This window comes from Melanotaenia boesemani, chromosome 7 (assembly GCF_017639745.1).
Source record: "Melanotaenia boesemani isolate fMelBoe1 chromosome 7, fMelBoe1.pri, whole genome shotgun sequence".
Lineage (NCBI taxonomy): Eukaryota > Metazoa > Chordata > Actinopteri > Atheriniformes > Melanotaeniidae > Melanotaenia > Melanotaenia boesemani.
In genome coordinates, this window is record NC_055688.1 from 30955062 (window position 1) to 31099240 (window position 144179).

The following is a 144179-nucleotide window of genomic DNA, read 5'->3' on the forward strand; positions in this document are numbered from 1 at the left end:
GCCCTTGGTTACACGTTTTTCTCAACTACTACAAGGATTAGTTGCTAAAAAGTTAATTAAAACCTTCATTATATTTAGGAAAATTCATGGTATAATGTAAACTATAACCTGCACTTTTGCAACTTTCTCACACTGCATCAATAACATCAATGCAATAACATCAATGGGGGAGTGACATGGGAATGTTTTGGTTCAGAAATAAGAGAAAACAAGGTTCACAATTTCTAAAAAGAAAATATAAAATGGCTACATTTTACCATGGCAACTACCTACATGAAGTTTTATATGGCTTTGTTATCATTAAAGACCATTTAACAATATGCAGGTTGGGTTTTTCTACCTTGTTTTTTCTTCACAGATGCCACTGAATTTGATGCAGAGCAAGTCATTTCACAAAAATGTATGTTATTTTTTTCCTTCCCTCCAGGTGTGCAAGTCTAAGTAAGTCTTGTAAGACTTTTGTCAGTGATGAGTGCTTCAGTGTTTGTGTGAGGGCAGTGCGGAAATGGATGTCTGTCCTGTTTTGATCCCTTTATTGTGGAATCTTATACAGACTGTGACACATGTGCTGTTAAGATGACAAATAGAGAGCCCATAAAAGTTGTGCGTCACATCCCACACAATGCATGCCATATAGACACAAGGTCCGGCTGTGCCATGTGTGAGAGAGCTTGCAGTGCACGAAAAGCTCATGTCTCAAACTGAACTCTGCGCTGCAGGCCCACATACACTAATTAAACCTGATATACAGCCTGATGTGAGCTGATTGGAAGCAGGCTCATCTAACTCAGGACAGGGTTTTGTTGCACTGCTGTTGAACGCCTGAGGGTGTCATTTTGTTTCCACTCCCTGGTCTCAGGTCAGTTTCATAGCATTCAGACAAATTTTCTTGGTGGTGATTTAAACTAATGCAGATTTTCAGGCATTTTGCATTTATGACTTACTGGCGGTGTAAAAGGATTTGCCAGATTGCATTCTGTTGCTCACAACCAGCTGTCCATGTGGCGACAGCCTCAGCTACACACAGAAATGAGTGGCATGCAGCAGACAGCGTAGGCCACGGCACCATGCCAATCATGCCAGGCACTCAGTCAAAGTCTCTCGCAGCATACTGGATTTGCAGGACTATGGAGTTTTGTTTAGGAAATTGTGAGCGCTGAGATGCTGTACATTTCTCTTTTTGTTGTCAAATCGTAAGCTAGCTTTTTTTTAATTTGACCTCAGACAGTCATACCTGCTTTTTATTATTATTACTTTTTCCAGAATTCAGTCTTCACTATCATTGGTGTCACCTATAAATAGGATCACGGGGGTGGTATTGAGAAAGTTGTACTATTATCCAATGGGCTGTTTACACTGGAACAGCAGTCAAGCTCCTGGAAAACTCCACAATCCTCCATCCACAATCAGGCTCTGAGCCAAAGCTTTTACTGTAGAGACAACTCATCCATTGTTGTCAAGCTGATTTTTTAAAAACATAGACGCTGTTCAGCATCAGGAATATTATTATGAAGCAAGATTTGCTATATTATTACTGCTCAATGAATCTGCATCTGAACATTTTACTGTCAACGACCACTTATACATTATACGTGCTCCAAGCAAGAGCATGCAGAGAAGAGCAACGCTTGTGATTTTACAGCTGGTTTGCAATTGCACAGTAATTATAGATTAAGAAAACACAACTTGAGTCAATGAAATAATGGCAGCCCATTGACAAATATGCCTTTAGCGGTCCAACACCTGGTGAAAGACCAATTGTTAGGTTTAAATGCATGCCAGTTTTAAAAGAACACAGCTGGTACACTGGCTTCATTTTTTCCAACATTTGTCTTTGTAATGAACCAACATTTTTCTTTGGGACCTGTATGAGACTTAAACAAATGATGTTCCAATAACTTCTTCAATGACCCATAGATAATTTGACTTTTCTTCAGCTTGCACATTATTAGTCAAAATATAACATTTCTCTTTGCTCTGTGAGGACTGTGTGTACAACTGCTGGGCATCCAGCTGAGATGTTGTCTTGATGAATGGAACCTTTAACTTAATAGTGCATTGCACGTCTTTCTTTAATTGTAATCATGTTGCAGATATTTAATGGGATAGTAAATCAACAGCATGGGGAAATATCTGACAGAATGCTTCACCTTTTTAATTTTTTTATTTAGAGGTAATTTTTGTTTTTTATTTTACTTTTATTGATCCCAGCTGGGAAATTTTTTTCTCTGCATTTAACCCATCCTAGCTGCTAGGAGCAGTGCCATTTTTTTTGCAAAATCTTTGTAGACTAAAAAATGGAGGAGGAGGCTTGCTTGGATCTGTCCAGATATAACAGAATTTGCTTACAAGCATCTTTAAAGTTCACTAAGAAACACATGACAGAAATAGAAATCAAACAGAGGGCAGCATATGTGTTTAGGAGGACCAGGAATAAGTCAAACAGTAATGGGAGAAGAGACGAAGGTGGTAAAGAGAATTTTAGATACCCGGGTGTTCGAGACAACAGACTGCACTGAAATCTAATACTGATGCTGTGTACACAAAGGGACAAAGCAATATATACTTCTTGGGGAAGCTTAGGTCCTTTAATGTTTGCAGTAAGATGTTTCATATCTTCTTTAAGCCTGTGGTGGTGAGTGCAATTCTAATTGTAGCCATCTGTTGTGGCAGCAGCATCAGAGTCAGTGACTCAAGAAAACCGAAAGAAGCTGGACTCTGTGCTGGAGATGACTCTGGAGTCGTTGGAGCTGATATGCCAGGAAAAATTATGCAAAAAACTGCTCAAAGTAGTAGACAGTACTGCTCACCCTTTACATAACACATAGGTCAAAACCTATGTTCAGGCAGAGTCTTCTTCAGATCCACGGCATTAGAGAGCAGTACAGGAAGTGATTCCTGCCCACAGCAATAGCCCCACACAATGACTCCATAATAAAAAATTCAATTCAATTCAATTCAATTCAATTCAATTCAATTTTATTTAGTTCAATTGACAGGGTCTGGTGTCGCACACTCATAAATAATTTTAGTTTTTTATTTTTGTTTGCTTGTTTTGTTTTCAAGTATATTATTTTCTGTATGACTGCAGCCATACATTAAAAAAGAACACAAACACAACTGGAACATGTCCCAGTGCTGGTGCATATATAGCACACTGAGGCAGCCATTGTAAATGTCCCCACCGCAAGATATGTTCTCATCATCTCAGGGCAAAATTAAAATTTTTTCTCCTCTGAAATACCAGACATTGTATGGAATCACATGTGTATGAGCCAAATTAAAGACAAAAGCTTGTTGTTAGTGAAATGGTATTGAGCTCATACTGGACTGTATTTGAAAAAAATAAAAGAGTAGGACCTGGTCCTGACAGAGGATAAATGCTGGAGACATGCATGATGGTTTGTCCTATGATTAAGCTACCAGTTGGAACCTCTCACAGCAGCCCTTATTCACTTATACAACTCATTTTAGTGGTGCAAACTGAAGCCAACAGTAATGATGAGTTGCAGTGTAAACCACATGGGTGCCTCACCAACAGTCTACACAGCCCTCAGGTTCTCTGTATGAAGGTACACCTTACTGTTAAACTGATTTTAAGCTTTAATCAAACTTATTATTATTTTTGATGATGGATTTATTCTATCATCTAGAAGTTAACCTCACAATTAATAAATCTGTCAATTTGAATGTGGCTCTGGTTGTGTTCCTGTCTTCCTCTTGTCTTTCTCCCCTTCCTCACTCGTTGCTTCTCTGTCTCCCACTTAAAGCTCATTATCCTCCTCTGTTAACAACTTTGTTCAACTGAAAAAAAGAAGCAGAATTACTGAGTAAAAGGAAAAAAAGAGAGCAAATAACAGCTCTTAGAATGTTTGGATTGTGAAACCAGAACATTAGTACAAACCATAATAGCTGGCCCAAGAGCCCTGTGCCTCTCCAGAACTTCACTCTCACAGGCAATGATGTAACGCCAGCCATTTCATATGAAGCATTTGCTTGTTGCGCTCCTCAAGGTCTATTTATACCTTATTCATCTACTCAAAATAAAGCAGCCTATGTTAAGCTGATGCCCTTTAAATAGCTTGTTTGTTTAAGCTGCGGGAATTAGAATACAACTTGCTTTCTACACTTCTGGAAAACATTGATGTGCTTAAAGCCTGCAAAGCAAAAAAAAATTTTGAGTTATTTGTCATAATAAAAAAAAGCCTTTAAATGTTGCAGCCCTGCTTGGTAGTGATGATGCTCTGCACTCAGATAGCCATAAAAGACTGAATTAATGGACATGAAACAGAAATGACTCATTCAACTGGCTGGTACAACCTGTGCTGTCCAGGATAGATACTTTTACTACAAAACAGTGTGTGAGCGAGTGTGTGTGGCACGTGTGTTTGTGGTGCCAACCAGGCCTCAATGTATACTACGCAGCAGAATAAACAAGTCTGTCTGTGTTCACAGGCTGTAATTAAAGCTGTATAAAAGTGCACACGCATGCAGTAACAGCACACGTCATGGCCCTCTGCGGCTCTGTTTCTCTTGGCCCTCAGCATGGGTTTGACAACAGCTGACCTAAACCACCTAGAGCTAACATCCCTGTACAGATATATAGGAAACATAAAAACCTGGCAAGAGTTAAGCTGCACAGGGTGGCATGGCTTGCATCAACGAGGTCTCAAACACTAAATGCTGTGTAATAATATGCTGCTGCTTCTCACAAGCCGCCTTTTGCAGATTTGCTTCAGCAAAGCTTTCACAGCATAACACTTCATATCAGCTGCTGCAGGAAGGTTTGACTGAATTGGCTTATTTTAAAGGGTAATCAGAACTCCCAGAGGCTCATAAAATCAACCTACACATGAGAGAAACCCACATCAGGCTGAAGTCTGCCAAAGTTCAGTAGACACATAGGCATACGGTGTGGTGCATAATGTAGCCGACCATGAACTGAATTCATAGAGGAGTCAACCGTCAGACCTCACAACTAAAAGATTACAGCTACCTGTGTGGAAATTCTGGGTTCAATAAATCACATTGTTCCTACCAGAGCATAACGTTTAATTAAACTGTGCCTGGGCTATTTCATGTAATGGCAGTTATAATAAATCCACACTCAATATAATGTTTAATGTTAAAGGTTTATGGTGTGTACTGAATATGCTTCTTGTATGGCGTCCATTACCATGAGTGGAAGGTTGATATATGATGGATTGTATGTGTGTTGAATAGTTGGGGGTTTCTATCTGTGCTTGAATACACATAGTGATATGTGTACATGTGTGTATTTTCTGTTTTAGACTTTCTGTGCATTTGTGTGCATGTTTCTTTGTGTACATGCACAGGAGCTCCAGAGACTCCCCGCTGTGGTTTCTGACCAGATTTTGCCCTCTGGTGGTGCAGTTCATGCAGCACTGCTATTGCTTCAGCCCCTTGACAAGTGAAAAGCACTACTAACAATTGTAGTGCATGTATGAATGAGGAGTTCAAAAACTGTTTCAAAATTGAAAAAAAAAAAAAAAACTGTAGAAAATGAAGGTAAGTTCTTGAAATGATTTTAAATATTAGTATGAAGCATTTGGTTATAGTATTAAGAGAAGAAATAGTTGTGGTAAGATTAAGTCTCAAGAAAAGTAAAAACAGTAAAGGTAATGTCTGCTGATGTGTTGGAAACCCAACAGTATGTTTGAGTGTCTTTCCATGTATATGTATACAACTACTGGCTCCAAACATACCCACTTGGAGCCAATGATGGGCCATAAGTCCCACGCATTTCCCATGCTCACTCACACTGGGCAGTGAGTTCCACCTCACCGTCTCTGTCTTTCTCTCACTCGTTTTCACCCTGTCATGTCCTCTTCTCCTCTCCTTTTCATTCTCCTTTCCATCGTCACCACTGCCATTATCATCCCACTTTGTTTTCAGCTGATTTTCAGCCTGACCTCATCTCTGGAGGAGGATAATTACCAAATGGGGACATCGTGTTTTAACAGTGATTTTGAGGTCACTTGCTCACGTTTGCTGGTCTTTTTTGTTCTCAACAGTGAAACTTGCCAACGTTCCTGTCCACCCCCTCACAAACACACACCCACCCTGGTCCCCAAAACCTACTCTCTGATGCCCAATGCATACATTGGTCCATGCTGAGGCTGCTTTAGGAGTAATCACTGCAATCTGTCACTGTTGGTGGAGTTGGCAGGACACTCTCTGTGCACTGCGTCTTGGAACATTGTGTCCACGCAGTGCTAGACATTAAAGAGAAAGGATTGTGAAGAATGTGGCATGGTTTTGCAGAAATGCCAGCCTATGAAGTTCACTCATGTCACATGAATATGTTTGTATTCAAAATACAAAGTTGACTTTGAAAACATAAGATACTGTGCATTTGTTTTTTCACATTACAGCAAAAGAAGAAGTTGGACATTTGCGGACTATATCTTGACCCAGTAATCATTTAGGCTAAATTGTATTTGTATGCAGACTGAGAGGCTGCTGTGTGGCTACACAGGTTTTATTAATAGGAAAGATGTAGAAACAGATGGTCATTGGTGCAAAAGAAAAAAAAGAAAAAAAAACAAACCAAAAAAACAAAACAAAACAGAGAGGTATGGTCATTGAGCAAGCGAGCGGTGAGCTTATGGAGCTACACTGGTATTTCACTCACCTTCAGCATGTAAAACACTATCCCTGTGGAAGCAGCATGAGACATGGGGGAAGGGGTCAAACTTTTCTTCCTTGCCTAGACATAGATCACATAACTGGGCCACGCATGGGACTGAGCCAGCCTCAGCTGCAGAGATGAACCTGCAGAAGATAACATCTCAAAATCTCACAGATCAGTTCAAGTTTGGTGATTGCAGAACAAAACAAGAGAAAAAATGGCCAAAGGAAAGAAAACTATCTAGGTGTAGAATACTTTCAATAAAAGCAGACACATGCCTGAATCCGCACCCACTGCTGGTCATTCATTTCCCAGTAACACCCATCACTGTCCCTACGTGTCAGTTTGAAGGAGCAGCATTCAGGGAATGTAACTCATGTTGTACGTGCCTCGAGGTTGCCACAGAAATTAAGCACATAGGTGTAAAGAAATGCCATTCAGCCCCTCCATGGCTCCTTCAGTCCAGCTCCTGGCAGAACGCTGGCAAGGCTGAGGCACAGGAATGCTTTGCCCATCTGTCAACATGGAGATGCCTTCCCTGGCAGATGCCACAGAGGATTTTTGTAACCTGGCCCTGGGTGGATTTTATAACCTGGCCTGGCAGTAGCTGAGAACCTGAGGGCTGCAAAGAGATTATGTGCTCAGATAATATGGAGCTGCAGATATTTGTGTGTCTACAGTTTACTACAGAAGTGAGTACACTCCCCTGCAGTATCACCTGAATGTGAAACTGTTAAAAACTATGTCACCCTACAGATAGTTCTGACTATCACAGCACAGTCCCTGCTATTATGTGAAATTAAAAACTCTGAAGGAAATCAGTGTAACAGAAGTCAGAACACCTTGCAGTACCGAGATTAAAATATTTTTCTAATGTAAACCTTTATTTTCCACAGACTTAATCCATTCCCTGCAGTAAAAGGATGGTGTTGCATAAACTTCTGGAGATGTTCTGGCATTCTGCAGACAGTTGAGTTCAGTTGCTGTTCTGGAGGAGCTGTGTTTCTCTACTTGTTAAATACCCCAAAGGTGCTCTATTGGATTCAAGTCAGGCAACATACTTGGCCAGCTCACATCTTTCTTCTTTTTTTTTTACTATAGAAACTCATATGTGACTTTGGTAGTCTGTTTTGGCTCCTTACAATGCTGGAAATTTTCTCTTCTGCCAATCTTGTGTAGACTGGAAGTCATCTCATCAGCTAATATTTTAGTATAGTCACAATTATTAATCTGTAAACATTTTTTTTACACTCCTTGCACCACACATGATCACATTCCCATCTTTGTACTTCATGATAGACTTTTGAATGCATTCATGCTCCTGACCTGGTACACATCAAACAATCTGTGTCGAATAAATGTATTTTGGTTCTAGCTAAACAAAGACATTGCTCCTATTCATTTACTTTCATGCAATATAGTATTTTCCCTTTCTACTAATTTCCACTGAGAACACCTGTTTCAGGTCTAGAGCACCTGACTGACCTTTTTTCAAAACACAGCATAGCATGCTTGGTAAGCGATACTACGGCTTGATTTGTACATCCTAATGACTGTTCTAACTGCATTTTCATGGATTTTCAGTAGAATATCATTCTTCGTGTGTCCTCCATTTTTGAGATATCTTAAAATGATTTTTTCAGTCCCTCTGGCAATCCTTTCTTTATGTGAAGGCATGGTGCGGACACGCAACCCATACAAGTCAGAAATAATTTTAACCATGCATTTATTTTGGAAGATATCAGTTTGCTCAGTTTTCTTTTAATAATAACAAGTTCTCCTGGTAATATCTCAGCGAACAGAGGAGTATTCACTTGTTTTGCATGGGTTTTTACTTGTCAACTTAGAAACTATGCCAATGGTAAGATCTTATTTCACTTTTTTTTTAAATTATTTGACAATTAAGTGACATTGTAGACTATTAATCTGACTTCTATTACATACTGTACTTATGTGTTTGTGCATGTGTGTGTGCATCCTGTAAATCCTACCTGTGTTCCATTCCTGTAAACTCTCCGTCTTTGCCCATCTTTCTGTCCTGTGCTCTCCTCCTTCACCTTTTCCTCCCCCTTTAATGTCTCATCCAACCCTTGCTGGCCGGCTACTGTAGCTCTGATACTTATGATGAATGGCGTTCTCTATGTGGGGCCTGAATATGTGTGGCGGACCCAAGGGACCACCACCTGAGTGATGATTCTGTCTGTCCAAGTCTCGCTCACTACTTCTTTCTTACTCATGCACTCTCTCTCTCTTACACACACACACACACACACACACACACACACACATATGCCTGACCTGCTGGGAACACAGGGTCTTGCTGTATCAGGCCTCTGTGGCAGGGGCAATTAGAAAGGTCCAGACGGAGCACAAGCTCTCTTCTCATACTGTCCCCATTAAAGAGGGAGAGACAGGCAGAGGGGACAGACAGGAAGAGGATGCACAATAACTATTTCTTTCTCAAACACACAAGCACACACACGCACACTCTTACACACACTTTGCTGTAATGTAACCTTATACAGCAGTAAGGTGACTTGGGATCTTAGCCCACACAAAAGCACTTGAAGTGTATCTTTTAATTCCTCTGCTGTGTTTTAACCCACTTCTTATTTAGTGTCCAATCAGTCATGTGAAATACTGAAAACAATAGGCCAGAGTGGGATGAGGCAGTGTCTGGACTCACCCTGCAAGGATCTGTGTGCCAGGACGATGACACCATCACTGAAGCCTCAAATGCCACAATACCTGTCACCCAATTAGAGGTGATGAAAATGAATTCAGGATAAGTGAAAGATGTTTTTATATGTTTTTGCACAGGAAGTAGTTTTGATGATGCCAAGGACGTTGTGGCCTTCCTGCCAATATATGTGTGTCACATCTAACAGTGAATGTGCATGTGTGTGTGTGTGTGTGTGTGTGTGTGTGTGTGTGTGTGTGTGTGTGTGTGTGTGTGTGTGTGTGTGTGTGTGTGTGTGTGTGTGTGTGTGGCACTCATCCTTGACCACAGACATGCACAGAGACCTGGGCTCTTTCCACACCACCTTTGTCTCCACATGAATAATCCATTAAGCCAAGTGTGGAAATTAAGCTTCTCTGGCAAGCCTTATTACAGTGTTGGTCATTTAGCCTATTAGCAATGCTCTTACCTCATTTCTTGGTCAACTCCTGTTGCATGGAAAACAGGGCAGTCAGAATGTTAAATAGGCTTGGGGATGGCTGGGTAAGTTAAGGACCATAAAGCAATGGCAGCTGTTACAGCACCAGTAGGCTCCCACTTAGATACTGAAAACCTCGGTGCACAAAGAGTCACTGGAGAACTTTGGTTCAATGTTTTCCAAAATAATATCTAAACAGACAAAGTTAGAATGTATTTTGCAAACAGGTGAACCAACACTGCAGTTTCACATCTCCTAATACACCACCCAAGTATCATTTGGAGTTGAAAATGTACAATAAACATAATAGATTCTCAATTTGGACACAGAATTAGCAGCAACATGTACTAGAAAGGGAAATAATATGTTTCTAACAATCAGAAAAATACTTTCAGGGTGTAACTTTGAACCAAACTGGCAAAAAGAGTAAATGACGTTTGAATATGTGGGAGAGATGGTAAAGGAAGGTGTACTGCTGCCCTCCTGTGGTTCATTTTTATACTTACACAGCACAAGTCAGCCCTGCTGATTAAGTTTTTCTTAGTGCTAGATTGAGGAAAAGTGCAACTATAAACACAGGGACATCACCCACAAAGATCCCAGCATCTAAAAAAAATATAAGTACCTTCTGACAACCACAGAACTGACAGAAATTTGAAGATGCTTTGCAGTCTGATCAAATAAGTGAAACTTCTTCATGTGCAACTCCAACTCCACATACAAGATGTTGTTGAAAATTTTATAATATCAGAATGTAATTATTTGCAGATCTTCCATACATCCATTTATTTTCTACCACTTACTGGATCGCAGGGACAGCTGCCTAAGCAGGGAAGCCCAAACTTCCTTCTCCCCGGCCACATTCGTTACCTCATCCAGGGGGATCCACAAGGCGTTCCCAGGCCAGGTGAAAGATGTAGTCCCTCCAGCATGTCCTGGGCCTTCTTCTAAGAGAGAGCCCAGCCACCCTGCAGAGAAAACACATTTTAGCCGCTTGTATTCGCGATCTTGTTCTTCCAGTCACTACCCACAGCTCGTGACCATAGGTGAGGGTAGGAACATAGTAAATCAAGAGCTTCACCATGACAGGTCTATACAGAGTTTGCATCACTGCAGATGCCACGCCAATCCAGCCCCATCCTTCCCTCATTTTTTAACAAGACCCTGAGATACTTAAACTCCTCCACTTGGGGCAGGACCTCATTCCCGCCCTGGCAAAAACACTCCATTCTTTTCCAGCTGAGGACCATGGTCTCAGATTTGGAGGTGCTGATTCTCATCTCAGCTGCTTAACACTCAGCTGAGAATCACTCAAGTGAGAGCTAAATATCAGGGGCCGATGAAGCCAACAGAACCACATCATCTGCAAAAAGCAGAGACCCAATCTTCAAGTCACCAAACCGGATCCCCTTCAACACCTCGACTGCACTTAGAAATTCTGTCCTTAAAAGTTATGAACAGAATTGTGACAAAGGGCAGCCTTGGCGGAGTCCAACCTTCACTCTGATTTACTGCTGGCAATGCAGACCAAGCTCTGGTTGTACAGGGACTGGACAGCTGCAGATCTTATAGACCAATATTTTATTCACAATAAAAGAAGAATAAGGCTACATAAAAACGTAAGTTTTAAGTAAGACATTTAACAAATATAAGATAGGTTGTCTTGAACTTGATGTCAGTAACGTCTCAAAAGAGGTGAAAAAGGGCCGTATTTACCACTGCAGCATCTTCTTTAACAACAGTCTGAAAACATCTGGGAACTGGGACAAATGTGTTCAGTTGGTAATAGAGATGCAGGCTTTGGAAAGGATCACTGATAACAATCCAGATGGTTCCTCTCATCATCTGACCACAGAACTGTTTTCCTGTAATTTCCATGACAAAATCATGACCATTTTTAACCCAGTGCTACCTGAGGAGCTGAAGATCATAGATATCCAATGTTGATTTCCAGTTGGGCCTTTGGTTACATAGACATCTGCAAATTTTCTGAATTTTATTATGATATTATGTATTCTAAACGATGGAATATTCAGAGTTTACAGTTCATCATGAAGTTGCTCCATAATTTGTAGATGCAGTTTTTTGCAGATTACAGAACATCTGCCATGTTCCTCCAGCTTTTAGCACCACCTATTTTTCTAGCCTGTCCCAACTTTTTTCCTTTTGTTTTTTTTATACATATTGTTGCCATTAAATTCAAAATGAGTCAAAATCTTTCATGAAATAGTAAAATGTCTCATTTTCCAAACTTAAAATGTTTTCTATGTTTTATTGCAAATAAAATATCAGTTTATAGGATTTGCAGATCATTCTGTTTTAATCCACATTTTAAACAGGATCTTTTTGAAGACTTTTTGGAAATTAAGTTGTAATTAGACTCATTTTTAAGAACTATTTAAAGTTAACTTTCATTTAATGGTTTTAATAGTCTCCAGCTCTGGAGGAGACTTTGTCACAAATACTCCAGTTGATCAGGGTCAGAGTTATTCATTCAGTTAATATTAAATTGAAATTTGAACATAATGAAGTCATATATCCAGCAAGCATCAATGCCTGCAACGTCCTCGTACTCTACCTAAAGCTAAAACAATAAAAAACACAAAGAATGAGAAAAATAACATCAGATATTTCAGTCTGTCAGTCAAATGTAAGAGTTCATCATCTTGGGGGTCTAAGGAAAGTAGATTCTTTTTTGAGTTTGAGTTGTTTGCAGAAGAGTTTGCAGAGAGGGCAAGGATGCAACACTCTACCAAAGAGTATGTAAGTGGTGGCTGTTAAGAAGATGAACTGAACATCTTACACTTACAAAGCTGCTGGTTAGATTACAGTTTTCCCCAATCTACATACCAAAATATCCTCAGGAAAAATGCTGAATGCCACATTTTCCTCTGATGTGTTTGGAATTTAGGCTGCTTTCTAAAAAAAACAACAAAACAAAAACATCTGCCAGATTAATGTATGTAACTTATTATATTGCCCATTTAGTGCCTGCATATGTCCATACAGCACAACCTGACCCTTAAAAACCATTTATCATCTAACAAGTTACAACACAAGATCCCACATCTGACCTCGAACATCAGCTGTGAACGGCTGTAGACTAAACTATATTAGGCACAGAGTAAGCTCTATCCTCTTTTGTCCCTTGAGAGCCCTCACATCACCTTGAACCCTGCACAAGACTGTGTGAAGCCTTGCCAAGCCTATGAACATGACCTGGGGAGTGTATGTGAGGGAATGGGGGAAGTGGGTAGGAGGAGGCAGAGGATGGAGAAGAGATGAAGGAGATGCTGCTTGCTCTATCACAGACAAGACAAATGATGCACAGACAGATGGCACTCAACATCAGTTTCAGTTAGTTTCCAGTTACAGCAGCTTCACTTCAGAACTTCAGATGCTCATGGTTACAGTCACGGTGCTGGATAAATGAGATCATGCTGACCTCTGAATGATCTCTACCAGATTAGAACTTCTGGCTTCACAGTTCTTTGATAGTTTGCTCCCAGCAGCCACATGAGGGTACTGTAGCTCACTGGGGAGAGGGGGACAGAGAGTAAAGGCAAAGGTCTAGAAATCACCTCAGTCATGTCTTAAAAGCGGCCAGTTTGTGATACCTAAGTTTAATGTTGTGAGAAAAGGTGCCACAGAAATGCAGACACTGCATGACAGCACCCTGGACTGCAAGCAAACTGGGCTGTATCACCCATTAACTGAAGTACTCCAGGAAATATAATATGTGATGAACTGTAGAAAGAACATATGAAAAACAAGCGGTGATATGAATTTCCACAACATCAAGCCGTGTGTCAGGTGGGCCACACAAGAACAACAATTTGTATGATGTGACCTGAACAGGAATCTGGTCATGTTTAAGCTGCAATCTGAAATTAAATAAAGTTACACGTTAAACTGCAGTTGATTTTAGATCCAATCATTTGGTTTGAGGTAGAGAGAGGATATAAATTGGGCTGGAACTGCTTGACCGACAGTAACAAGAAGCGCCTTTTTTACAGTATTTGACTTGTTAACTGCAATTTCTGTGCAGAAAAAAAAACACTTCAGAATGATATAAGTTTCCCCAAATTTATTTTGTTCACAGGAGAGACTGCTTTAACCTTTACTTGAATTTAATATATATATATATATATATATATATATATATATATATATATATATATATATATATATATATACAGTGTGTGCAGAATTATTAGGCAAATGAGTATTTTGATCACATCATCCTCTTTATGCATGTTGTTCTACTCCAACCGGTACAGGCTTGAAAGCCTACTACCAATTAAGCTTGTCAGGTGATGTGCATTTATGTAATGAGAAGGGGTGTGGTCTAATGACATCAACACCCTATATCAGGTGTGCATAATTATTAGGCAACTTCCATTCCTTTGGCAAAATGGGTCAGAAGAGAGATTTGACGGACTCTGAAAAGTCAAAAATAGTGAGATGTCTTGCAGAGGGATGCAGCACTCTTAAAATTGCCAAGCTTTTGAGGCGTGATCATCGAACAATCAAGTGTTTAATTCAAAATAGTCAACAGGGTCGCAAGAAGCGTGTTAAAAAAAAAAGGCGCAAAATAACTGCCCATGAACTGAGGAAAATCAAACGTGAAGCTGCCAAGATGCCATTGGCCACCAGTTTTGCCATATTTCAGAGCTGCAACATCACTGGAGTGCCAAGAAGCACAAGGTGTGCAATACTCAGGGACATGGCCAAGGCAAGGAAGGCTGAAAAACGACCACCACTGAACAAGACACACAAGATAAAATGTCAAGACTGGGCCAAGAAATATCATAAGACTGATTTTTCTAAGGTTTTATGGACTGATGAAATGAGAGTGAGTCTTGATGGGCCAGATGGATGGGCCCGTGGCTGGATCAGTACAGGACAGAGAGCTCTACTCCGACTCAGACGCCAGCAAGGTGGAGGTGGGATACTGGTATGGGCTGGTATCATCAAAGATGAGCTTGTGGGACCTTTTCGGGTTGAGGATGGAGTCAAGCTCAACTCCCAGTCCTACTGCCAGTTTCTGGAAGACACCTTCTTCAAGCAGTGGTACAGGAAGAAGTCAGCATCGTTCAAGAAAAACATGATTTTAATGCAGGACAATGCTCCATCACACGCATCCAAGTACTCCACTGCGTGGCTGGCCAGAAAAGGTCTAAAAGAAGAAAAAATAATGACATGGCCTCCTTGTTCACCTGATTTTAACCCCATAGAGAACCTGTGGTCCCTCTTCAAATGTGAGATCTACAGGGAGGGAAAACAGTACACCTCTCTGAACAGTGTCTGGGAGGCTGTGGTTGCTGCTGCAAGCAATGTTGATCGTGAACAGATCAAGACACTGACAGAATCTATGGATGGCAGGCTGTTGAGTGTCCTCGCAAAGAAAGGTGGTTATATTGGTCACTAATTTGTTTTTGTTTTGTTTCTGAATGCCAGAAATGTATATTTGTAAATTTTGACATGTTATATTGGTTTCCCTGGTGAAAATAAATAAGTGAAATGGGTATATATTTGGTTTTTGTTAAGTTGCCTAATAATTATGCACAGTAATAGTCACCTGCACACACAGATATCCTCCTAAGATACTAAAACTAAAAAAGCCCCACTCCAACTTCCAAAAATATTCAACTTTGATATTTATGAGTCTTTTGTGTTCATTGCAAACATAGTTGTTCTATAATAAAATTAATCCTCAAAAATACAACTTGCCTAATAATTCTGTACATATATATGTGTGTGTGTGTGTGTGTGTGTGTATATATGTATATGACTTAATGAACAAATTAATTAATCAGTTAAATAAAATAAAACAAAGTTTAAACATAAATAAGGATTTTATTTTCATATTTGACCCATTAACATAAGAAACACTCCATAAATTTATTTTTACAGGAATGCAGGAACGTTTTAAGTTTATTATTCTATGATTGGTACTCTTTTCTTCCCTTAAAACCATTACAGAAGTTTTCATCTTCATGACAACAAAGTATTAAAAAAACAGTCATCAATAGACTGTAAAATCTGTCAAACCGTCTTTTAAGACTTTTTCAGTTAACTTTTTCTGTCCCTGAAAACTGAGAGCTTTGCTTCCTTGGAGGAAAACTGCACCAGATAGCAGCAGCCGGAGTGTATATCCAGAAGAACAGTGCACATCACTGCTTTCAGTATTTTATTTTATTTTTTTTTAGAGAGGTTAAGATTTGTCCACATTGTAGGTCTCCTTAAGATAAGTGTGTTGTAAAGTTTTCAAAGACAGAACTCTCCGTCTGTCCTGGCCTTGTGAAGTAAAGATATTAAATGAACTCTCTTTTCATTTAGTAGAAGTAATGGCCAAGCCATGTTTTCTTAATTAAATTACTTTTTTAAGTTGCCTTAATTCATGATTATTTGTAAAAATAAATCTTGATTTTTCCATTTTAGTGCACTCATTGTACGTTGAATTAGTGGCAGGCTGAATCTGAGTAATCTCTCTCCCTACACTGACTAATGTTGAGATAAGCCCTCTGTTGGGGGTCATAATATTTGTTGCGGGACTTCTTGTTCTTTTTTTCATGACACAGTGTTTGTTGTCATGGAACAGAGTGAATTTAGGATTAATCAAACCCTTCTCTGATGATGAAAGGCCTAAAACCTTTGCAGAATACTACATTTTGTAGAATTGTATATGTGCATAAGCAGCCAGATAACAATAACACTTATGTGTATGTCCATATATTCCATGCAAATGTATTTAAACCATTTGTATTCATGTATTTATAAACATGTAAATATTCTTTTATTAATATAAATTAATATGGTGAATTTTAAACTTTTAGATTTATATTTAGACATTGTATTACCAGCCATGTGTTCCCATGATTGAGCTTCTCAAACTTCTATAAAGACCTTGGTGTATTCACGTCTTGTTTCAATTAAGCTTGTGACACTTTGTTTTCTGATTCTTTTCCTCTTGTTGTCTGACTAATAAAAAATTGGCCTGCATATATTTGAAACAATCTATAAAGACATCGCTGCATCATCATGCAGAGAAATTTGCTTAATATCTACTACGTGCAGTCAAAGCACTTAAAGGTTGTTTTTTTTTAAAGTTCAACATTTCAACTTTTGACATTTTTAATATATGGGATAATGCTATCCATTTTGTGGAGAAAGTAAAATATTGTGGGCTCAGATTCTTTGCCAGATCATATCTTGATATCTTGCCTATTATATTTGAATCAGTTAAAACAGTTAATGGATCTAAATCACGCAAAGGCTTCAGGATACAAGATAGACTACCAGCCCAAGGCATCGCAAGCCGCCAGCAGGAGAAACAGAGGGAGGGTACCCTCAGGCTCACACCGCGCGGTCCCTCACTCCAACACGTAGCCCTTAAAAATACCCACCCGTTCGAGTAGCGGAAGTTTTTAAGCTACCTTATCTGAAGCTTTATCTGAGTTGGAGATGTGCTGCAGAAAGACAGGTCAAAGGGGATCACAGGGCTAGTGCAGCACGAAGCATTAGGGATATGAAACACATGCCAGACCTGCCACTTTCAGTTGACAGAATAAGTTAGTATCTAATGGTCTAAATCCGATTCTTCTCGTTAATTTAATCAACATTCGTTGCACACGTTATTTCAATTTATTTTTTAAGTAAGCCACAGAAAACTGTCCACGGAGGCCAGTCGTATTGGAAACATTTCTTCCATGTTTTGCCTTTCCCTCCATGTGCGTTTACTTTATTTCTTCAATTATTACAGCAAGAGTTGAGCCAGTGTTGACTCTCGCTGCGGCTGAGAAAGATTTTACAGCCATTCATCAGCTCCCGAGGCGCACAAATAGTCTTTAAAACTATAAACACAATCGCTGGGTCGGAGACAGGAGGACCCATTTACCCCGTGGCTGCGCTAAACGCTGAAGATAAAACAAACGATAATACTGTCTGTCTCCTGTGGCCGTCTCCACAGGCATTAATGGCAGGTTTAGCGCCAGCTGTGCGAAGGAAAACGCATTGAGGTTATGCGTCATTACGCACATGTTCACAGTTTTGTAGTTTGGGAAATTGTGTGTGCGGAATATTTTAAATTTACATTCAGTTTAATTAGTCTAGTGACAATAATCTATTAGAATTAGTCAGGACTTAAATAAGAGGATTTTAAAAATCCATGTAACTGAAAAAAGAATAACTTTAAAGCAATAAATTTGGACTTTCTTTTTTTTTTAATGTGTCGACGATAAAAGTGTCACACATGACACTTCTTTAGGATAACCTGGCCTGCAGCGTGGGTGGGAGCGTGTATATGTGTGTGTGTGGATTTGTTGTCTTCTGTTATCACACGCTGATAAGGCAGACAGCGGCTCCAAAATCTCTTAGAGGCAGACAGCAGTGTGTCACTCCTGGTTTCAGGTTCCATGTTCGGGGGACCCAACCTGTTGTCTGATCCCCACTTTTTTTCTTTTTTTCTTTTTTTTTTTTTTGTCCTGACGCTTGTCTGTTCTGTTTCCCGTCGGATGAAGGAAAGGACGGCACCAAAAATACAGATTCACGAGACACACTAACCCCCATTAATTCCTCTCACAAACCTAAAAAACGCATGTGTGGCTCCTTGGTGGCTCAGATACAGTTTCACGCCTCCGTTGTCTGATCATTTTTCACTCTGAACTGTAAACATCCGTCAAAAAATGCTGGACTGGAGCGTAAATGCGCTACGTTGTGTGCATTTAATGCAGTACAAGCCTTAAGGGTTATAAACTTTAGTAATTTTCCTCCTCTGGGAAGATATAATAACAATTCTAATACTACTACTACTACTACTACTACTACTAATAATAATAATAATAAGATAAGAAGAAGAAGAAGAAGAAGAAGAAGAAGAAGAAGAAGAAGAAGAAAAAGAAAAAGAAGACGAAGAAGAAGAATATCGGGGCTGATGTTAGCAGTAAACAAACAGACTGAGTTTATTCCAGGCATCACTTCACGCCATTATAGGCCAACTGGAGCACTAAGCGGACCAGAATTCTGGTCCCCTTTTCCCTCCACCTCTTTTTCCCTGCGTCACTGAGAGGAGAGGCCGTGAAAAAAACAGTTTGGAGACAGAGTTGACATTCAAAATGCACACTTCACTCAAGATCAGTCTGGTACACCAAACTAATACTTAAATGCTGTAAATACCGGGAAGGAAAGTGGGTTTGTTGACATCTTTTTGCTGCCCATGTGACAGGTTGATAGCTTCTTTTTTTTCCCTAAAGATCTTGGCAATGTTCCCCAGCCCCAGCACGTCCACTCCCTTCTCTGTAAAGGATATATTAAACTTGGAGCAGAATCACGACGTTATGGTATCTTTGGACATTTCCCCTCAAATGGACTGCTGCACCGTGCCGACATCCTCTTCTTCGTCCTCCTGCATGCTGGCCAGACTGAAGCAAGAGCCTCTCCGGGACATGTCCTCCTCCACCGCTGCCTCTCTGTTAGGGGAGGACGTCCAAGACTCCAAGCCCGGCAGAGGCAATCCGTTCAATTTTGTTTCTACCTTTTATGGAAAATCCCTCATGGAAATGGACATGGAGAAGGGTGGGAAATCAGATGCGTTTGAGGAGAAACGAAGAAAAGGTGAGCTGGTGTATCTAAAAATATAATAATAATAAAAATAACAATTCTGAGGCCTGTAGAAAATAAGGCCTTCAGGCTCACGAACTTTGATTTGTGCAAAACGGAACGTATATGCTCCAAAAACAGCTCTAATAAACATCTAATGTGGGAGGGAGATTTTCGTAAAGACCTTGATTTACAAATAACAATAACCAGATTAAAAGTAACGCGTATAAAAAACAGTTTAAAATAAATAACTTTCACTGGCAAGTTATGAACTGTGCTTGCAGTAAATATCATATCCTGATTGTTATTATTGAGGGTAACTGGTTCCAATAAATTGTGTTCTGTCTTTGGTTTAATTAGAGGACTTCAGTGTTCCGGCCGAGCCTGTGGAAGACATAAAGCCCGATGATCCGGACCGACCCAGACCCCGGAGGCGCAGGAAGCCACGGGTCCTCTTTTCCCAGGCGCAGGTGTACGAACTGGAGCGCCGCTTCAAGCAGCAGAGGTACCTGTCCGCCCCGGAGAGAGACCACCTGGCGGGTGTGCTCAAACTCACCCCAACCCAAGTGAAGATCTGGTTCCAGAACAGAAGGTATAAGTGCAAGCGGCAGAGGCAGGATCAGAGCCTGGAAATGGTGTCTCTGCCGCCGCCAAGGAGGGTGTCGGTGCCTGTGCTGGTACGGGACGGGAAGCCTTGCCTGGCGGCGGACACGGCAGCCTATAACCCCCCCTACAGCGTGGGCCCTCTGAACCATTTCACTTACAACAACTACCCAGCTTTCAGCAGCTACACCAGCCCCGGCTGCAGCACGAACTATGCATGCAGTTACCCCGCAGCCACGACTATGCAGGGGTCGTCCAACAACGGGAATTACATGAACTTTGGGGTCGCGGAGCTGAATAATGTACAGAACACATTCTCTCCCAGTAATGGGGTATCGTCCTTACACGGCATTAGAACGTGGTAAAAAAAAAAATATATAAATCAATAAAAATAAAAGATAGCCTATTCTACTAATTCACTTTGACGGGATTTTAACTGCATGCAGATTTAATGTGTCAAACAAGGCTGAGTTGTATATACCCTCATATTTCATTACTTTTGTAGTTTTTCGTTGTTTATTCACCAGTTTTTGTCCTAATAATAAAAACTTTCATTTATTTTCAGTGTATATGTATATGTAATAAAACGAAAATAAGTTTATTTTATTTTAAATTTGTCAGACTTTTTTCTGTGTAAATTTATTTAGTTGCATTTATTTAGTGGATTATCACTCTCTCCACTTAAACATGATACAATAAACCTAATTATATTTATATTCATGGAAAAAAAATCTATCATATTTTCTGACATCCCAGTACAGTTTCATTGTGCCATCCCTATACACCTTCCTATCTGGAGTTACTAAAATGTAATAAATAACTATATTACCATATCCTTATAATGGAGCTTAACATCAGTAAAATCCTGCCATGGTTAGTGTTTAGTTATAGTGTTCAAGTACCTATTAGAAAGCTTCCTTCAATTTGCTTAAACAAGGTGAAAAGGTGGTTAAAAGTTTACCTTTTTTTTACAACCTATGTCAGCCACAGTCTCTAAACAAATGTTTAAAGGCTGCTTGGATAGAGATGACTGTTAGCCATGACCTTGACCTGTAATAAATGTTTAAATATGCAATACTGAAATTAGATAATAGTTTGTTTTGTTTTTTTTAAATGGGAAAGAAAGAAAGAAAACTTATTTTGATTTAATTGTCTCAACAATTTCAAAATCAAATAATCTGCTAATTTCATTAAATCCTCCTTTTTTGCTATTAGAAGGGACACAAATTGGGTTTTATTTGTGATATTTATACTTTTTAACTGCATATGATTACGAAATATTTCAATTCAAGTAATAAACAACAGTGGACTAAATTATCCTGGACTTAGGATTTATATAAATGCAATATATTTATTTATAAAATCCTGAGCAAAGCTTTCCAATGCAAAAGTTATTACATAGATGCAGAGTTTTACACCCTCAATGAGGTGCAGTGAGCTCTTCAGAGACTCCAGCCCCTTTGTCCAGATACAAACTAAAGCACTTGAGTCACAATATCTCAGTGCTAAATGCAAGAATAGTCCAATTTGCTCAACAGAGAGCCAGAGGACTTGCCTAAGTGTGCAGTTATAAGAATGGGCAAAGAACCGGCTCTGCCCAACTGCCTCCACTTTAAATGAGTAAGAGATGCTTAGGCATCTCTCAGGTCTCTCCACACATACTTTGTTGTCTTTTATCTTTTCTTCAAAAACAATGTAAATAAATCAACAAAGAGGGCACATTTCAAGCATCAGCACAGAAGTATTTGAGTTTGTTCTCAGTCAATACTGAGAAATTTACAAATACCAAACAAAATGGCAATGGCAGGCAATTGCAGAGAGGGTAACAAGGTCATGTAGCTTCTCTGGCCACCCTCTACTCATGGTGTTGAAAAGGCAACACCAGATAACAGCACCACACAAACCTAAAAATATCCCCCCACACCCTCCACCCACACAGGAGGGAGAGAGGGGAAACTGGTTGGAATAATCTGCTTTTCCGGGTCTTATCTAAAGAAAGGCAGGGGTGCACGGGGCTCTATCTCAGCCTGTTGAACACTGCTGCTCCTTCTCTGAGCTTTTCTGCTTGGCTGCAGCCCCATAGCTGCGGGGATGCTGCAGAGCACCAACACACACTTAATAGAGGTTTTTCTTTCTTGGTTTGCATGCAGACTGAATAAAACATGGCAACAGTTGGAAGTGCACATAAACACATGGTTGAAGTTAGGATGAATCATAATATGGTAAGGAAATATTGAATTCTTTATTTGTTTAAAACAGCATTAAGGCAATTTTAAGCTTTTATAAATTATACAGTACATTGTTATAAACAGCGTTTCCACAAAACACTTAAACATCATTTGCAAAGTGACAATGAAATACAGGATTAAAACCGAATGTGTTTTAATGTGTTTTAATGTGTTGCACATAAATGTTCTGGCACTGTTCTCTAAAATATATTATCAGTATGATGACCTTTCATACAGCCATTTAACAGTAATATTTAACTGTACTGTAATCACTATAATAATAATAAACAGAGACAAGTAATTATAAATGGTTAAGCAACAAAAAAAAAGATTTTGTTTGTGATTCATAATTTTTCTGTTATTTTTAATGTTTTGTGCCTTTGAAATGAACTTCGAAAACATAAACATACTTTAACTGCATTAGCTGCATTACCTTAAGAAGGATCAACATCTGACACACTTTGTGCCAATGACACCTACATTTTATCTGCTGAATCATTCATTTTTTTCTTCAGTTCGATTTAAAATGAGACACAACAAAGAACCAGATTTGCAGAGTTATATTAATGTTTCCTCCCCAGCAGCATCACAATAAATTAAAGTGGACAGTCGACATGCTGCGTGCCCTGTAAAGGCACCACTGAAGAGTTGTTTAAACCCCTTGTGATTAAAATACTGTGTGGGGAAAAGGGAGAGCTCCTCAGAAGTACCTGGTCTATAGGAAGGGGAACAGTCTCTTCTTGAGGATGTAAAGTACTGTGGCAAGAAAAAGAGCCAACGCCAGGAAGATGAGCAGCTTATCGGTGAGCTCCCTGCGGTTGTACTTGGTGATGAGTTTTCGCCCAAGCTGAATGGTCCCTGTCATGGTTTTAAACTCCTCATTTGTTTCCTGGACTGTTTTTGATGATGTTGCTAAAAGCAGAGAAGAAAACTGTTTTCAACACCAAGTGGGCTTTGATTTTAGAATAAAAAAATAAAAAAAATACAAATTTCAAATAATGTTAGTTAAAGTTTAACTAGTTTAATTGAAGAAGTTTCCTTTGTTTACCCAGCGTTGTTATGGTGTCCTCACTCTGCTGAACTTGCTGGGCCATCATCCGGCTGATGCTCATCAGATTTTCTGTGATGCCACTTGTGGTTTGAGCCAGGCCCTCTTTGGTCATCTTTCTGAGACAAACATGAAACACTGCTCTTTAAATGACATGATTTGTGTCAAAGGCTTAGTAAAGTATAAAGAAAAATAAGGTTTTCTAAACAAAACTTTAACAGAGGGTATAGAAATATGCTGCTTAAAGAAAGATCCCCATGATGCCCATTCACCTCTGTCTCACGGCATCACTGGCTCCGTTAAAGAGCGCCTGCTTTTCCATTTTGTCGATTGACAGTTTGCTAGCAAGGTTGGCCTTCCTCCATGCTGTCTGGTTACTGTGAAAAGATAAAAAAAAATGAAAATATAAAAACCACGTTCATGAAATTAAAGGAGGTTATAGCTCCCTGTGCATTCTCACACAAATGCTAGCAACACAATTTTCATAGAAATTAAGACACAGACATCATAGCTCATATTTATGCACCCTGAGGAATGATTAGCTTAAAGTAAATTACCTTAACATCTGCTTTCTGTGTCCGTCCACCTGACTAACCAAAGCTTGTTTGTCTGATTCTTTGTCCTGCTCCAGCGCTATCTGCTCCAAGTCCTGGCACAGAAGTAAAATAAACCATTAACATCTGGTTACTAAGAACTTATGTTTGCAAGGTTTTCTTAAAGTAGTATTTCCCACCTGTATCCTTAATCTGAGGTTGTGGAAACACTTTTTCACATCTGTATTTATTTCTGTCAGCTTGCTTTGAGGACCACTGAACTCTTTAATATCCTGTTGAGACAAGTGATGGTGCATTCAGTGACGTACTGCTGGGTTAATGGTATGCACAGCAAGCTAAACATGATGAGGGCCCCGAAAAAAAGGGTTGCTCTCTTCACAAGAGAGGGATGAGCATCACCACCGCATCTCTTATTTCTAACAAATATTAAGTGGAACAGTAATACAAAAGCTGGTTGCAAGTATGAATTGGAAATTTAAGAATGAACAAAATGTCATATACAATTCCCCAAATTATGCTTTGATTGTCCAATTAGCCAACCATATTTATTTTACAGTGTAATGAATAGTAGACCAAATTCTCACATCTGAAAGACTGGAATAAGTAAATGTTTTCTTGACTGTTCACAATTTACCAGATCTAAAAATCATTAATCATTTTTAGTAAAATTTATAAAATATGATCTGGAAAAACATTTTGTGAGGTGAAAAATACTGATTAATAAATATAACTTAAGTACATTACAACGTTAAAATTGGTTTCATATTAAAATATAGAACATGCATATAATGGCAGGGAAAACTTAAAGGGTGGAAAGTAAATTAATATATTAACTCAAGTAAAATTTGAAATACTAAAATTTTATCTATATTCCCACCAGTGTTCATCTCAACAAATGTCCAAGTGACCAAGTATGTCATACAGAAATCTGAGAAAGAAAAGGCAAGAACAGACTTGTAGATCTGATATTATTTGCTTTGCTCTTCCCTCTCTTACAGACCATCTCAATAATCCTCAGACTGGCCAGGTGTGCCTGTACTTACTCGTCATAAACTCGTTCAAACCTGTTCATGATCAGATAATGGCACACGTTTGTGGTGGCATCACTTTCATCAGATTATCCAGTGTCACAAAATTTTGATCTGAGAAGTCAAATTAAATGGTAAATTTGACCATTTAATTAAATCCAGGTAGCTGCACATATCGCAGGGACCAAAACAGTACCATTTTAGATCTTTGTATTTTGCTAAAAACTTGTGTACATGTAAATTCTAATAATCAATTATGCTAATAAATCTGTCCCATATTCCTTACCATACACTTTCATTTTCTTCGCCGAACATAATTACGTTTTATTGTTTTTATGCACATCTGACAGTCTAATTGAGCAGGTGGTGACATCTCTGAACAGCTACTGTCGCTACACTGCGGCTGACTGCTGCTAGAGGAAGTCATGTAGCATAGCTACAGGCTAGCCGTCAAAAACACGACTCCTCTAAGTGTCAAGCTCAGACTTCGTATCCAAACGAAACACCGAATATTCTTACCAAATAAATATTCGCACCTGAATGAGAGCTTTGATCTCCAAATCATATTTGAGTATTTCTTGTTCACATACTCGGACGTGTACCTCTGCTGACGCCATATTGCCAACGTAACCGGCTAAAACTACGGAAAGCAGGAAGTCAGCTCTAAACTTCGACTTTCGACACTATCAAGCCAAAGAGAAACTGTAAAAGTAATTTGCATGTAAAATAATGCGGAATTAATTAACAATTTAATATGAATTCATTTAATCAATATTAATGCATTTTCCATATTGAATTCAACCAATGGGAAACATGTTTTACTTACAAATGTAAATGTTGTACAAGCACAAACATACTAAATATAATTTATGTGACATCAGATGCAAACACATTAAGCAATGACTGGAGATCAGTCTTTAAATTAATCTGAAACCACATTACAAAAAATTATGAACCAGTGAAGTTGATAAATTTATTGGTTTATAACAAACACAAACAGACAAAACCAAGATTATGTTAAATACACAAAACAGTTTATTAAATGTATTTCATATTGACATTAACATTTAGCACAACTGTGCACAATATATATATACTAAACAACAAATGAAAGCTGATTTAAAATAAAGCATTTCCAGTGAGATTTCTATGAATCTCTTTGAGAGTCCTTTGATAATCAATCTGAACAAAGCAACAGTGTGGACGAGACTCCAAAATCACAGGGATCTGCGTGTTAAGGCAATCTGAAGGCATGTTATCTGCAGTTGCAAACATTCATTGAGATGCAGCAGTGTTGGGCACTCTGATACCGAGGTACTCTGACAACAAACAGGGGAAGGGAAAACAAAGGAAAAAAGAAAAGAAACAATTGAGCTATAAGGTTCAAGAAAATGCTTGATCACCTGATTAAAAATAGGTGAGGTTAGGATGAAAAGCTTACCTGCAGAGTGAGGAGTCCTATAGGCAAATTAAGGCCACTGGTAATTCAGGTACCAGATGGTATCAGTGGACAAGGAGGGCCCAAACAGTGGGTTTAGCTGGGCCAGAATTGCTATCAACCAGCTGATGGACAGAAAATATTGATATCACAAATGTCAACACAACGTACTTGCAAACATGATGCACAATGAAGTTTCTGCCCATAAACAGCATTCTGAATCCACACCAGTATTTCTCTCAACTCAACTGCCAGCTAAAGGTTTTACTCTACATTATATGCATGAAGACAGGCTGGAGTCAGATGACTCCACTGCAAAGCAGCTTTGTCTCTACTGCCCTCTTTTGCCAACAGCTGTGTAACATTACGCCACCTGTACACTTGCACCAAATTATAAATATAAATTATTCATAATGAAAATGAGACTTGCATGGTTCATATTGTCACAGTATTGCTTCCACCTGGATGCCCACTGTTGAAGCCCCAAACATAATATTTATTTCAGAAAGGTAAACTAAATAAATTAAAGAGGAAATGGACAGAATATAAAATACATGCAATGACATAAGAGATAAAGGCAATGAAAGGATATTAAAGTACACAAAACTGATGGCACTGAGAAGTAAAATCTCCCAAATGAGGCTAAATAAATAAATAAATAAATAAATAAGAGATTAATTAATTATGTGATACACTTAGTCACTTTCACTTACACAAAACTTTGATGAATTTACAACACACAACATAGCTAAAATTGATTTTAAAAATGAAATATGCATAAAGGAAAAAAAAAGATAGAAAAAAAATTAATTAAATACCTAAAATAAAATTGCAAATGTGAACCAAAGTGAGACAAAACAACTCCAAAAATGCAAAAATGAAAAAGAAGCTCTGCAAGATCACTCATATTGAAGCAAAACTACTCCAAATCTGGGTTGTTTTGATCCTCACTGGAACGAATGGGAGACTTATACATGACATAATCTCTTCAAGATGCCAGTATGAGTCTCTATAGCTAAATATGATGCTTTACGTGCAGTGCAGCCTACAGGGAAAATGAGAGAAACCTCTGTGAATAAAGAGGAGCATACTCACAAGAGATAACAGCAGACTGAAGTTAGCACCAGCATTGTGACAATCACACTGTGGAGGGGGGAAAAATGAGTTATGCGTTATACTTGGCATTTAATGGCTGTTGTGTACTTGACGTCACGTGATCCCGTGACTTCTGAGTCGAACGGGCAAAAAAAGGAAGCTGCAATAATTTTGTCCAATTTTCTTATTTAGACTAATATATGTATGTACTCAATTATTTTACATGAATGCAAAAGAAAGACTTACTATAAAAGGAATTTAACACGTTCATAATAAAAACGTAAATGCGACAAAGTCATCTTTACGCATACAAATTAGCCTCATTTAGCTAATCCTGAATTTTACTATTAAGACGAGTTCACAAGGGTTAAACTTCTTCAGCTCTTTAAACAACATTTAAAATATAGTTAAAGTGAATTATTATTTACAATAAAGACGTCCGCTCATAAGTAAACTGTCAAGTAACTACTTACGACGATAGTATAGGGTTAAGTTAGCTCATTTTTAGCCAACTAAAGGCTTCGCAGCTAACAAACTCACCCTCTGTTTGGTCCTTTAGGGATAAACCAAGGCACAACTCCTCCAACTAAAGCCCAAAACAGGGTCATGACAGACATGGCAATCGCAAATCTCTGATCCGCCATTGTGGGAAATGTGCCTAAAAAACAAAGAATGTATCAGAAGTACAAAGTTTTAACTTAAGGCAACTTTGGTACAGCACAGCAGCCAAAAGTGGCCCAACGACGTCACGCGCAAATCACGTGATTGTGACAGAGCGAGGAAGTACAGCGAGGGCTGCGCCCGTTTAAAATATAATAAATACATGCAGATTACACTGGGATAACCTGAACAGATTAAATAGAAATCTTTTTTCTGAACACAGCACACCCATAACAGCCTAAATATAAACAAATATTTCCACCTTTTTTGGGAGTTTGTAAAACACAAACTCCACTTTAAACTTAACTGCTAAAAATCTTTAGTTTCCAAAAGATATTCTCTAATGCCACTTCTTGATCCAGTTCCTCCTGGCTTGGTCCAAATAGTGTCCAGAGTAAGACAAATTGCTCTCTAAGTCTATGAAAGACCAGCTCCAAGAACCACAACAACCCAAGAAGAGGTGCACATTGAACAAATGAGATAGGTAGATGCTAGTAAAACATGGACAAATTTGTGAGAGTAACAATGATGAATCAAGAACAGAGGTTTCAACTACAAAAAAAAAAAAAAAGAAGAAGAAGAAAAAGAAAGAAAATATGATGCATACCTTGCATCCCTAGGCATGACCAGGTAATGGTCAAGTAATGGCAGTGACGTGTAGTCAGGGGAGGGAGGTGAGGCAGTGCCTCACCTGTCATGATTAAGAAAGAAACATACAATAAATATTCATATTTTCCACTGATCTGTGTTAAAAATGCATTTTCAGTATGACTCTAACAAGTTTTTGACAGTTTATTAAGTAAAAATGGTCAAATTTGAGTATTTCCCGATCAAATCCAGTGCAGAAACCCCGGTGGAGGCACGGGTGAGCTGTGCCTCAGCTCTGACTGTGCCATCCAATACAAACTGGGTTGCATGACAATTCTCAGTGAGGAATGGGTTCTGCTGCGCAAGCCCCTCTCCTGTACAAAAGGAATCAGAAGAGGCTTCTGGCAGCAGTAGCTGCATTCAGAGCAGGAGATGATCACCTGTTTCATTACCAGGCTGAAACTGAAACGTTCAAAGCTGGTGCAGGATGATTTCGTGCTGGCTTACTGTCAGATATTAATGTCTATTATTGAAGAGTGTGGAGGAAAAAAAGTGTTGTGAAATGTTGCAGCCTCCTAATTAGAAAACAACCTACACTTAATAAAATTAAATTAAAATAAAATATTAACCAAAGAATTTGTTTTATTTTTATTAGTTTTGCCTTTTTAAAAAAAAATTAGCTTGTCTTTTCAACCATTTTTGCCTTTCTCATGACATTCCTCTCCACAGCAGCCTCTATGTACCAGGCTATTATGCACATTAGATGATGTCATTTAGCGATTTATAGCGACTTTTAGGACAGCCAGTAGCTATTTTTCTCACTGAACAGTTAGTAACAGTGGGTGTGTGAGTGTAATTGAAAGAGGAATGCTGATAGGATATGAAGCATTACCTGCTGCATGCTGCTGAATGAATATTGAAATAAGATGCTCTTTTCAGTTCTTACAATTGTAAATCAGTGCCTCACCAACCATAAACTTCACTGCATGTCACTGAGTAATGGTAATGGTCAATGGTGGGTAATGAAGACAGACCACAGTGTGTTGTATATCTCAAAATATGAGCATCTGACAGTATGAAGCCAAACAAGTGATGACTTTACTTGGGGACTTGTCATCCAGAACACAACATTATTGTTGCCAATGAAAAGGGGACCCTGCAAAAAGTTTGGGAAACACTGTTGTAACTTAACAGAAAAGTTTCCCACTTGTTTGTGCCAGTGCTGTTATACAGATCATTTCTGCTGATGAAATAAACACAGATTTGACAGAAAATGTTGAGCTGTGGAACATGAAATGTCTCAGTAATATTATGAACTATTTCATTTTGCAGTGATCCATAAAATATTATCAACACAAATATTACTTTAATATTGTTTCTATTTACAAAAAATGATCATTTCATATATCTGTAATCATACAAATTCTTTGAAAATCTCCAGAACAGTGGTTTGTAGACCATTTGTATACTTAACTGAGCTCTATATTAGGATATCACACCGCTTCCCACACAAGAATTAAAAAAAAAAATCAATTAAATGACTTTGTGAGGCTCTTCCAAAAACGCATCTTGGACATTTGGTGACTCTTGATTTGTTAATGTTTTTAAATTCCTAAACATGAAAGTATTTGCTGACAACCTGTTATTAATTTGGAATCATACAGTGCATTTCATTCAACATAGGGAACAGATTTTAGACAAAGCAACTGTCGAATGATTCACTCTCCACGCTTAATATTTATTGCTCAGTACTTAAATTTAGACCAGTTTCGGGAGATGGATATATTAATAAAATTTTCCTTGTGGATTGTGTTTTGAAGAGACTAGAACTTTAGAGCAAATACCACATTTCTGTTCTTGTATTCTTTGGAGACACAATTAGTAAGAACGGAGCATCCTATACCCTGAAAAGTGCTTTTAACATGTAAAAAATAGTTCCATTAAAAATTCTCTATAAAGGTTAACTTTGTACTAGTACAAAGTATATTTAAATACATTTTACATTGCATGGATCTATAAAATGTTTGCAGTGCAGCCTTTTGGACCCAGACAACTAAACTGAATGATGATTAATAGGGCAACCTCTGTAAGAAACTAAAATGAATGGTGCAGGTTTGACACAAGTTATATACAGAAAATTCAGCGCTTTCACAAATAAAACTCCAGACAAACTGAACTCCATTTACACAGTTTATTGATAGCAAAAGATCATTTTCACTCCTGCATCTTCTCAATGGTCTCCTCCTTGTATTTGCCCTTCTCCTTTCCATCAGCACGAGATTTGGCCTTGCGTTCTAGGATCTTCTTGCGGTCCTTATCCAGCTTTAGCCTGGTGATGACCACCTGCAAATAAAGGAAAAAAAGGGTTGGTAAACAAACCATGAAATGTCCTACTAGCATAAGGCACCCAATTTTTTAAATCAAAATCGTCCTGGCCGTTATTCAGAGTGTAATTAAATCTGCCAGACAATTATATCTCCACCCCTAAAATAATTATGGTCATTTATTTGTTTCAGCACAATTCAGTGGGATTAGCAGCTTTTTAAAATACTAATATCTGAGGTTTCACCAACATGTGAAGAAAAACTATTCCAATGCAAGGATCAACTGTTAATTTGAGCTTGAACATAGGATGCCATTAACTTAAAATTATAGAAAACATAGCTGCTATTAAGACAAAAATATAAACGTTTTACCAACTTATTTATATCTAATAAAGCCATAAACTGATTCCACATTGTTTTGTTAATGAAGTCCTATCTCGCTATGCCTGTGATTGAATGTTTTACTTATGTTTTTCAATTCAAAATGTAAACTCCAAATTTTCAAGCATTTGAAGGTCAGGGAGAAGATGTGGGATTTCAGTCTAAATCTAAACGGACCTACTGAGGTCCATTTAGATTTAGACTTAAACTGACCTGATAGAGGGAGGCTGGGTGCTGGCACGGTGAAGGCTCTATCACCTCTGGTTTTAGGGATAGTCAGGCTAAAACGCAGAGGTGATAGAGCCATATTTGTCTTTATTTGATAATAAAGAGGCTGAACAGTGACCAGTCTTACAATTAGAGGGGGGAGAGAGAAAAATAACTGTTGCACAGCTTAGACACCAAGATGGAGTAGAAGCTCAGCACGTTTTTTATTAACTGAATGTTTTAATATAAACAAATCTAATTTAAGGATCGTCTTATGAGATTTACATGCCATACTAAACTATTTACTCACACCTGGTGCTTGTTGGAAGACTATTTCTGACCATGGTAGTGTCTGACAGTTCCTGCTGTATCTATAAAGCTACTAAACAGCACTGCAGTTATATGCACCTCTGTTACCAAATAGATAGAAAATACTTCATTTATACAATTGGGAAATTACTAAACTACAAATTATATGTTGTAGTCTGCCCTAAAAGAAAAAAAAAACTGTATTAAGTGTCTGTAGAGTCCATAGCAGGTTGGGCATGTAAGAATAAAATAATGTTCCTCTCTACAAACATAGGAATGGATGAATAGTTAAGTCTGGGATTTATCAAGTTTATACGTGACAGAGGAATTGCAACCCACTTTTCACCATTTTCCTCTTCGTTATTCTATCATGTTATTGTCATAGTATGACCTGCACCTTTTCTGTCAATGTGTCAAAACTATGAAAACTGGTCATATGACCCAGAGGTTGAGTCCATTGCTGAGTGGAAAATATACCTGCCAGTACAAGGCAAAACACTGCAGTGCACGTCTGCCTTATTAAACAAATGCAACCATACATACAACACTGAACACCATCCTTCACTTAAAAAAGCAGTTTTGGTCAATTATTCAAGGACATTTGATTTTTTAGTTTGCAAAAGGAATTACACAGAATTAAGGACTAAACTAACTTTCTAAACTCTTCTGACAATGGAGAGTTTCACATATGTCTTTTTAAGTCTGACCTCAAGGCCTGTTGTCTGTAAGCAGGAATTAAGAAATACAAGTCTAATGTGCACAGTTTGGGTAGTACATACACTAACCATGAAATCTCAGTGATAAGCATAAAACCATGTTTTAAAATATCTAAAAACTTTAAGGTGGACACTTCATTTCTCAAGGAGAAAGAACTTTGGGAATTTATGACGTGGTTTAAAAATAAGGCAGTATTAAATCTTTAACAACTTTAAATACTGTACAAGTCAAAAGTTGGACATACATACTACAGAGATGATTATATAAACAGCAGCAATTTTATATTTCCAAATTCATACAAGCTGTCATTCATGTCATGGCAGTAACTGGCTAGTGTGAAGCATCATCTTTAAACATTAACTGTTAAAAAAGTGATTTTTGCACAAAGATCATTATAGTGCAATTAAAACAACATTTCAATAACACTACTTTGAATTGAGTCTAACACTGTCCTAACTTGAATTAAGTAGTATTTTCAGATGCAAAAGCAATGAGAAATATGTTTTACTCATCTCATACACTGACACTAATATAAGACAAAACCTAAACTACAACATATTAAGGGCTTATATCTTGACTGCATAACAATAGGGAGCTAATACAGTAAAAAATATGTTCAATAGTTGGTTAAACACCCCAAAGATATCGTCTAAGTAATTGTGCACAACAAAACCACCAGACACAACACAATCCAATACAGCAACACTAAACTTAGTTTTCTACTCAACAACTTTCAAATGGTTAATACAGATTTCCCTGTATACCACCCTTTTCTAAAAAAAATTATATATATATATAAAAAAGATATGGCCAAAAGTTTTAGATTAACACCACACTGAAGGCTACACGCAGCACTTGAGTTACGATTAGCAACTGCTTACAATTCAACAGAATCATAACAAATATGAGAGGCTCTGCGTCAGGAGTACAATGAAAGGATATAGATACAGCTTTCCATGTGAAAATGACGTTTTTTACTAATGACATGCATGAAAGGCACAAGATCAAATCTCTCGAGTCCTAAAAGGCACACCAGTTTTACAGACAAAAGAATTCAATGACCATCTATGTGCAATTCCCACAATTAATCTTTTTTACACTACCAGCCTTGTTTCCATGGCGGCATGGACAACCATACAAAGGATTTTCTTAAATTTGTCTCACCTTGCTGGGGTGGATGCCGACATGCACTGTAGTTCCATTGGCCTTCTCTCTCTGCACACGTTCGATGTAGATGACATACTTTTTCCTGTAGACCTGCACCACTTTGCCAATCTGCTGGCCTTTGTAGTGTCCACGGACAACCTGAAAGTGACCACATCAGAAGATCAGACAGCTGAAGCAGACGTTCCATAAGTACTACAACAGGTTTGCCACTGTCCACAGTAAAGTACCTGGACTTCGTCATCTTTGCGGATGGGCATGGATCTCACGTTGTACTTTTGACGGAGCTCCTTTGACAGTGGGGAAGACATAATCTTCCTCCTGATGTGTGAGGGGGCATTGAAGTGCCTTTTGCGGTTCTTGCGACGGGATGATGTTACGAATGGATTCACCTTCATGATGCTGTTAACAAAAACATTCAGATTAAAGATCACTAATCATAATCTCAGACAGCAAAATTTGCATTTCTTACCAAACCAAATATCATTTGTAACTCCTACAATTCTGAGTCCTTCAAGCACCTATGACATAAAATGCTAGCAACAAAATGTCGAATTACTAAGCATCGGTAATCTACATTTCATTTCTACAAAAGAAGGGCACACTCATTAACTGTGTGTAAGTAAACTGGGGTTTCAAACGCCAACGTAGTGTGTTAATACAAAATACTGTACTGCCGTCTTGGAAGTTGGGTGCTCAGAGCTAAATGCTAAGCTAGCATAATACGTTAAAGCTAGCATTGTACATTTCACAAACTACGGACGCGGTTATTTCGTCAAAGCGTTAAATGTGAGATTACTGAACAAGTAATTACGATATAAACCCCACTGTATGTGTGGAAAATGTAATACTAATCGCTAGAACGGCTAAAATTAGGCAGCTTCACTAGCGGTAGCAGACATGCGGATGCAGAGAGACAGAGCAGGGAGACCCAACATTGACAGTTTATATTTATTAATCCATCTGAAACATGGGCTCAATATTATCCGCTCTTTAATTGTAATGTGGTTTACGTGATGTTCAAGCTTGCATATGACCACATAGTCATATTAAATGGAGGATGGATTGTGATAACTTTAGCGACATTGTACGCTTGGAAATCTTACCCTGCCGTTCGCTCGTCTAAGGCCGGCCGAAAAGAGAGAGAGACTTGCCATGTACTTCCGCTTCAAATGTTCACACTCGAGTCTCGCGAGATGTCTAAGAGGCAATAACAAACAACCAACACTAAACATTAAGAAGTCCATCTACGGGTGAGTCATGCTGAGTGCTACGTATGGTTACAGTATTCAAGCATAGTAATAAGGTTATTTTAAAGACTTGAATTTATTTAGATGACCGTTTTAGATATTGTGTTGCCTATTTTGTTTTTATTTACTGTACATTTAAAATAAAAAATAAATAAAGAAAAAACGTAAAGAGACTTGTAGCCTACGTGACAGTAAAACAGGTTAATTTAACAAAATTGTTTTATTCGTATGACGTTACACCGTTAGATTAGTTAAGTAAAATATTGCCATAAGATGGCGCCAAACATAATTAACCAATATATTGGTTAGTTGACAAGTTTTCTTCATGATTAATCTAGTTCATGCCTCGCTTCCTCACTGTTTCTCATATCTCATTTGGCTCTTATCAGCTGACAAATAGTCTACGCGAGAGTGTTTTCATCGGCAGACCATACTTGCATTGACCTCCCAGCTGTAAGGACAGAACCGCTGTCCTGCTTAAACAACTCGAGCACACATTACAAGGAGTGAACTACGGACAGGAAAGCAGAGGCAGGCTGACACCGTGCGCTGTTTGCTCCCCGGGCGGCGCACAGTTGTACCGGAGCCTGCTGCCTGTCTGAGAAAAGTGATGCTGTCATAGCCCCCTGCGCCGCGGACATAGAGCCTCTTTCCCCTCCCGCACCTCCCTGGATCATCCTTGGCTGGCTGTCGCGGCAGCAGTGCGGATGTGGAGCTCGCAACGCAACGCTCTTCATCTGTCGGCAAGCACCGGAGAAGATGAAATGTTTTTCCCGTTATCTCCCGTACCTCTTCCGCCCTCCGAGCACCATCCTGTCCTCCACTTGCCACACCGAAGGTAGGTTGGGACACAGAAGGGGGCTTTTACGGGGCTGTGAGTTGCTTACTTTGTGCGTGTGACATGAACGTTTAGGCTGCCCAATGTTCCTGTCACATGCATTGTTCATGTGAAGAAGTTAAACTGCATTGTCCTTTTGTAGATTTGTCACAGTACATGAAGTTGTCTGAGCAATTCTTAAACGTAAACATGGGGCAGAGGTAAACATTTGTAATGCAAACTGCGAGTCTGCCTTTGTAAAGAGCAGTCACAGCCTCACTCATTTTGCTTCCTTTAAAGCTGTCAACATTCAGGCCTACAACATGCCAAGAGAGAAAGTCTGTATGTGGAGTTGCATGACAAGTATCCCCCATTGCCCCTTGCCCCCAGTTTTCTCTTTCATTTCACCAACACACACTTTGTTTAAAGACAACACCCAGCTTAATTCACCCAGTTCAGAGCATGGCATCTCTGAAAAATGCCACCCTCTGAACCTTTTCCATGCAGGAAGATACACCCAGTCCATAGAGAATAATTTTCCTGTAGCTTCACAGAGTTCAAAATGTTGAACACACCAATAATGATAGCTATAGCCTAAATGACTTCATATGCTAGCTGGTCAATTCATCCTGCTGATTGAACTGTCAGACACAGCCCAAGAGGGTCTGAGTGTTAGTATAAGCAGCCATTTACTAGGTCATAATGTGGGAGACTGAGGCATTGCATTATTTAGCTTTGCATGGTTGCCCTCCTTGCTTCCTGTATGCTCTGCCCCCTGCTCTGTGGCACAGGTAGGAAGATACTGTGGCAAACTTTAGAATATAGTGGTCAAAGTCAGGGCCAAACAAAGCTTGCAAAGTTGACTTTTATATGTTTATAAAGAAGGAGAAAGATATGCAAGCTAGGAAGGCTTTCTTTTGCTCATCACTTACATTTGTTTCTGTCTTTCAAAACGAGATACTCCTTTTTTCCTACCTTCCACCATCCCTCTGAGCAATTTTACTTTGAATAACCATTACATGTGATAATATTTAAAATCAGCATACATCTAGGAATGAAAAACATGAAACTACAGACTAAGTCAATTAATACATAATGTCACCCACAAAAGAATAGAATAGAAAAAAACTAAACTAATTGCAAGATGTGCTAATCTCATAAACTCATGTTATTCCAAGTAGAACATAAACAACGTCAGATGAGGAAATTAAGATATTTTACCATTTTCTGGAAAATATAGTCTAACATTGAATTTGATGGCAGCAACACATCTAAAAAAATTGGGACAGGGTCAACAAAAGGGTTGGGAAACTAAATGGCACATATTAAAGACAACTGGAAGCGCATTTGACAACTTGTTCAGTTAACTGGCAAGTGGTCAGTAACACAACTGGGTATAAAAGTAGCTTTTAGGAGAAGCGGATCCACTCAGATTTTAAGATAACCAGAGGTTTACAAATCATTGTCAACTGCATCTGAAAATTGTGGAACAATTCAGAAAAATGTTCCTAATTGTACATAAGACTATGAAGAATCCACCATCTACAGTGTGACATCATCAACACATTCACAAAATCAGGAGGAATCTCTGTGTGCTAGGAACTAAACCAAAGGTCAAAACTGACTGTTGCGATCTTTAGGCCTTTGAATGGCCCTTTGTTAGAATCAGGAATAATTCTCAACTGGAAATCACTGCATGGGTTTAGGAACACTTCCAGAAATCACTGTCTGTGAAGACAGTTCAACGTGTAACCCACGTTGAATCCAGGTTATCGCGCAGGTTATCATGCGAGTCATCGTGCAAAGAAGCAATATGTGAACACAATCCAGAAGCACCACCATCTTCTCTGGGTCACAGGTCTGAGGCAATGAAAACTGTTCGGGTGGTCATACGAATCAAAATTTGAGATTCTTTTTGGAAACCATGGACGCTGTGTCATTGGGACTAAACAGGAGAAGAACCATCTAGTTTGTGTCAATGGACAAATCAAAAGCCTGCATGTCTGATGGTACAGGTTTGCATTGGTACCTGTGGTGTGGGCAGGTTAACATCTGTGAAGGCTTTTATTTTTAATGCTTTTTTTTATTGCTGCCAGCACCCCACTGTAATGCTTTTGATGTCGTATGTAAAGCACGTTGAATTGTCTTGTACATGAAATATGCTAAACAAATAAACTTGCCTTCCCTTGCCTTGCCCCTGTCAATGCTGAAAAGTACCTGGAGGTTTTAGAGCATCTGCTCCCATCCAGATAACATCTCTTTCAGGGAAGGCCTTGCTGATTTCAACAAGACAATGCTAAACCATATCCTACACAAGAACTTGGCTTTGTAGGGGAAGAGTCTAGGTGCTTAACTGGTGTATGTGCAGTCCAGACCTATTCACCAGTAGAAAACATTTGTTGCATCATGAAACAACAAATCGGTCAATGAAGGTCCAGGAATGTTGAGCAGCTAGAGTCCTGCATCAGGCTAGAATGGAGCAACATTCCTCTGCTAGAACTCAATGAAATGGTATAATGTCTCAGTTTGAACATCTGATATGTTTTACTGGGAAAAACATATCAGAGAGTTTATGAGATTTGCAAATCATTAAACTCTGTTTTTATTAACATTTTACACAACGTCCCAGCTTTTTTGGAAGTGGCTTTGTTGCTTTATTACTGTTCCAATATTATAACTTATATATATAACTTTATCCATTTGACAAATTATCCAGATAACATATTGTAATCAAAACAAGAACAGCTCTGTCTTAAAGCTGCTTGAGCATCAACATTAAAATCAAAGTATAACAGTAAAATTAAGGTTCCTGGATTTTAAAAGGTAAGGCAACAGAACAGTCTTCCCGTCTCCTCACTCTCTCTCAGTTCACTTTCTTACTCTCAGTCCTTCTGCTTAACATAAGGGAGGGGTATGATAGAGGAAGTGATAGATCACAAAACATGGATCTGCAGTCCTTAGCCACCGTAACATGATCCCATGCTGCTCTTTGTTTGGAGACTTTATGAAACAGTTGCAGGCAGAAAGCAAGACTGAGAGATGTTGAATCTCGTGTGCTGGAGGGCTAGCAGGGTGTGATGATGACACAGCAGATGACCCTGGAAATGTGATGAGTAAAGAAAGCACAGACCATCTACTCTGCACACTATCCATTTTGTGTGCATGTTTTGGAAAGTAAGAAAAAATGGATGTCTTTTAGTACTAATAACCACATTTGTGTGTTGCAAGGTAGTGTGTTTGCACGTTCTGATTCAACCTTGTTGCCATGTATTGCACATCCTATGAGTCTCAATGAGGCTGGTCACTGCATCTTGATATTTCTCCTTCATGTCTGCTGCCTCCAGCTGAGTAGAGTTCACCCCAGGGAAGATGAGTGTGCAGTAACCATGTTAGTGGAAAATACATTATATAAGCCTTGTATTGGACCCTGTGTGTGGTTGTGTGGGTATGCGTATGTACCTTTTTGTTTATCTGGGCCATTGTGGAGATAGTGTGCCAGCATCACTCGGATTCACCTGGGTCCACTTCCTGAGGGACACGCAGCCAACTTTTGTCTATCTCTTTTGACCCTTGTGTACGTTTGCTTACATTTTCTCTGAAGCTTTCATCTGTCTTTTCTTTTTTTTCTGTCCCCGGTGTTCTGTTTTCTTCTGTTCCACATCAGCCTGTCAGTTCTGTTTTGATGGATTAAGACTTAAACTTTTCTGATAGGTGTGTTGCTCCCTGCCTCTGTTTTCTGTTTGAGTCAGGAAAAAATGTTGGTTCCCAAGTGACACCTCACCACATTTTACACTGCTATCAATCAACACATCCACTCCTGCATCAGCTCCCTCATCTTCCTTCTTGTAGTTTTTGTACTGTCTAAAGAAAACTGATTAATTGTTTGAGTTTAGCAGAACAAAGCAGAATAATGTAGTGATTATTTCAGACTGGACTATTGCGATTAATAATTTGACACTTTTCTTATGTCATGTTTATGCACGTGCATTTGGGCATTGGGTGTTTATAAGAAAAGCAGTCGGATTCTCAAAACAGTGCCTGGGGGAGGGGGGGGGGGGCAACTTCTGTCATCGCTATGATAAAAGGGACACTGAGTGTGTTAAGATTGCACGATTGGTGTGCATGTGTTCTGTTATCATACATCCTGCTGTGTTGTTGTTAGCCTGACAGACATCCAGTTCACGGCTCAGAACACATTCCTCATGATTGTCCTGTCCTTGCGTGCCGCTGGGGACAAACACTCTGTATACACGACTCATGTAATTTACACACTTGTACACGTGACTGTTCTGTTTGAGTTTGATCAGCTTTTTAAACAGGAGAATGAGAAAAGGGAAATGTTGCATTTAACATCATGCTCGTATGAAGTAATCTTTTGGCTTGCAAGGACTCTGGATTTTGCACATTCTATAAAGCAACTCCTCCTCTGAAGTCTAACTCTGAAGTTTGTAACATAGTTGGTTTGTAAAAACTATGTCGCCAAGCCTAAGCTGACACAATTGTGATGGCATCAGGGCAACATCATCAGAAATATTTTAGGGGACTTTAGCAGGCTTATGTGGAGATGCAGAAGATGATATACAAAATACAACATTGGTTTTCACAGGCACTACCCAGGATAAGCAAACTGTTTTGATGTTTAGAATTGGTGGACCAGAGGCTTGTTCTACAAAGTTGGGTTATGTTGAAACTCTGAGTATGCTAACCCTGAGTTAAGGGAACCTCTGGGTTTTCTGTTCTAGAAAGTGAGGTAAGTCTTACTCAGAGTCTTTTACCATGATAACTGACTCCATGAAGTGAACCTTCTTGCTAGTAAGTTCACCATAAAAAAACCCTGAGTTTCTACCTGTCTCCTCCCACCTGGAGCAGCCATCAGACACGAGTTGTCCATACCAATGTGATTCCAGAGGTATAGAAGCTGTATTAATACAATGATTTATGTAGTTGCGTTTATGTAGATTTTTCAGAACTTGAACAGACGTGTTATCATTTCCTGATCAACATGAAACAGTACCGTTCTGCAGCCACTCAGATACGCCGGCCGTACGTATTTTGACACACAGTGGACATGAGAGGATGTCACAGCAAGATTTCTACTTTGCGATAATTTTTCATTTTCTATTGTAAACGGGACCTTTCTTTATTGGCAACACAGAACATTTTAAAAAGACAATGGTATATCAAGTCATGAGGAACGTCCCCACACATGTCTGAAATCATAATTCTATAAATATGTGATGGGTAGAGATCTACTGTCGGCCTCTCTGTATCCCAGCAGACGGTGTCTCTTCACAATTCTCTTCCTCCTCTTGTGAAGGTATGTAGCCCTAACATAATGGTAGGGGAAACACCATATTTTTGTGTATTGAGTGTAATATAGACATAAAAAATGTGCAATCATGGTCAAGTACAATACTTTACCTTCCTCAAATATGTCTTTATACTTCATTTTCAGTTTTCTCCATGTGTTTTTTCTAGTGCTGGGCAACGATTAAAATTTTTAATCGCGATTAATCACATTACATGCTGCGATTAATTGCGATTAATCGCATCGTTATGCGCAAAATGTCTCTTTCCTTTAAAAGAAGATATAGCCTTCAGCTATATAAAGAAAATGCAGTCAATCTTGGTTTACTAACACACATCAGGGGTGTTTAACCTGCGACTCTGGACTTTCCACAGTGCCTCTAAATACGTGGCTAAAATATTTTTTTAAATCTATCTTTCTTGTCATTAGGTTGGAAACCAGGGACTTTTTTTTTCTTTTACAGCATTTTCCACAAATATCTACATCCCTTAGAAGAAAGTCTGTCTAACCTCTTTTTATAAAGGTTTTATGTTTTTCTTTATTTTAAAACCTTAAAAATTGAAATAAAAATGTGGTTCTTCAAAAATAACAAACATCCTATGATGGCTCTTTATTAAAAATATATATTAAGCTGACTTTTTGAAAAGTCTTATAACATTTGCGTCTCTAAAGTAGTTTTATTTAGCTGACTGAGGGAAAAATGGCTCTTTGGATTGAAAGGCTGCAGACCCCTGCACTAAACACATAAACAGATTTAGCATCAGTTTTCTCTTTAAACAGCAACAGTTAAAATATTTTTTCATATATATTTATAAAACTGAATATTTATGAGAAGGAAGGATGAAATCCTCAGGATTTACTAACTAAAAGGTAAAAAGTCAGCAGGATGAATTTAAAGCTGTGAAGCTGCTTCCTTCTAAACACAGAAGGAACAATATGTGATGAATATCAGCATCAGGTGAACAGACAGAAAGCAGGATTAGAATCTCACAGCTTCTAGATGGTGAGGAGAGAGAAATATTCACAATATGCACAATAACTTCCATCCATGCACCTTCACTGCTTCATTATCCAGGTTTCTGGCCTATAATTTTTCTAAACTTTAATTTTTTGTTTGACTGTACCTGCAGCCTCCGCTACCGGGAGTTAAGGGGTTAACATCTTGTTCCAGGTGTAGCGTCAGGTCTGTAGATGTAACTATAAACATGTGTGGTATCCACAGAAAGTCCAGAATCTCAGTTACCAGCTCAGTAAAACCATTTCTATCACCACCAAACACAGTTAAGACAACGAACAATTTAAAGAGCAGCTGCACAAAGTCAGAAAAATGTGTAAACACAAAAGATGTCTCCCCGTGTCCACCCCACGGCATGAACACGAACAAACGACTCCTCTACTGAAAGCTCACATCTCACAGATTCCACAGCTGGAAGTTTCATCCCGCTATGACCAAGATTCACCGAACCAGAGGCAGAAGAAGACCCGATTTATGCTGCACGTTTGTAAAAGTGAGAAAGTATGTCTTACCTTTGCTGTCTTGCATAAATTAAAACCGTATTTATTAAAAAAAATAATAATACATAAAAAGTTTCCCGTACAAAAATCACGATGTTCTGTCCATCTGTATGTATTTTGACAAAGAGAAAAGTCGGTTCTTCTTCTTCTTTCTTAAGTTCCAGACAGAAAACGTCTCTTCATTTTAATAAACCCGCTCTCTCCTGATCACGTCAGACGCACCACTGCAGCAGGGAAGGGAGACACGGACGCCATGTTTCTGTCATCAAAGCCAGCGGCCAGAAAAAAAAAAAAATGTAACACGTGATTAAAAAAATTAACGGCGTTAATTAAGCGTTGCATTAACGTGTTAACGTGCCCAGCACTAGTTTTTTCATAGTGGGATTGAACCTACATTAAACTAAGACTTTGTTCTATTCACCAATATTTTAACTCCCATGCTTCAGTAATAATGAAATTAAACATTCAGTCTGTGGACCAGTGGATTCCATCTTCCACATTGACTCAGGCACCAGTTTTCTTCCATAACACTTCTCTCTCCTAAGCAGCAGCAGTGTTCCCTTTTTCTCAAAATGCCTCTTCGTATTGCCCATATGCTTAAATAAGGACCTCACTGGTCTGGTAAAATAACTAGCTTTATGTCAACGGTTGCCATGGTGAATCCAGGTATTGGTGCTCTACTGATGATGGCTTTTTCTTGTGGTTCCCAACTCTGCTAGTTGATACTCAGAGTTGATTGATCAAACTCACAGCAGCTTTTCTGGAACAGAAAACTCAGAGTTGCTCAGCTCAGAGTAAGTTAACCCAGAGTTTCGTTCTGGACTGAGAGTAAATTAGACCTCCTTTCTGGAACAGGCCCCAGGTCTTAAAATTAGGTAAACATAGCTTCAGATTAACAATGACACATGACATATTATGCCATATTGTTATTTATTTAGTAAAAACTGAGGTTAAATGCAGTCCACTCTTGCTGATTCAATAGGAATTAAGAGGGTAACAGCCAAGTGCTGCTGATCAAATGCCCTTGAATAATCGATCATCATCAGGTGTGAAGTCCCTCTTTAAAAAGCAGGTTTGTCAGTTTGCTGATCTGGACTATTCAGGTTTGTGTTAACATGATGCCAAGGGCAAAAGACATCAGCAATGATCTTAGAGAAGCAATTGTTGCTGCTCAATAATCTGGGAAGGGTTATAATGTCACGTCCAAACAATTTGGAGACCATTATTCTACAGTGAGGATAATTATTTACAAGTTGAAAACACTGCAGACAGTTGTCAATCTTTTTAGAAGTTGACCTAGAAAGTTCACATCCTATGCAATGCTCAGAGAAATTGCAAAGAGAACCATAACTACATATCAGACTCTACAGACCTCAGCTATCATGTTAAATGTTTAAACAAAAAACAAGTTAAGTTCATTTGGAAGGATTGCTGGGAGAAAGCATCTCTAACAAGTTCATGACATCACAGTTTAAGTTTATAGAGTGACATCTGAGCAAACCATGAGAATTTTACCCTAATAACCTTTGGAGAGATGAGACCAAAGTGGAGATGTTTAGCCAATGTGCACAGTTTTACATTTGGTGAGAGCCAAACACAGCATATCAACATACAAGCCTTATATCAACTATAAAGCATGGTGGTGGTGGATGATGGACTCCTCTGTGTACAGCAGATGTCTACGGTTAAATGTGAGGCCATTGTTTTGCAGCTGAAGCTTGGCTGATTTTGGGTCTTGCCACATGCAACATAATATAGCTGAAAAAGAAAATAAGTTTAGACAAATCTGATTAAAATGTTGTGGTAGAACCAACTGTGCATAAACAAATGTTCACTAACCCCAAAGAATTTAAACTCCTCCCTAGTGATGTGAAAGACTGATAACATTTTAGAGAATACATAACTTCAAGTCATTGCAGCTAAACGTAGTTCTACAAGACACTGAATCATGGGCTGTAAATAAATAAATAATCTTAATAGTCTTAAATAAATAATCACATGTAGTATTTTTCTGATATTGTATTTACCTCATTTTAAGACTGTATATGGACGATTTTCTTATTTCTTATTATTAATCACATTGTTACTTATAAAATGTCTTTTTCCTTTACTGCTACATGAAGAAAATGCAGTAACTTTTGGTTTACAAACACTAAACAAACAGCTTTTAGCAGTAGTTTTCTCTTCACACAGTTAAAAGATTTCTTGTAAATCCCATCTTAAATATTGATGTAATAAAACATTTATGACAAACAAGCATGAAAATTGTAGGATTTACTAATGTAAAGGTAACAAGTTAGCAGGATGAATTTCCAAGCTGCCTTTCTTCTAAACACTAAATACTAGAGGAACTATCTTAATTTTGAGCCATTAAGTGAACAGACAAAAAGCCTGTTTGTTCACATAAGATGCGCCACTGCAGCAAGACTGAGAGATGGAGGAGGAGCCCCAGTCAACCACTGTTATTACAAACTTTCCACATTGTCACTTCTCTGTAGTGGTCAAAGTTTGTCGGTGCCACTGCATGTGGTTTCTCTGTATTTTCAGAGCCAGTGAGCAAAAATGTAAAAAAAGAAAAAAAACAACTGCATTAACACAGGATAAAATAATTAATAAATTTATGCATTAACAGGATATTAGCATATTAACGTTATACACACCCAACGTTGACACACCCACTGCACAAGTGTAGATAAAGTGTGCAGACAACAGCAAATTAATTAATATATAATGGCTTGCGTGTAGGGCTCCTACAGAGACTATTAATGCTGAATGATAAGTTCCGCATTTGAAGCCACAAACAACAATCAGACAATATCTTTTCCATGCAAGGTGTAGTTCATTTCTGAAATACCAAACAACATTCTGCACATATGACAACAGTATTAGGTGTGCTGGAGCAGGGAAGCATCTAAAACCTGCAGAACAGTGGCCCTTGAGGGCCAGAGTATGAGGTCCCTGTGTTAGAGGAGAAAAAAAAAACTTTAAAAATACAGTAGTTGGCCTCTTATGTTGTTTAGTTTAAAAAGGACATTGTCCAAACATTAGCAGTAACCAAATTCAAAACTGGTATGTATTTAAACAAAACAAAACAGAAAGTTATTAACATTTGAAAGGGGGTCTTGTGCTATTTTTGCACAAGAATAGGCCTTAAAAATTTGGAAAACATTGCACTCTGATTTCTTTTTACATTTTTTATGCAGTGACCCAATATATTTGGAAACAGGCTTGAAAGCAGGGTAGGAAAAAAGTTGAACAGATAAGAAGAATGAATCAGAATTTTCAGAATTTATCTAAAATGCCACATAACCTTTATAGGTGAACTTAATTTGACTTTCTCTAAATGTTTAAATGAACATTTAGTGTCTAAACCATGAATCAACTATAAAATGACAATGAAAACTTGTCTTAAATACATTCTCTTCATTGTAATGTTCACATTTTGACATTATGGGACCAAGATGACACCTTGAACATGACAAGTTATTGAGATATTGGCATTTTTATGTGGTATACCCACCACTGTTAGCTTTTGTTTCAATAAATTGTTGGAAATGAAAGAATTTCCATTGCATGATTTTACTTAAATGCCCTACATTTGTGATATATTAACAATGTAGCATGACATTTTTTTGTGAGCAGTATATGTAAAATTTAAAAAATAAAAAAAAATTAAATATATATATATATATATATATATATATATATATATATATATATATATATATATTTATATATATATATATTGTGGTATCATACAAAAAGAAGAATATCCCTGAATCCCTGAATATCCATTTTGTTAGTGGTGTATATGAGTAAATATTATCTAACTGATAGTAAGCATTGAAATTCATTTGATGGGAAAGGAATCTGACCTCAATGTCATGTTTAGCCAATACAAATGGTGAGTCAGGTGAAGGCTCTGCAGTGTTTGTGTTTAAACATTAGCTGGGTTCCTATCGGGTTCTCACCTTCATTTAGCAATGACTCAAGTAATTCATGCTGAATTAAACAAAGGAAAACAAATAGACCTGAAGGGAAGTGGACATAAAAGCTGCTCATTCTCTTTGGGAAAAAGTTAAGCACAAATATGAGATTAAGTTCTGTGTACGTAGAAGGGTAACACATTTACTCCCACCAAGGTGGATCGCAGCATGACATTCTCTTTCACTGGGAGAAAGCAGCATATCAGTATCCTTCTCACACAGCACTTGCTAACAATCTCACTTTACCAAAAACACTTCCTGCTAAGTTTCCACGTGAAAACAAGGAAAGAGGCAAACTTCACAGGAACTAGTGCATCATTCCAGGAAAAAGTCCCCCCTCCCCTGTCTTTATCTTTGTTTTGGAATATGAAGAAGCAGAATAAATATGTCACTTCTAGCATGTAATGTAATGGTGAGCTTCAGTGTTTTAAACAACATCGACTTTGCCTCTGTTGGGAGCAATAGAGCCAGACAGAGAGACTCCTTATCAAGCAAGACTGCTGGGCCTTTGCTCTAGCTGACAAGGCTGAAGCAGAGACATAGCTACTATTGGGATTAGGGTAAATATAGAACACCAGGAAGGGCTTCCTCTTTTTCTCAGCCTCCCCTTCTGCCCATCTGTTTCTGTGGTTTTATAAAAGATCCTGACTTGCTTGAGTGAGCTGGGTCATTGTAAACAAATTCACAGTGCTACAAGAAAATCGATTCAATAAATCCTGATTCATGGCAAAGCTTCTGCATCTTGTACATTTTGGCTCTGGAATGTGCAGTAACCGAGAGGAACATTCATGGACGTGATATATTGTAAACATAGACATATTTATTTATTTATATTTTTCCATTATCAATTAAAGTATCTCATACAAGCAACTGGAATTAAACAGACCAAGTATTGGATATGCCCAGGTGACAATCACTGATGACAGGTTTTTGTTTGCACTGGAGCCTATTGTGTGAAGTTAGTCTAGCCAAGCCAGCTTGGATGAAACTTTAATGAGATTGCCACAGCTGAGAGGAAACGCCCCTGATAGTAGACAAACAATTTTAAGATCTGACACAAATATACACAGCCTTTATCTTATCTAGAAATCTAACTCGTACATAGAAATATGATCTATGGCTGCAATCCAGTTAATAAAGGCTTCTGTGCTATTTTACAGTTTCCTAGCATAGTTTCTTTTTAGAAAATAAAACTCTGAAAATAGCCATCAGTTGTTGCAGAGTCATCACATTGCTGCTTGTGCAAAACAACCTGAGGTATTCTGTTGATGTGGAGAAAGGATCAAAACGAAGTTGAGAGCAGAGATGGCTGTGGGGAGGACAAAAAGGTTATGAGGGCAGAGTGGTTTATTGTATGTCTGTGAGAGAGAGAGAGAGACAGAAAGAAACACATAGCATCTTCCCTCATACTGTACTGAAAGCTTTTACTGTTCTGTCTGAATGGTGTTCTACACATGAGACATGGCACTGGATAAATAATGTAGTCTAATGCTACTGTCTGAGACGACAGTACATGAAGTACCAGTCTGTCCTGTCTGCTGTCTTTTTTCACCCCCCGCTTAAATATATATACACTCAAAGTTCATGACATACAACATGCTGAACGAATAGAGATGGATGACACACGATGTCACATGATGAGCCATAACTGTTCTATCTCGTTCAGCCTCAGTCATTTTTATAAATTTCCACGTCACCAGTTCACCTCAGATATGCATTTGTTGTAGCTGGAAAGACAGGAAATGCAACACTGAAGTCTACCAGAAGGGACAGAGCAGATTATATAGAAGAAAATACTGCACAATCTGCTTAACATGATGGACAATTCTTCACACACAACACAGCACTTTACATGAGTGTGTGCATTGAGAGGCTTCTTCAGGTTCACTGTAAAAAGTAGTTGAACCAATTTAAATTAATTGTTATATTTGGTAACAAGTGACTTAATTAAGTTTATCCAACTTAAGTTCATTCTACTTTCAATTCATATTTTTAAGTCAAACTTACTCGACTTAATTATCCCAAATAAAATATTTGAAAAGTAATTTAACATTTACATTCACATTGATTAAACTATTCTCTTGATTTCAAGTTAATGATTCATTGAAAGCATCACATGTAGAGTGTTCTTGCTAGCATGAGGAAATATAAATAATATGCTTTTCTGTGCTAAAGAGCATACATGTGTCTGAAGTCCGCTCAAAAGGCCTGAAAAAACACAATCCTGGCATTTTGGTTGGGACCCTTTCACTCTGGAATGTGTAATTTAGTGAGCAGCTCATATTTGAAGGGAAAGTGTGTCACACCCCAAGCTCAGAGTAAATATGTCCAGTCTCCTCATCTTTATCTCCACGCAGCTTCAAGTTCAAATCACGCTGTGTTCACTGTACTTCAAACTTCTTGTTCTCGCCTCTTGCTTTGCTGTTAACAGTGACATTAGCAGTTGTGTAGTTTATGAGGTGGAAATCTGAAACAAACTATGATCATAAGCTCTACCTAACTTGAAATGATCTAATAATACTTTTTTCCTCCTTTTTTAAAATGTCTTCTATCCAGAATTTTTAAATCCTACTTTTATTTGGCTTTCCTTAATTATTTTTTCTTTCTTTCTTTTACTCATGAGAAATTAAAATTTCCAATTTGTTGCTGCTGAATGCACCACTGTCTGTAATAAACTCTATTTGTAGGTGGTAGACAAGCAACAGTTCTCAGCACGAGCTGCTAATGATTTAATATTAGCTCTTTGGTTTGCTACCATATGCTGTCATATAGTAATAATGTACCGAGTGCGACATGGCTCAGTGGGTAGAGTGGTCATCCTGTAGCCCAAGAGTTGCTGGTTCGATCCTGGCCTGGAGAGCTCATGTCGAGGTGTCCCTGAGCAAGACACTGAACCCCTAATTGCTCCTGATGGGTCGTGGTTGAGCTGCCTTACATGGCAGCTTCCGCCGTGAATGGGTGAATGTGACGTACATGTAAAGCGCTTTGGATAAAAATGCTATATAACTACAGACCATTTACCTCAAAGGTTATTGAGATTGTGTCCATAATTTAGGGTTTCCATTCTTTTATCATGTTGAATGTTAAAGCAAAGCTCACAAATAACCAGTTTTAAACACTGGTGTCATGATGGACTGGCAACCTGTCCAGGGTGTGACCTGCCTCTCGCCTGCTGAGGACTGACTCCATCTGCCCATGACCCTAAATTATATAACTTGAAACAGCCCCTGGTAACAGCGTTTAAAATCTCACTGCACCACCAGTATAATAACTCTGAAATTATACAGACGTGACTTAATGACAGCCAACTGGATTAGCACTTGTTATCTCATTTGCTTGATATATTCACAACAGCCTGAAGAGCTGTCCATGGCTTTTTTGGTAATTGCATGAAAAGGTGGTTCTTAAGGAAAAGTAAATTGGAACCACTGATCTAGATGATTTATATGTAAAGAATAATCTATTTGGACTATTTAGACTTAATTCTACAGTGCTAATTATTCACATCAGCTTTTCTTTTTTACTGTTTTGCCTATTTAAAGAAAGAAAAGATAGAAAAATATTAGAGATAAATATGTCATCTTAAATAATGTAATTAAAAATGCAAATAAGAATGCAAATTTAAAGTGCCTGATACTACACACTACTCAAATATTTTAGGGCTCAGACAGAATTAAACATTTGATTTGATTTGTTTTTATTTAATTTAGTCTGACAGCAACCTTTAAAGAGTTTAACTTAATTTTAAATGATCTTTGTTAGTTTTTTTTGCTTTTGCTCCCAGTGATTAGGTTACATTGATTAGACTAATGGCTCTGTGACCCACCTAGAGTAAATGTGTTTGTAGGGCTGCTGTGCAACTAAGTAGGATACTGAGCTTTAATTAGGTTTCCCACAAGCTGCCAATTTTTATGCTCTGAAGTGACTTTCAGTAAATATTTTTTAGAGCCAAGACCAAACATCCTCAGACTTACATATACTGAGAAGACTTACATATCCATTTTTTTCTCCTTTCTTTGATCCATAATGACCTGAACATTGCTTTATACCAGCCTGCTCAGAGTGACACTGTGCAAAAGTGGCTCTCATGAAAGCGGTGGCATTGCGGTGATGTAGATGGCTGCAGACAGTGGGATGTAATTCAGCTCATCTGGACTGCTTGAAAGCGTTGCTCAGTGTAAGAGAGGCGGCCACGCAGTGGAGTAGAGCGGGTGATGGATGGGGTGATAGATGTAAGGAGGGGAATGAGTGTGCAGATTTTTTTTGGGGAGGGTGAAGGCGCTTGTTTCCGGCTGACTTGAAACTCAGGCCTGGCTGTGACACACTGCTGTGCCTGTTTTCATACCAAGCACTCAGCTTTGGCACTAAACCAGATTCAACTTACCAATTCCTCCATCCTCCACTATCATGCCTTTTCTTTTTACCCCTCTTTGATTCTTTGATTCACACCTCTCTTACCCATTTTTATTTTGACTCATTCGTTACCTAGTTCCTTTGACTCTTTGTTTTCTATTATTCTTACTTTCGCTCTCACTTTCTCCGCCCCAGTTGAGCTCTTTTCCTGTCTTCCGGTAGTACAGAGGGGTGCTGGATAGAGCTAGGGCCTCCAGGTTTCCATAGAGATACTTTGTATCCTGATGTCATTAGTATTGACGGTGTGCAGCAAGGCCAAGCTATCCTGGCACAAAGGCTGTTTACTGTTTACCAAAAACTTAAGCTTTTCACTTTTAGATTAGTCTGTGAATCAGCATGTGTGTCTGACTCAGTTCAGCTTGTCTGCTTGTTGATGTTTTGATTTTGGATAAAAAGGCAACAGATAATAAAGCTTTCTGACTTGTGATTGTTCAGTTAAAATCAGCTGACATTGAAGAGTATGATCAGGTTCCAGGAGCTGGATTTGCACCAGGAAATGGCTGTTTCATAAGAAAACATCCTCTTTGGCTGTTTCCTCTCTGTATGATAACTGAAGCATGTCTGTAGATCCCAACTCCCAGCCAGACTCCTCTGTCTCACTCCTCGTACTTCTGGCTGCTTTGTTTACCTACATGCTTATCATAGGACTACCCCCACTACATCTTCACCTCTGGCAGCTTGTTTTGAGGGCCTGCATCTTTCCTGCAGGCCCTCAGCTGGCAGGTTGCAGCCTCTGTGCTGCCAGAGTAATTAGTTCTGCTTGCTTTCTGAAACCATGGATGGACAAAATATGGATCCCATATTGATGCTGTCACATCGCATGCAGACAGAATGCATCTTCGATGTTCGGTTGATTTGCCCTTATGTGGATTGCTTTTTCCATCCTCTTGTAGTTTTTCATAGATAATACAATGGTTAAAGATCATCTCAGGATGTAAACAAAATCCCTTCCTGCATCAATTGAAATATGAACTGAGCATTACAGACACAAACACATTAACATTCATTTATTTTGGCAACATTAGACTATGATTATGACCAGGATCAGGGAGCTTATATTTGGGTATTTATATTTGGATAACACAGATGAACCATCATTCGCCAGTATTAATGAAGACAGGAATGATAAAGCTCTCATATATGAAAGGCAGTTCGCTTCATATTGTTTTGCTTGTGTGTGCAATAGAGCACATTACAAAGGGATTTCTACACAGCTGAAGAGAAACAATTACAGCAAATAAAAAGTGGACACACGGACAAAATTGAATATCTATTGAAATTCATTTGTGTCCAATAAATATTCAGAAGTCTGAATGTTCTTCTTTGTACAAATAACATCCACAGATGTCCCCTACAAGTACGTATTCAAGTAGATCACTTATAGTCAGCTGTTACTGGCAGAGACAATTAAAAAATGAAAAGATGTACAACAATATGTTTTCAGATTAATTATTAGGTACTGTGTAAAAAATCAGTGCTTAAATAGACCACATATAGATAAAATATACATATACAAAGACACACTGTGCTTAGATGTACAAAACTAATATGGATGTCTACTCCAAAAACAAAAATCCCACAAAGAAACAAATTAAATTAATTAAATTAAATTAAATTAAATTAAATTAAATTAAATTAAATTAAATTAAATTAAATTAAATTAAATTAAGATCTTTTAAACAAATATGTCTAATTTTTGTCACCCAGAACTCAAATGCCTGCATTTTGCATTTTCCTCATAAGTTAATTATCACGACTTTTTTTTGCACAACCAAGGTTTATATTCTTGCTAAGCAATATCAACATCTACCTCTAATTTACAATATTGTAAGTGCTCTACTTTGCATTACCTTTCCTTGACTGGGGATTGACTGACTAATCCTCAGGGTCCAGCCAAAACAATCCCTGAATTACTTTTAAATCCTCTTGCTACTATAGCCTCAGCACAGACAGGAACCACCCTCATGTAGTTGCAATTGTATTGGTGTGTTGAAAAATACAAACTGTCCCTAAATGTTACGTGTGATGGTCCACATGCATAACCAGACTCATGCAAATCTATGCACATTTACTGGCTAAGAAATACATGTTAGAAGCAACTGAAAGATGGAACTTAAGCGTCACTTGTGTTGCAAGTTTCATCATGATCAAATAATAAGTAATACTTCCTTTAACCAGTTGGTGGTGCTCTAAGATTATCTCCTTCACTGCTCAAGCTTTTTACTCATCACCCTCTAACACAACACACTGATTTATTTCATTTCTGTGTGAATGTGTAAACTGTATACTAAGATAGATAGATAGATAGATAGATAATTAGATAGATAGATAGATAGATAGATAGATAGATAGATAGATAGATAGATAGATAGATAGATAGATAGATAGATAGACAGATAGATAGTGGTGTAATAAATTGTAATTTTATTTATTTATTGATTTGTTTATTTATTATTTTATGTATTAATTTATTTTTATGAAGTATCATGTCTGAGGAGGAGAAGAAAGTGCTTTTGACAGAAAGCCAGGAAGATTATCTAACAGATGGACAAACCACTTTTGCCAGCATGTCTCCGCTCTCCTTGCTACATCAGAAGTGGTCAATCCTGAGGCTACTTTGCAACAGAGACCCCCTTCATACCAGATCAATAAACTGAGTAATAAAAAATTAAGCCCCATCTGAATGAGAAACTGGCTGTTTGAGCTTATTGATATGTTTCTATTAAAGAAGCAAGTGGCAAGAATTTATCATCTCCGTGGGAGGGGCTGATCCCACCTTAAGCTTGTCTTTTTGCGTGTGTGTGCATGTTTGTGTGTCTATAGTTGATAGAAAAGTGTGGATGGACAGCTTGCCACCCTGTGGGCAGCACAACTACAGCCTATCTGTGATCCACGCTGGCAGCTGCTCTGCCAAATGGGATTTTCCTGGAGATTACAGCATCTACGTGTGACACGCTTGCATGTGTTTTGTCTTTTTTGTCGACGGAGTGCGGGTGTGGACTATTATAATAAAACAGTGTGCTTTTGTTGTGTGTGTGTCTGTGTCTGTGTTGGAGTGGGGGCTTTTGAGCTGAGGTGCACAGTGAACATGCTCTTTTGTCACACGGGGCTGGTTGGAACATGACTGAATGGCTGCAGGGAACCCTCTCTGGCAAGCTGCAATGAAAAAAGGGGAGGGAACACGTTTAGATGTGGGGTCGGGCATTTTCCACAGCACCGCTGTTCTCATTAGCAACATGATTTCTTGTTGATTAGATACTTTCCAGTTTAATGGTCCCCCACATATGGCTGGTACAAGGTGGTTTTACTGTGTTTTAACCATTTAATGTTTTTGTGAGCATTACCAGTGCTCCATATGAAGCTTTGAGGAATGAAAAATTAGTTGATTAATTGGTTCATCCATCGCCAGAAAATTATTTAGCAAATAATCAGAGATTTCAAACAAAAATGGCGAAAACTTCAGCTGGTGTTGATTAGTTGCTTTTCTTTGTTTTTAATCTCCATAAACCCAGTATCTTAAGGTTTTGGAATGTTAGACAAAAGCAGCAAGCTGAAGATGTAATGTAAGCACTAAGATGCATAATGTAAAGCTTTTTCTCTATTACATGCTCATCTAAAATCTAATATATGTGCTATAGATACCAGCTCAAATATATTGCACAGCTTTTGTGGATTTTATTTATTTTTTTTATTTTTTGTTCCACTTTGCATTCTAAAGAGCTGTCCACGGTTCTGAACATAAGCTGTGCACGGCTCCCTGGTTATGCATAAGGAGGTGGCTTTGTAGTCACTCACTAACCTGCTTAACCTACTTTCTACTGACCGGTCTTTCATCTGTCCAGAGAGAGGAAAGTGCTGTAGGATAAATATAGAATACTTAACAACACACAGCGTCAGTGCAAGCCTTCTATGCAACGCAAACGATACTTTGCTTTATTACTGAATCTCTTCCTTTAATGCACCACTAATCATTCCGCTAATGAAATCCAGCTTTCCTCTGAACATGAGCTCCCTGTGTTCGTCCCATTAACCCAACTGGTAGAAAATGTGTTGGGACGTGCTCGAACCTTTATTGAGATGAATATGACCAAAATAATGACATTTTAAGATCTTAATTGTGCAATTACGTAGGCAGCTGTTGTGCTGCATTGCAATGCCAGTTCAATTGCAGTTTCCTAGCAACCAGAGAGGTACAGTGCAATGATTTTTCAGTTAAGTGGCATCATTTCCTCCTCAGCAAGACTACACTTTGTGTTCACAAAACAAATCGTAATCTACAGCACATGCTCGCTTCTTCACCTTCACCTTCACCAGTGTTGCATTATTGTTTGTAATATAGCGTTGCATCAGAAACAGTTAGAAATGTTCATTCATGTATGCTGTGTGATAAGGTGTGTTCTTATCTAGTTGTACATTTATTTCACGTGTGCCTATCCTGGAGGTGTATAAATGAAATAAATGTGCTGCTGCAAACAAAATTGATACAGTTGATTAATTTTCATCCAAAATGCCCTGTCCTGAGCTAATCATTGTACACACATTCTTTTCAATTAATTTATTATCAAGGGAGGTAGATAGAGGGGGAGTTTGGGGGAGGGGAGAGGGGAGTCAGGGGAAACAGAAAATCCAATCCTGCTGGTCCGAAGTATCTGAGCAATGGAGCATTAGTCCCATCCTGATGTAATTGGAATGACACCAAGAGTAAAGCCTGCTGATTTAGGGACACCCTCTAGGCTTGATTTAATGCCCTGTACCAAAACTATGCATCCATCTTTTTATCTTTTTCTTTTTCTATCCCAGTTCCTCCGTTCGCCCCTGAATCCCTCCCCCACTCTGTATCGCACTCCATTCATTCACCTACTGCCACATATCTCCATCTGTACTCTTTTAATGGAATAGAAGCAGCCCTTTTTATAATATTTAAAGCCAGAGGGTTAAAATCCTCTAGTAGAGTGTATATTTTCTGTTCCATTTTACTTACTCTTTGTGGCATTTACACACTTGAATGGTTGTGTTTTACTTCCACAGAGGTTAAATTTTAATATTGAATAAATATCTCCAGAGGAAAGAGTAAAGAAAGGGCAGACTGAGAAAGGTGTAAGCAGGCTAGGGTGCTGTTTCCCTGGGGTTTGCTGTTACTCTGACAGATGGACTGCCAGTGAAATCCTATTACCCCCACGTGTTTAGCTGTTCTTAATACCAGGGTGGGATGCCTGGCTAATGGAAGGCAATGAAGGTTTGGAGGGAGAATCTCATGCTACTCAATGATTATCATCCTGATTTGTTTGATAACACCGAGAAGACCTAAAACCAGTGGACGGGAGAGACTTATTACCATGACGACACTCTCTGATACGGCTATTCTCAATGAGGAACATCATATCAAATCAGCTCAAGAACTAAACAGACTTGGCTGTTTATATTTCAAAAAGTAGCTCCATTTTGTTTCCGAAATTAATTTTTATTCTTATTTTTATACTGACTGATACAGAGTTGTATCAGTACAAGTTTGTCTATCATCAAAGAGTTTTTCTTTTCTGTTTAAGGGAGTGGTTGCTCTTCATGTAATACATGTATCTGTATTACATACAGATGGCAATCCCACCATGTGTGCCCCCCCACCTGAAAGGGTTAACTACTATGTCAGTGTTGGATTTTTAGCTACACTAACAACACAGGTAATAAGGTAAAAGGTTAAGTTTGGTGGGAAAGGTTTCACTTACCCTCTGAAATATTTCATTATCTATATGGGGATAATAGACTTGGTCTGTCACTATTAATAATTATTTGTGCTATTAGAGTTTTTTTTAATAACTGCATTATCATCATTGTCTTCATTCACTTCTTTGAAAACACCTGGGTGAAAGTGAAAATTTGTCATATTCGCATAATGTTTTTTTTTCTTACCATTTAATTGAGTTGTCATGCTTTTAATGATGCCGTCCCATTTTTAAGTCTTCTGCTGTTAACATGGCATATCCGCCATGTGCGCTTTTTGTTTAGAAAGCATAAAGAAAATAGACATATTGTAATAATTATTAATAAATGTTTATTCTTTATGAAGGCTGGATGAACTGTTAAATTATTAGTAGGCTTATTGTAGGATAGCGACATAAAGAGGTGAGACATAATAATGTTGTTAAAACTTTTAAACCATGACAACTCAATGTGTCATAGCAGAAACTACATAGGTGTAATAAAAATGACTCCTTGTGAAAAAAACTTCATGTTGTCATACATGCTGATGAGCTTTACTTGCCGTCTAAACTAAATCAGGCACTGTTAATGTTAGTCATTACATAGTTCAAGCTGTCACTTACAAATCAAAATTTCTTCCATTACAAGGGTCTTACATCATGGAGACACACTTTTAATGTTCACTGCATTTTGTAATCACATAATTTTTTTTTCCATGAGGTTAGAAAGTGAAAAAACTTCATATTTACTAAAATGTTTCCTAATAAAATAATCAGAAATCTTCACGTTTTTCATAAATAAACAAAATAGTTAAACGAAACATCCTTTCACAAGAATATTTTCCAAGCAAAATAGTGTTGAAGCAATGTTAGGGGCATATAAAGCATGTTTGATGCAACTAGTTTGAATCAAATAACTATACTTTGGAATGTTATAGTCAAATACAAACTAAATACATACATTATCCATTATCTATAGGTACTTATTGAATTCAAAATAGGATTAACAGCATCGACAGCATAGATTTTGGATTTCTTTACCATAACCTTTTATTTGTTAGATAAACTGGATGATAATTCTGTGTTGAAATATTAAAACCCATCATTACTGCATGGCCAATATACTATTGAGTTCAGCGTTGAGATGTGAGGTAACTGCAATGAAGGAATGCAAGTATAACAGTTGCACAGCAGCTGTGTGGTCAAATATCTATACCCCATGTGTACTTGTGTTGCTTGGTATGCAGACGGTGTCTTTGCTGCCTGTAGCCTTACACCACCGTCTCCAGGTCAAGCAATTACCACACATCAAGCAAAGCAATTGGGCATGACTAAAATATCATTGCCATGTGATTGTGTCCCTATGTTTGGTGCTGCTAGAGCCTAATTTAACCCACTTTGTCCATACGTTTGAGGAGAATTGAGGACACGCTCTCCAATTCTGGTGGCCCCCGGAGCATTTCCTGCAAGTCTGACGCACAGCAGCTGGGCGCTGGATGCGCTGTCACTGGTTTCTGACCCAGTGGACTGGGAGATGGAGTGTAATGAGCAAGAGAAGTGAGTTAACAGAGGAGAACAAGTAGCTGCAGGTTCAGAGGAGGCAGGCAGAGTTAAGTGAGTTACGGAGTGCAGACATGTGAGGCCTTTTTAGTAAAGGCTCTGGGAATTTATATGTGCATCAGCCTGTGATCAGTAGAAATGCCATGTGAACTTACATTTTAAAATTTTGGGGTGTATATGGACAAGAATAGAGTAAGAGGCAGGGAGGTAAATGGTGAATGATATGAGCAAGACTGTATTGATCCAGGACTTTTGCTTCAAGCAACATTCTTTACTTAATGCTTCCTATTATATAGTCATGTATGCCTGTGCCTTTAATTACTACGCCTGCCCTTCACATCTCTGCCTCATAATCCACCCCACACCACCCCACAAAAACCGACAAAACTGAACCCTTCATCCATGTGACTTCATTCTAACAAACCCATTGTTTCACTTTCAATTTCATTTGCTCTGCTCAGCTGTAACTTAGCCGAAGTCTTTGTGTGTTTCTTTTGTCCTCTTAAATCCTGATTAAATATTGATAGAGATGGGAAGCACCGCTGACCGCTCAGTTAGAGCTAAGAGGGTCAAGGATGGCAGCATTTCTCTTCACATTTCATTAGAGGAGCAGAGGACTGTAAATACAGAAACACATGAATTGCAGGCTGACTCTCCAACCTTCATTATCACCCTGCATAGATAATGCCCAATGTGTTCCAATGGAAATGGAGGTTGGAGGGTGATGGGGTGTAAAATAGCATGTGTAGGAAGGCCTTGTTTTTTCCTACAAGCAGCCTACCTCCCTCACAGCCAGATCCCCATTAGTAGAAGGGCAGAGGATTGGGTGTGCAAATGGTTCCCGTGGATTAGACTGTTAATGCATTTAGGAGAGGGGGCTCCACAATCTCTTGATTGCTGCTGCTGTAGCTATGTGTATTGCGGCTAGTGCAGAGAAGATACCCAGTCCCTTTGTGGAAAGAAAGAGATTTAGCGTAAAGTGAGTAGATAAGAGCAGAGATGCGCCACACACTGATGCGGCACACACACATATCCACTCATCGAAGATTAAGGGTTGACCAAGGAGGCTTGTTGTGTTAATAAACTCAGCATGGAAATGGGATCTCTCCAGAAAGAGGCACAGACAGAGGCCTTACTAATCTAATTAATCAGCGTCTGGGTTTTTTCATTTTCTTATTTCTGGCTCTGCCTCTCAAGCCTCCTCTACCTATCCCTTCCTTTTCTCTAGATATTTCTCCTTTGTGTCCCTCTCTGAGCCTGAACTCAGTATACCCTGTGGCTAAATGTGCCATGTCATGCACTTCTCATAGCAAATTTGTAAAGCCTCCCTTGTCCTCCTCTGGCATGAATAGCTGCTGTTAAGGATGGGTCCGGATGCAGAAAGGAGCACATAAAAAGTAGGTTCACTGTTCAATCTGCTGTGACAGTGCACAGATTCATCTGCAGTAGCAGCAGGATGGAGGGATGTTAGCAGTCTTCACATGAAAGTGGAGGCAGTGAGTGAAGAAGTCTTCTCAGTGGTGGCTCGACGGAGCGTCACATTTTTTGCTTGTGGTTTTTAAAGAGCCAGCCGCGAGGCAGCAGGGAGGGGCCCCTCCTCTGATGAAGCACAGCAACAGCATCAGCAGCATCAGCAGCAGCACATTGGGTACAGCTACAGTACAGCTCTGCGCTAAACGACACAGTGAGTCAGCTGAGCTGCCGGGATCCCTGTACGCCGGGTCCGCTTCGATGAGTGTCAGAGAACGAGGAATCCCTGTATGATCTGAGGACAGAAAGGCCAAGATGCAACTGTGGAGAGTCTGACATGGAAGTGGTGAGGTATCGGAGCAAGCTTGTTGACGCATAATCTCGCCCGCCCCGCTGGCACAGGGAGGGGGGAAATCTAGCCTGCCTAAACTGAAATCCTCCAGAAGAGATTTACGGAGCTGCTGCTGCGGGTTCAACCTTCAAGAACACGCAACATTTCTCTCATTTGTTTTTGTGACCACATGTAAAGATTCTTTGGTGATCTTGAATAAATTTGAACCTTATGGGATATGGGATCGGTAACTTGGAGCAAATGACCCAAATGCGTTTTAATAATTAGGCGCTAAAATCCGCTGCTGGAATTGATACTGTTACGGCGTCGCGGACTGTGGGGTTGAGGCGTGGACAGGACCTGCCCGTACATTTTCGTCATCACAGGTGTTTGATCCTGATTTTCTTGATTACGCCGGAGATCTGGAGCTATGACAGGCCCCCCGCTGGTCCCACAGCCCGCCTGCTGACGGTACCGGGGCAGGATGGGCGCAGGTCTGCCGCTTTTAGGATCTCGAACCAGTCGATTCATCAATGGAGGAGGAGAGTGACACCCGGAAAATCAACAACAGCTTCCTTCGCGACCACAACTATGCAACCGAAGGTATTTTAAACTATAAATCCAGTCTGTTTGAGCGGCTCAGCAATAACCCAGAGGCTATATTCACAGAGAGACTAATATCTGTAAAAGATTAGACACTGTAGCCATCAAGTGAAAATCACAGCAAGCAGTGAATGATAAAGTAATAAAAAAAAATCATATGGCTCTAAAGTGATACTAATAGATTACTTCATAGGCACATTTCATTACCTTAGACTCACTATAAGCTGCTAGAGGGGATATTAAAGGACCATTTCAGCTATTTGAAGATCCAGCTTGCATGTGGTGTTAGTGGTAGCTATGTGGACATGATGAGGTGGATCCCAGCATACCTGCTATTTTAGAATGACCTAGGAAATCATGGGCACCTAGAGATTAAAGCAGCCTCTACAACTGCTTCTTTAATCTGTGTGAAATGCTGTTTAAAAATGATGAAAATGTGTTTTCATTATTCACTTGTTGAAAGGATGAGACAGACAGGGAAGGTGCCCTAATTCTGGGAGGTGGCACAATGAAATATGGATCTCTCTGGCTTGCTCTGTCTCTTGCAGACACATACACATGCACACACAAACACAAAGATTTCTACTGTACATGCTCATAACCCAGTAATATTCAACAATGGTTGTTTTTTCTGCAGCTGTATATGCCGCTTTGCTCTATGAATGTTTCCTCCTCAGTGACCACACATCAACCTTTTGATTATCAATTTGTTTGATGGTTAGATGATCATCATCTTTATGTTCTTTCATCAGTTACCTGCTGCTCAATAGCTGCTTAATATAACACAAAACACTGATCTGCAAGTGAAAATGATAGTTTATCACATTATCACATAACTTCAAGCTAATTATGCACATTGCTTGTGGTATTAATAACTAGCAGGCTGAATGCTGTTTATGGCTGCAATGAGACACGATGGCATGCCATAATGTCATCATGCAATCTTGAAATGATGAGTCTCCCTTTAAATATCAGCATTTACATATCACTGCATGCTGTTTACATGTTAAATGTTTTCACCACAGATAAACACAACCTTCCAATCAGTTTATGCAAATTAGCATATTTAACACTATGATTTTTTTCTCTGCTAAAAAATAATATATATTATGCAGATCTGTGTTATAAGCACACTTAGTGGTCTTTAATTGTTCATTTTGAACAATGCCACTTGTAAAATTAGCCTGCATAACAGAAAAGGTTTTTAACTCTTTTACACTACACACATTTTTACCACCTACGTACTATTACAGACTGAGAGACTATTTTAATTCAAAATACTACTGAGCTTTACAAAATGAAGTAAGGGAATAACATTTATGCAAACGATCTACTGAGTACTTGAGTAGAATAGAATAGAGCTTGTTGGAGGGTATGCATCGCTGCAGGGTGAGTCAGTGTAACCACAGCTTTTTCCCTTGTCCCTGAGCTCAGGTTACAGAAACCTCTGCAGGCTGGAGGAGAGATGAAGTCAAAGTTCTTATTCTTACACATGTTTCTGCTGCTTTCCTTGTTGGTGGTGTTTTCCCCCTATCTTCATTCAAACACAGGAGAGCAGCATCGTTTGCTCAGCTCCAGCACTTATTAGATGATTCCCTGTCACTACTAAACACAGTGGCTGGTTCACAGCGAGGAGAGACGTAGTGGGGGTGGGAGTGATGGATATCTTTGTTTGATGTTTGAGCTGAGATGAAAAGCAGGAGGGGAATCTTCTTCTCCCTGTCTCTCCTTCTCTCTCTGTCTCACACTTTCATTAGATGAGGAGAAAGTGAGAGTTACACGGATTGTAAGATGTGTCTCCTTGAAGAAAAGGGCCGTCTAGTCTGGGGCCCCATCTGTGCTTTTCATACGTCTACTTTTGTTATTTTTTTATTGCTGTAATTTATGACTGATTGTCACACTTCGTCTATCACAAATGATTGTGTATGTGTGTGTGTGTGTGTGTTAAGTGTTATGAAGTCAGTGTGCAGCCAGAGCTCACACAGACTGGTGTTGGGGTCCCCATAAATTCACTAAAGTGCACATGCTCCATCAGGTCCAGTCTGTTCAGACCACACACATACACACACATTCACATCCACACACAGGGCTGTGGTGGGTAGAGGTGAGCTGGTTGGGATTTCCCTTAGGCTGTGTTCGCTCACGACAGCAGGACACTTTAATGATGTCACATTTTAATGATGTCACTCACATTGACCTTTATCTCGCACCAATCCCACGCCTCAGTGACTCCATTTTTGGTTACTTTAACTCTGTATTCACACACTAATGTTTGCTGGTCATCCATAGGTGGGTTTGAAATTTCAAAGTCTTGCTTAATGCTGAAGGAAAGTTTCCAGAAACAACATCAATATCTCTTAGGAGAAACATTACATTACATTCTGATTTGCATTCAGCAGCCGCCTGCAGATGACACATTGAGCGTTAATGGTGATGGGAATGGATAATTTGTGTCTTTCTGTCGCTGTATATATTTATGATGAGTCAATTGACTATTATGCTTCTCCAACATTTGTCTTAGTTCATTTTCATTATCTCCACACTGAGTCTTTAGATAATGAATGATACTGTCAAATAGCACCACATTGGGTTTAAAAATGTAAATAGCTCTCTCATTCCGAGGCAGGACCTAACCTAACGTCTGCGTTGGTATTGATTTCTGGTCCTTCACAATTTAGGCACCGGAACAATGACCTAAAGATCTATCGATAGGAAATGTGATCCCTTCCTCCCTCTCACTGCTCACCTTTTCCTCTTCACCTTCCGTCTCTCTGTGTTGCTGTTGTACATCTGCTTGATGTGAGTACAACCCTGCGTGTGATGTGACCTCTCCAGCCTCTCTGAATACTGATGCTGTCCTGAAACAGAGAGCTTGCAGCGTTTATTGCTGGCTCTGATGAGAGCGTATTCAAGCCTGGTTGCCTGAGCCAATGCAAACGGCCTAGGGCCACACTTTAGGACTCTGGCATAAAAAGACTTAGCCCGCCATACCCTCAGGTCCCATCCATTATTCACTACGAAACACTCAATTCGCTGAGCCCCACCTCGCCTCATACTGCAAAGAAAGATAATGCATATGTGTGTATGGGATTGGTGTGGGGGTAGCCGGGGCATAATAGCAAGCTGTGAAGTTGGGGCGAGTCACACTCCTTCTTCAGCAGCTGCTTTCATCCCCTGATTAGCTTCTTATTAAGTCTGCGGCACCATGAAAATTTAATGAGAATTTATTAAAGAATACCCGTGGTGTTGCTACTGTAGGATGACAACAAAAATATCCTATTTCTCAACTGTGATATGGCTGCCTGCATGGTCAGTGGTGGATGCTGTGAGTGTTTGAGTCATTTTGTGCACAGCTAGCCTGAAGGCTAAGCAGTCTTTGACCTTTCTGGACTCTGTAATGGGAAACATTTGTAAGTTTTGATAGCTAATTCCTGTGTCCTGTCGAGGAATCCCTCGAAATCCTTCATGTTTCAGTAATAAGGTCACCATAAAAACAGGTTTTCAGCCTGTGCAGCAGACAACTAATCGTTGATGTACTTCAGCCCTAAAAACAGCAAGATGAAAGGAATTGCACCAAAGCAACTCTGCCAGACAGAAAGAGAGTGTGTCAGCTTTTGTTTTGGTGCTGGATTCTAATAATCCTCGTCTCCTCACCATCCCCCTCTTTTATGTTTTCAATATCTAACAGAATATTAAATAACAAGCATTTCAAATGACTCCTCTTGGTATTCAACATAGCATGCGCAGGAGTTGAACACTGATTTCACTCTTTTCCTTGCCTCACCTCTCTTTCTGGTCTCCGCTTCATCCCATCCTGTGTTTTGTCTGCAGTCAGATGTGTGCCACGCCAATGTGTTAATGAAGTGTGAGAAATGAAGCAGTAACATGTCTCGCCCATTTTGCCCTCAACTCCCTAGAGTGTGGGGATACAGAAAAATCATAAGCACATATACAGTACATACACAGAGAAACACTCGCAAAAGAATACACTCACATTCACATGCAGTGGAGAAACCACACCAAACTTACACACCCTGTCTCAATCTCAAGGGGCTGATCCTGGAGAAACCAGGTTAATTAGCTTGTTCTCTCCAGATCTTACAAAGAGTCATGCTCCTCAGATGAAGGGAGCTGCATTGTGCTCTGTTGCTTTGTGTGAAGCTAATAAAGGCCAATAAACCCTTAATCATATGGCTTGGTACCAGGCCAGTATGTAGCTCCGTTTATTCAAAATTGTGATTGATCTCTATTGTTGCTGGTGTAAAAATGAAGCAATTATCAATTGCTTGTTCAGCACAAATACGCTCTTTATGTCTTTATGAACTGAATAATGTGGCCTGCCTGTGTGTGTTAATGTTCCTCATAGAGAAGAGATGCAGAATGATACAATTATTTGGTTGTCCATGAAGCAGTAAGAATGGCAGGTGAAAGAGAGTGCGAGAGCAGACTGGAATTATCCGCCGGCCTGATCCTTTGACGCACGCAGGCAGCTCAGCACAAGTGCTATAATCCTCTCCTCTCCATGTCTAACGCTAACAAAGCTTTTTCATGCCACCATGTTGTTCACATCCATCCTTCTACCTGGAAATGCTGCTCACAACTTACACAACTACCTTTCCATGCAGGCAGATCATTCTGTGTGTCTTACACAGCTCCCCACTGCCGCTGGATCAGATCCAGTTTGTTTCCTTTTGGCCATTTGTTTGTTTAGCTTTGCACTCAAGACAGGATTATGTGATGCATAGAGGTTAGCCAGGGTGTTCCTATTTTAGCTCATGCATGTGTCTGTACCCACAAGTCCTGTTGTACAATCTTTTATGAAGCTATTCTAAACTACAAACTTATTTTCGCTATAATTGCTTTTAGTGGCCATGTCTGTTACACCCAATCCGCCATGCTCAGGCTGTAAATAAATTCAATTTGTTTCTGGCTCCTCGTGCATAGTTTTTTATTCCAGAATCAATGCATATCTAAGTTTCCATCCCACTGGTTTCAGTGTCAATACTGTATGCTGAAGGGTGTCACTGAGAATCTGACTTTGTAAACAGAAACAAAGATGGGCTATGACATGGCTGCTTTTTACTGATTATCATTTTATTATTTTCACCACTATACAACAACACAGTATACATGTTCTCTCCTCCTTGATCCATCTGACCCCCCGTCACCATTTGCATCCATTTAAAAAAATGAAATATAATAATAGCCCCACCAAAAATAATAATAATTACAGTAATAATAAAAATTTATAAGTGTAAATATGTGTACGTAGAGTAAGACAACAAATAGTAATAATAAATAAAAATTCAATGTCTTAACAACTACACCTTACCAAATATTTGCCCCATTTCTTACAGTTAACCTCCAGCCTGTCTAATCTCTTGTATGACTTTTTTTTTTTTCTTTTTCAAATGCTGCCAGTCTGGTTAATTCACTAGACCACTCATGGACCCGCTGGGACTCCATCACCCTTTCAGTTTCTAAAAATGACCTGTGTGACAATCATAATGCCAGATTGGACCCAGCTTTGTAATTTGTTTATTGTCCCCTGTCCAGAAAGATGTATCTCCAAGGACAAACAACCCGGGGCTTAATGGGATACAGACCTCTGAAACTTCACCAAAACAGCTGAACTTTATCACAAACCCATAAAAGATTAATCAAACAGCCTTCTTCAGATTGACATTTCCAGCAGTCTAGGGTGTCTAGGGTGTAGTCTTGAGGTGGTACAGTAGAACCTAAGCATAATTTTGAACCAGATAAGCCGTGTACTAATGTCACTTGACATTAGCGTAATAGTCATGAAAATATTCACCCATACAAAGAAATTAGTAAATCTTTTTCCCAAGCTTTCTTTGTGGCTGACAAAGCACCATCACCTACTTTTTTCCATTAACATGGAGCAGTAAACCGAAGTCTCATGCCTTTTCCCATAACATGATAACACACATCTAAAAATTCTGCTTTCTTAGGAGCTGATGTAATAGACCCAAAGACCCCCAGTAGCTGTAGGTATCTGAAGAAGTGAGATCTTGGTAATTCATTCATGTTGGACATGGCTGTTTTAATTAAGTTGCACGGACACTGATTACAACAGCAGGCCAACAGGCTTGTCTATGTTATTAACTGTGATAGATGTGTGTTATCTGAACCGTCCCTCTGATGCGACAAGAAGCACTGACCTGTCTTTGTTAGACCTGGCTGGTCACAGGATTTATGGGCTTCATCTGGTTATGGTCTGCTGATGAAACTGTATGTGTGTGTGTGTGTGTGTGTGTGTGTAAGAGAGAGATATAGAGACTGTGTGTAAGTACACATTTGATCAGCCTTCTGCTTATATGTGTCTGTCTTGATCCTGAAGAGACTCAAATCTCACACCTGCAATCAATAGGTTCCTCAAAAGTGAGGTTTCTTTTGGCAAAATGTTGGCATTTAAGCCAAATTTTGTCAGTGGCTGAGGCTGAGTATGTTCCTCTCTCTGGTTTGAATTCATTTGCATTTAGAAAAACTCATTTAACAAAGCATTCTTTATAGTCAACACAAGTTTCCGCTTTGCTAGCTCTGGCATAAAGGTGATTGAAGAACGTACCCGTGTGTAAACTTGTTAAATGGTATCCATCAATTGCAGTTTCTTCTCAGTGACTTAATGTGTAGATGATGAGTGAAGGAGAGAAGGAGTGGGGGACTCAGGAAAAAAAAGGGGGAGTATGAAGGACAAAAAGAGAGAAAATGCCGACTGCTAAGCCGATTTCATTCGATTCACGCCAGTGGATTTGGTCTGATGGTGGGTATGCGGGAAGACACTATTGTGCGTGTGTGTGTGTGTGTATTAAAAATGTTGGTGAGCAGCACTGCACATCTCTATGCAAGCACACGGTCTACAAACACTGGTGTAGGAATTTATTTATTTTCTTTTTTTTTCCATCTGTGTACACCTGCGAGAGCACATCCCACAACAATATGGTGTGTCAGACATATTCTCCCAGGCAGGCTGTAATTAGGTCAGACTTTGTCTTGTCTGTAAAAGGTTATTAGTTTTCTTAATCAAACACGATTAGTATTGGCCCCCACCTCTTGTCATTATCAGCGCATAAGGATCCCTCTGGTCTCATCTGTAAATGTGACTGTCTCTCTAACAATTAACTGAAACAAGGGGAGGACACACACACACACACGTATATATCCAAAGACATAACTGTTAGTTACTTCCACCATGCACAACAGCCTTATACGAAGAGATGAGCCTGCCTACAGGGACTGATTGTCTGAAGTTGTATGCTGCATTGAACTGCACTAGCTCCCCCAGATGCACTAGCAGCTTTTCACTCTATTGCAGCACTCTCTCTGTCTGCTGAATTACAGCTAGCATCAGCAACTAAGTCTGAGAGCTATTGGCACACACACACATACATACACTCTGACTGCCGCTAGAGATGGAAACGGTCTCCATAGCAACATTCCCCTCTCCTGTTCGGAGCTCCACCAGTAGCAGGTCCACAGAGGGCGTGGGGGGTACAAAACAACAAGAGCTCTCTTTTTCTGTCTAATATTATTGTCATTGTTAAACAGAGGCTAGCCTTTACTGTTGGGTGTGTGTCTGTGTGTGAGAGAGAAACAGAAATAATGCTCTGGCTTTTTAGCCTTGGGGTGTATAATAATTACAGTCACCATTAGCCTCTCCTAAATCCTGGCAGATGTATGTCTTTGAGGAGGAGAGGAGAAGCTACCTTAAGGGTAGGTGTCTGTTATTTACTTTTCAGTGAAACTGTAGATATTTTAATCACCAAGGAATGTTAAAGATGGACAGCACACAATCAGTTATGCCCCAGTGTTTTATTTTATTTATTTATTTTTTATCTCTAACTCTGCCAATCTCTGAAAGGTTTGTGAATGTAGTTTGTGATGGCGTGGAGCTGCATAGGGTATCAAACAGTAATAGAGTGATGAATGGCATTATATTTGTTGCATCTGCGCCCTTTTAAAAAAGCTATGGTACAATTAAATTACACAAATCATCTTACTTTAGCCAGACAAGTGGTTGAATTATCATGCAGTGATTCATCCAGTGGTTTTCCTAACCCATATTTTACCATACTGGGTATCTGTGTCAAACAGTCCTCTGTGGTTTGATCACAGAGTTCCTCCTCCCCTCTCTTTTCCGGAAGAGTTTTCCACCATATCCTACTAAAATCGCTTTCTTTTTGTCTGTCTGATGCATTGATAAGTTTGTCCATGTTCACACTGACATTTTCTCCCCCTCTCTGCTTTGCTTCCTGTGTTGCAGCTGACATTATCTCAACGGTGGAGTTTAACTCATCGGGGGAGCTGCTGGCCACCGGGGATAAAGGAGGAAGAGTGGTCGTCTTCCAGAGGGAGCAGGAGGTAGAAAATGTCAACAATTCACTTCTAATTAAGCCGCCCTTCAGCTGAAAGCATTTGACAACCTCAAAACATTTAAGTTAGATCGTTAGTTTTTGGATGAATGAAGGCTTTATTTCAATCATGAAAATAATAATAATAATAAAACAAAAAATGTCCACAAAAGAGTGGAAAGAAGCAAAAGCTTGTTTAAACCAACATCTTCTTCACTACTCCGTGATTAATAATCAGAATACATTCATGAAGACATACACGCTTGCACATGCGCTTGCATGCATGCATATATGTACGCAAGCACAGGTCTGGTTTGTACTGACAGTGGGTATTCTCTGTTGACACAGAGCATTTCTTAGCCACTTACCCTCGCCTTATGCCTAACCCCTAACTCTTTCTCTAAACATACCCATAAGCTGATTTGAACCTCGAAACCAAGTCATTACCCCAAAAAAAAAAAAAAACAAATGTGCCAACTGGAATAAAATGTCTGTGCTTACATTTACAGGAACTCCCTTTAAATTGATCAGTCAGATTTTTGCCCCCATCATATAGGAAAAACAAATAAAACATATATTTATATGTTTAGACCTTATACACAGGCATGTATACAGCTATGTAAAACATATATGTACAGATATAACATGTATATCATTCACACACATGCTGTATATACATGAATCATCTCAACAACAGAAAACAGAGAAATCTGTGAGAACATATGGTCAAAGCCCATCTTCCTCCCTGTGCTCTACAAACACCTTACTTTTCTTCCCCTTTTTAAACTGGGTCATGCTTGGACATTGCCTTAGCTCTAAATTAAATATATTCCACAGCTTCACGTCACATATAGAAATACAAAAACCTTTCAATGCCATACGGACATGAAGCTGCTAAGAATTCAGGTCTTACTTTAAATGATATCCCCCATTTCTCCTAGAATATAATTATGGAAACTGTAAGGGTCTAGGTTGCCTATTGCTTTACTTTGACAGTAAATCAAATCAGTGAATTTAATGCTTTTGATAATCACTATAACTGGTTTTACAGTTAGCTAGAAAGATCTTGAGGGAAAGACAGGAGGCAGATCTCTGAAACCTCCAGTTCTGCTTCCTGTCTTTTCACCATAACCTAACTTAACATACAAATTTATTTATAAAGCACTTTAAAAACAGCGTAACAGCAGACCAAAACCATGTACAATAAATGTAAAAAAAGAGCAGAAAAAAGCAGAAAAACAGCACAAATGAAGAAAATGCATTAAAATTCTGTTAAAATAGAAGAATAAGCAATAATAACTTACCACATAGGAGCTATAAGAAATTTAAAATAACACAAATGCATACACAGGGTGGAAGATTAAGATGACAACTCACTTGACAGCCAAGGAGTAAAAATGTGTTTTAAATGAGTTTCTAACCTGCAGTGGGAGCTCATTCCATATTTTAGGACTGAAAAGGCTCTGTCGCCTCTGGCTTTATAAAATGTCGTCATGCCAGTTAAAAACACCTGGTCAGCTGATCTAAGAGCACATGGTGTAAGGATGAAGCAGCTCACACAGATTAAAAGAGGCAAGACCTTTAAGAGACTTAAAAACAAATTAAAAAAATCTTAAAATGGATTCATAGATAAACCGGAAGCCAGTGAAAGGACTCTAAAACCAGAGTTATGTGCTCTTGTTTGTTTGTGTTAAAAATTGTGTAGTAGCGTTTTGTACCAGCTGTAGGCGCAAGACGGAAGCCTGGCTAATTCCAATAAAAAGAGTCACAATAATCCAGGCATGAGGTAATAAAAGCATTGATCTCTGGGTGGCGTCTAGACAGGAGGGGCTTGTTTTTTGACATTCACCTCAACTAAACAAAACAGGACCTAACCACAGCGTTGACTTGTCAGTCTAGTTTTAAACACCTAAATTTGAAATTTGAAAAGACAGGATGCAGAACTGGAAGTTTTAGAGATTAAAATGTTGAGGTTCTATTTGGGAGTAATGATAGATAGACTCATGAATCAGTACCTCAGAGGGGCAGCCCATGTTAGATGAGACAAGTCAGAGAGGCCAAGAGGTGACTGAAGAGGTGTATGCATGTGGGGAAAGTGGCCATGACATTGGTTGCTCTTAAAGAAGACAATGCAGATGATAAAATTAGATGGATGCATATGGGTTGCTGTGGCAACCCCTGAAGGTAACAGCCGAAAAGAAAATGAAGAGGACAGATAACTAAAAAGATCTTAATTCAAGAAAATTCAAGGAGAAAATCTCTTAAAATCCAAGGCTTTTGAATTTCCATTGTAAACCCAATTTACATAGGGAAAACATTGTTTACAACAGTCACTTCGGCAGTCTGCAAGTTCCCGAAGTTTCCAGTTACACCAACTATAAGTAAATATGGAAATAGAAACTTTTACATTTTGATTTTTTATCTGTTTCTAAATGTACCATAACAAGATATCATGTTTTTAATCCTCCTATAAGCATTTACGCACCTACATTTATAGAATAAGACACTTTAGTTACTTGTTGTATTTACTCACATGAGGTTGAATTACTTACAACACACACAAACATGCACACATAACCCCCTTTTACACACACACACTCTCTCATACCACTCCTGACAGCCTCACTTTAATTTAGAAACAAACCTACTATAAACAGGACCAAATTGCCTGCAGTGCTTCTAGCACTGTTTCCAACGCCTGTAGTTTATTCAGATCAGCTGTTGAAAGGTTGCTGCGTGTAGCATTATTAGGACGTCTCCGCTGGAAGCTATCCATCAAGAGGAGGAGGGAGGTTCTCTGAATCAGCTGTGTGCTGCACAGCTGGAGGTTATTGAGACGCAACGTACAGCTGTGGTAATTCAGTTCACATTAGCAGCAAATAAAAATAACCGTAGTCTTGTCCATACAACCATCTTGCTGAACTTTAAAGCCACTGTCTGTGTAAAAGACCCACCTGTGTCAATTAATGCTTCAGAAACACAATGTCACAACTACACAGATGGTGTGTGCATTAATTCCACTTCAAACAAAAAATAGCACACATATATGTATATATACATATTTAAAAAGAATAGATTTTTAAAAGTGCAAATAACCAGGAATATCTGCATTATTCTAAAACAATGGATCACGTCTTCATTTATTCATCTATGTGGAATACAGTACTATAATCTTGTGAAATGTACTGTGAATTTAAATATGTTTGACTTTTTTTTTCTCCTGCCTTTGCAGAGTAAGACACAGCCCCAACGTCGAGGGGAATACAATGTTTACAGCACATTCCAGAGCCACGAACCCGAGTTTGACTACCTGAAGAGTTTGGAGATTGAGGAGAAGATCAACAAGATCAAATGGCTGCCACAGCAGAACGCAGCGTACTTTCTGCTTTCCACAAACGGTAAGTCATGTAAGGCGGCTTACGTAGCCTAAGAGCAGCACAAATAGAAATTTTATCAAAAGAGCTTGTAATCTGTCACCTGAGTGTCTTTACATATGGATGTTGTTAGTGAGTGAATGTATCAAGTAACAGCTAGATTAAGTCTTCACTTTGCAGAATGAATCCACAGCTGGTGCAAAAGGAAATGTTAATATCACATGAAAATGTCTTTTTGACTATCTGTGTGGGCGTATTGATGTTTTGCTTGGCTGAGCGGGTGCCACCAGCTGAAGAGTTTCAGATTAAGGACTTCATGCATGGCTACCACACCAGGAACACCCACCCACACACACACACACACACACACACATATCAAAGCATGCGCCACCACATGCGTACATGCTCACTAGCTCAGTCAGACACACACAAATCAGCAAAGAGGCGTCTTGCAGATTGTGGGCTTCATGCATGGCTGCTGCAGAAGTGCTAGCGGTGGCTGGAGCAGATGGTGGAGGGTCCTGTGGCGATGGCCTCGTTGCTCTGACACCAATATTCACAGCGGAAATTAAAAGAAAAAAAAAGCAACAACCTGACTGCTGCTGCCATCCACTTCAGTAGACCGAGAAGATGATATGTAACTGGTGTTTATGTGAAACCCAATTGAAATGCGCCCAGATGGCTTTTTCAGGGGGAACGTATACTCAAGCAGGGAAATGAAGTCAACTTGTAGATGGATATCACTAACATCAGAATCTACACACGAGCCGCCATTCATCATTCTCACTGGCTGCTGCCCAGCTACATGCCAGATTGGCTGCCCAACCCCCCGCATCCATCTTGTAAGCAGAGTCACTCTTGTGAGCCATGGTCTAAATGTGTTTTTTGTTTTTCCATGTGCGTGGTTTTGTGATGTATCCTTCCCAGACAAGACTGTGAAGCTGTGGAAGATCAGTGAAAGGGACAAGCGTCCGGAAGGATACAACCTGAAGGATGAGGATGGACGGATCCGAGATCCGTCAACTATCACCTCGCTGCGGGTAAGAGGTCACACAAAATGATCAAGTCTAACACCCACAAAAGTGTCAAATTCATCCTGGTAAACATAGCAAAGATTTGTCTTGCTGGTGTGTGACTTGCAAGCAACAGGGAAAGCTGTTGTCCAAAATAACGGCCTGTTCAATGTGCTGTTGTACATTTTTGCTTTGTTTCAGCATCCAAACAGTGAAATCTTCGCTTTAAGATTTTCACAGTGGAATGAAAACAGTAATGTTCATGACTTCAATGTTTTTTTTTTTTGTTTTTTTTTAATAACATCCTGTGGACATCTTCCTTTGTCTCATGCATGCAGTTGTTAGGGTTCAAAACTCCTGGTTGTCTCCTGGTTGTCTTGCTCATACTCGTCCTTTTCCTTACTCCTTTTCACCATCAGCTTTCTTAAAAATATAAAAATGCTAAAAGAAATTATTTGCACTTGGCCAATAGCATGGCACTTTGGTGTCAGTTAAAACTAGCTTCATTAACGATGGGAGGATGTTAAAAAAAAACAAAAGAAAAATCAAAAATAGAAGGGTCACCCCTGAAATTCAATGTGTGAAGCAACACAGAATCATTCATTATCACCACATCTCAATCTACTCCAAACATGGAGCTTTAAACTGTAACATCATGTTAAAAACTGAAACAACGGTTGCTAAAGTTTGAGGGAACCAGTGTTTACAGAAAGGCTATAGAGCTCGCAGGGGTCAAGATGAGAAAAATTTAAATGTAGTATTCTCCCTTTCAAGAGACTCGTTGATCTGCACCTCACTTTGGATAGCAGGTCATGCAAAAATGACTGTCACATTCATTCTGGTAAAGTTTGGTATGATTGGTTCAGCTTGGCTCACATATCATCACCATGTTATGGCGTCTGACAACTGGGAAGTTTAATAGTTTAGTTAAAAAACATTGTACACAAGTCCAGACTTAAGGTTTTCCCTCCATTTTCTATGTCTGAGAATGAAATGCCAACAAAAAAAAATGTCCAAGGTGGAATTAAATAAATTGAACTCATAACAGGCTCATTAATCTTAATTTTAAGTCATACATTGAATGTTTGATTTAATCAACAATCTGAGCTTTTCTTGAATACTGCTGTGCATCAGTTTTTTGAAGGAGTCGTATGCTAAAAAAAACATTTTTGGAGGTTTGATCCTTTCTCATGCCAAAGTTTTATTGAACAAAACACTGAACTCCAAGTTACTCCTAGTAGTCTTTTTGAAATCATCTTTAAAATATATGGATAAAAGTGTCACATAAGCACACACCATTTGAATTCTGTTTAGACCTTCCAAAAGCAAAATTCACCCAAAATTTTGGACCCTTTGGCCTTTAATTTAGTAATGATCAAATCTCTAAATCAAATCAAATCAAATCAAACTTTATTTATAAAGTGCTTTTCATGCTGAAGGCAACACAAAGTACTTTCCATGAAAAAAAAAACAATTTATGCATATTATGCTAAACAGAGAAAACAGAAATATAGGAGCACTTTGGACTTCCCAGTACTGTCTGTCTGTATCAGTCACAGATTTTCTCCTTATTTAATTTTCATATCTTAAGTACTCTCACTGAAGTTTGTGAAACTTCCACAAAAGTCTTTTTTTTTGCTATGCACAACAACACAAAGTAATTACACGTAGAAAAACAGTTTAACATTTCATGAAAGTACCCACCAGAGCCATGAAAGGGTCACCTGGTGGACCCAATGCTTTCTTAACTTTACTGGAAACTTTACTGTTTTTATTCACTATTTACATGCAAGTTCAGTCACTTTTTGGTTCAATTTACTAAGATTTAGATTCATTAAAAAGTTAGATGGTTATAAAACAGGTTGTAAACACAGATTTTTGGCTTATGTGGTAAAAGTTCATTTTTCTATAAAAGACATATAAAGACTGCAAATATGCTACGTGTGCTGAGTATAATAAAAATAAAAGTACAGTTTCTGTCCATCAGTGTGAATGTTACTGTCATGTTTTGTCATGAAACCTGGCTGGAACATCTTATGCTCTGTTTAATTTCTAATAAATGAGTGTCAAGCTTTCTTTGGACACCTTTAGACTCAGACCAGTAGTAGAAAGTGAGACTCAGAGATCAATATGGGCAGTGAAATTAAACCATAGAGTGATCCTTTCCATCTCTGCCATTCTTATCACTCCCATATCTATTTAATTTTCACACAAAGAGGTCACACACCACCAACACTGTGTGTGTGAATATGAAGAGTATGTGTGTGCGTATGTGTCTGCCATAGCAGATTAGTGCTGTGTTCAGCGTGTCTGTCCCTCTTTGTCTGGCTGGCTAGGGGATCATAGCAACCTGGAGGACAGGCCGGGACTGTGGCAATCCTGTTTATAGGCTGTGAAATCTGTCCAGGAAGAGAGGGAGGGACAGAAATATTAGTCTAAATGGACCCCCCCAACAAATAACCAAATATAAAAACAGCAAAAACGTAAGATATAAGGTTTTCCATTTATTTTCTCCTTAAGATACACGAAAGTGTGTTTCATCTGCTTGCTAAGTACTGTTTTATATAGAAAATTAAAGCAGAGATATATAAGTCAGTATATTTTGCATTTTATAGAACAAGGAGCAGTCTGTTCGATGACTGAGAAGGTGCAGGGGCAGGTTGTACAGTGTAACTGTCAGTGTAGTGGGTTATGGGTTAATAAGGTCCGTGTCTCTCTGGACAGCTAGTGAAAGACATGGAAATGAAGTGACACCCATGGAGATACAGCAGCCTGCTGGGCTTCCATGTCTCTCTGTCAGTGCCAGCGATGGACGAGAGAAAAAAGGGAAGAAGCAGTCGATTTGTCCTCCTGGCTCCCTCCCCTCTCTTCTCTCTTTGTCTGGGTTTTATCTGGCCAACGGGGGGCTGCATGCAGACTGGTGCTGGGCGTCTTTGAAGCCTATGCAGCCCTGTGCAAACTGTGTGTGTTTGTGTGTGGGTGTATGTGAGTTCGGAGTTCGGTTATCATTCCTCAGCAGGGCCGTGCAATGCCCTCGAGCCATCTCTTTTTTAACCTCCTTTGCTGTCTTGTTTTCTCTGACACACAAATACACACAAAAAAAGAGAACAGGAGTGACTTATTCAGCACTTATTTGGTGAAGAGAGAGGGATGTGTGATCACTGAGTAGCTGTGTGGGGAAAAATATTCAGTCCGACTGAACCAGCTCATCAAACAGCCCAGAAACCCTTCATTTTCCGTCTCTGTTTCATTTAGATTTGTGGCGTAAATGTCAATTGAATCCCTGTAGTCATGTGGTTGTGTGTTGCACACATTTAAAAACACACAATGCACTCAGATTTAAAATCTATGCACCGAAGACAAAAACCACATGCAAGTATATTTACACAAACACAGATCAACATCTGATCAAGGCTTCTGTGAAACCAGCTTCATATCAAAATCACATCTAAACCTTCCAAATCAAATTTTTAACTTTTTTTTTTTAACTTTTAATTTTTATATTGTCTACCCTAGGTGCCTGTGCTGCAGCCGATGGATTTGATGGTCGAGGCCACAGCCAGGCGTGTATTCAGCAACGCCCACACATACCACATTAACTCCATCTCCGTCAACTCCGACCTCCAGACCTTCATCTCTACTGACGACCTCCGGGTGAACCTGTGGAACCTGGAAATCACTGACCGCAGCTTCAGTATCCTCTTACTATCAATCTGGTCTTTTCTCCGTTTATCACAGCGTGCATAACTTTAAATCTGGAAGCACAAGAGAAACTAATCTATTGTAATCTATAGAATTTTTATACTTTCCATTATGACATGGCATTTAGTTTGAAGGTTAAAAGAAGATTATGTGGCAGGCTCAGAGGGGTTAAGTTCAGATAAAATAAATTCTAAATTTCCAAGATTGGAGTTGGAAATGTACTTTCTGAGATTAAATGAGTACATTTAAAAGAGAAAAGGTTGGGAAAATAACATTTTCTATAAAAGGGAATTTATTGCTTCAGCTTGCAAGCGTGCAACAACCTCTTCACATCACACAAATGTTACGCCACATGTGTGTGGTTGACCTAAATCCAGCTATTCTTTTTCAATCAGATTTGGCTTGTAGTGATGTTATGTGATCATAAACATCCAGTCTTTTAAGATAAATTGCAGATTTTGGTATATTCTGACAAAAAATAGCATTCTGATAAAGATATTTAAGTCATGATCCTGCTTCGACGACTCCTTTCTGTGTACACGTGACAGTTCCTGTTGGCTGGGGACATCTGTGGTGCAATGACATTCAGCTGCTTAGAAAAATAAAGCAGTGAGGTTCCTTGATTGAAAAGTAAAATAAATTATATTGAATTGAAAGTATTTTTAAGGACTTGTGACTTTAAATCACCAGTCACCAATCAAGAGCTTTCTTTTCTAATACTTTAGAAACATTAACTTGTAAAGAAAATTTTGATTTTCTTTAGCATGTCTCTCAGACATTGTGGACATCAAACCTGCCAACATGGAGGAGCTGACGGAGGTAATCACCTCAGCGGAGTTTCATCCCCAGCAGTGTCACACCTTCGCCTACAGCAGCAGCAAGGGCTCAATACGACTCTGTGACATGAGACAGGCTGCACTCTGCGACAGGCATTGCAAATGTGAGTATCAGCAGAGTGCATTGTGGGAAAAAAATGATTAAATGTCCAAGATACAGACAAGGAGTGGCTGATGTAGTACAATGGTTATATTTATAGATTTCCTTTCATGCTTTGCTTTTTAATTAGTATAGGTTTACCTCAGTTTCATGAATAAATATTGAGGTCAGGAAAACATATTGCAGTAGATCTGAATATTCTACCATTTTTTCAATTCAGTTAATCTTTATTTAAATAGCACTAATTCACAACAAAGCCATCTCAAGGCACTAGACATTATTAATTCAAGCCAATTAATTGAAATCCATATAAAACAATTCCAAATTAGTGCACGTTGGTATAATTACTATGTTTTTATATACCAATTCATGAAAAATAGCCTAGCTAAGGAAAACCAACATGATACTTTGAATCTTTTCTTTGGTTTAATCCCCAATCCTGAGTATGCATGGGACAGTAAGTGACTATGGTAGAGGTGCTAAGGGACCGAGTTCTGTGTAACTTCATTAGGTTTATTTAATCACTTCCTTAAAGCAGCTATATTCTATTTCAGTCTAAATAACGACTTTTACTTTTTAAGAAACCCATTTTATATGTAACTGTAGAGGTTAAACTCTGATGATTAGCTTAAAATGATCAGATTAAATTATAAATATTTGACTAAATAAACTAATAGAAATTAAAAAAAAACATAAATACTATATACACACTCATTTGTCCTACATCTGCCCTGTCTCTTTATCGGTGTGACAAGCAGGCTTCCCTTGTTCAATATCCCACGATTGATAACCGTTCAGTAAACCTTGTGGTGTATCTCAAACAACAAGCAGCCTTCTCTAAGTCTTAACATCACATGCAAACACCGTTGTCGAATGAATAATGAATACATTGGCATTTTTGCTGAAAAATCAATGTGGTAAGAGCAGTTCCATTAGTCCCTCATGGACACACCTCATTGTCCAGTAATGTCACTCATTTCCTCAGACATATTGATGAGTCCACTGGACCACAAATTAACACAGCTTGTTGCATTTCACATTAACATTTACATGTAAAATAAGGAAAGGTGTTTACATTTTCTTTTTTTTAATGCTTGAATTTTGAAAATACCTCCGTCTGGCCTCTGACTCTTTGATATCGACATGCGTGTCCCATTCTTGGATAGAGGCTTGCGCCTTGCACACATATCTTTTAGAATGCTTTAGGACAGGTTTATTAATATCTATTTCTTCACTGCATGAACGTGTTTGGCTCAGAGCATCTTATAATGCCTTGCAGACACACACACACACTTCCTCCATCCTGTTACATCCACACACACATAACCTCATAAACTCAGAAATATTCTGTATCCTTCCACACGAATTAAACTGGGAGACTGCTGTTATCAATCAGTGTTACAGGATAGATTGATGGGTGAGGGAAAGATGGAGGGTTTAACAGGGATTGCCAAAGCATTGAGCTCCAGGACAGAGGCAAGGGGGACCAAACAATCCCCCCCCCCTTTGACTCCCCGGGGACCCTATTATACACCCCTGGTGTGGGAGGGCAGGGGTGCACACACATGCATATATACATGCACACGCCGCACTCCCACTTATTCACAAACACTTTTTCTCTGGCACACACACACACAAATCCATTGGGGCTCATATGGGCCCAGCACTTTGACATTGATTTGTTTTTCTTATCCCTTCCTCATCCCCCCTATTTTTTCATCTCTCACTCTGCATCCCTAGTTGGACTCCCCTTTGACACATCACAGAGGGATTCAGCTGAGGAGGCGGAGGATAGAGTAGAAGGAGGGGTATTTTTGGAGAGATGGAAAGGAAGGAGGGGAAGAAGGGTGGGAGGCAAAGAGGAGGAGGAACAATACCTTGACAGCTAACGATGGAATGCCTGGCTCTCATCCCCAGCATGCTGGCCTGCACACAGATCAGCAGCTGCCAAAATCAATATGAATCATAACCAATATTTACCCACCATGCTGACCCGCCATTATCTCCCTCAATAATTCCGCAAAAGGATGCAGCTGCCACGGCAGCATCCAGGCATTGTTGTGCCTGCTAAAATTACACCCACACACACACACACACACACACACACACACTAAAGCAAATCTTGTTTTTCTGTGTAAAGGGTTTGATGGCTTTAGGGAGGGAAAACAACTCCTTTAAGCAACTACCTCCTGCAGTTTGAAGAGTAAATTTCAAATCTGTTTTTGCCTTGCACTTGCAGACTTTGAGGAGCCCGAGGATCCATCCACTCGCTCCTTTTTCTCTGAAATCATCTCATCCATCTCTGACGTGAAGTTCAGCCACAACGGACGTTACCTGATGACAAGGGACTACCTCACTGTCAAAGTGTGGGACCTCCAAATGGAGAACAAACCACTCGAGACCTATCAGGCATGTTTCTGTCATGCTTTTCTTCCCGAGTTTGGACCCACTAAATGCTCCAGAGAAAATTCCAGCTGGGAAAGATAGTAAATTACAACTGGCCTCAGATCAAATCAAAACTTATTGATTTGAAGATAATCACTCAGCGTAATCCTGTTTCACTGTCACCCTGCCACTCTGTAACCTTGTCATCTTTAGCAATTACCTTAGGAGTGCTTATTGAGCCAAGTGTCCATCAAAGGAAGGTGTTGGTGCAGATGCAGCCTGAAGGGTAAAACCTCCCACTGTGTGGTCATCAGGGTCATCCGCCCTGTCCGATCAGGAGAAGCCATTTTAGGGCAGGTCATGATTGATAAGGCCATCAGCTGGACTCAAGGGATTCTTTTCTGAGAACTACCTCCACCTGCCACCTGACAACTTAGCCCAGGTCACCAGGTCTAAAGGATTACTGAAAGTGGAGCATATGGCAGCACAGCTTAGGGTTGTCCACTCACAGCCAGTGCAATAAACTTTAGATTCTATATAATGACTGAACACAACTATTACTTATGTTTATGGTTTGTTTTTCAGGTTCACGACTATTTACGGGGCAAACTTTGTTCTTTGTATGAGAACGACTGCATATTTGACAAGTTTGAGTGCGTTTGGAACGGATCGGACAGGTGAGGCTTTTTCTCAATTCATAACGCTGTAAAAATCATTCAATGGCCTAATCCACACACATATATTTTCATTGACCCTCCCTCTCTCGATTTGTCTTGTGCTCAGCGTCATAATGACAGGCTCGTACAACAACTTCTTCCGAATGTTTGATCGGAATACCAAACGTGATGTCACGCTGGAAGCATCCAGAGAGAACAGCAAACCCAGAGCTATTCTGAAGCCTCGCAAGGTACGTCACTTTTCCACAGCCCATGTAATCCTATATAAATAAAGTCAACCAGATTTAGTTTTCGAATGCTTTAGACTCACAGCTTCTTCGGCCAACTCAAGTATCCTTGTGAATATATTTACAGAAGCTACCATAGCTGACACAATAACACATTTTAATAAGATAAACTAAAATTACTGTAAGCTGGCTTTACTATTAAGTGATGAAAAACAGTCTAAATGTCTAATAGAATTTCTCACGATCCAATCTTATTTCTTTAGATGTCTCAATTTATCCAACCTGTGGTGTACAGATAGTTGTTGTATTCCTATGTATACAACAAAAGCAAATTCTCACCTTTGAGATGCCTCCACCTGCTAAGTTTCTTGCAGATGGTGGCCTTTGTGTGCATCAGCTCACTGTTCTGACTCTGAAGTTGTCCTGCAAATAAAAATTGTGTACCTTTCATCTTTCAGATGAATTCTTCTTGATATCCTGTGACTTTGTTAAACAAAAGAAACAAGCAGATGTTTCATTAATAGTAAATGTCCCAGCAAAGTCAGATAAATCTGTTATGTTTCTCCTCTTAGTTTTTTCTTTCATCATTCTTTTTATTACATTTACCAGTTGGGTTTGTAAATCAACTGTAATCATGATTCCAGACAGGTCACTTACACTGTGTGATGTGTCTCACAAAGCTAAATTCTGCACATTATCACCTGCTTAGCCTGTCTGTTGAGAATATTTTGTTTCAGCTCTTTGTTTTTTTTTTTTTTTTTTTCATTTGACTTGCAGCCATTTTGGCTTCCTTTTCCATGCTCATGTAAAAAATATTTCCAGCAGCAAGCACTAATTAACTTACTGTACGCTACTTGCTCAGCCCCAAACTGCAGACAGACAAGATGTGGGACAAGCTGTAGAACACAGGGGAGCATTAGCTAAAGAGCTAAACATTTTACCCAATAGGTTTCATAGGCTGCTGTGTCCTCCTAATTTAAGAATGTAAGCTGATTTTATGTCAGCATTGTTTCTGTTGCTGCAAAATAATCAGTAAAAAGAAACTCAGCAAATGCTACTTCAGCACGACTCAAGTCATTTGTGTGATTTGATATGTGTAAACATCCAGGTATTTGTCCCATAGGTGTGCGTAGGTGGGAAACGTCGGAAGGATGAGATCAGCGTAGACAGCCTTGACTTCAGCAAGAAGATCCTTCACACGACGTGGCACCCGCATGAGAACATCATCGCTGTAGCGGCCACTAATAACCTCTACATCTTCCAAGACAAGGTGAACTAAAAAGGCAGTCTGGCCCTGCTGACCCCCCCTCCCCACTCCTCCCTCACCCGGCCCTGCACAAACGTGTTGGGCTGCTGTCTTTAATTCCCTCACTCTGCTATAGAAGTGCAGAGCTGAGTATTCAGTGACTAGAGCGGGGAAGTGGACAGTATGAGTTTTTGGAAAGCACGAAATGGATACATCATGAGGAAAAGGTTTAATTCCACAGTTTGACTCTAATTTAATTTATTTAGCCATGCGGACACCTGAAGTATTGAATCCCTTGCATTTATGCAACAAGCGGATTGCTGCATGAATAATATGATGTAGCAGCCCTCTGGACCCTGCAGAAAAGGGCGGATATGGGATCACTGAATACAAAAAAAAAAAAAAAAAAAAAAAAATAGAGCACACAGACAGAAACCAGGCTTACATGATGATGGCTCATTGTCATGTAGCAACAGTGCCCCCTGTTCTTCAATCTGCTCATGCTACAACGCATGTGCTGAACCCTGCAGCCTCTGATTGAGGTGAAGACTTGGATGGTGCAGCCTGCTGCAGAGGAACAAGAAAAGACTGTTAATGTCTGACCCAAGAAACTGACACAGCACTGTCAGTCTTACTAGTACCAGTTTTGTGTCTCCTTGTCGAGACTGCTGTAGTCTGTAATGTGAATGAAGCCCTTCCAGGCTGTGTCAACTGTTTTATTCAACACTGTTGTTTTGTTGAGTCTTTCTGTTGGTCAATGAGTCTGTTTAGAAGCTGTGGTGCCTTCTTTTGGTATGTGGGGGTTTGATGTAGTGGGAGCGGGAGGGGGAAGGGAAATGTGTGAATGTTTCAAAAGAAATGTTAACTTAGAATTTTATTTGTTCTTTTGTTTTTTCCCCCCTTTCTTTCTTTACAAACAAAAGGGATCAAAAACAACAAAAACAGCTCCATGCAGGTCCCTAGAAGAAAAGTGCTTGAAGTAAAACTAGATAAGATTACATTATAGCACCTGGTTACACGCTTGTAAGCTCAGGAGAGGATGCTGTGATTTGTATAAAGTCCGATGTCGTCAGTTTGCAAGAGACATGACAAAGTCCCTTTTTATTTCTTTGCAATATTGTTGGAAAAAATGTGGAACTCCTTGTTGCATTTTTACCTTATTTGGGTGGTGCTGAAAATGATCTGTAAATGGTGGATCTGTACATGTATTATTTCAAACAATTCCACTTGAGATTTTCTCGGAATGACAGTTTTAGAATAGCTCCTTTTGCATGTTGGATCTGATTCTGATGAAAGTGACCGCCTGCATATAGTTATTTGAACATTGACAGATCATTTGAAGCACCATGCAAGCAGTGGCTTCCTTCGGGAAAAGCCACTTCCGAAATGTTTCACTTCAGTTTGCTGCAATGCTTCTGCATGTTTCTCCACATGCTAAAGATGGGTTAAACATGCTGGGATCGGCTTGGATTGGTTTGGAGAGCGTCTCACACTTGGTTCGAGAGCTGACTTCCATGAAGCGAAGCAGTCAAAGGTCTAACTGTACTCTGTGAAATCAGGGAATAATTAAATGTGATTTCCTTTAACAGTAATACCTTTTAAACAACCTTCTTTGTGACCCTTCTAATTAAAACAAAACAACTTTTATAGCTCAGAATGTATTGAAATGCAATGAAATACCATGCAGTCTTTATGCTTACTGGACTCTCTTTGAATAAAAAAGAATAAAGATGTGCAAGCTCAAATCCTGTGCTGGCGGACCTTCTCTGTGAACACCTGCTGAATCAAATATATTTAATTCATAGTCATTTCTTTTTCATTGGACGTTGTGGTGTAAGGGCTCCCTCATGTGGGCAAAGAGTAAGACAAGTAAAGGCAATGGCTGCTTTGATTATTTATTTTATGTGTTACATCTTTGTCTGGTTGATTCAACTGACAAGTTACAACATATTCCACACTGCTGAATACCACATTTAATGTTCTGTTCTTTAGCAAAGGCTAATATGACAGTGTGGCATAATTTAGACTTAATTCTCTTTTAAAGCACCCACTGTAATGACGTCAAAGAAAGCTTTAATGCAATCTCCATTAATTCATAATCACTCAAATTAAAATCCAATACATTCATCTGTGTGTACATTATGCAGAGGTTTTCCTAATTGGCCCCATGTGGGTGTAGTCTGCGCACATTTTGCCAGCTGGGGACAGCAGCTGTCAATCAAACAGCATCTTTATAACTCAGCGCGGAGGCGACATCATTCCATCTCAGGATAAAACCGAACACAGGCAGAAGCTCTGTTGTGATCTCTGATTGTCAATCAATAATTTCTCTGATTCTGTCATTTGAATAGGTTTTGATTTTCCAGGACTTACTTTCAGTTCTGCCTTACGAGCTTTTCTGCTATTTGGACGCTGCTAGTTTCATCTCCACTCTATTTTTGCCTTTTATATACATTTTCTCATACCAGATCACAATTTCTCTAGAAAGGATGGATAAGCTGAGTGGGAACAACATGACTGTAGTGAACAGATCCATAGAGAAGTGGTCAGTCAATGAACTTGGCTCTTTCCAGCAGCGGGACCCAGGTGAGCTACGGGTCCTGGTGCCAGCGATTCTGGGAGTCATCTGCGTGTTGGGTGTGGCTTGTAATCTCACTGCGATGGTGATCCTGTTTTCAAACGCACACAGGGGTAAACTGTCCCTGATCAACTCCCTCATCTTCAATCTGATGTTTGCTGACGGGCTGGTGCTGATGTTTACTGTGCCTTTCAGGGCTGCATCCTACTCCAAGGCAAGCTGGAATCTGGGCTGGGTGGTTTGCAAGACGGCCGACTGGTTCCTTCAGTCCTGCATGGTGGCAAAGAGCCTCACAGTAGCATTCATGGCCAAAGCTTGCTGCCGCTATGTGTCCAACCCCACCAAGCAGGTGAGCATCCACCTGGGCTCCATTCTGGTGGTGCTCTTCTTCATTTGGCTGTCTGCTTGCTCAGTCACCATCCCTCTCTGGCTCTTTGCAAAGCTGCAAAGAGAGATCCGTGGGCTGGTATGCGTGCTGATTGTTTCACCTGAAGCTCGGGATTTCATGTCTGTGTATGTCAAAGCTTATCCCCTGGGGGTTTACTGTGCACCTCTCAGCTTTGCCCTTATGTATTTTTGGAAGGCTTATGGCCAATGCCAACGCCGCTCCAGTAAGACTCAGAATCTGCGTACACAGATCAGATCTAGGAGGCTCACTTTGATGCTTTTCAGCCTCACTGTGGCCATGGCTATCCTCTGGCTTCCTCAATGGGTGGTGTGGGTTTGGGAGCGTCATATAGCAGAGAAAGAAATTGAAGGACCTCAGCCTCTTATCTCCTCTCCTCCCCTTTTTCTGACCCTCTCTGCTCAGCTGCTCACCTTCTCTCTTTCATTGGTGAACCCTCTCATTGTTCTCTTTCTGTCTGAGGAATTCAGAGAGGGTTACAGGGGGCTGTGGAGACGCCTCACCTTACGCAAACAACCTCCTCCCAAGCCAAAGCCTGGGCCCCACAACCCTACCTCAATGCAGTCCCCTTGTCCCAGACCAGAGACTTCAGGGCAGCTGAGGGGGGAGAGGAGCCTTCAGTTCAGCTCCAGCCAGGAAACCAGCAGAGCAGTTCAGCCCCAGCCAGAGCAAGGTGCAGGAAACGGAGGGAACGAGGCGGAAAGGTTGAGCCTCAAAGATGGGATTGTGTTGCCTGACGTGGAGCAGTTCTGGCATGAGAGGGAGACTGGATCTCTGACAGAGGAAAATGATCCCGTGCCGTGGGAGCATCAGAGCAAAGAGGAAAAAAAATAACAAATCTCCTTTCAAGAAGATCATCAATACATCTCTGCAGAGTGGACTGCTGAGTTCATGTAAATCATTGGTGTTTTGTCCTCTGTGTTTATATTATTCAAAGGTAAGAAGTGGAATCAGTCTGAATGCAGACTTTAAATAGAGCATCATCTGTAGTAATTATAAATCTTGCTAATTTTGTTTGTCTCTTGATGAAGCAGAATAGATTATATTTATTGTGAGGTGATTATTGGTGACTGTAAATGCTTCTTGTCAGGATGACATGCTTTATATGTACACTTCTTCTACATAGATTGAGAGAGACACTTGAATCATTAAAAGGAACAGCAGATTCTTGTGTTTGCTAATAATTCTGCCCCTTACTTACAGGTCACATGTGAGAATCTTATTTCAACATCAAATTTGAAGAACTAAGCCAGTATTTTGTGCTTGTACAATCATTGTTTGAATGTACTCTTTAAATGCTAAAAAGTGACGTGGAGTTTTTGATGAGCATTTAATTAACAAATAATTTCAATAAAGATGCTGTCAAAACAAAGTTTATCCTTTTATTTTGTACTGTTTGCTGTGACTCGATGATGTTTGGATCAGACATTATTATTCACACTTATGGGTACAGCAGAGACTTGATGGGATTGATTCCTGCTGACATTGGGTCATTAAATATGTTTCCGTAAGGACACCATTAGAATTGCCAGGGGTTCCAATTAGAGGTGAAAAGAAGCTTTCTTCTGAGCTCAGACAAGGTGTCCAGTGGACTCACCTCTGTGGGAACCTCATGAGGAATTCTCTCTTTATTGATCTGAATGCACAAAAGGTCGAGAGCTCACAGCTAAGGAGATAAACATGTGAAAATGGTGCCTCAGTTGATCTGTAATTGATTTTTCTGACTGGTGCAAAAAACAATCAGTCTCTATTGAATAATAAAGGACAGATATAAGCAATGCTTATTTTCTTTCAACAAAAATGAACATTTCAAATCTCCCTTATCCTTACATTTGAAATCATAATATATATATATATATATATATATATAACATTAAAAAGTAAAAGCAACAGTAGAATATTTAGAGTGTAGCCATCTCATTTTTACCCAACATCCCTTTTCTCTCCCCTCCCTTATGACATTTTCCTCCTATTAATCATTTATGTTGACCTTTTATTGCCAGAAGCAAGTTGCTCAGTCAAAGAAACACTTAACTATATAACCCACCATTAGTCTCTGGGGTAGTGACCTGGCCATAAACACTGAAGGCAAAAAAAAAGAAAAAAAAAAAAGAAGCTACACGGCCATTAATGAACTGAAAATGTAACCTTTACTGCTAAACCAGTGAAATAATGAAATGATGCTCCTTACCCCTATAGCACAAAAACACAGTGAGCATCAATAACAGTTGTGGCCCCACCTTTATAAGCGATATATATATATATATATATATATATAATTTAAAAGAGTATTAAAAACAACATTTTTGTAACATATAGATCATATTAAACAGAATAAGCATCTTTGAATAAGAAATTCCTGTGTATTTTGTATTTTTCACTTATAATGCCATATATGTCATATTGCGTTAAGGTTTGGGGAAATACATACAGAGCAGATCCGATAATTAAACTCCAGAAAAGGTCTATCAGAATAATAAATTAAGCGTCCTATCATGAAACCACTAATAAATTATTTATAGTTTTGCACCTTAAAATTTCTAGCTATTGTACTTGACAACATTAGAAATACTATTTCCAGTAAAGAATAAAAGTCTACCTGCCTCCTCCTAGTTAACAATTTTTTAAATTAAGAGAAAAAAGTTATAATTTAAGAGGGTTAGGTTTCTTTGAAAGAGGTAATGTGAGAACTAATGTTAAAAACATATGTGTTTGTATTAGGGAGTTATATTATGGAATGAACTAAGTGATGATTTGAAATTGTGTAAACCTCTATTGATTAAAAAAACATAATAATTTAGGATTATAATGTAAAACAATTTACATGTGAATTGGTTAAGAAGATTAATTTAGAGTAGCTCTTATGTTATTTTTTTCTCCTTCTCTTTATGGATTGTGCAGGATAGACAAAAATAAGCTTTGGCTTCAGCCATTTATATATATATATAAATATATATATACCTCCAGCTCTGGTATTTGCTCTGACAAATGAGTCGGTAAACCTGCAGTTGTGCAGTTTTATTCAATTTCAGCAGAAAGCTGTAAAGCTGCTCACATACAGGCAACAAATGCAAAACAGGACAAATCCAAAGCTCCTGCATGGTTCACAACCCCATATGTTTCTACATTTTTACCAGATTACACTAGGAATGTCCACACAAGCACACATGGATAGTTAAACTGTGCCTTTGGTATACAATTAGTTTGACTTTGTAGATTACAAAATAATTATACAAAGATTATTTTTGCAGCTATCTCCCAGGCTGTGTCCGTACATTACTTTTGTGCAACTGCGAGGAGCTCATCTACTGTTTTTACATGGTGCAGTGATATTTAATGTGCATCCTCTGACTGTACAAAGAACACAACATCTGCTTACTGGTTGTTTTAACAATAATCAGTTGTGTCTTTCCCTGAATAATAATAATAATAAAAAAATAGATTTTATATCTATAAATAGAATTTATAGACTGTGTTATTACACCTGATGAGATGGTGAATGCCTGACTGGCATGTCCTGCACTCTTTAGTTTGCATGAACATAATAAGAATAGAGAATGTTTGGGTTCTTTTATGCCAGCTCACTTGACCCCCACAGTTCATTTTTTAACTTGTTAAATTTATGGATCTCTTTGCAAGATCCCCCAATCTGTGATAGATTTGTAGTTTGGCTCTTGGATCTAAATGTCACAGTTCTTATGTGTCTTCAATTTAAAGCAAAAAAAGTAGAAGAAGAAAAAAATGGTTTTCACACCCAGAGTTTTTATTTGTAATATGGCCCTGTTAAGTTAATTAGGATTCATTGTACACTATTACATTTAGATTTTTCTTTAACAGCATACTAAATCAAAACTTTTAAATTAAATATTTTCAATCCAAATCATCAGCTGGTCCTTCCTCTTTAAGAATATTGCATTGTGGGTGATGTAGTTATGAAGCTGTTATGAGCTAAGGACTAAAATGTTAAGCAGGAAGCTGATTCTGACTGCAGGAAAACTGACAGAGAAAATTTGTGGGATAATCAGCAATACAAGTAGAAAACAACTCGAGTTAATTGGGTCGTTATACATAGCAGGGGAGCTTCCAGCAGGTGAGATCCTCTACTGCCCTCCCGGCTGTGTCTCCCTCCCACTAAGAGGGTAGGTGGGGGTTGTCACCCTTCCTTTTATCCATCAGCCAATCATCATCTCTAATAAATGAAACTCCACAGGCAGTGACATGTCAGCTAACACTAATTATGCTCAGCAGGAGAGGCTGGCTGTAATTAAGGAACATACTAAAACCTATGCTTGTCAATGCCTCGTCTCCCTTCACCTCCCTTTGGTCCCAAAGAGGATCACCTGGTTTTTCTGTCTGCACAGAGTTAACGAAGGAGATGTGGCATGTATGTGTGTGGGAGTGAGTGGGTGGGGAAGGGGTGTTGTGCTTGAGATCGGTTGGTTCAGGGGGTCTGACTATGGTATTTAGCAGTCTTTTGATTAAAATAAATCAGTGAGCTTTCATCTCAGTAAAGGATGTGGATATCTAAAGGGCGAGAACATTTTCACATTTCTGGCTGTACTAAAAGGGGATGACATTTAAACTTCCAGTACACACACTGTTAGCAAGTTAGTGAGACTTTTACAAAAAGATCATTGGGATGCAGGGACATGTAGATAGTTAACTTAAATTTATCTGGACTGACATTGATGGAAGACTGCCATCTTTCCATCTATGTCAATCAATAACCTGATCAAAAATCTGTTTGTGTTTGGAAGTACCGGAAAATAAACTGATTTGTGAAAGATTACATGAGTTGTGTCAGTTCTGCAGATATGTGATTGAAGGAAAAGTGCTGATAAGATTGATGTTAAAATTTTTTTGTAATTTTTCAGTCATGCAGATGCAGTTCAGACTGCTTTGTTCAACTAGATGCAAAATCTGTGTGTGCAAAATGTGTTTCATGATATTGTCACCATGGAGACGATTAGAGAGATGATGCTGGATGAATTCTGTATTATGATGTATAATATGGTAGAGATGATGCAGAACAACATATAGAAGTACATTACATGCTGCATTTACTGACCCTTGGACATCTGACATTTACCCAAGAGAAGGTCAGTTAACACTAATTATTTGTAGCATTGGTTCGTTCTGTTGATACAATACAGTAAAAACGGGCAAATTTCAGGTATAGTCGCAAATGGTGATTAATTCTGATTAATTCGTGTGTAAAAAAAGATAAATAAAATAATAAAAGTGTGAGTTAAAAAAAAAATTAGGTGCTCCTTGTTCGGTTGTTGACTCCTCCACATATCTATTTGTCCAGTATGTTAACTGTCTCAATATTGGAATTAAACATTTTCTTTTCTCCTTTTTCCTACTTTTTCTTCCCCTCTCCTCTTATTCGCCCTCTTTTTTCCTTTCTTTCTCTATTTTTCCCTCTTTGCTAAGATGCAGTATGAGCTCTTCATGTCTTATATTTTGGCGTTTCAACCCCATTTTAATAAAGCTCTCTCAATTTGCCCACAGTATATGTCTCATTTGAAGATTTCCTCTGATTTTATATGTTAACTGTTCCATTTCTTTAACTTTTTCCATTAGATCTCATCATTTCTCTAACCAAGGTTCATATGCAAAATAATACTGATTTCTTTACAATTACTTATCCAATACACGTTTAAAACAGGGCAGGACCAGAAGATGGAGCTAATAATCAGCATGGTTTCCACCACAGCCGCTCCAACATTTTAAAGTAGAAAATTGGAATTTAGCTTGGTGTACAGGTGTTAAAACTTATCTAATCTGAATTTTCTATGCATATTCTCACCAAAACTTAGATGCAGTTGTTTTATTTAAGGATGAGCTTTGATCTTCCCAGTTGGATTCAGATAAAGTTTGATCATGTTCTTCTTGCCATTTTGTTTTTTGTCTCAGTTTTTCTGAAATATATATATGGATGTATGTATATTTTTTCACTGTTTGGCTAAAAGCTTCAACCTCTCACCTCACCTCCTGACCTTCATCCACTCAGGTCCGCGAACGCAACATCCAGTTAGATTTCCTGGTAACCATCCTGAAAGATGACAGTGACAAGTTCTCCAACAACTTCAACCACTGTCCAGTGATCACAATCCCAGGCAGGATTTCCCTGAAGATGTGAAGTAGTAACAGTTTACTGAATCTAATCCCACTTACCTTTTCAGTGTGGATGCTAAGGATTATTAGATTTTGTAACATGGATTCGAATGGTTGTTCAAGCAAAGAAAACATTTTGAAGCCGCTGTGGTTCTGAGTATACCATTTAAAATACATAGTGGAGCAGAATACACTCTGAAAAGGGATTTAGACTACAGTCAGCAAAATCTTGAAGAAGTCTTTGTTTATTTCACACAGAGAGGAGAGAAGACCTTGCAGCACCAGGTAATGTTGGCTGTCTTTAGTAGTTTTATATCTGGTGATGGACCTGTAATTTGTTAACTGGCTCCAAAGTTAGCCAAATGGCTATTTTTTCATCTGCAGAACCTTTTAACATTTAGGATTGTTGCCCTCCACTTATCGAAAGACCAGGCTCCTGCCTTCATAGTGCTCCCTGCTGGTCTGAGGAAGGTACTGTTAAATGAAGTGGTTTTCTGCATTGTGCCTCTTAGATTGTGTTGTCAACAAACATTGCTGAGACAGGTGTTACTGTTCCTGACATTAGTTTTGTCTTTGAGTCAGAAAAGACCAAATAACCCTCTTCAGTAAGAACACTTCCTGACTTATCCTGCTTTTGCCATCAAGCCTATGTTGACTGTGAGTCTTTTAAGTCTTAGCAAATTCACCTGGGTTGAGATCAAGTAAGTGACCCAGTGACAGCAGAATATTCCACTTCTTCACCTTCAGAAACTTTTTTTTTTTTCTTTTGGATCAATGTCCTTCTGGATTTTAACATGCAGTCCTATCAACTTTGAGTTTGAGCAATGATTTGTTTACTTCAGAAGGCCCTTGAGTGTGTGTGTGTGTGTGTGTGTGTGTGTGTGTTTGTGTGAACCCAGTGTTTGAGAATTTAGAGCCCCGCATCCAGCTTGCAGCTAGCTGACAGCTACACTGAAAGCTGTATCGAGTTTTTCTGTACTCTCATTGCATTGTCTTTAAATAGCAGACAAAACAAAAGTTAGGGGGTAGTAGGGGAGGACACAAAACCGAACCAAAAAGAAATTAAATAACAGATTTAAGATTAAAAAAGATGCCAATAATGTGATTCTAAAGAATTTCTAGTGTCCTGCCAACATTAGACGTAAAACTATAGCATACAGTTTGGCAATTTATACACAAAAAACAAGTCGCCACCTGGATTAAACTAAGCAAATAGGTAGGAGCCCCCTATTAGACATTTACTGCATGGGTGTTTAGCTGGCAACAAGCTATTTTACTCCAATTGATGCAATGAGTAGCTTCTCATTTTTTAAACAGCCATGTGAAAAGCCACATCCTGTGGTTAGGGGAAAGATGTTAGCGGAGAAAACATCTAAGGAGATGGCAGAAACTAATTAAACAGGGTTAAAAATTGTCCAGCGATTTATTAAATATTGGGAGGATAGTGGGGAACCATCGTTTTCAGGAAGAAATGTGGTTGGAAAAAAATTTGAATGATTGTGATAGGCGATCACTTAAACGGTTGGTGAAATCAGATAGTAAAAACAAACAAAAAAAACAAACACAGTATAACTCAGGGCTATGTAAAATGGTGAAAGTAAGAACATGTCTACACACATACACAATGTGAAGGGAACTCAAGGAATTGGGACTGAACAGCTGTGTAGCCATAAGAAAACCACTAATCAGTGAGGCTAACTGGAGAAAAAAGGCTTCAGTTTGCTGGGGGGCATTAAGATTGCACTCTGGAGCAATGGACGGTGGTCATGTGGTCTGATGAGTCTAGATTCACCCTGTTCCAGAGTGATGGGAGCACCAGGGTAAGACAAGAGGCAGATGAGGTGATGTAGCCATCATGCCTATAGTGCCCACTGTACAAGCCTGTGGGTGCAGTCTATGATCTGGGGTTGCTGCAGTAGCTTTTTTTTTAAAGAATATTTTTTGGTTTTGCTCAAGATTACTTTAAAATGATTAAAGTAAAGCCCCATTAACAAATTGTCTGCTGTTACGGTTCATTCAGGCACAAAATAAAGACGTAGTACGCAAAGAACAAACTATTTTAAGGACCTTGGCAGTAATTGATTCAATGCTAATGTTTTTAATGAGAAGCATGTCTGTGGAGTTTAAAGTGTGCAGATGTAGATAAAATAGCAGAAATACTGCTATTAATATATGTACAGTTTTTATTCCATTTTCTGCTCTTGAGAAAAACTCATATATCAACAAATACAAAATGTGAATCTCACCAAGTTAAACCCTGCAAGTACAGACCAAACAACCAGCTAAAAAGTTTTTATTTTTAAAAATCCATTTTTATTTGTACACAAGTTTATCTAATTTCCAGTTTTAGATGCACACTTGCACAATCCCTGTGTTTGCATAGGTCAGATGATAAGGTTAAACACGGCAGTTGACAAGCTGAATTTTCTAATTTCAGACTGCATCCATGTAGTCAAATGGACCAGAACATTATCAAACACTGGCGCTGGATTTGCCTGTGTGGTCCAACCTGCAGTTACACAAAATGGACTTTTCAGAGAGCAAAACCATTTCCAAAGCATTTTTGGTCAAGCATGAAAGCTACTGAACAGTGTTAGTAGTATTTTTGTTTGAACAATCACATGTACTTACAGTTTTGGTGGGATGGACTGAACTGATGGTTGTAATTAAAAGCATGGCTCAGCTTAGCTTGTAGCATGACAATATCAAAACACTGTCATCGCCGACTGTCAGTGACAGACTTAAGAAAAAATGGCGGGGATCTAAATGGTCACTTTAAATACTCCACTCCTGTAGGCTCAAAAGGTGAAAGCACAAGTTCATACTTTCTGGAGGGACATCATTTCCTTTTTAACTGCCACCTTTAACACCTCCAAGTGCAATACCGCAACAGTAAAAAATAATGAAAATAATTATAATAAACTAAAAATTCCCTCACATTTCTTGCTACATATTAGAAATGTATCTCTCATAATAAGCATATACTTATAGCATGCATATCAGGTTTTCACTAGATACAGCGAGTCCAGCTGAAAGCCACTATCATCCCATTATTATTCATACATAAGAAGCACAACTATGCAATCATTTGCATCTTTTCTTAATATAAGACACCATTTTCATAGTTAACTGCGCTTTCAGAGGCACCATGTTCTGTACAAAGGCTGCACTGTAAACATTCAATATCCTTTACTTTTTGAATAAATACTGCTGGAGAACTTCACATTTCCCTTGATATTTAGGATATTTAAATAATGGAAAAAAAAAATTAAACTTACAGCTCCAGCTGTTTCAAGTGGATAAAGCAGACACATGAAGACTGAACGTTACAAACCACTGATGAAGCCTAAAGCTTACACTCCAAACATATTCTGTGCAACCTCTTCCCCATTATAATCATACCTTTTTTCTCTCAATTTACATCAGTGTAAATACAGTGTCAAGTTTTAATCCCACAGTGCTGCAGCTTTTCTTCTTCAAAAGACAGTTTGAGGCAGTCCTTTACGGGATGTAAATGGTGGTCCCCAAAGCCTCCCTGAGCTCCTCCTTTAGGCTCTAAAAAGACATGAAGTTGAAACATTTTTTAAAAGAAAAAAAAAAACATCTTTTTAAAAATAGTTATTGATGGATTTGTGGCAGTAAATTTAAAACAAATGAGCCACCTGTTTGGCTTTTTCTGTCCAGCAGATGGAGCCAAAGCAGCTTTTGTTCTCTGTAGGCCCTTCACAGTCACATGAGAGGTTTTCACATTATGTTGTTCCTTCACAAAAACAACAAGTCAGGTCTTTCTTTTAGTTAACGAAGGCTAAATATCAGTTGCCAAATACACATTCACATACCACTGATGGTTTGTTGACAGGGCAAGGTGGTGGAGGTCTGCTTGGAGGGTCTGGACGATGTTTATTTATTGCTGAAGGCATCATCTGGCTTTTAGGATCCTGGGAAGATAAAGCTGGAGGGCCTGGTATTGCTGCAAAAACCTGCCTTGGTTTCTGTACGGCCACCTGGGTGGATTTAAAGGGTGGGGGGTTGTTACCCTGAGGAGAGTTTTGTTTCAGAGAGGCTACATGCTGGGCCTGAGGCTGCGGCTTCTGCTCCTTCTGCTCTGAAGTATAGGCAGGTATGGGAGGAGGCTTTACTGCTGGACGCACGATAGCAGGTCTGGGCCGAGTTGGGCAGGATGGGCTTGGATGAGGACAAGACTTTCCACGTGGAAGAGCACAAATAGGAAAATTAATTTTTTTCTTGAATTCCCAACATTACATAAGTAATCTTAATGCATTAGTTTGGTTTTTTACCAAGTCCTGGTTCTTGAGCAAAAATGTTGGGTTGGTGTGACCGCTGACCTGAGCGTCAGCATGCAGAGGCTTATTGTCCACTGTGATCGAACATCTGTATATTAGAACACAGTAAACACAAATAAAAATCCATCAATCACAGTGGACATCCAGACAACCTGTAGACTTAGAAATATATATATGAATAAATCACTTGCATTTTTTTGTTGATGTAAATAAGGAATATCTAACATTTAAGAATGACATACTTTGGCAGTGGTTGTGGAGCAGCGGGTTTCAGTGGACGGAGTTTATGTTTGTGGCGGCACCATACTCCAAGAGCAACCAAAAACACGAAGAAAGCCAGCAGAAGACCAAGCAAGACTGGAATGAGATTACCTTTTGGAATATGAAATAAACATGAATTAGAAAAATGAAGTGATCTGCAAGAAAAGCCTCATAACACTATGACAACAATTTCATGTCTTAGCATGTGTCTCACTTTGGCTGAGGACAGGTCCACTGTCCACACTTCCCCCTGAGCCCTTCTGGTTGCACCAAGGTGGAGCCCAACCTGGGTCGCAGTGGCAGTTGTGGTTGTTGTTGCATAGCTGGTTAGAGTAGCACAGAGTTGACTGTTATATACAGCTGACATTATTTTATTTGTTTTATCACAATGATATGCAGGTTTACAGAGGTCTTTAAATCAGTTCTAAGTGGACTCCAAACCTCTAATTAGATAAAGTTCAGACATATTTTCTTTTTAATTTAGCATTTTCACTGGCAGCGTAAGTACACCTTGCTAGTACCGAGTTGGACCCCCTTTTGCCTTCAGAACTGCCTTAATTCTTTATGTTATAGAGTCAACAAGGTGTTGGAAACATTCCTCAGAGATTTTGCTCCATATTGACATGACAGCATCACACAGTTGTTGCAGATTTGTCGGCTGCATCCATGACAAGAATCTCCTGTTCCACCACATCCCAAAGCTGCTCTATTGGATTGAGATCTGGTGACTGTGACTCTTCTGACCTCTGACATCAACAAGGTATTTTGGTCTCGACACTGGATATTTGATCTTTTTCAGGTCATTTTCAGTAAACCCTAGAGATGGTTGTGTGTGAAAATCCCAGTAGATCAGTGGTTTCTGAAAAACAGCCAGTCTGGCACCAACCATGCAACATTCAAAGTCAGATAAATACTATTTTTCCCTGTTCTGATGCACAGTTTGACAGCCATGTGATTGGCTAATTAGCTCTTTGTATGCACAAGCAATTGAACCGGTGTACCTTATAAAGTGGCCAGTGAATGTATATTTTCTACTGACATTATAGATCTGTTTCCTTTACTCAACATTTAACCTCTTAATATAACTTCTTAGTACAGCTTGCTGCATAAGTACTTTATCATGAATACTTTCATTCAGTTTTGTTACATATTTATGTACTTTTGCTTAGTCACTCATATACTTGTACTGAAGTATTCTTGCATTGTTTTGTTAATACTTTTAATTACATTTTTAATTAGATAAATTATATGAAAGTTTTTGCACTGCTGCCAAGGATGCCAGCTTTCAGTAATTGCATGCATATGGCCAAATGTTCCCTATATGTCCAGTAACATGCATCCCACCAGCATCCCTACCGAGACAAATAGAAACTTACTCCATGTCCATGACACTTGGCATTGCACTCATCAGCTTTGAGAAAAGATGCATTGCGGCACTCTCCATTGAAGCAAATCTGTTAGAATAAGGAAGGGTGAGAGGAAGAGCGTTAGTGAGGTGTTTAGAGAAAACAACTTTTGCACAATGCAGTGAAAAGATACTGTTTGCAAAATACAAGTGAGACCACAAAAGAAAAGGAAGCTCTTTTGCACTCATGTAGATCCTGTTTGACTCACCGAGTCATCACCACACTTGGTTCCTGTCATGACCAGGCCCGGGTCCAGAGTGTCACTCTGTGGCTCCTCGTCTCCCTGACCAAGCTTGTACACATGTGTTCCCATACACAGAATTTTCTTGTTGCCCAACATGACCGTAGTTTCTATGCGGACTGCATTGTTCTCTATAGGCTTGGAAGCTGAAGTTGAACACTGGATCTTGCCACATTTGACATCCCTAGCATTTATAGAAAAATATAGATAAACTTAAGACAGAGAAGTATGTAGATGTTTCTTGAGTGTGAAGCTGGATGTCTTGGTCTTCACCTGTCCCTGCAGCTCCTGTATTTCCCAAGTGTGTCTTTGCCACAGTTCCCATACATGTCGCCAGCTTCATTTACCTTCTTAAAACAGAGGTCAGGGGCTGGACGGCTATCTGTGGATTAAAGAGAAATAAACAGACACTTACAGTACAAATACAGTAAATACATGATGTGAATGCTATGTGATCACCTGACAGAGACCACATGGATGGATGGATGGATGGATGGATTTAGGAGAGCACAAGAATCTGACAGCCAGTGAAATTACAGATGTTTAGATTATATTTTAATCAGGTCTTGATCCTAAAGCATTTTACATTATTAGGAAATTTACAGAGGCAACAAATTATTTCAAGTTTTCAACAAAACTGGCACAGATGATCCTCAATCAACCCTCAGAAAAGATATAATTTGGATTTTATGTTTTGAAAACAGTTGGCCTGCCACAGCCAATTAAAAGCAACAGATAAGAATCATTTCGAGTAATGATACTAAACGAAAGCAAATGAAATATTTAGCAAGTTATAGAAAAAGTACTGTGAGCTTATTAATATTAATACCATTAAGAAACATTAATGTCATTACATTGGTGTGTTTTGGACATTGATTTTAGTTTGGTTTTCCCCTTTACACTAGATGTGAATAACTTGGAAGTAACTTTGAATTAGTGCTGAGCAATATCAAGATTTTCAAATATATCGGGACTTAAATGTATTAAGACTTAAATCTTAATAACTATCGATATAGAATGATAAGTTTCGTTTACATCAAGGGCTTGTTTTGAGTTGAGAGTATCTTTTCTTTTTGCATTTTGCACAACTGAATTTTTGTTATGGTCATTGAAAAGTATCTTTAAATTTATTTTGTAGTTTTAATGCATGTGCTTCTGATACTTAATGAAAGTGTATTTGGCACTCAAGGCTGTAAATTAGAACTGTCTTTTTGGTTACTGTCGAGTTGAGATATATATCTTATATTGTGATTCAGGTAAAAAATATTGGGATATTCAGTTTGGTTCAGATCAGCCCTAATTTAAATTTAGCAGCGCAGCATTCATAGATGTCATTCATTCGGTTTACCCACCTCGTCCCCAGAGTGATTGACACTGCTGCTCCAGAGTCAGACACATGCCGGTGTAACAGTAGGCCTGCCCATCTGCACATGATGCACCATCCGTTAAGTAAAAATTAGCAGGACAAGACTCTGCCTTTCCGTCACAGTACTCTGGAAGATCACACGGCCCAGACGGAGCTCGGCACAACACGCCTGGGCTTTTCAGCTTTACGGTGAGACATAAAGACAGGTAGAGAAATTTAAAGAAAAATTATGGTTGAAATGTTTTCAAACAGAAGTAGACGTAATATTAACATAGCAACAGGTAAAAGAAGATCAAATAAAATCACTGACTGCTACCTTGCAGTCATGACAGCAGACTCCGTGGGCACATTCAGCACCAGCTTTCAGGGTGCAGTTGTTGGCGTTACAGCAGGGACTGGTGCACTCCTACATAGAAAGTGTTGTTGAGTGAAATGCCATGAGGCCTGAGAAAAACGTCCAGTGGAAATTATTACTGTACACAGACACCCACTGACCTCCTCCTCTCCACAGTCACATTCCTCTCCATCCTCCAGGTAACCATTGCCGCAGCGCTGCCCTCCATACATCACCCTGGTGTTTGGCAAGTTGAAGAGACATTTCCCTCCCCCAGAGTTCAGGTAGTTTTTCAGCTCCCTCTGGTTACAACCATTAAACACACGGGGAAATGGATCTCTGTGCCGAGGGAAGAAAAGGAGCACAAATACAGAATGCAAGTGAAATTAAATCAAACTTCAACTTTAAAATCCAATCATTTAACCCTCTAAACCATACCCAGTAGCAGCAGCCATGATACAGCCTCCATCTTCTGCTCTCGCCTGGCAGCAGCCCACGCTGTCATGACTCATACCAAAGTTGTGGCCCATCTCGTGTGCCATGGTGGCGGCAATACCAACAGCTGACTTTGAGTGGTCCTGTTCAACAGAGGAGTGAGCTGACTCTTAAAGACTTTGAGACCAGTAGAAATAAAAACCTAATGCAGGATGACTAAACTGATCATTTTTCTAATAAATTGTTGTTAATAGATTTATTTTTGCAGCAGATATTAACAAACATTTACCAAACTGCATAAAGTGGGTAATTCCTGCCAAGAGTAATAGATTTATCTCTAAATAATGATATAAATATATGTTTACAGTCTTGTCTCTCACCGTGTTTACTCCACCAGACTGATAGTCAGAACACATGGCTTTTAGAGGTGCCAGCCCGATGGTGGTACCTTGGAATGGCTTTCCACTACAGACAAACAAACCGCTAGTAATCAGCTACAACTGGAAAACAACCCACTGGAATGCAATGTGTATTAATTATAAAGTCACACAATGAGGATGAAATCAAATAAGAGATCTTTCCCAAGGGTCAGAAGGCTTACTGAAGGCACTGGAGAGTGGAAAGCATAAAAAATGGTTGAGTGAAAGGTACTAACGTGATAAGCTGAGCATTGTCGTTGGGCAGAGTCTGGAGCTGTTTGCGTCTCCAGGACAGGAATGCGGCCAGAGTGCTGTGCGGGTTATCAGACATGTTGATCATGTCCTGGTTGGTCCACACTTCCAGAGCGATCAATGCCACACGGATACTTAAAGTCTTATAGTACTGTTGATGGGGACCGAGACAAGAAGAGTGATAGACAGGAATTCATTAGTCACAAATACAAAAAGGTGTAGTTCATTTGAGTGCCTAGTTTATGGTTTTTATGGCAGTTTTGTGTGAAATGTTACCTTATCAACCAAGTTGGCTGCATCCAGTAAAATCTGCTTGGTTTTCTCGAGACTACTCCCATGCCTCTCAAACTGCACGCAACATAAATCACACTGAGCACATTTTCCAAGAAATAGGGGGAACTCTCACACGTCAGATGACACACAGGTTGTAATTTAGAGCTTTAAAGAATTTGGCTTTAAAAAGAAGTTTGTGAGCAATCTGCAATTAATCAGTAAGTATATATGGTAAAAACAGCCCACATAGGACTAGATATAGTATATACAAATACGTATCACAAACCACTAAAAAAGGAAGCTGTCTTCAAATGGTCTTTTGATGATGAATTCTGCCCACACAGCTGACTTCACATACAACTAACTCCCACATATTAAGGTGTGATACCACAAAATTCATTCTGTTTCAAAAGTGACCAGATAAAAGCATTACATCATCCTCACCTCAGCCTTGTCTGCTACCAGAAGTAGCTCTACATATTTCATCGACTGGCTCAGTTCCCTTTTTTCCTGCCGGAACAGACAAAACAGTACAATATTGTCATATTTTGTGCAAAGTGCTTGCAATAATGTCAGAGATTTAGTTACTGTTTATGCCTTCCTGAACCCACCCTCCTGCCCTGTGGTGACATCGTTGCACGGAGGAAGTCATTAAGCCCTTCTCCATGCTCCTCATTGCCATGGTGATGAATGCAGCTTCCCTTAGGTAGATGGAGGCTTTCTGCTCTGAAAACAGCATGCTCCTGAGCATCCGTGGAATTAGGAAGAGGCTCTATCAGGTAGCTGACACTTGAGTTTAGAGAAATCATTCCCCTGATGAAACGAGACACCACAGATTGTTCCATTCAATCAACTTCAGGAAATCAATATAGGTCACATATCGCTTGTACTGCTCTTCAGATTCTTCAAAAATAATATTCAATGCAATTTATATGCATAATTATTAATTATGTTTTCAATTTAAAACAGATGAAAACTGCATAGATTTCATAAGATCTGTGATCTCTTTATACAGTTTTATGGATGGGTGAACAGAGGGACACATGTCTCAGTGATTTAGTGCCCTTTACAAATGAATATCAGCTGGAAGAAACACATCAATACATAATCCTCTTTCTTCTTAGATATGAGCGCAGAAACTGGAACACAAAGACAAAAGCATGCACACAGCAGCAGGTCACACAGCTGCAGAAAACATCTGGAGAATCCCACATGTCAGCATCAGTCCTTGCTTTGTTTGCATTTCCTCCAGTGAATCTACATTAAAACGTATTCATTTGTTTTTCCTCCAGATGCAGAGCGATGAACCCATATAAACACTCATATGGCTATGATTTTTGGCTGCACTCGCAAGTTCCTCCTGCTGCGGTCTATCTTTTCTAAGTGTCTCCAGGAGGAAACATCAGCTGCTCTGGAGCCACAAAAGGAGAAAAAGGCAGGATCTGTACTGAGCTGTACTCAGTGAACCAACCCTGGAGCCAGTGACCTATTAACTTATTAGACTACATGATATATTAGGTGCTATGGTTCATCCAGACTTTGATAGCAGTGTAAAGGGACGTGCAGGATTTGGTTACATCTTATTTTGACTACAAAATCTCACTTACATGCAATCTTATACTCCCACTGGTCAGCTGTTAAAATATCTGCATTCCCTTAGTTTGGAAAACAAATCCAATATATATATATATATATGGGCAATGGTTATGTCAACATAAAAGAGTAAAATTCATTGCAGAACATTATGAAAACATTCTCTGTAGTGCTAGCTAAGGAGTGCCTAAGTCCAGTTCTCGATAGCTACTATCCTAATATTAGCTATTATTAGCTATTATCCTATTATTGTTATTATGAAATCTGTTTTGATGTGTGCATGAATTGCTTTTTTTTTCATGTAAAGCACTTTGTGTTGCCTTCAGCATGAAAAGTGCTTTATAAATATGATTGATATGTTGATATCCTTACTCATCCTGCAAGGTTTAGATCAGGGGTGCCCAAAGTTGGTGCAGGCCGCTGTCCTGCAGATTTTCAAGGCTTCCTGCTTCAACACACTTGACTCAAATGAAATAGATCCAACAGCCAATTAAATTTTGCACAATGATTCATCAATTTGAGTCAGGTAGTTTTGGATTAGGGACACATCAAAAACCTGCAGGATTGTGGCTCTTGAGGAGCTGGTTTAGATGCATCCCATCTCCAACACACCTGAATCAAATTAATGGCTCATTACTAGGCCTCTGCGGCACTAAATGACATACAGATGAGGGAATTCAGCCATTTAATTCAGGTGTGTTGGAGAAGGGATGCATTTAAACCTTGCAGGATAGTAGCTCTTGAGGACTTGGACACTCCTGGGCTAGACTTTCTAAAATTAAGCAACCTTTTGGTGATACAAAGCTACTTCTTAGCTTTTATACATAATGCTTGAGGTTAATAAAGACAAAATTTTGAAAACATTATAGTATTTGAGTCTAGATTTTGTGAACATTTGAAGTAATCATCTGCTGATCCAAAATGTGTGTCACTAGAAGACAATTGAAGATGCAAACTATACATTTTAAAGATATACTCATAAACACAGCTGCACAGTTGAGTCTGTATTTACTAACTTGCCACTGTTTTCAATACTATAAACATTTTCCTCACCTGAGTCCTGAACAAGTGCTAACAGCAACGCTGGAACCTTCCAAGCCCAGAACCTCGCCATGGTAAAAACAGTGTCCCTGAGAGAAAAACAAACCAAATAACCAATGCTACACAAAGCTCCATGCATCATAAAACCTTTAGAATTTTTTAAAATGATCATTTTATGATACACATCAGCAGTTTAGAAACATCATGCCGTCTCTTTAGACTTACAGTGTTGGATGGAGAAGAGAACTTGCGAGCTCCATCGGGAGCGTACCATATTTCTTGATATCCATGGGCCAACAGCTGCCTGGTGAAAGCAAACACAAACACAGAAGATATTGGAATATATGTTGTATCAGACATTCAGTCTATAGTAACAGCCAAAGTGTGAAGTCCTGATGGTCAGATTTATGTACCTGAGTTGATCTAAAATGAATAACAGATGCTGGAAAATCTTTCCAACAGCACATGAAATGTTCATTCTGACATAGACAAAGCTGCTCTAAGGATTTAGACAAGGATTCTCACAAAGATAGCATAAAAGCACAAAAAGAATGACTTATTGCTGTAATAAAACCCATATGTACATTTCTGAAATAACCCTTTTTACCTCCAGGGTCAGTATAGCTAAAAAGGAGAAGACAACTTCCCCATGCTGAGAGTTTAAGTCACTGGAATGTCCAGACGGCATTTGTTTGACAAGGCTTTTATTTACTCATGTGCCCTAATTATTATTCCACCATACAGAAATTTCTCAATTGCTATACAATACAGACACCACAGGAGAGACTGATAAATGAGAGGCACAGACGGATTTATGTAAAAACATTCATTCTCTTTAAGTGATACATTTCATTCATCTTATCCTCCATCTGTGTACATCTGAGCGAGTGTCTTTGGACTCAGACCAATACTGCTGCTTATTTTCCTGTCTAACTCCTTCCAACTGTGTCTCAATCCATTCTTCCTGTTTTCATTCATAAACTTTGTCTGGCTCAGAGCTGTTTTTTTTTTTTTGTCTGTAAATCTCTTCTCATCACTCCTAGGGTCTAACTCTGATCCTTCAAACAGGCCACAGCTGCATTGAAATCGAACTACAGAGAAACTTGTACACACCAAACAAAGAAAGACCTTATTTTTTGTGTATTTTCAGTTATTTTCTTTCTCACTTGCATCTGGTTTTAATTAATCATAATTGTTTGTAATATAAACCATATTTCCATAATTTGGGACATATTAAGACACCATTCTCACATATGAAGGACAAAAGTTGCCAGCATAAAACCTGTCTACTGAAGAAAATTGTTTGGATTTCACTGTCTGTCCTAAAAATCCAACCTATATTTCTATTGAAGTTCTATTTATTCATTTATTTATTCTATTTATTTAGTGAATTTAAAAAAAAAAGAAAACAAGCAAATGTTTTGGCTAGCTATAGCCTTGATGCTCCACATGCAGCTTTCAGACTTGAAAGTAGTGTCTTATAAGTACTTAATTAAGCATATTTTCCAAAATGTCAAGCTGTTCTTTTGAAGCATGATGAGGACAAATGACAGGAAGATTCTCTCTGCCTTTTCAGATGCCCTCAAGGAAGATGAGCCTCTTGAAACAATGACAGCCTGTTGATGCAATCTAAAGCATGTCAAAGACAGAAGATGGCTATTTCATCCTTTAACAGACCACCAATCTGGGAGAGGAGGGGATGTATATTCTCATATAACAAATCAAGGAGAGGGCTTAAAAATGATCAGTCAGTGGTAATATATCCAGCTGATGTCACCCTAAGCAGGGTAACCCCCGCTATGTTGCGAGTTGACCTCCTAACCTCATCTGGCCTTTTTCTTGTTTTCCTGCTTTAACTCCACAAAGATGTCCATCCCCTTCTGCTCTAATCTCTGCAACTCCCTCATTTACTTTCCCAGGAAAAATTAATGACTAAATAGCTGATGACTGGCTGAACTTTACTCTGCTGCTGTTCCACAATCACAACACAAGAAAGCTAATAAGCTACTTCTTCCATAAGTAAAACAAACTTGGTTTCTATTGTCACTTCTGTTCACATGCCAGTCAGCAGCTCTGTGCCTGAGCTAAACTCTGCTGACTTACAATCACTGGGGATAACAGTGTGTAAACTAGTGGAATGATGGCTATATAACTTGCCACAGTGTGACATGTAGACTCAACATGTCATTAGTAAAACTATATTATCTGCATTTAAAGCTAGCAATGCATTTAACACACCCCTGTGCACCAACTGTTGTATTCTGTGAAAATGCCATATCAGAGTGAAAAGGAGGTTAATATCTTGCTTTGATTGCTTTCTACTGAAGGTGAAATGCTAACTACTTTAACGTACTGCAAGTACCTAAAGTTGGCAAGAAAACACATCAAATCATTTGGGCCAATCATGTTAGCAATTTAATAAAAGTCTGAGACAACTGAGGAAAGACCACTTTATTTTACTTTATTTAATTTATTTTATTAGTATTTTCCACATCATCCTAATTTGTTTTGCTTTAAGGTTAAAAATAATCTCTGAATTAATGTGTCAGTCGATTTGACTTAATGCACTTAAATAACCTCTGCAACATTTCTACAAGATCAACTGTGGATGTGCAAAGTTCCGTTATTTTGTGAAACCGAAAATAACAGGTAACAATAGAAGCAGAAACCACAAGTGGGAAGGTGTAATCAAAGGAGCAGGTTTCAATATTACTTGCTTTTCATTTGAAAAATAAAACGTTAGTGTCCCTTAGTTCAAGCAGATAGATGATTTCCTATCTGATGACAAAACTGCTCTCCAAAAAGATCATGCTATGAGTTAGCTAAGGTAGTTGACACCAGGACATTAGATTGTGTCAAATCTATTATTCAGTTTTAGTTTTAATTCATGTTTGCTTCTGATCATGGGGTGGTAATGCCTAGTTTGAATCACACTTATGTATGAATGATCATACGTTTGAGTGTGTAATCAAACACCCTCATCACATTTTCCATGACCAACGGAGACATCTCTATTTTATCTGAAAAGCAAATGACTGTATCCATAAATGCAACCAATTCTAAAGATTGATCCAACAAATGTTAGAAAAATAATCATAATAAAAACTATAGATGATTAACATTCTTTTCAACCATTTATGCCAGCTGCACATATTACATAATTACATTAAAAGATACCATGCTATTCATCACAATGAAGGAAAGCTTCTAAAAATGTACAAAATGGTCATTTCTTTGCCAGTTTATGAACTTGAGCTCACATTAAGTTAGCCAGCATTGGGCGCCATCGACCTTATTTCACTTCCAAGCCTCGAGTCAAACAGCATAAAACTCTGGAACCTCCCTTTTGTTAAACCCCAGGGCCTGACGCCTAAATTGGATTTGGTTGAATACTATAAAAGATTTCAAATCAGATTGTAAAAAAAAAACTCTATGTGATGGTGTGAGTGCTGCTCAACAATGTCTGGATTAGATCCAACACTCAGACACATGCTGCGATTGAGAATCGCAGTGCTGGCTGAATCAGGACTGTCTGGCAGTGCGGCTGAGACAAAGAGTTGGTTCAACATCAGGAGGAGAAAGAAGGAGTGGGGGAGTAATGCTAATGTACTTGGAAGATAGCGAAGGAGGAGGGATAAGGGGATGTGGGGTAATGCATTAGGGTCAGTGGGTTGCATTCTCTCATAGTATCAGATGACATCATTGCGCTGGGGTGGGGAGCGGGAGAGGGAAGTCTGATGCAAAGTCAAAATACCACTCAGCAACAGATGATGAAGAGGCTTTCATTGCAAAGGGAGGATGTGTGAAAACACAGGCCTAGATTAAGACGTGCAAGCAGACTAGACTGCAACACTGTGACACTAAACACACACAGGAGAAACAAGGACATGCGAACGGGTCCCTTGCTGTCCTCTGTGTTGACCTGCAGTCCGTCAAGCCTGTCTTTCAAGTCTTGTTTGTGTTCTTTTGGGGTGTAAAAGTGATTGTATATATGTCATCTGTCTGCGTGTGGCCACTGACTCTCAAACTTTGACCGCAGAGCACGCAGGGTGGGTGTATATTTGTACTAGAGCCCTGGGGAGTATCAGACAAGGTGAGGAGGAAAGAAATGAGAAAGAATGAGGTGCTCATTTCTGAGCTGGTCAGTGGAAGAAATATGACGTGAAGACAAGATAAGAGAAGAAAAAAATGAGAGGAGAAACAATGCTGGCTACATTTCCTAAGGGGGTGCTTAATTCAGGTTTGTGCTCTTAATGGTGTGCAGGAAGGGCATTAAACTGAAGAACAGAGAAAGTCAAGCAGAGGAGGAAACTGACATATTCACACAAGTCATATCTAAACCAGAGGGACATAACTCACACCCAAGCTGACCTCAGCTGCCTCTACTTTCCTCTTTCCATGACTTGTCTCACCTCAACCCTTCTCCTCCGGTCCATCATTCACATTCTCACAGTTTCCTCTACATTTCACTTGGTGTTTCCATCACTTTTCCTGCTCTCGGAGTCAGCACACACTCTGGCCCCTGCCTTGCTCTTAACTGAATCAACCCTGATGGGTGCACTGTAGCCTTTCATTAAGATAAAAGCTCAAGCAGACACACATCCATACCAATGAAGTGCAAACCCATGTGCGCATGTGCACATTGACAAGCATGACCAGGGAGGACAGAAATGGATTGAGTCTGGATTCCAGCCATCGGGAGAAGTGATGCCTACAAATATTCAGTGATGTTTTGCTCCATGCTTTGATTAGTTTGTTCATTAAGTAAAGCCTAGATGAGGTGAAACTGGATGAAAAGGAGGACAGCTGAAGAAAAATAACATTAGAATGAGATTACGCTAGTTTGGGTCCCCCCTTATCTCCTGACTGTCTTGGAAACACAGTTTTAGGTACAATGAGGACACAAAGGAGTAGCCAGGACACAGAGGAGGGTACTGGCAGCATTTTCTCTGGCATTTATCCCAGGTCCAATATTAATCTTCCTGAAAACAAGCTGCTCTCTTCCTCAGCCCAATCTTTAGTCTCTCATCGTCATTTGTGCCTCTACATTAAAGGAAAAATTAAAAGGTAGTAAAACCAGTATAGGATTCTTTGTTTTGAAACTCAGTGTTGGGAGAAAACCCATGGACGGTGCGGGCATGAGGTGGTAAATCTAAGACTAAATAATGGGTCAAAAAAGACAGATTTCTAGCCCTATGTTGAGAGCTGTGAAACTATTTGGAAGTAGACCGTATATATAGATTTTTGGGATGGGCAGGAGGACTGGCACTAATAATAAATTCTATAAGACAGAAAGAGCCAGCATGGCAGGATGTGCCATTTTTGACATTAACAGTATAGTGCTCTGCTTTGGTGGAAGCACATAAAGACAAATGGAAAATTTAGCATTGCTGTACAACATGTTTCTACAACATTTTAATATTCTACTTTTATGTCTTTTTTTATTTACCTTTACATTGGCTTTGCTTTACCATTGCCATGTTGTCTTGATTAACTTACTATCCCTTGTTTGCATTGACATTATGTTACAGCTGTAATTAAGCATTTTAATGGGGTTAAAGCAAACACAGTCATGTATTAATTGTGATATTTTTTATCTGTTTGCAGTGTAAGTGTTGGAAGTGTTTTTTCTTTGTTCATATAACAGTCTGTTCTTTGCTTGGACCCACCGTGCAGGATTGGTGAAAGTGGCCAGCCCAGCACTTTTTTATTTCAGGTGTTGGTAACTTCATAGATTATATCCTTGGGTAAAACCAAATAAAAGGTCTCTTTTAATCTAACTTTTTTAAAGTTATGTATAATAACTGTCTCTCTTGGGTATGTATATGAGTTTTGAATTAGTTTGATAAAGCTGTTTTTTGTAAAATGGTACCATCTAAAGCAGAACAGATGATTATTCAGTTGAATATATTGTATAAGCAGTTAGATTTTGGACTACCAAGACTTAAAGGTAATATGTTTCAGTGAGCTTGTAGTTACAAAATCTTAATATTGTGTCATGTATGGAGAAAATACAAAGAAAAAAATGTCACATTACTGCAGTTATGCTTGGTTAAAATTGCAGAAGTGATTTACAACAGTGAGAAAACCTTCACACCTTTCCTGTTCTAGGGAAGATTTGAAATTGCCCCAAATTATTTCAAAATACACACCTTTGTGCTTCTCTTTTTCACAACAGCCTGTAATAATTTGTTAAGACAGAGTAGAATATATCAATCTTGTTCCGAGGAACAGGTTGTAAAAGCTTAATCAAATCAATCTCAAACCTCACACATCAACTTCCCGTCACCCCTTCTCTGTTTTCTTACCACACACACACACACACACACACACACACACACACACACACACACACACACACACACACACACACACACACACACACACACACACACACACAATTTGTGATTGATGAAAATTCCTTGCCCAGGAGGAAACTTAACAGTGTGACCACCTGCTGGGCAGATAGAGCAGGGGGAGAAATCCCTCAGGGGACAGTAAGTCAGACACAGTGGAGTCGCTGTTTTGTTAGGATGACTCCACTAGGAATGAACGACAGGGATGGCATGACACTCGAGAGTAAAAATGGACTTCATTCCTAATGTTCATCAAAGCTCCACAATTATATGCTGGCTCAAATCCAAAAGTGATAAAACCACTGCTCTGTTGTCACCGCTGATATATCAAGAGTTGCAACCCTCTCTGCTATTATAGTGTCTATTAAATGGGTAAGTTACTCAGCTCTCTTCCTATCACCATCCCATTGTTACCAGACAGGAACCGCTCCATCAGATTGCAGGATGTTAGGTGCAGAAGCACAATCTCACTTCCTGTTAGCCCAAGGCACACAGATCGGGTGTCAACCCTCTGTCCAGAAACATTGCCCTCTTTTCCTCCCCTTCTTTCCCTTCTCATCACCCACAAGGGCACTGACCTTATAAATGCGTCTATGTGACAGCGAACATCTGGTCAAATAAACAGGAGCAGCCGGAGCAGTCTTACTGAGGTCTAACAGGATGGCTGATACCAAAGATGCTCAAACTTGATTTAATCAGTTGGAAAACCTGCTTTTTCCACCATTGTCTTGTTGTTCCTGTGGAGTTGCTTCTCCAAACTGCTAAATTTGATCAACACATAACAATAATCTAAGTTACTCACTCATTTTTTTCCAGGTGTAGTCTGAGCTCCTGGCCTTCAGCTGAGATCAGAACCTGAACCACTAGGGGATGCTGGCAGGAAAACATTTTAAAAAAAGGCTGATAGTGAGATGTTATATAAAAGCTGAGACATTTTGTTAGTTAGGTGCAATGACAGCGCCATACATCCTTACATCTTTGATGTCAGATCTCTTGTGCCTGAGAGGATGCAGCCACACAGGATAAGTGATTTCATAATTCTGTATGTTCTCAAGGATGCTCTTTGGTGTATCCTGCTTGTTTACTCCTGTTGGAAAACAAAGAAAACTGTGAAAAATCAGTCGAAAATATCATATAAAATACAATTTTTCGTTTGAATCACTTTAATGTTTATATTAACAATAACAATGCTGAATCAGCACAAGTAGCCTAGCCGATGTGATACTCTACTGAATCTCAAAGAGAAAACACATTCATACATGCATGGGCTACTGATGTGCTCCAAATAAATAAATAAATAAATAAATAAAAGGCATAACTGATCTGAGAAACAACCGGGCTTACCGTTGTAAACACCGCCTTCAGCGGCAGCAGCAGCAACACACAACAGAACAACTATGAGAGAGAGATACTGAGAAGACAGCGCAGCATCGAGAGATGGAGGACGCGCTCCTGGAGGCATTATACAAACAAACAGCTCCAAACGAACTGACTAGTTTGTGGCATAAACAGTCAGTAGGCCAGCCTGCAGGACGGGATTCACATCAAATGGAGGAAACGTCGCCGGTGTGACATCGCGATCCGCCGCCGACGCCGCTACAGTTAGTCTGAATTAGATGCTTGCAGACCGGCGCACATCTCTTTCAATATCAACCCCTCCCCTCCATTTACACACACACACACACTGGTTGTCCGCTGAGTCGAGCAAAGGCAGGATATGATGAAAAGATGTTTGAGTGAGAAACACTGAAATCACGATTTTGCCTAATATTAGACACAATGGAAGCACACGATGCAGAATGCGCAACTGTAGACAGAATCTGCAGCTTAATTGTGGTTGGAAATAAAAATAAATTTGTCTCTATTTGCTTTAACGCAATTTCTTAAAGTGATACTCCAGCTACATGTTACAACACTGGAAATTTGCAAGCAAAAATTATGGAAGGAACAAAAAGTGGAGACCAAGACACGACAAATACGCTGAATTCCGGCGCCACTGCGAGCACAAAAATGTTCATCTCCGACTTTGAGAGCGAGGAGTTTCAAACAGACATTTGCATTTTTAATTGTTCAAAAGTCAACTTCCACACAGTAAACACAAAATATGTAAGTACCGTCATTTTATCCGTTTTAAATCTAGTTTCAAGGATTACATGGCAGCAGGGCGGGTACAAACATTTTTTGATTGGTAGGGTCACAGATAGGGATCAGGGAACATGTAAGTTAAAAAAAAAGTGGGGGGTAGGGGGTCTAGATTTTTTAAAATAATGGATTATTGTAACTAAAGTGGTCAAATAAAATGAAAAAAGCAATGAAAGCTTTGTAGAAGCAAAAAGCAATGATTTTATCTTTTAAAAAGTAAATAGGATGATCTTTAATCGCTGCTGCACAAACACATTTGATGATAGCCAGAAAAACTTTCTTTGAGCTAAATCACAATTTTTATTGGTATTTCTTCAGCATTGTTGGCCATTTTAACTTTGTGCAGTCATCACTTCAATGACTAAAATAGGCTTACAAATTTAATTATTGTGATACTGCACTTTGCCCTCCAGAAACACGTCAGTATCCCACAGTTCCATCTTTGTAGCTTTTCTGGATTTTCTGAGATAACTGCTAGTCTGGCAGTTTCACAATTGAAGTAACCTTTATTATTTCCCATTTATTGTGTTCTTTAGAAAAGAGCAAGTGTATCTTTGCAGTAAATATATTCTTATTAAGTTAGCCTAATTGACTCTATTAATGTATTTTCTTCTGTTTACACATAAACACTTGGAGACATTTTTCCTTTAATAATTTCATGTTCAGTAAGATAAAGAGACTATGAGCATGTGAACACAGTTTACATAAGATTAGATAAACAACTTGTCAGAACTGGGGAAAGGAAATGATTTAAAGTACTATTAAAGTGCCACATTGCATTTGAATATATCCTTTCCTCTTTTATTTTCAACCAGCGGCTCAATGGGCTTATGTTTGGGCCCAGCATGTAAATACATGCCATCCTTAAATAACTGCACCACTTGCTTCAACATGTTACAGTTTCTAGGGTTTCATCTGATGTATGAGGCCATAGGTTGAATCATTGTCTGCAGAGTGTCCAGACGTGCAAATGGATCCAAGCACATAGCTAGCTCACCGTCTGAGCTGGTGTCTCTTTAAAACTAAATTTAATCCCAAATGAATCAATAGAAAGCTCTTTTCTCATTACATAAATGGTACAGTAGCTACATGCTTTTAACAAGGTCGCCGAACCGAAAATACAGCTCTGACACTCAACAGTAACTGAGCCCACTACAGTAACAAAATACAGTAGGCTTCCACCTCAACCTCCAAGCAGCCAGCCATACTGAGCCGGTCACCTCTAAGTGTGATGATAAATATGCCACAGAGCACATGTCAGAGGGGTAGCATGTATGCAGGGTGTGTGAGGTATTCTTAGCACTGATGACAGTGCAGGCTAGTGAATCCATTCACATCTCCAAAAGGCGCCCTGGCTGCGAGACAAGGCCACTCGTCCCTGTCGAGGTACTGGTTTCTGATTCCCTCAAAGTATTTCTACCTCAGATAAACCTTCCCCTGCTTCGATTTCTGAAAAATCCAAACTGAAACACAAAGAGATATTGAAATAAAAGGAAAGTTGAGATTTAAAATGGCCAAACTGTTGAAAACTTCTCAGTAGGCTCTGAGAAAACATGTTAAACATGCTGAAAGATCAAGTGTTGGTAGTATTCTAAATGCCATTCATGATATCAGATGAGGATATATTTTTGGAAAAGAAACCCCAGAAGACCTATATGCACAGGAAAAGTCAAGAGATGCATGCCACAATATCCACTGCAAAAATGAGTACAGTGTGCTTCAGTAGAAGCTTGATAAACACCATCGTATCCTGCATTTACTTTGTGGTTTGGCTGCTACCTTGGCCAGGTCTCTCTTGAAAAAGAGATTTTGAATCTCAATGGGACCTCCTGGTTAAATAAAGGTTAAATAAAAATAAAAATAAAATAAAATTGTGCAATGAAAGCCAAAAATTCCATTCTCAAGGCAACATCTTGACAGAAATTTAATAAATGAGGGTTGAAATGTCTTCTAACTGTAAGGGTGTGATCATACAACGACAATCATCAAAGGTTTTGGTCTACTAAGATTCACGGTTACATGAGTTCAGTATGGAGGTGTGGCTGAATCAACTTCAACCACACTGCTCATAAAGGGTTTAGAGCTGTTCCACTTCAAGAGAAAAGATGTCATCAGCAGTTGTCATCTTCCAGGATGTCAGGGTGTTCCTCCCAGAACTGGTCCCCTATAATGTCGCTGTGGTAGGCCACCACCCTCCTCCTGCTCCGAGTAACAGGCACTTCCTTTCTCTCTTGGTTTGGTTGTATCAAGCATCTGGTGACAGTTTCATCTTGCTAGGAAAAAGAAACAAAAAACAAACAAAAAAAAAAAAGATGCACGCATTTAAAGACAACATAATGAAACAGTTTTAACATTTTGGAAAATAGCGCATCGATACATAACATGTATATTTGTTAGACACACAGCTGGTGGGGAAAACAAACTCCTGCAAAACCAAATGTTGGAAATATTATGTTATCATTTATATTCTTTTGAGAAGCCTACTGCTACACGTAACTAGTGAGTTGTGCAACCATTCACGTGTACCTTATCTAACCAACCAGCTTGCTTGAGACTAAGTAGTTATCTGTGTGTAACTTCTGCTTATGTGGAAACATGTTTCTACTTCTATTTGAATATGATTCAGCCCATACCGGTTTTCATGATGTGTATGTGCTTGTGGTTTGAAGGGTGTTATACCATGGTCTGGGTGAATACTCTATTATGATTGGCTGGAAGGTGTCCATTAAAAAGTGATAATGGACACCTATAAAAGAAGTTCGGGTCAAATAGACTTATTGTTGTAAATTATTGCGCTGACTAAACGGTAGTTGGTAACCGTGGCAACAGAAACTCAGATGCCGGGCAGCAGACACCAGATCAGAGCAGCCTGCAGGCTTATTGAACGATGTAGGAAAATCTGTGGACTTTGACTGTTTGAAACAAAATGTAACATCATCCTCTGGACACACACAAGCTGTAAGAGCTGCACCCACCCTCTGAAATGTTTGTGTAACATAACTGCCCACGGAGCTGCAGGTTCTGTGTCAGAGCCTGTTACCTTGGCAACCCGTCACAACGAAATAGTCCACTCAGCCGCTTCTTGTGGGAACCTTACGATTTTACCGGTAAAAACACAACGTTAACGCATTAATAATTTATTTAATATTTTTTTCTTTCTTAATGGACCATGGTATAAGCGGGATAATGCCCTCCGACTTGGCCATTATCATAAATGAATGGGTTGCCTCTGCGTCGTCCATTAATTTATGATAATGGCCACCTCGTCGGGCATTATCCCTTATGTAACACCCACTGTGTGTGTTAATAAAAGATTGCTGCAGAGGAGAAGCTCTTCAGAGTTGAGCAGAGTTACGTCACATAGCCTGACTTATCTCTGAGAGCTCTCTCCCCTTTGCAAAGCATTTAAGGAATCCTGTGTCGTGTCTCTGATTAATGCCAGAATAAACCTGACACCAACTTTAAAATGGACTAAATAAATTAAGTTTAAGGCAGTAACTAGTGATTTTTACAGGTAGGTCCTATCTAGGTTGTGTTCAGTTTATCACCCGCTTGTGATGACTTTATATTCAATGGATTCATATTCACATATATATTTTTTTCTAACTTGAATTTGATTGTTTTTAACAAATAGAAAAAAGGGTGTTATACACATATAACCAAACATCCGTAACTATATACAGCAACACAAGGGAAATTAGAATCATACAGTATTCAGTCAGTTATATAAATTTAAATATAAATTGACAAAAAACAGAGCAACAACAAAAAAAAGGACGATAGAGAGTTACCATTACAGTTTAAAAGGCACCAAGATGCATCACAGAATGCAGCCAACAATTTTAACCAATGATAATATAAAATTCTCCCAAAATGTTTTTTTTACTGCATGACCAAACCATATGAAAAAGGATACCTTGATATTCTTCACAGTGCCAATAAATATCTAAACCAATTATACTCATCTTGTGAATCATTATTCATGTAAAAATAATTCTAAATAAACTTATTTTTAAACAGTTTTTTTAAATAAATTGACATCAACTCAATTAGACCCCTATGAAATTAAACAAGCTTAAACAAAATATTTCTTAATTCATAGTCAGTAAACATTAAAAATCAGTTCATAAAATGGTTAAAAATCATTTTACTTATTTATTTACTGTATATATTTTTTCTTTATTCTTACTAAATATTGTTTTAACTGCACACATTTAATGGTCACTGTGGAGAAAACAGCTGTTCTTAAGAATAATATTAATATCATGCTACACCAACCAAGTAAACATGCTCGTTAGCAGTGTTATTGGCTGCAGCTGCTCAGAGCTGCTGGAAACTTCGCTAACAAACTGCTAGCATCTAAAAAATCAGCATTAGCTTTTTTTTTTTTTTACAATATTTTCTCACCTGACAACTGGTGGGATATTTACTGGAAAACATGCCTGTTACTCCATCTCATTAAACTGCAAGACGTTCCACCTTGTGGCTCAACCACAACAGTATGTATTGCATTTTCAGTAACTTGTACTGCTTGTCCCATGTTTTTCTGCCTTATGGTTTAATATAACTTCTATCAATACCTTTTAACAATTTAACCCTAAATCCTAACATTAACTATCACAACAAAATTAAGCCTTACGTTAATTCTAACCCTAACACCAACTCTTAAATAGCAGAATGCACCACAGGGACCTAATAGTTCTCTATTACTTTGCATGTACAGGAGTACATTTAAAACCTCTACCAGTATTAAAAAAGAAAATAAACATACCCACATGATATGAAAATACTAACTATTATAAATAAATAATGGGCTAAAACATGGAAAGTAGTGGTTTGTTAGGATTGACTTGCACCGTAAAAATGACTGCATGACAGAAAGCCCTTTTATGTTCATTAATTCAATCAAAGGGGCAAGATTCCAAATCAATTAACATAAAAGTTTTCTATTGGCAACGCTCATACTGTAGTTTCTGCAGAGCACTTCGCAGGAGGCGATGTGCTATTTTGGGATTGGTATTTTTCACCACTGACAAGTTGATAGCTAAATGTAATCATTGAGGTGGTGATGCACTTTCTATTTCAAAGGTGAAGGCAGCATTTTCTGCTATAAAATGTAACACCATAGTTGATAATGTTTTCTTAGATTATTTTTTTATCTCTTTACACTGGAGCATCCTATTTTAAGCGTGCAAGGGAACATTTATGTGCACATATATTAGTATGCATGTGAAAATGTGTTGACGCTGTTGAATTACATCGCTGTAATGCTGTCCTTCTTAACCTTAGGGGCAAACGGACTGGAGAAGGGGAAATGTGGATAATTGGATTACAAAATGAAGTAAAACTCAAGCTGTTTTCACACATAAACACCAACTGTAATGATTTTGGTATGAGCTAACCCAGCTAATGACCCAACCTTAAGGAGAGACTCTCTGTGAGAACTGTGTTGACTTAATTCCTTTTCAGCTTACCTTTTCCCAAATGAGGCTGGTGCCTTTGCGGTGGAAGGCAGATTCATTGTTGTAGTTGATGTCAAACTCTGAGAATAGGATCTCATTTTTATCTGCAGCTAATGTACCCTGAAATGGAGGAAACATGCATATAGACATTAACTTAAATTAAGTTTGTACAAAAATTTTCTCATATGTCATGTTTGCGTTCAACACCCTAAAAGTCACTTCATCACCCATCTTTCAACAAATACTTGTAAAGACAGCAGCAGCCACAGTGCTTCATTTAGTCCAGAATATAAACTAACAAGAAATTGATACTGATGAGTCTTAACTCATAAAGCAATTTTTACTGATCACTTTAGAATGTTTTTCTTTTAACAAAAAGGAATTAGGAATCACAAACATTGGATACGCTGTGAATGGCTCAGGTTGCCCAAACATCCGGACAGGATAAACATTTCCACAAGTCATCTGTTCATTCACTCACAACCAACTGGAAATTAAAGGGACTTCTGGAGAGCAGCTGTGCCAGTCTCAGGCAGCTGTTGCCAAGAGTGACAGACGGGATGTTCTGTTAATTATACAAACATAGCCTGTTTAAATCTTCTAAAATAGCATTTTCCATTAATTAATCCATTGTTTATTCAATAACAAATCAAAGTCTACATCAAATCTTAACAGATAGTAAAGCTGCATCTTAATGGAGATATCCTCTTTTTTCACAAGTAGACATGTTTTCCTGAGGTCTTAATGAAATGTCTATCACATCTTTTGGCCAAAACACCACAGAGAGACATTGCAACAGCTCCTATTTCAATCATGAATTTATGGTTCTGTCCAGATGGGCCACTTTAGGACTGTGGAATGACCCACTTTACTTCATTCCATCCCAGTCTTCTTTTGAGAGTGGCATGTCTCAATAAGCCTTGAAGCATATTGTTACCACCTGAGAGGTCATGTGGTACCCAGCCTGACAGCTCACATCACCCCCCACCAAACTGATAGAAGAATTTTTAATCTGTTAATTTAATGTTTAAATCCTGACATTTCCCAAGTCTGCAGTTCAGTCACAGACATTTAGTTGGTACTGATGCATCTCTGAGGCATTTTCTTGTTAAGAGTCATGTATTGAACTGGCTTAGATTGTTAAAATGCTACAAAACAGGGAGAATGAAACAGGAGGCCAATGAATACACCATAAAAATCAGGTTTTTCAAGTAATTCCTCCAACACATATCAGCTCCCTAAACCCTGAGCTAAGCTTTGTTTATGATTTTAAAGGCTACTATTAAAAACTGTCCCTTACATGGTCTAATTCACAACAAAGTTAAGTTTAGTCTAGAAATGGTGGAGCTGATTATGGTGCATTCAAGGACAAATGCAAAATATGAATTTCCACCTATCAGATTGGAGAAAAATCAAAGCACACCAGTTTGAAGTAATTTCCCCAAATTTGGAAGTAAAAACATAAAAAACATACCAACAGAGCATCATCATCTAATTTCTACCTTAAATTAAACAAACTGTATAACTGCAGATGAGAATTCATTGGGGATGTAACACTGAAACTCACCACAAATCTAAACTTAGTTTTCAGCTTAGACACCTAAATATACCAACATCACAAAAACAACAGTTTTTTTTCACAATATCTCTCTTTTCAGAGAGTTTATTTTGCTATAGAAGCATGTTTAACATGAGAAGAAAAACTAGCAAATACTTCTAAAGCTGGGACTTTAGCAATGATTTACTGTTCACAGCAAAGCTAAGTAACGTTTAAACCTAGGCTAAGCCATTTAATAAGACTACTTTCCTTGTCCCAGTCTCTCCCACAGAAAGGGATCCAGTATGTCTGACTTTGCTACACCAGGTGGTGATATGCCCCCCACAGCTTGTTAGTACTGAGTTTATTCCAGTTGCCTTCTATGTCATGGGCCAAAACAATTCACACATGATGCAGTAGTACCATGCCAAATGGTGAGATGAACATCTTTACAGTTCTGCACATTTTGTACATGCCGTATGCTTTTATTTTTCTCTTAAGATCCGTCTTAGGGTTTGACAGTGTTCTCAATACTGTCTCTTTAAAAAACACTTTTTTTCATGGTTATGTTCTGTTTTAATCGGCAACTTGTTCTTTTTTGTACTGACCTCTGTTACTTTCAGGTCATCACAAGTGTGGAGGTCTGGTCAAACTAACACTAGATTTATTTAGTTTTTCTTATGTTATATAAACATATGAACTAATAAAAAAAAACAGCACTATGTGTTTGATCCAGTCATGCTTTATGATCTACTTATGATCTATTTAGTGACCTTTAACAACTATATTACATTTTTTCTTGTATTTATTCTGTTAAGAAAAATAAAAAGGCAGTAGAATTCCTCCTAATTAGCAATACAAAACACTGTATATTTGTGAAACAAAACTCTGGTGTAGAACATACAATAATAAACTTTATATTGTATTTCAATCTCACCTTTAAGCGCTCATCTGCCTGTACAGTAGTGAGTCCTCCTTTTTGCACTAATGCCCAAAATACTGTGTTGTACAAGTTGTTTATGTGGCCTGAGAAACATAAAAACATACATTCACATAGATCTTAAACTGATTACCTTTAAACACCTGTGATTTTAAAATTAAAGCAGAGCATGTACTTACAGTCTGCTTGCCTCCAGCTGAGATAGTCTCTAAGGTTTCGGTTGCTGGGATACAGGATCACACGCCCATCAAAGCCTGGGGGATACAGGAGGGGCTGCTCTCCAAAAAACTCCTTCCAGTAAAACACATATGAGGAAGAGAACTGGGAGGTCACGTGGGTCATGAGCTTACTGCCAGGGAAGCAGAGAAGAAATGAAACCTTACAAAGACATTAAATGCTAGACATTGAGTGATGAGAATGTAAATGAAGAAAACAAAGTACCTGGCTCTTCTTTTGAACCAGGTGGAAGTTCTCTTGAAAACAAAGCTAAACTCATCACTTTGACCATAAGCGATGATGATGTCCTCCAGTTCTTCCATGACAGAACGAGCACTGCGGCTCATCAGTCCTAACGCCCTGTTGTCATTGGGCTTTGTAAACTTGTGCTGCTCTGCAAACCTAAAACAAGTTAAAATGCAAAATGTCATTAAAAAGTTTGCAAAAACAGTCATTCCTTGGCAGGTATATTTTATAAAAAGAAAACTCACTTGTGAAAGTTACGGCCATCTAGTCTGACAACAATGTAGCAATTCCGTAGACAAGTGTCATCCGTTTCAAAGTTGCGAACATACTCAAACTTGCTTTTGGCCATGTTGTTGTTTGTGGTGAAGGGACGGGCAAAGCCTAGTAAAAAACAGGACCTAACTCCACCAATTCTACTGATTTTTCCGATCCGCATTAAGAAGCTTCTGAAAAGAGGAAACACATCATTGTTATCGCATTCGCTGTAGCAATAAAGCACAAAACGACCGAAACTGTTTCATCTGCATATTAAAGCCCACAAAGGTTAAAAATCCAATCCAATTTACTACTAACATTTATATTACCTACAAATGTAGATGTCATGTTAGCGAGCTAGCTTCTTGGACATGCGTTTATCTGGTTATTTCATTAGTTACATAAAATCAAGAATTTAATTTGGTTGGGTTAGAAACCTTAATCATCAAATCGCATAAATAGTTATACCAATTTAGCTTCCCGAGTATATATTCACACGTTGGTTTGTGTACAGTCCGTCGATTAATTCTGTCGTACCTGTACTACCCAAACACCACGAAGAAAGGTTCCGGAGCCCATTGGACAAAAATAAATACCTTTATTTTTTGTATCTTAACTATAATTGTTTTTGTAAAAAATCTGTCACAACATATCTAATAATTATGTTGCTTTTGGAACAATTTATCAAAACATTCTACTCTGCCTAATTTACTTAACATAGTTTGAATTACAGCACCACCCTGCGTTGAAAACTAGAATATAACGTATGATCGCGTACGTTAAGGAAGAGGTTATGGAACTTGTAGTTCAATTGCAGACTATGCCCCTTTTGTTAGTTTTATGGGAGATATAAATTGGTACATACTCTGAAAAATATTACGTAAAACTACGAATAATATTGAGTTTATTGAGGATTAAACTACAGTAATTGACAAGCAAAAAAAGAAAACCTAGTCTCAAACAATGACATAAACTTTCCCAGGATTCATCGCTTTAACCCGGTGCTCTCTTCTGCGGTTGTTTCAAACATGGAGGAGAGGGAAAGAAAAAGTGTCAAGTCAGATAGTAAAGAGACGGTATCTGCACCATCTTCGAGTACAGCTTCAATTGCCGAGAATGATCCAAATGTAGATGATAGTGCCAGGGACGATAGCGCAGATCAAATAAATGTTTGCTCTGAAAAGTTTAACCCGCTGTTGGCCTTGTACTGTCCGTCAGCTCCGCCGCTTCCTTTTCCAAACATCAAGTGCTTCAACAATGTGGCAGAGTACGAGAGCTTTCTCAAAGGCGGCCGGGGTCGAGCCAAACCCGAGAATGTGGAGAAAAAGCTGCGAAAGGCGATGAAAGGGGTGGCGGACCCGGAGCGTATTGAGAGGCTGAAGAAGCTCATGGTGAACAACCCGGTGTCGGGCTCTGCGGAGGGGGAGAGCAGCGGCACGACGCCGAGGAGGAGGCAGAAGCCCCAGAAAAATGTCCTAACAAGGATGTCCCGTAGGTTCAGCAAACACGTCAGTATATCTGAATTACACTTTCACCAGGGATGGCTGGAAAGATGTTGCCCTCCATGAAAAAGAAATCTACACACACATTTAGCAGTTTTTAGAATGTCAGTTGTTGTATAAATAAACAAATTAGGATTATAGAGGAGAAAATAATGTCAAATCCCACAACGAAATGTTTGGAAGGCAAATAATTCTCATATTTGGGGGTCTTAGATCAGATCTAATCAACACTTGTATATAAATTACCCAGGGGAGATGGAAGGTTGGGTGAGGGAAGAGTTTTATATATAAACCTAGGGGCATTTTGTTTCACTGCCATATATAATAATGATAACATCATGAGTGTCATTAGGCCTATTTTAGGAGGTCTGGAGATACCTTAAAAAAAAACCCATAAAAAATCCTGAATTTATTGATTTCGTTATTGACTCAATGATTGTGTTATGTCAGTGATCATTTGAGCTGTGTTCAGGAATTTTTGAAAGACCGCAAAGTGAAGTTTCCTATTTGAAGTCCCAGTGTTATCCATGCCCATTGTGTGAACATTCGACCCCTAGAAATGTGGGGTTCTAATATACTACATTCAAGTAATAAAAACAGCTAAAATTATGATAAGCTGCACAGGCAGGGAGACCCGGAGACAGAGAACAGAGAAGGTGAAGCAGACATTTGTTGAAGGAGACAAAACAAATCAAGAGATAAAAGCAACTCCTTCCACTTGTGGGGTTTATTAGGCAACACAACAGCAGGACCAGACAGATGACACTGGAAAGCTGCTCATAAGATAGTTTTGGTTCACAGAACAGAGCATTTGATCCTGTTCTGTGGCAATAATATAGAAGAAGACAGCCCACATAAGTTTGGTGTCATCTCTTGAGAGGGAAACCTCATTCTGTCTTTAAATCCTCAAGACGTCCCTGAATAACATTAAAAAAAATCACGTAGCCATGCCAATGCCTTTTCATACCCTGGTTGAAGGGACAGATGACCACTTTTCCTTCATCCTTTAACATAAAACGCGTAATAACCGCACAACACTTTGCTTTTAATACAAAATCTCTCCTTTGTGTTTCAGCTTAATTTTTTAATTTATCGTTTATACCAGAGAAACCTAAATAACCTGCTTGTCATGTGTGTGTTCAGTGTGTAAGGGGGGTCCTTTGGGGGAGCTGAATCGCTGCGTCGAGGAGAGGATAAGAGTCAAAGTTCACATCAGGACCTTTAAAGGACTGCGGGGGGTGTGCTCTGGCTTTGTTGTGGCCTTCGACAAGTTCTGGAACATGGTGAGCAATCACTCTAATGTCAGTTCATTTAGCTTTTCCTCCCTTGAGTTTGCACATGCTGAGTCTGTAATATTCTATAACAGGGGTGGCCAACGCCGGTCCTCAAGAGCCACAATCCTGCAGGTTTTCTGTGCATCTCTGCACCGACACACCTGACTAAAACTAATGATTCACGGTACAGATCCTTATAGGCTGTTGGATTCACTTAATTTGAGTCAGGTTTTGGTGCAGGCATGCATGGAAAACCTGCAGGATTGTGGCTTTTGAGGACCGACGTTGGCCACCCCTGTTCCATTGCATGCTTCTGACAGTGAATTTCATCTTTATGTTGTGTAGTCATTACTGGTTATTTGTCTTTTACAGGCGATGGTGGATGTAGATGAGACGTACAGAGAGCCTTTATTTGGAGAGGCATTATACCATGAGAAAGCCCTCACCATTTCACGGGTTTGTACTTCTTGAAAATTTATAATGGCAAGCAAAAGTTTGGGCATCCAGGCCAAAGTGTCTGTAAGTAGTTGCCCAAAAGCCGTAAAGATTACACATTTCTTTCAGAATGAGAAACAGTTAGAAGCAAGATTTGGTTTAGTCATTTTCAACTATTTTTGCACAGTTATTTGCAACCTTCAGAGGTCCTACATCTTAAAGTTAGTGTGTAAAATTACTGATGTCTAGAAAAAAATGAGTATCGCCAACAATAAGCAAAATTCTTCCAGACATAAACATGTTTTCATCTGCAAGTGCATCCAATGGTCTCGGGTGCAGCAATGACTGCAGTACAAGTAACTACTTCGTTGTTGTGTACATAAGGCATTACTTATCCCAAATGGTGCTCTAGCACAGTTTTTTCCCCATCTGGGCTCCCTGACCCCTTGAGGGTGTCTACAAAAAAGCACAGGGGTGCACTGTACAGAGCCTGTATGGTTGTTAAAATTGAGACCATGTCCACACAGAGATGATTTGAGGTGTATCTGGTTAAGTTTTTTTTTTTATATCATTTGAAGGTTTTCTTCACGTGGAGCCAGCATTTTGGGAGCCTGAAAACACCAACTTTTGAAACCAAAAATTGTAAATTTCCAACCTTAAAACTCCACGTTCCTGACTTGTTAGATGGCGCAGTGACATCTGTTATTCACATTTCTGGAGCCGTCGATGCCCAGCAGCGTCCTGAGTCTGAGAAAGCACACTATGCAACTTTTTCTTCCAGGACGCCGCGTGACCTTGTAGTATCGCTTTTCACACCGTGTCATATGCTAGCAAGTAAAGTGGTGCCATCAGCTGTTTTGAATGCAAAAGAAACACAAGAGGACATTTTTTTTATACTTCAAAATACCTTGAGGCATTTTTTTTTCTTAATTAGATGTGACGGTGTGTTGTACTTCTCCACCTTCCAAAGTTTGCAGATGAACTTCTAAACACGACTGAAGTGGGTTTTGGGGTAAAAATATCTTGAGGATTGATGCAGTTAGAATAAAACATTTTGACTTAAATTGGAAAAATGAGTGGAGAGTTTCAGGAGATAGTTCAGCATGAAGATAGATTTATCATTCATTGGTCTTGTATTGCAGCCAATGTCTCTGGGAACATTTCCTAGTAGTTGGAAAAATCAGTACGATTAAATATGAGAAATTCTTACCAGTCTGAAGAATGTTTTAATAGTTTGCTTTCACCTGAACCCAGGTACGCTTGGGGGCAGATGGGTATAATATAATATAATATAATATAATTTATAATATAATATAATAAGCTTACTAAATTTAATTAGATAACACATGCCAACAGTTGGTCTCCACACGTTTAACATCCACTTATGCATTGATTTTGCTTGAAATCCTCACCTAAGCGTCACAGTAGTAAGTGGCGGATGCAGCTATGGGGTTGTAATAGCTACTTCATAGCTGGTGTTTTGGACCGAACACTGCAGTTTAAGACGTCAGAGGCTCGAACACAGACTTTATCGCAGGCTTTGTTAAACCTCCTTTCTGGATAACCCCCCTGGACTCTGCTATAGACCGTTGCAATAATAGTGCCACAACACAAATTTAAAATACTATAAATACAACAATAATTATCAACAACAGACTCATACAAAGTGCTCATTGAAAAAGCAAACAGCAGCAGGAATAAAAGTTTCTAAGGTGTGCATTTGGACATTGTGGAATTACCAATCACCCACTAAAAGAGCTTCTGAGTTAATTAATTATAATCTTTTCTTAACCAGGAAATAATCCATTGAGATTAAAAATCTCTTTTACAAGGATGTCCTGGCTTATTAAAGACACTGTGAAGAGCCTGGTCCCTGAGAGACAGAACAGCTTTAAGTTTAGTAATCATCCGTTTGTTCATGGTAATATCATCTGAGTCCAGACTCCATCCGACCACTGAGCTGGCCTTTTTCACCTTTTTGTTTTGTTTTTGTCCTCAACAGTGATGCTCCTGTCCCAACACAGTACAGCACAGAACAACACCCCCCTGATAGAACACATTCAGGAGTCTTCTGCTTATATCAAAAGATCTCAGCTTTCTTAGAAAAACAGTCTGGATTGAGCCTTTTTCACAACAACATCACTGTTCGTTTTCCAGTCAAGTTTACTGTCGACATGCACCCCCAAATACTTGTATGTTTCAACTATTTCAACAGCATGATCTTTGATCAGTGGAGAGACTGGTTGTCAATAATTAATTGTTGTGTTTTAGCAACACTAAGATAAAAAAAAAAAAAAAACTGGCATCACTCCAGTGAACAAAAGAGTCAACTTCCTCTCTGTAAGCCAGGTTATCACCCTGGGATATCAGGCCCAGCAGGGCAGCGTCGTCTGAAAACATTTACATATGACAAGATGGAGAACTGTGCCTGTAATCGGCTGTGTAAAGTGTAAATAAAAAAGAAGACAAAACTGTCCCCTGTGGCGCACCAGTTTTTGTTAAAATCATATTAGATTGTTTGTCCCCCACTCTCACAAACTGAGGACGATTTAAAAGGGAATCTAAAACCCAGGCAATTGTAAAATCTTGCAGTTTAAAATCCAACAACTTGCTAGCTAAAATATGTGGCTAAATTGTATGGAAAGCACTAGAAAGATAAAAAAAAAACATAATTCAAGCAAACCCGTTGGTATTTTCAAGGTGTGGATAGATAGTGTGGGGCATATATATATATATATATATATATATATATATATATATATACCATACTCGCACCCTTCCTGTAAGCAAATTGAAGTGGGTCTTGAAAAGATGGTACCTGCTACCTTTGACTTCTTGTCAAATAAGCCTTGATTAGCTTGTTATGTTGACGTTGTCTAACTAGCTAACAGATTATCAATATAATGTAGCAAATCTGACAAAAACGTTGGTATAAACAGGTAATTTTACCCTTTCACTGACTGTAACCACAGTTAAGAGATATTTGCAGTGTGTGCATGTATTTAATGTTGATTGCTGAAAAGCACTAATCATGAATAGTATCAAATTTTTGACTCCATTCATATAACGTCAAAGTTAATTAATATTATTTTGGGATCTATAATTTAACCACAATATAACTATGTCTGAAATGTTTGTCCAGCTCTTCCAGAAGCTAAATCTCCAGGAAAGCCGAGGAGGCAGCGAGCTAGTGAAAAAGCGGGAAGCCAGAGAAAAAGCCAGCGAGCATCAACCCGCAAATCCCAAAGCTGCTCCAAAAAGCCGCGACCCTGAGCCTGCTGATAGGAGCAGGGGTGGCAGCACAGCAGAGTCTGAGCTGTCAGAGGCTTTTAAAAGCAAACAGGATCAACACAAAGTCTCAGTAAAGGCCTGCGGTCCAAAGGCTCATCCGAAGACGGAATCCCAAACTTATGGGAAGGTTCACACGCGCCACATCAACCAGCTTTTCATCCGTGGCGAGAATGTTATCCTGGTTAACCTCCAACCACTCTGATTCATTTTTTTTTTCTGGCTGATATTCACCCTGGACAGAAGAACGCTGTGATACAACAGGTTTTGTTGAACAGTCTGCATGAAAAACTGCTCATCAGTATGATTCAGATAGATTGAGAAGAATCAAACACACACTGTTATATCATATTGATATGGACGTTTTTCTCAGTCCACCGGAGAAATGATCGTGCTTCTGTGGCATAAAATCTTATTTGTAATTATTGTAATTTTTTTTTGTTCTTTCTCTCCCTCTCTCACTTGGCTCCCATCCATCAAGTCTGTGTTATGGTTATTACCCAGCAGGTGGCAGCATAAATACATCACAGCCATCTGTGAGGCTATTGTCATCTCAAAGAGCTTGTCCCTTTATGTTGCTTTTCCCGTTAGTTTGAACGGGAATGACAGCGCAGTCTCAGCGGACTTCATAAATGCATTATGAATAATTGAGTTTGTGAAGCTCGGGATTGCAGATGGCACTCAAAAGCTGTCATTTGTCTTGACGTCTCAGATTGCTTTTACTCTTTAATGGGCACATTACCCATAAAAGCACAATTTACTGCATCTTGTGGAAGTTATAAAGATGTTGCTTTTTTCCCCTCTTTAAATGACAGAGGTTAGTTTTGGATGAGTGTCACAGAATGATTGTGTTGCTATTGTGTTTGCAGGAGAAATCTTATTTTCTTATTTTAGTTTCTCAATTTCTCTGCACATTGACCCCCTTTTCATGTATTTTATATCATAAGTGGGACATATTTTATGAGTAACTGAACTTTAGTTCATCTGCTGTATATATTGTTTTTCATGTATCAGAATATTATTAGTATAGCCCATTAACAGTCCTCTCCAGAGAGGAAAAATGGGGTCAATTGTTTAATGCAAAGTGGTGTTTCAGTCGTGTTTGTCACAAGTGTTTCAACAAACCTTGACACAATATAAGGTCACAGCACTCCATGTGTTATCTAAAGAAATTAGGCCATCTTTTTAGTGAAGAGAAACTGTAAATTTAAAGTGTTATTAAAGAACAGCTTAAAAAACGTGTAGCTAATTAGTTGAGCATCTAACACACCCACACTCTCCTTTTGCCTTGCTGAAGTGGTGACTGATTTCTCAAATCACACTCATCTGGTTTTTGGTCTTGTAGGTTACCTATACTGTAATGTGCTTGGAATTTGTTTACTGAAAGCCTGCTCTTTGTTACCCCAAACAGTGGAGTTCAACTCTCATTAAGTTAATGTAATTTCAAAGCCAAGCATGTTGGCTTTGCTTTTGCTGCTTGAAGCACTTTTGAATGAGTCTAATGACACAGCACACCAAATAACACACATCATTAACAAATTTCAATCAACGGTTTAATGTCGTCCATAAAGAATCTTGATGGATAAATCAAATCAGAATGGGAATAATGCAAAATTTCATTTTCTCAAAGGATTTTTTTTAATATACATCTGAATATACTAGTGTTTCAGAAACAATACCATATTAGAGAGGACCAGAATGAGTTTAAGTAGAAAACAAAATGCATAAACTATTTCTACTGATATACATTAGAAAAATAGCGAGAAAGAGATTTTGGTCATTATAATGCTTCAGACATCGATGAGAGGCTATTACAAGTTAGTGTGCTCAACCTCTTGAGCCCTTAGAATAGGAAAGCACGACTTCAATCCTTCACTGCCCTATTGTCAGGGAATTTCTCTCACTGGTGATGCATCAAAAATGTCAGGCCGCCATGATTCAATTTTGATTATCAATCACTCATTACAAGGGTCAGGAGGCAACCATCGGCAGGCACTTGAACCAGAGGAGCAGAATTATGTACATGTAACACAAAATATCTCTGTTGTACAGCTGAATGGACTGTTTATGATGTCCTAACCCACAACACATCTTCATTTAACCAGCATCACATGCTGGTTGTGTTCAAAATGCAGCTGGTCTGTGCCTTTTCTCACATAATCTTCCGTACCTAGGTTGCATTACACACAGACTTTTATGAATGGTAATGACGGAAATATGTCCAAAGTTGCTGCATTAATATGCAACATTAAAGATGGAAGGCAGCATTAACAGATGCATTTTACAGTTTTAACAGTCTGAAGCCACACTTATGGCGCTAAATGAATCTCAGGTCACATCCTGGTGTTTTTGAAGCTCTAAAGCCATCACTGGTCTGAATGGACTGGTAACAACAAAAAATAAATGCACAGGATGAACATAAAAGTAAAAACAGTCATTTCATTTGCATTAGATATTTAGCAGACAGCACACTCAGCTTAAGGCCGAAGTATGAACGTACATTGTTTGTACATGGTACAGAAGCTCCACTGGCAGCGATCGTCACCACTGCACAGTCCCACTGCCTCCTCCAGGTCAGCTGAAGAAAAGAGGCAAAGGTCTTTCAGGCACCATGTGCAGTAATGTAGAACCCACAACCTGTGCAAGAGGTGTTTTCTACTGATTTGGACGCAAAACGATAATATTCTTCATAAGTAAAATATATAGATATTTCCCACTAAATAAGGCCACAAATAATGGTCTGTTAAAGGAGCAATTCCTTAAATTAATAAATTTCACTGCAAAATAATTATAACCCCACTTGCTCAGTCACATTTGGAGTGTGGGCATTTATGTACAAAGAGAGCGCATTAATGTGCATTGTTACTTGTTTTAATTCATATTTAGATTTGGTTTATATGATACAAATTGTCACTGCCTCTCATATAGGAACTTTATAACTTATTTTGAGGTCTCCAGATTTCTATTTACAGGTCAAAGGAAGACAGAGGACCACTGCCTCAAAAAAGGGAAAAGATAAAAATAAAAAAGGAGGTAACTTGACATTCTTAAATGTCTGTTGGAAAGTTAAAATGGCTGATCGTTTTATCCACACTTATTAGGCAGTTAATGAGAATAAATCTCAACAAAAATTATGCAGCTACTGATTTATGTTTTTCTTTTATTAATTTTTTTTGCTATTATGATTTTACTTGATTGAAGTTATAAAGCAAGTCCCCCTGACATTTTCTCAGTGGCACTTTATCACGGACTAATATCCAACCAAAGAGTCATAGTATCATCAGTGTGACCATCTAAACTGCCTTCTCTGACCACACAGATCATTGGTTCAATCAATACACATTCATTTAGATCCATATGACCATATTGCTTAAAAAAGAAAAAAAAAAGAAAGATTGCAGGGTGTTGGTGATAAGATAGTTGATATTATTCAAGTACTCTTTGTTTGCAGCTCATGACGATCCTTCACCAATGGACGGAGAGGAACTGCAACAACTCCTGATATTCTTTGCTCTCTAGTTTCATCATTTTCCAAAGTTTCCAAAGTCAGCAAAGGCGTCGTGTTTGGGGTGTTGAACCATTGCAGGGTTCATCCCCATCCCCATCGCACCAGGCATCCCCATGTTCATGCCCATCCCCATCATGTTTGGGTTTGGGGCCATGCCTAAGCCCATGCCCATATTCATACCCATCCCCATTCCAGTAGCAGGGTGCATCATTGGATTAACAGGTGGTCTGACTGCTGCAGCTCCAAGACTCATAGAGGAAAATCCCTGTGAGAGCATGTTGGCAGGTGCCTGATTGCCTGAAAATAGAAGACAATAAATAGAGGAGCAAATTTTCAAGTTATGTTTGATTGATAGGGTGATATGGTAGACTTAATATTCACTGCTTAAGCGGACCTTGTTGGAGGGTGTTGAGACTGGGCTGGCTGGGCTTTGGGGGCATGCCATGTCCCAAGAAGTCCAGACTGATGTTAACAGAGTGATCTGACCAGGTGGATGGAAGAGATGCTTTGGCTCCTGCACTGTGGGAGATCACTCCCTGCTGCATAGGCTGTGGCTGTAGAGGACTCCCAATGTTCTGGATGGGCTGGTAAAGGCAGATCCATATATGCACAGACATGAGATTTTGTTTTAAAATGACTAATTCATGCCATAATCTACAGCTGTATACAATGGTGAAGACAAGGAAAATTCAAACATTAAAAAAGACAATGGTAAAAGCTGGAGTTTTCCCACAGTTCAGTGTCTCAAATCTTTAGCCTGACCCACTTAATCCTGATACTGTCAGATGAATCTGCTAGAAGTCATTAGAAAACATACCATGAAAAGTAACTGCAAAAATCAGGTGGAAGTCATCTCAGCTTCTATTTTTTTTTTTAACTAGGTCAACAACCTTTTAACATGGAAATACAGTCATCATATGCAAGCTTTTGTTAGATTTTAATGTTTTTGAAAGTCATATCTCATTCTTTCATTCTGTGAACGTAACAGGAGGAGTGGGTGGTAAGTGGGTGGTCTCTGGGGGAGATGAGCATCTGGTGAGGCTGCACGTTAACGCACCACCGTCATGCTTGTCATGCATTCAATCACACAAGGTATGTCTCTATCAAACAGGCTTGCAGACTGATGTGGTCATGAAGAAGTGTACATTGTGGGAAACAGGACCACAGAGTATCTATTTTGCACTTAATGCATAATAATCAACTAGGAAGTTTCCTTTCCTTCTTGCAGAGGAGTATCTGCCACTAAATTAAAAACACTGACAGGCAAAGTAACACTGCTCATCTTGATATAATACAATGTTCTACAGAGAAGCCTTCATCCTAGCATTCAAAAGAGTGTCCCTCAGATGCCATTTGTCAACAGCATGTAGAGGACCTACTCAGTTTTGTGTAGTTGTCATAATATTATGGCTGGTTACTGTACCTTTGACATTTATGAAAAAGCTAAACATGTAGGCCAGAGAATATAAAACAAAAAATATAGCTAAAAAGATGAATCTGAAAAGACTGCACTCATGCTATACAACTCTTCACAGAGGCTTGTTAGGTAACCCCTGTCCTGACTGAGAGCAGCAATTAAGTAAATTCTAAACATCAGAAAAGCACCTTTTCTATTCTAGCTGTAGGCAGGTGGCCACAAGTCAAGATGGGACCAAGTAGTTCAGCAGGTCATGTGTGGCATAGCAACTATTTGTGATGATGCTGGAAGCAAAGTTCTCTTGGGTGAGCACTGGCTTCCCTGCTGCAGTTATTTCATACACACAATTATTGCTCAACATTCAAGACTCATGAACCAGCCACGGTGAGAGAGGCCTTTGGCTGACAACAAGTTACTCTAGGTTTCTTTGTGACCTTTCGCTTTATTACACACCTTGCTCTGTGTGTGATCACCACCATTGATCGGACTGTGGTCTAGTGAAGTCTAAACTCTCTAAAGGGGATTTTGTTACTCTCAAGAGCCTGATGACCTCTTAAAACTAAAGTAATTTCAAATCTCATTTGTTTGTGCTATCAATCAGTTTCATAAACATCTGACTAGACTATGAAAGTTTCCTGTTAAAATAATAAAACAGAGCACCTACACCAAGCAACATAGCTATAAAGATATGTGCATTCACGATGATGAATAATAATTTTCTGCAAACAGTGATACCAACAGCACACTGTGCAGAGCTGTGACTGTCCCAAACGTGAGTTTGTTGACCCACAACTGCATGTTGCATGGTAAAAGGGAGAAAAAAAAAAGGTAAGAGTAAACATACTCCAGAAATAAGAGTAAAGAGAATCTAGCAGCCTGTTAGGAGATGTGTTCTTCAATGTTTAATTATATCCTGGCATTTGTCAGAGGACATTAAAAAAGAAAAAAACAAAACAAAACAAAAAACAACAGCAACAAACTATCTGCCTGCCAGTGTTGCTGATAATTTGATGCAACTTTTGGTTTAATGTCAGCTTAACAGAATGTTTAATCGTGGTAACCTATAGTTGACACTGAATGACTTCAGAGGGTTTTCTACATTAATTAGCTCATTAAAAAAAAAGTCAGAAAAAATAACATCTATAAAAAACTATTTAAATTGCAGCACCACCCACGGAGTGGATGAGATTCTAGCTGTGTTTTGATTATGTGATATGTTGTCACAGTAGTGGTGTAGACTTCATCACACCGTTGCATTAGATCAATATTTACAAAATCTTTTTAGTTATTATAGTTATTGTTCTTGGTGTGGACAGCCCTTTTCGGCTGAATATTATCAAACGGACTTCTCCAGCTTTGCCCCACTGGTGGTGCTAGAGTGCTCAAGTACAGATGTGAAAGTTAGTGAAAAGAGTCAGTCTTTCAACTGTAAAACTTTTAATCCTACAGTCATAGAGGCTGCCATAGACAAACAGCCTAGGAAGAAAGAAGATGGCTCAATAGGTAGACACAATGTGCAGCTTCACTGCTTGGCAATTGATTCTGACTTGTTAATATTTCAGCAGGATCACTAATGTGACAAAGTCAACATTTAAACACATTCTTATATTTAATGTAGTCCCTTCAAATCAATCTGTGTTCTATTTTGTCTAAGTTGGTCTCAGTTGGAGTAAATATATTCCCCAAATACATCAAACCATATATATGCACCCCGAGTATGTGTTGCTACATGACCAGAAGATATTTTGCTTCCACTTATTTTCCATTTAAGCTCAATACACATGTCTTGTAATGATATGTATATAAATAATTAATTAAAAAAGGATGTGAGTGTGCATGGGTGCAATCATGCATACCTGTGACTTAGACAGGGGAAAGCCTGTGGTGCTCATACTCTGTGTGCTGCTCATGCTAAAATTTAGACTCTGGGAAGAGGTGAGAGACTGAGTTGGCCCCATCAAGTCAAACAGGTCTGCTGAGGCGGGACCAGAGGTTGCGGCTGAAACTGGGGCTGTGGCAGCAGCAGAACCTGTTGTCATCGGTCCAAAAAGATCATTTCCACTGATGTCAACACTCTGAGCAGCAGCTGGAATCTGACCTCCAGGAAAGGCATTCCATTCTCCAAATTCTCCATTGGTGCTAGAGGGCGAAGCAACTGCAACACAAACAAGAAATAAATACATGCATTAATAATTGTTCTTGCCATCCAGATGAGGTGTCTATCAGTAAGCTCTGCAAGTACAAAAGCCATACAAAAAAAATCTGAGCCTGTCAGAGCAATAAATAAATAAATAAAATTTTTTGTCAAGTTTAGCTTGATGCAGAAGATTTTCAGTGACCAGTGTTGTTGCATTTTAAATTTTCATTGAACTGGCCCAGCTTGTTCTCCCTTTCCTTCACTCAAAGCTTCTTCCACCCCCACCAACTTCTTCTTCTGTCCCTGTCTCCTTGTCATCCTTAACAGGAGTTGATGTGTGTCTGTTCTTATTATGCAGAGCAGGTAGCAGGTTCCATATGGCCAGGGCTCCCTCCCAGCATCCCTCTGAATATTCTAGCAGTATGACTGCAACAGGACAGCATACTCTAACATTAAGAAAAAAAAAAGAAGAAGAAATCTCTTAAAACCCACCAGATCCTGTAGACATTACAGCAGAGGCAGCAGGAGAGGCAAAGTCAGCAAATCCACCAATCAGGTCTGTGTTGAGAAACAAGCAAAAAAAACAAACAAAAAAAAAAAAATTTCAGATTTAAACAGGTAAGCTCCAGGTGTCATTCTTGTATAGTTAGCATTCCTTTAGTGTGAGGGGAGGGGTGGAAGCAATAGATAGGTGGAGGAGGCTGAACATCTGCTCAGCACTCCAACCCTCTCAGTTCACCAGGGACTCCTCTAAAAACACATCTGGTGTACTTAGTTCCTATACATCAACTCCCTCCCCTTGCTGTCCCCGAAATGTGAAGCTAGTATCAGCAGCTGGGCATCCTCACTTCCAGCAGAGTTCAGTGTGTGCCTCTTGCTACTTCAGAACTTCTCATTCTGGTTATTCATGGATCTTCTAATGTCAAGCATATCTGAAGCTACAAGGGGCTACATCTTCTAGCAGTTTCTCTCTGTTGAGTCTTTGACCAATTTGTTTGCAGAAACCACAGAAATATAACTGATAATCACATCCACTTCTGACAATTGTCTCACAAAAATATCAAGTATTACAAGAATTTATTTATGTCAGACCTGTGGCGGTGGGCTGACTAGGTGCCGTGTCCACCATGAATAAGTCAAGGCCTGTACTGGACGACTGTGTGGCTGCTGCTGGCTCTGTCTGGAAAAAGAAAAGACCAAAATAAAATTTAAACACAAGGCAAGCATATCAGCAAAGTTCTTATCTCACTTATATTGAAGTCATGCTCTCGCTACCTGTTTGGCAGCGATATCTGGGCTGTTGTCTCCTGTGTAGTGAGCAGCAGCCCCCAGGTCTACTTTTTTGGATGGTACACCTCTCTTCCGTGTTGCTGTTGTCTCTGTTGCTTGGACAATGTGTACACTCTTGGTGGTAACAGTCTCCTCTTCATCTTTGAACTCTTTTCCTGACCGACCATTGCGAGATGAACGATCCCGGTCCTCCTCATTGTCGCTGCAAAGAAAATGATAGTTGAGTTAAAATAACTAGAGCTGTTCTCTATATGTGGGTTTTTTGTTTTAGTTAGACTGTTGAAAACTGTTATATCACAACTTTAAATGGTCATATTTCAGAAAATCTGCTCGACTGCACGTTTCTGCTCTGCCAATGTTTACAATTGGAACTATGATAATAGCAAGTTTTTCTGAATGAAAGTCAATTGGAGCCAGATTCTTTTTCCCCCCAAGCTGATCATAGTAATTAATTTTGCAACAACCTTGAACAGATTATTTTGGATTATTTGTTTGTCTTACCTAAACCGATCCGGTGAGTCATCTCTGTCCTTCTTTCTAAACCTGTTTATAGTATCATCAATGGTGCTGCCAATTTTGTCGCTGATCTCCCCCAACTTTTCGCTGAAGGGAAATGGCCCTTTACTCTTGTCCCAGTCATCATCCCACCTTCCTCGATTATCACTTGAGTCGTACCTGTCCCCCGCTATAAAGAATAAATGAAAATGAAAACAGGGGATAATGTTTCAGAGACTATATTTCTTTGTCTATAATTTCAAAACACAATTACAATCATAAACACCACAAAAAAAGAACATGTAGGAATGTGTACCCATGTAGAAATAAGACATTTTGTGAAATGAATAGATCAGTTGGCTTATATTACTTACAGTAAGGTCGGTATCCCATACTGTCAGAGGATACACCAATGTATTTGTCTTTGTTCTTTTTTGCCTTTTTCCTTTCTTCCCGGAGCCTGTCGTCATCCTGAACAAACTCCACCAGCTCCTTCACCTTCTGACGCACATTGATCCCTTGATCCTTTCCATTCTCATCTAAAGATAATGAATGAATAAATATATATTTATGAAAGAATAAATTCAAACAAGAAACAAGAAGTGTTATCTTTTTTAAATCAACATTGAAATAGCTGAGATTACTGATTACTTTAAATAGCACTTAAATACACATACTTGGAAAGAGTGAAAAGTAGCTTTAGTGAAGACATGTTTGCATGTGTGGTGTAAAAGTTTTGTGGATTAACTGTTGCTTGGCAACACTACAGCACAGGACTTCAGTTTAGGTACAGAAAAAAAATAAAGATTTAGATTAGAACGGCACCTTACCTACAAAGTGGTAGCTTTCTAATGATCTCAGGTCATACAGATGTTCTCTAGCACTGGTTACAACCCTCTCTGACCCATTCCTGATTAGATGGCCTAGCAGCAGCAGGGCCTGAGAAACAGAAGCACAACAGGTTTAGAGCAAAAGATGTGATTGAGTGGATTGATTCTTTTTTCAACAGGACGGAGCTTTAATCTTGTTTTAGATTTAATCAGAACTGTACTAAGCACTTAGGTCTTTGAGCCCTGTGTCACAATAAATCATGTGTATTTGTGCGATGGTGCAACAATCCTGTAGCCCACCTTATAGACTCTTCTCCAGTTCTTCTTGTTGTCCCTCAGCATGCGGGCCCACAGCATGTTCATCACTTCTGGGAACTGCTCATACATGAAGGTGGCTCTGTTTATACAAACATTCACAAAAGAATCAGAAAGAGGAATTCAGAGAATTAGTTAAGCCTCAAGAACTTAAAAAAGTCTTTCAGGTACTACAAGTCCTTTTAACCAATCTGTCTGAAGCGCACACCAAGAGCTGTAACAACCAGCCACATCTGAACTGTAAAGGAAAAATTAATGTCCACAACTCAACATAGCATTGGAAATTTAAAAGTTTTAGGTAAATTCCATGATGTTAAATCTTTACAGCCGTTTCATCGTGTATGAATTAATTAGGGATGAGTATCGTCACTAATTTCGTAAATCGATTTGATATTGATTAATTTGATATTGATAAATCTACAGCTTACACTGTAACAATACCTATTTTTCTTCAATTTTAAAGACATTCTCCTATAACTATTTTTATAAAACACTGAGTCCATTTACATGACAAAGATCAGTCATCTGGGAGTAATTACAATACTGTAATAATCTAATAATATGACACATCTACATGTACTTTTGAAATAACCATAACAATACAGTGTTTCCTCCGATTCACAGCTAGAAATGCAGTGATGGGGGACAAAAAAAACCCCACTCAGAACAGAAAATAAGTTAAAGGGACATTGTGTAACATTTTCTGTTTATTGGCCAAATTGGCTTAATACCCCGGTAAGTTGGAAAATCTGTTTAATGTTTGCCAGGGTGAATTTGTTCGAACTCAAGTCCTGGATCTCTTTGGATCAGCCTTGAGGTCCGCCATCAAATGATGATATTCACCATGTTGTTTCCCTTGTTTGTAAAATACGATGAAACCATGTTTGTGTTTTTCTTTTTACAGTAAACAGCAAGATTTCTGTCAATTCGAGCTCTAACTCTTCATGCCTCGTCTGTCATGAACTGCTTTGAAAATGTCAAAATTCCCTGATAACAAATCAAATTTTTTGTAGAGAAGCTCCAAGAGCGCGATGTGTGACGCGGTTGCCGTGGCTACTGTTTGTCCTGTGTGTTAGGTTTCACCTGGGTTGGCCATGAGTTTCGCCCGTCGCTGTCATTGGTTGAGCCCAATATTGGAAATGTGGGGGCGGTGAATAAAGTTAACGTTCAACTATAGAAGTGAGTTCTTTGTGTGTAACAGAGTGAACACTCTGACTATCAGATGACATGCTGTCATCAGCGTAGTCGAGGTTTTTTGAGATACAGCGACTACCGCAGTTGCAATACGTATTTGAGAAAGTAAGACGCCAGAATGCACTAAACGTTAGAATGCGATACACGATTCCAACGTTAGATGGCAGTTATTCTTACGCATTGTCCCTTTAAACTTTTTAAATGTCTTGATGAAACCATTTCATTTAGTGAAGAGTAGAGTCACTCTAAATATTCTTAAAATTCCAATCTCAGATAACGTGTTGATGTTAATAAAACCTACATAGAATACTGGATCAATTTTAAGCTGTAATACAACTCAGAAATTCCTACAATGACGGTAGATTCAGCTTGTACAACTGTGTATGTTCCCGTGACGACCATGACGCTATCAGCGTAACACCAGAGCAGGAGAAATAATCCAGCTGCTCCTCCCTGGAGCAAAAGTGAGTCTTTCCTCACCTCCCCAACAGAATTTTAAAAATTCTTTTATTTTTATCCGATTTTCAGCTGGTTGATGTTTTCCGACACATGCTTTTTGTCTTCTGACAGAAATGGCATCACCTTGCATGTGTACGCACTTGTCTATGTGTGTGTGCTGACTACAGCGGACACAGCAGGCGCAGCTATGACATGCGGTCATGTAAATTAGATAAATAGCATTAGACTGTTTACTTTTTGATAAAAGAATTAAGTGTAAACCTGTTTTAAAGGAAATGACTTTAAATGACCATGTCAGATTTTATTTCAAAGTACATGATTACATTGTGACATCACTTCCTATTGTTGAAAGTGGCGGCGCCCTCGGTTGTAGCGTTAGTTGCTAATGTCAGCGGTAATACTCTGCAAAATAGTTTAGGGGTGAATGTAATCCACACTGGTGAATGAAAACATCTGAGTTTGACTTATCTCGGCAAGAGAAGCTGATTTTGGACAAAGGCGACACAGGCAAAATAGCCTATGCTAAGATCTCGCAGAGCATGGTAAGTAAAGTGAGAGTATGATCTCGTCACTGGAAAAGAGGATGTCTAAAAACATCAATCTCTAAGTTTTATTAATCAATATTTGATTTATTAAATGTGAATCGATTCAAATTGATAAATCAATTTTTTAGACCCAGCCTTAGAATACAAAAGAAAACCAACAACAACAAAAAAAAAAACACTTAACAAGCAGTCAGCTTTTCATAAAAACTTAAATAGCGCTTAATTGCCCAGGTTAGGGTAAAGCATGTGAGCCCCGTCCCAGCTTTAGCTGGAGGAAGGTTCAAGTAGTCCTGGGGCATAAACACCATGTCATTATCAGTCAAACTGCAGGTAATTTGCTACTTGATGGAAACACTGTGGAAAAATACAGTAAATGTAAACTTTTAAAATTACATTTATTTCAAAAGTACCACAATTGTAAAAACCTAACTACAAAATAAAAAAAAAATAAATTAATTTGCATAACATGATTTGCACAGCATTCAAACAAAAAAAAGAAAAGATCTCATTTCATTTCAAATTTAAGAATAAAGTCCAATCACTTGCATATGATTCAAGGAATAAAGCTTCTAAAATACATAAACATGGATGTTTTTTTTTTGGTTGAACTAATAATTGATAGTATCAAATTTTCCCTTTTTTTTTTTTAAAGAAAAAAAACAATGATTGTACAAACAGTGCTTGAAGCATTTTAATGATGGTGGTATGCAGATGTTGCAGCAATCATGAGATTTGCATTCAGTACAGCCAAAATTTCTGTCTGGAAGAAAAACACGTGCATGCTAAAAAGAAGTTTACCCATATAGGTTTGGTCAGCATGAAGGCTATTTTCTATTTTAATGAGAAAATTAACTAAACAAACTTGGAAAAGCAGACATAATTGGTTTCATTTGTTTGCAACGTGTGCTTTTGTTACAAATAACCTTTCAGCAGGTCATGCATGTAGAACAGGATGTCTTCCTTACCTAGAAATTTCACTCATCAGTTGTCCTGAAGGTCCCCAGGCGTCATCATTGGTGGCTTCTCTGACTTTAGACTCCACCTCTGAGTAGTTCATCACCACATTGGTTCTATAGAGTAGGATTACAAAAAATAAATAATATATATATACACACACACACATACATACATACACACATGCACTCTACATGGCATTTGGGTATTCATTTTAGCATGTGGCCGCTGCTAAGGTCAGCAACATGGCTAATAATGGATAAAAGGTCGCCGCATGCTGACCACACCCATGCACTTTTCCTTTCATGGATTAAACAAGGGGCTAGACAAACAAAAATGTGTATCCAACATATGAATGAAACTTAAAATGGTGCAGAGTAAGAGCTGTACCAATTGTGGCTGAGCTCTTTCCTGCAAACATTCTGAGAAAAAGACACTGCAAAAGAAAAAGGACCTCCAAAAAGAACTCCACAGCTAAGAATTAAACAACAAAATAGTTCTCTTACAACTGCAGGCTAACAGACAATTTGCTTTATAAACTGATAGGATTCTATATAGATATAGCAAAAGACAAAAAAAAAGAAAAAACAAAAACAATATAAAGAACTGTAATTACAGAACTAACTAAAAAAAGATCGAACTTCACCTTTAATTTATACACACAACAAAACTTTTCTGTTTCTGTGCTCACACACAGCAGCATAACCAAAACTATTTATGCCAATGAATCACTGATAATCCATTATCAATTTAGAGAGTGTGTAGAGAGGTTTAGAAAAAATCAGACTTTCTGAGAAAGGTATTTTGGAGAAATTAAAATAATGTGGGAGCATTTTAGCTGATTCTATTGTTTGTTTTTACTATCCATAGATTGGGCAAGGCCATCTTTTTAGCAAAGATCCTAAATCTTAATTTCACTATTCTTGATTTGTGTAACACAGACTGAATCAATGTGAAGTCTGCTATTTATCCAGCAGTTAACGGGAAAAGCTGGTTATCAAGCAAATTTCTGTAATGTTTGCTTGACTTGTCTATCCAGTTTGTTTGCACTGTGCTCAGTCTATGTGTAACACACACCCAAGCCACAATCTATAAGATAACATGGTTTCTTACATAACTAAAGAAAAAAAGAAAAAAAAAAAGAAATAAAAAGAAATAGAAATCTTATTCCAGATAAACAACCAGCCTGACAATCAAACAACTCAACCCAGGCTGAGGCACACAGAGTATTTGTAACTTGTAACTCCTCAGCCTGGATCATTACAAAATGTAGAGAGCAGCCGTGATTTGTTTTAGAGTTAATAGGTATAAGCTCGCCATTTCAAAGACAGGCCAAATTACTACTGAAAACCTGTAGCTTATGGTTATTATTCTAACAACTAACTACTGTAAAATCAAATCAGTGCTGAGAAAAGTATTTAAACACTATTATGTATGAACGGTAAGCAAAAGCCGGTTAAACTCAGGAGCTGGTTTCAAATTTCCCAAAAGCATCTGAATCGTGTACTACTGGGCTTGTCAATGCCTGTGTCGGTGTCAACAGGTGCTGGCCAGCTCACTGACTACAAATAAACAATGTCGTCTGTTTGCTGCCAGAAGTATTTTGCTACGTGCTTTTTGTGTATTAATTGTGCCATGCGCAATACAGAGAACAGAGGAGATATGATGTGAGCCACGTGGTGAATTTGTTTCCGGTAAAAGTGGCAGTACTGGATTAACAAGCATCACAAAAAAGTGGCCACTTTTTACTTAATATATTCTCAGTTGACTTTATGTAAACATCTGAAGAGTTTTCATATTAAGTGACACATTATTATTCTATTTTATTCAGACCCGATCTGTATTCTTGGCATAAATATCATTTTGAAGATATTGTTAATCTGAATCATTTTCTTTACATTGTTTGTGTGGAGTTGACAAAGATTAAATAGACAGTTTTTTGACACTGTAAATGCAGATTGTATACTTGTGTACTCAAAGAAAATTGGGTCGGGAATTGATAAAGGATTTGATAACAACCTGAATTTCCATCCCTACTAATATGACATGCTCTTTCACCAGTGATGAAAATCAGTTTGAGAGGTAAAGCATGGTTTACGATAACTGCTGAATGGTTGCAGAAAGTCAAACCCAATTGTGATGGGAATATTTTTCAAACAACGCTTGTTCAGGTCCAGCAAAAGCTTATTCGATGCTTGAAAAAGAAGCGTCCATGTTTTAACCCAGTGGTATTTAGTTTTGTTAATTGAGACTACTTTGTGTGGTTAATATCTAGTATGTCTTAAGTTTCTCTTCACACATTAGGGACTGTACCATTCTTTGCGTGAATGACAGCAGAAGTCAAAACGATAATGGTGGTGGTGCAACATTATCTCCTCACACAGTCGGCTGCTGTCTTATCAGTCAGATAAAACGGAAGTTATGATACTCTCACAGTGACACACAATCACACAGATTTCCGCTGCTGTAGTGGTGTGTCAAAACATTTACCTTGCAGTTACTCATGAACTTAAGTCACTGTCTGTGTTGGCATAATCAACTGAGTTAAGTGACACTTTGTCAGGATTTATATGATACATGTGACTTCTATATGTGACTACATGTGTGTGTATGTGTGTGTATACACATATGAAAATTAACAAGGAAGTTTTAATCCATACAAACATTCCCTCTTCTTTCTTCCCTGATAGGTTCCAACAAATTCAAGACTTATTACAAAAGGTCATTCTCCAGGGAAACAAGTACATTCACAGGACTACAGTTGAGTAGGCTCAATAACACTCCATTGTCTGAATTTGCAAAATTAGCCACTAAATCTTCGAAGGAAGGACAAATTGTGCAACACCCTATAACAGTCCTACAGTGCAGTACACCGCACTAGGATCATATTGTGTTAGCAGCTGAAAGTAAACTGCAGCATAAAGCATAACAAAAGGTGCACCAACTACAAGGTATTTCCCCACTTTAGTGCCCATAGAAAAGTACAGAATTACTATCTGCAATTAAATAAAATAAAAAGACAAAAAGGAAAAAAACAAAACAAAACTACCAGAACAGCACAAACAACAATGTCTTACAGTGTGCCCTCCTTACACTGCTTTCTATCGCTTCCTTTACTGTTTGCTCATCAATTACTGACTTCATTATTTACCAAAATCTGATGGAAAGGCAAACAATGCCAAAACTTGTACAGTTAAATCAAAATAATCAGATTTTTACACTTTAAAAGCATCCAGATATCACTATTATATCTCAAAATTACAGTGGACTGAGCACTAAGTAATAAGTACTTTGCAAAGGCTCAGACACTGTAAATCATTGAACAATGACTGTTTTATAATAAGAAGTTCTGTAACAAACAAACAAGAGTAAGGATGAACGTGTTAATGATTTCTTTAGTAATCATTTAAAGAAATTACTTCAATGTTAATGTGTTATCAAGTATTATCTTGGGTATTTGGGAGCTTTGATTGTGTTGAGATACTTTGCTTTACAATTCAAAAACAGGTGTCTTGACTTAACTTGACTGCTGTATTCCCTCCACATAACTTAAAATATACAGCTACCATAACTTATAGTACAGCTACTGTAACGCTGTGGCTTAGCTACAAGTGTCCGAAAGACAAAAGTAAAGTACTCGTACATATAATTCAAAACATATTTCTAGACATTGGTAGCCAAACACCAATTGGACAATGTATCCTCTGACTCTTAAACA

The 144179-nt window shown here is 38.8% G+C and overlaps 10 protein-coding genes across 18 annotated transcripts in view; 4 read left to right on the forward strand and 6 right to left on the reverse strand.

The window, feature by feature from the left end:
* Positions 1–19073: 19073 nt before the first annotated feature.
* nkx2.5 (NK2 homeobox 5) lies at positions 19074–20378 on the forward strand. Its single transcript, XM_041990680.1, has 2 exons — positions 19074–19425; positions 19771–20378. The coding sequence occupies exons 1-2, from the start codon at positions 19074–19076 to the stop codon at positions 20376–20378; spliced, it is 960 nt and encodes a 319-aa protein (XP_041846614.1).
* A 1853-nt stretch (positions 20379–22231) lies between these two features.
* Positions 22232–25525, reverse strand: LOC121643431 (vesicle transport protein SEC20-like). The gene is made up of 6 exons (XM_041990852.1): positions 25408–25525; positions 24023–24115; positions 23847–23938; positions 23562–23666; positions 23290–23408; positions 22232–23153 (listed from the first exon to the last, which is right to left on the reverse strand). The coding sequence occupies exons 1-6, from the start codon at positions 25486–25488 to the stop codon at positions 22957–22959; spliced, it is 687 nt and encodes a 228-aa protein (XP_041846786.1). The 5' UTR covers positions 25489–25525; the 3' UTR covers positions 22232–22956.
* Positions 25526–25830: 305 nt separating this feature from the next.
* Positions 25831–28167, reverse strand: atp6v0e1 (ATPase H+ transporting V0 subunit e1). Its single transcript, XM_041990853.1, has 4 exons — positions 27945–28167; positions 27405–27452; positions 26313–26434; positions 25831–26190 (listed from the first exon to the last, which is right to left on the reverse strand). Exons 1-3 carry the CDS (start codon positions 28046–28048, stop codon positions 26341–26343), a joined length of 246 nt encoding a protein of 81 aa, XP_041846787.1. The 5' UTR covers positions 28049–28167; the 3' UTR covers positions 25831–26190; positions 26313–26340.
* A 2662-nt stretch (positions 28168–30829) lies between these two features.
* Positions 30830–34954, reverse strand: rpl26 (ribosomal protein L26). Its single transcript, XM_041989973.1, has 4 exons — positions 34861–34954; positions 33985–34156; positions 33755–33895; positions 30830–30995 (listed from the first exon to the last, which is right to left on the reverse strand). Exons 2-4 carry the CDS (start codon positions 34150–34152, stop codon positions 30867–30869), a joined length of 438 nt encoding a protein of 145 aa, XP_041845907.1. The 5' UTR covers positions 34153–34156; positions 34861–34954; the 3' UTR covers positions 30830–30866.
* A 358-nt stretch (positions 34955–35312) lies between these two features.
* Positions 35313–84380, forward strand: ppp2r2ba (protein phosphatase 2, regulatory subunit B, beta a). 2 transcript variants are annotated; one of them, XM_041989971.1, is made up of 10 exons: positions 35313–35842; positions 68988–69085; positions 72308–72473; positions 73377–73489; positions 76979–77156; positions 77940–78104; positions 80340–80509; positions 81071–81162; positions 81269–81392; positions 82513–84380. In XM_041989971.1, the coding sequence occupies exons 1-10, from the start codon at positions 35764–35766 to the stop codon at positions 82666–82668; spliced, it is 1341 nt and encodes a 446-aa protein (XP_041845905.1). In that variant the 5' UTR covers positions 35313–35763; the 3' UTR covers positions 82669–84380. The 2 variants fall into 2 exon arrangements, with proteins under 2 accessions (XP_041845905.1, XP_041845906.1); XM_041989972.1 differs by lacking the exon at positions 35313–35842 and adding an exon at positions 59829–60703.
* Positions 84381–84917: 537 nt separating this feature from the next.
* gpr151 (G protein-coupled receptor 151) lies at positions 84918–86969 on the forward strand. The gene is made up of 2 exons (XM_041990463.1): positions 84918–86556; positions 86823–86969. The coding sequence occupies exon 1, from the start codon at positions 85125–85127 to the stop codon at positions 86451–86453; it is 1329 nt and encodes a 442-aa protein (XP_041846397.1). The 5' UTR covers positions 84918–85124; the 3' UTR covers positions 86454–86556; positions 86823–86969.
* An 8245-nt stretch (positions 86970–95214) lies between these two features.
* Positions 95215–112245, reverse strand: adam19b (ADAM metallopeptidase domain 19b). The gene is made up of 23 exons (XM_041990136.1): positions 111365–112245; positions 110995–111107; positions 110823–110893; positions 103890–103968; positions 103677–103753; positions 101642–101843; positions 101475–101540; positions 101034–101105; positions 100742–100908; positions 100467–100551; positions 100090–100229; positions 99813–99990; positions 99634–99723; positions 99304–99499; positions 98225–98333; positions 97919–98135; positions 97681–97758; positions 96519–96627; positions 96286–96415; positions 96038–96131; positions 95579–95941; positions 95402–95499; positions 95215–95294 (listed from the first exon to the last, which is right to left on the reverse strand). The coding sequence occupies exons 1-23, from the start codon at positions 111480–111482 to the stop codon at positions 95288–95290; spliced, it is 2859 nt and encodes a 952-aa protein (XP_041846070.1). The 5' UTR covers positions 111483–112245; the 3' UTR covers positions 95215–95287.
* Positions 112246–114054: 1809 nt separating this feature from the next.
* Positions 114055–121657, reverse strand: thg1l (tRNA-histidine guanylyltransferase 1-like). Of its 7 annotated transcripts, none has more exons than XM_041990142.1 (7): positions 121356–121657; positions 120809–121009; positions 120543–120719; positions 120281–120450; positions 120099–120187; positions 117637–117744; positions 114055–114435 (listed from the first exon to the last, which is right to left on the reverse strand). In XM_041990142.1, the coding sequence occupies exons 2-7, from the start codon at positions 120997–120999 to the stop codon at positions 114274–114276; spliced, it is 897 nt and encodes a 298-aa protein (XP_041846076.1). In that variant the 5' UTR covers positions 121000–121009; positions 121356–121657; the 3' UTR covers positions 114055–114273. The 7 variants fall into 7 exon arrangements, with proteins under 7 accessions (XP_041846076.1, XP_041846073.1, XP_041846074.1 ...); XM_041990139.1 differs by lacking the exon at positions 121356–121657 and adding an exon at positions 121293–121355 and having other exon boundaries at positions 120809–121010; XM_041990140.1 differs by lacking the exon at positions 121356–121657 and adding an exon at positions 121287–121346.
* A 93-nt stretch (positions 121658–121750) lies between these two features.
* Positions 121751–127748, forward strand: lsm11 (LSM11, U7 small nuclear RNA associated). Its single transcript, XM_041990137.1, has 4 exons — positions 121751–122309; positions 123464–123603; positions 123967–124050; positions 127172–127748. Exons 1-4 carry the CDS (start codon positions 121847–121849, stop codon positions 127520–127522), a joined length of 1038 nt encoding a protein of 345 aa, XP_041846071.1. The 5' UTR covers positions 121751–121846; the 3' UTR covers positions 127523–127748.
* Positions 127749–128856: 1108 nt separating this feature from the next.
* The window catches only part of clint1a (clathrin interactor 1a), a 15904-nt gene continuing 581 nt past the window's right edge, over positions 128857–144179 (reverse strand). The window contains exons 2-13 of one of the 2 annotated variants that reach the window (XM_041990067.1): positions 140473–140577; positions 137295–137391; positions 136995–137103; positions 136539–136703; positions 136171–136354; positions 135655–135871; positions 135472–135559; positions 134872–134937; positions 134341–134397; positions 134099–134253; positions 131220–131409; positions 128857–131122 (exon numbers count right to left, since the gene is read on the reverse strand). In XM_041990067.1, coding sequence (XP_041846001.1) covers positions 130842–131122; positions 131220–131409; positions 134099–134253; positions 134341–134397; positions 134872–134937; positions 135472–135559; positions 135655–135871; positions 136171–136354; positions 136539–136703; positions 136995–137103; positions 137295–137391; positions 140473–140577 — 1714 coding nt within the window. In that variant the 3' untranslated portion in view covers positions 128857–130841. Of the gene's footprint in view, positions 131123–131219; positions 131410–134098; positions 134398–134871; positions 134938–135471; positions 135560–135654; positions 135872–136170; positions 136355–136538; positions 136704–136994; positions 137104–137294; positions 137392–140472; positions 140578–144179 lie in introns of both variants that reach the window. The other variant, XM_041990066.1, reaches the window with a different exon arrangement.

Coding starts and splice junctions, on each gene's coding strand:
- nkx2.5 (XM_041990680.1), top strand. CDS start 19,074: ATGTTCCCCAGCCCCAGCACGTCCACTCCCTTCTCTGTAAAGGATATA. Junction 19,426..19,770: donor TGAGGAGAAACGAAGAAAAG/GTGAGCTGGTGT, acceptor TGGTTTAATTAG/AGGACTTCAGTGTTCCGGCC.
- LOC121643431 (XM_041990852.1), bottom strand. CDS start 25,488: ATGGCGTCAGCAGAGGTACACGTCCGAGTATGTGAACAAGAAATACTC. Junction 23,939..24,022: donor ACCTCAGATTAAGGATACAG/GTGGGAAATACT, acceptor CTTCTGTGCCAG/GACTTGGAGCAGATAGCGCT. Junction 23,154..23,289: donor GGACACCATAACAACGCTGG/GTAAACAAAGGA, acceptor CTCTGCTTTTAG/CAACATCATCAAAAACAGTC.
- atp6v0e1 (XM_041990853.1), bottom strand. CDS start 28,048: ATGGCGGATCAGAGATTTGCGATTGCCATGTCTGTCATGACCCTGTTT. Junction 27,453..27,944: donor CCTAAAGGACCAAACAGAGG/GTGAGTTTGTTA, acceptor CCCCCTCCACAG/TGTGATTGTCACAATGCTGG. Junction 26,435..27,404: donor TCAGTCTGCTGTTATCTCTT/GTGAGTATGCTC, acceptor TCTGTCCATCAG/CTGGTTGATAGCAATTCTGG.
- rpl26 (XM_041989973.1), bottom strand. CDS start 34,152: ATGAAGGTGAATCCATTCGTAACATCATCCCGTCGCAAGAACCGCAAA. Junction 33,896..33,984: donor GCAAAGATGACGAAGTCCAG/GTACTTTACTGT, acceptor GGTCACTTTCAG/GTTGTCCGTGGACACTACAA. Junction 30,996..33,754: donor TCGGCATCCACCCCAGCAAG/GTGAGACAAATT, acceptor CTTTATTTGCAG/GTGGTCATCACCAGGCTAAA.
- ppp2r2ba (XM_041989971.1), top strand. CDS start 35,764: ATGAAATGTTTTTCCCGTTATCTCCCGTACCTCTTCCGCCCTCCGAGC. Junction 35,843..68,987: donor CTCCACTTGCCACACCGAAG/GTAGGTTGGGAC, acceptor CCTGTGTTGCAG/CTGACATTATCTCAACGGTG. Junction 81,163..81,268: donor GTTTGGAACGGATCGGACAG/GTGAGGCTTTTT, acceptor TCTTGTGCTCAG/CGTCATAATGACAGGCTCGT.
- gpr151 (XM_041990463.1), top strand. CDS start 85,125: ATGGATAAGCTGAGTGGGAACAACATGACTGTAGTGAACAGATCCATA.
- adam19b (XM_041990136.1), bottom strand. CDS start 111,482: ATGCCTCCAGGAGCGCGTCCTCCATCTCTCGATGCTGCGCTGTCTTCT. Junction 100,909..101,033: donor CAGCCAACTTGGTTGATAAG/GTAACATTTCAC, acceptor CCCCATCAACAG/TACTATAAGACTTTAAGTAT. Junction 99,500..99,633: donor TCTGCTGTCATGACTGCAAG/GTAGCAGTCAGT, acceptor CTCACCGTAAAG/CTGAAAAGCCCAGGCGTGTT.
- thg1l (XM_041990142.1), bottom strand. CDS start 120,999: ATGCGGATCGGAAAAATCAGTAGAATTGGTGGAGTTAGGTCCTGTTTT. Junction 120,451..120,542: donor TGGTTCAAAAGAAGAGCCAG/GTACTTTGTTTT, acceptor CTTCCCTGGCAG/TAAGCTCATGACCCACGTGA. Junction 114,436..117,636: donor CCAGCCTCATTTGGGAAAAG/GTAAGCTGAAAA, acceptor TCTTTTTCCTAG/CAAGATGAAACTGTCACCAG.
- lsm11 (XM_041990137.1), top strand. CDS start 121,847: ATGGAGGAGAGGGAAAGAAAAAGTGTCAAGTCAGATAGTAAAGAGACG. Junction 123,604..123,966: donor TCGACAAGTTCTGGAACATG/GTGAGCAATCAC, acceptor TGTCTTTTACAG/GCGATGGTGGATGTAGATGA. Junction 124,051..127,171: donor AAGCCCTCACCATTTCACGG/GTTTGTACTTCT, acceptor ATGTTTGTCCAG/CTCTTCCAGAAGCTAAATCT.